Here is a 144,179-nt window from a genome sequence, read left to right on the forward strand (position 1 = left end):
GTGTCCTTGCCTCAAATATTTCCCTTTCTGATATATGCTCTACAGTATAACCAAAGTGATATTCTCAACTCCCCTGCTCAAAAAGTTCTAGTGGCTTTCCATTGGCTATGGGATAAAATATAAATGCTGTTCTTTGGCATTTAAAGTCCTTCACAATTTAGCTCCAGACTATCATACAAGCCTTATTATTCCCATACATTCTAGCCAAACTGCCCAGTTTACTGTTCCCCCCACAGGACATTCTATGTCCAGCCTCTTCACCTCTAACAGAATTCCTAGCTTCCTTCAAATCTTAGCTCAAACACTGCTTCTTCTTCTTCTTCTTCTTCTTTTGTTTGTTTTTTGCAGGGCAATGGGGGTTAAGTGACTTGCCCAGGGTCACACAGCTAGTAAGTGTCAAGTGTCTGAGGCCGGATTTGAACTCAGATACTCCTGAATTCAGGGCCGGTGCTCTATCCACTGCGCCACCTAGCTGCCCCTCAAACACTGCTTCTTATACGAAACCCTGTTCTCTTCAGATGCTAGTGTCTGACTCCCTCCATTATCATATATAGTTGGTACATATTGTATATATTTTGCATTAACTTATATATCTATGTGTTGTTTCTACAGATGGAATGCAAGTATTTTGAGGGCAAGAACTATTTCCTCTTTATATTCCCAGCACTTTTTTATATAGTGCCCAGCTAAGCACATAATAGGTGTTTACTGAATGCTATAGTGGATTGTGTCTAGTGCTGTGATTCCTGGGTCAAAGTCCATGGGTAGCTTAGTAACCTTTCTTGCATAATTCCAAATTGATACCCAGCTGGATAAATTCACATTTCCACTCACAGTGAACGTGTATTTGTGCCTGTTTTACACATCTTCTCCAACATTATTTTTCTTTTTTGGTCATCCGTGCCAATTTTTATGGTGTGGAGTGAAACCTTAGACTTATTTTAATTTGCATTTCATTTACTATTAGGAATGAGTTTTCACATGGATCACTTAGAGTTTACAATTATCCTTTTGATAAATGTTCATATCCTTTGACCTCTAGTTGCAGTGAGACCTCGAGTTTTTCCTTTTTTAAATGCAGGACTAGAATCTAAATCATCTAAGGTATCTTCTGTCTCTAGGTCTATATATAATCCTAAAATCGCTCCATGGTCGCCTAAATAAATTGCTAGGACTTCTGCAAAAACGTCCTATCCACCGGAGAGAAAATAAAGATCATAACAGACAACATATTTCCATTATATAATAGATATTGTAGCTTATAAATTCAGGTTAATTGGAGATAGCCTCGTAACCATGGGGAGGGTGATCACAGATCGGCAACTCCATTGCTACACAAAATAGTAAAAGGTTCTCTAGGTAGGTTTTATAGAAAGGTAGAGACAAGAATGACACAGCATGGGTGGTTTGCGATCTACACGGGGGGAGGGGGGACGAAGGGAGCAGGCAGTGAGTTATGCATCTCCCGAAGTTGCAAAGCAAAACCGGAGAGAAGCGCTGTTGCACTTAAACGTTTATCTCATGGCAGCAACAGGCTATTTTATTAACTGGGCCTCTCAATGGGGTGAGCTGTCCAGGTGCTGCGTTGTCCTGGCAACCATGGTGGGGGGAGAGAAGTGCAAGGGAGACCAGAAACTGACAAGCCCTTCTTTCCATAGCCCTCCCCGGCCCAGGAATTGCGCAAGCTCAGTTCACTCCTCCGTCACACGTTACAGAGCTCATCATTGGTCGCGCCATTGAGGGTCAGAACTCCGCTGAATCGACACTATAACCCCCCAGCACGTGACCACTTCGCAGCGTCCCTGGCTATACTCCTGCCAATAGTGTCTCGGGGGGCTGACTATGGAGGCCCCGCCCCTCTCGCCATCGCTTCCTCTTTTCCCTTCCGCTCGCACCACGTGTTCCGCCGGGCCAGGTTCCCTCCTCCTTTCCTCCTTTTGCTTCCCCTTCTGCCCCTTTCCACTGCCCAGCAGGAGCTGCTGTAAAATGTCGTGAGCAGCCCCCCCCGGCTTTACGGCTCGGCTGTTCCGGAGGCTAGCCCGGGAGCGCCCACCGGTAACCAGCACCGGTGTCTCCCCGAGTCTCCTCTGGCTCCCCGAGCCGAACCCGCTCTTCCTCCTCCTCTCCCCCCCCCCCCCGGGCCCCTCTCTTCTCTCCGCTCTTCCATTTCCCCCGGTCCCTCCCCAGTCTGCGGAGATGTGAGCGCTGCCATGAGGCTGTGGTGCCCCCTGCCCCAGGGCTGAAGCGGCAGGTGTCGCGGGAGGCGGGGAAAGGGGGCCGGAGGGTGGGGGGAGGAGGGCGGGGTGTGTGAGGGAGTGTGTATCGGGGGAGGGGGAGTCCCGCGAGGCACCCCGGGGCCGGAGGCATGGAGGAGAGCATGGAGGAGGAGGAGGGCGGCGGCGGCGGCGGCTACGAGGCGATGATGGACGACCAGAACCACAACAACTGGGAGGCCGCCATGGACGGTTACCGGCAGCAACCGCCGCCCCAACCGCCGCCCCCCTCCTCTTCCTCCTCGCCTCGGGAGCCGCCGGGAGTGCAGCTGCTGGCCGTGGCGGCGGCGGCCACCGAGAGGAAGGGCCCTAAGGAAGGGCTGAGTCCGCCGCCTGAGGCCAACGGGGTGACGATGATGATGATGAAGAGCTGCGACGCGGCCGTAGCCAAGGTGGCCACCGCGCCCACCCCTAGCGCCACCATCAACATCAATACCTCCACCTCCAAGTTCTGTGAGTGCTTCCCAGACCCTCGCCGTGCCCCTCCCGCCCGCCCGAGCCCGGTGAATGACCTGCCCCGGGTGGCCGCCGTCCAGAGTCGAGAGCGCCCGAAGTGGGCACGATCGTTACCGTACCCCCTGGCCGCACCCTCTGGCCGCACCCCTCCCCTCTTCATGCGCTCCCCGTCTCCCCTCCGCCGGGGAAGGGGGAACGTGCGGTGCTGGCCGTTGTCAGGCCCGGAGGGCTGGGGAAGGGGGAGGAAGCGCTGGGGGGGGTGGGGAGGAGGCGGGGGGAGGGGGAAGGTGGGGGGAAGGCGGACACCTTTCACTTCCTCGCCTGTCGAGACGAGACCGAATCCCAGGCTTGGGCTTTTTACCCATTCGAAACCAGCCGGCCTGTGCGTCGTGGTGGAGCCCCAAATCCGAGTGACCCCCTGTCTATACCTCTAACCCAAAGAGACGAGGCGGGGTGGGTTGCTCCCAGAGTGAACACTGTTTCTTTATTCAATGGAAGGAGTGTAAATGATTTTTGAAGGTAGTAGTTATGGACTTCCTTTCAAAGGCGAAGTTTCTGAAAATAACTTTCTCCAACACCTGTTCCAGTTGGAAGTTTGTTGTTGTTGAGTGTAAAACTTTCTGGCAGATAAGTGATCTATCTGGGTCAACTCTTGTGAGCATATTTGGGTTTAGAAACCTGCCTTTTTATCCTGAACTAAGATGGTATGCCACTTATTTTTAAAACGGCTGAAATAGGGGTCCAGTTTGATTTCCTCAGTGTTGGAAAACATATTCATATACCTCCAAGTTGATTTTCTTTCTAAATTAAAGACATCAGTCATAACTGGGTTATTTGTGTTTTGGGGTTTTTTTTGGGTGTGTGCCATTATTTTAAGGGGTTTTCTGTGGCATCTGGTAAAGCAACTTTGCAACTAGGTTTTCAGTTACTGATTAATTTTGTTAAGCTGTACTAGTAATTGCCCAGTTTTCCATGCAGAGTAAATATTTGACTGAATCAGTGTATTTAATTATAGTATTATACAAATTTTTACTAGAGGATAATGTATCATTGCTTTTTTTCACTTGAAGATGATACCTAATTGACTTTCCGTTGTGTGGGTGTGGTGGGAAAGGACTGTGCAAAAGTAGTTTATCTTTGAATTGCTATTAAGTTCCAGGTCGGCACTTCTCAGAACTTGCAAATTGGCAGGATGAGTTGTACTAGAGCTAAGAACAGATTGATTGGATGCTTAATATTTACGGGTAGTAATATAAGAAAACACTCTAGTTGGAAATAAAGTTAAATAATAAATGAAAACCAAGTTCCCAATGAAAGTGTTTTTGATTCCATTACATTTTGTTCTAATTAAAAGATGTTTTAAAATAATTTGATCTGGAATTCAGGGGAAAATATATTTGGGTTTATTTGTTAAGTCTTGAGTAAGATTTCTCCACATCATTTTGTAGGGGAGTTGTTCTGTTTGCAAAGAGGTCAGTTCATGCATTCAGACCTTAAGAGACACATGTCTTTCCTTCTCCCTCTTTGTTTCACAGGTTGCTTAAAACTCTTGGTAGGATTGAATTCCGTTTCGGATTGTTAGATGGCAGGTTTGTGTACTGGCTGATATTATATATAGGTATTTTATAGTTGTATTACACTACTGACATTGTCTCAGTGTTTATTCTTGGTCCTATTCTATCCTTATAGTTGCCCTTTTTCATCACTTCATATAACAGATATTTTGCTCTTAACTATTTTCTGCATGTTTAGTCCAGTGGAACTGTGCTAAAACAATATTTTTTTTGAAAAAAGGTAAGTTGGAAAAGGCTGCATTCCAAGACATTGTTGGTGATCCCATACCAACCGTGTATCACTTTAAGGAAATTATTAACCTGGTGTCCAGGAACTTGGTCTCCCCCTCAACCCCCAACTTGATAACCATATTTGAATATAATAGGTTTCCTTGATAATCCTCTGTATTTTAATTTAGGCATTTAAAAAGATTGTTTTGAGAAATGGTCCATAGGTTTTCACCAGACTTCCATAGGGGTCTGTGACACAAGGTTAAAAAGCCCTCCGCTAAGGTGACACTGATGAAACTTCCTGAAAAAGCTAGATGTACTGTTTGCAGAAGGTCCAATTCCATGTCTCTGTAAGCTACATGGACCCACCTTGACCTGGAGCTTATCAGGTTGGTCTTGACCTGCCAGTACCAAAATATAAACTTTCTTAACCTCTCCTAATCTCTTTTTTCACTCCAACAGTTGGCACATTATTGCAGCCTAAATAGAAGATAGATTTTTAGCTTGACTGCTTTCAGCCTTGTATTACGAAAAGATTTTCATGTATTGCTTATATGGTTCAGGCTAGTATAGTACTTTCTTGATGTTTGTCAGCCTATGACGTAAATTCCATTCACTATTTGTGTGTCTTACTTTAGGGCAACTGTCAGCAAATAGAGTTCCTGAATTTTAGGCATGACTGTATAAAATTGACTAAAAATGGACTGACTTCTTTACTCATTGATCATTTTTAATAGTAATTTATTTTATTTGTTTCCAACTTCATGTAAAGATAGTTTTCAACATTTATTTTCATAAGATTTTGCGTTTCACATTTTTCTCTCTCCTTTCCCTCCCTGCTCCCAAAGCCCGAAAGCAATCTGATGTAGGTTATAAATTACAATCATGTTAAACATATTTCCACATTAGTCATGTTGTGAGAGAATTAGAACAAAAGGAAAAAGCCACAAGATAGAAGAAACAAAAAGAAAAACCAACAACAAAAGTGAAAATATTGTGCTTCAATCTGCGTTCAGATTCTGTAGTTCTTTTTTCTGGATGTGGAGAGCATTTTCCATCATGTTTACTCATTGATTATGTTATTAGATGGAAGGATTGACTTCAGCTACAGAGAAGAATTCATTAAGATCCTAACTTTTCAGAGTCGATTGTATAGATAACATCAAATATTTTTGCAGTGAAATTTTGGTATAAAGATGTTTCATATCTAGCAGATGATATAGTTAATCTTATGGGTCAGAGAATGTGTTCAAGTTAATGTTCCAAATTCACTCTGCAAAGATTTATCACTAATTGTTTCTGTATAGCTCCAAAGCACCTGAAAGTACATAATCTCACCATAGTCTCAAGTAGTCAGTACCATTATTTTTATTTTTCCCATTTTACAGATGAAACGGACTTGAGTTGAAAGAACTTTTCCAAAGATGTACAACTATTAAATGGCAGAACCAGGACTTAACTCCAAATCCAGTTCGTTTTCTACCGTTCTAATTCTTAGACAATGCCTGTGACTTCATTGTAGGAGACTCCCTCTACCAATGCAGATTAGCAGTTTTTTAGGACCTTTGTTGTTCATCCTTTGTAGAGTACTGGCCATCTGCAAACAGTGCAGTGTCTTTAAATGTCTCCATGTGATTACAGCCTTTGTTGTTTGTCCTTCATTCTCCAAGAGGGCTATGATATCAGGGTGATGTCATGATTTGCATTGAAGTTTATTTAAGTGAGGGAGAGCTGTGCAAGGTCACCAATCTCACTCCCTCCAGAGCCAAATGGATCCAGTGGCAAGATATATATCAGGATAACTGGAGATGGCCCTGGATATTTAAGGCAATTGGGGTCAAGTGACTTGCCCAGGATCACACAGCTAGTGAGCGTCTGAAGTGAAATTTGGACTTAGATCCTCCCAACTTCAGGACCAGTATTTAGTCACTATGTCACTAGCTGCCGCCTTCTGGTTTTAGACAGTTGAATTGTGTGAAGCACTGAGGGGTTGTAAACTGGCCTAAATCTATCCAGAAAGTGTCAGAGGCAGGACTTGAACCATGGTCTGCCTGACTCAGGCTTACTATGTACTGCCATTCTATTTCTCCATGCTACCTCTAAATTAGTACCATGAAAGATAAGGCGTTATTAGAACTTCAAGTGTGACATCTCCAGCAATTCAAATGATAAATAAACTTTTGGTTTATTATTTGCCAAATTTAATGTGTACTTAAATTCCACTTTGCCCCTAGTAGAGGTCTTGATGGTCTTTGTGCTTTTCCTGTAACTATGACAGAGGGATTGTGTTCACTGCACATTACTGCGTTGCAGCCTAAAGAACCATGTTGTAATTTTAGAAGTACATAGTTGTGTTATACAGTAGCTGTTCCAGAGGAACTCAGATGATAATCTTGCCTGCTGTAGAAAGTGGCAGGTTACCCTAGGCTGCTTTCTGTCCTTAAAAATACTTAGTGAAGCTTTCTCAAATTCCAGGACTTCTCCTCAGCAGAAAACACCTATATAGACATCTAAGTTAGGCCTGAAACTAAAGGAAAAGACTGGACAAGAGCATGTTTTCAATGTAATTTCAAGTGTGTTGTGTCTTCTGGAGAGTTAGTTGGAATAAGGAAAGCCTATTGAGGCCTTTCAAGTAGCTAGAGTGTTACAGATTGTCTGAAATGTAGATTATGTGATGTAGATGTGGAAAAGACCTTACATATGTTGACTATCCCCTTCACATTACAGATGACACTAAGGCCTCAAGAGATTGTGACTTCCCCAGTCACTAAGTAGTAGAGTTAGAATTTGGACCCAAAGCTCCTCTAAATGTAATACTTTTATTGTCATTGATGGAGGAATAAAGGAATCTGACTGAAGAGGAGATATGTTTATAGCAATATATAATGCCAAATATGTATGTAGCTATATGTCATGCCAAAGTTTTAAATTTTATTTAATCTTGTCAGACACCAGTGCTCTCATAAAACATTTTGTTTGAACCATGTCTTTACAATAAACTCGAGGATTTTGCCTCATCCAGAATTTCTATATTCAGTATTGTTTTAAAAAAGCAAAAACAAAGAAACTTCTTAAAATAGTCTTTCTTAGCCTACTTTTATAACTGTTGTTTCCTTCAGACATATCAACATATCAGCCATGATTTGTTTTACAACTTGACAAAAAAACCAAGAGCAATAAATGGGGCATGTTTTGTTTTAATATGCAGAAAGCAGATATCAATGATTTTGTTTCCCCTTTTACTGGCATACTCTTAGATGCAACTGTGAATCCCATCTCGTACTATAAGGATCAAAGTATTATTTTTTCATTTGTTTGTTAATCATTTCATTTTTTAATAAGTATTTTTTCATTATCAGAAAGAAGCTGAAATAATGTAGACTTTTAAAGACATGTTTAAAACACTAATTTCTACTTTGAAAATTTTGACTGTGATAAATTTGACAAGGGCTAAAGCTTTTAACATTTGTGCTGTGAATATATCAGAGCAGGAGACTATTTGGATTACTTTAGTGAAGAAATGTAATTCAAGTTCCATTCAAAAAATTCTCTATAAACTACAAATATAATTATCATTATTAAAACAGATTAATTCTACTGAGTTTTGTGTTCTCTAAAAAGTTATTAGTGAATGATTTCCTTCTTTATAAATCCATTGGACTTTTCTTACTTTTCATTCTCCTTGACTTCTCTGAGGCAAGACTAATCCACTCCTCCTTGAAATTCTGTAATGTTTGGGGGAAAAAAAAAAAAAGAAAAAGGAGAACCAAGCAAACACGAAACCACAGAAGTCAAGTGAGAAGAGAGTTTCAAGGAGTGGGTTAGTTGGCTGTCGTCAGAGAGGTCAAGAAAACCGAGGACTGAGAAAAGTCCCCTGAGACATGCTGTTGAGAAGCAGTCTGGTATCAGGTAAGAGGTGGGCTTATAGTGCAGATTTGTGCTCTAGTTCTCCTTCTGACACTTACTACTTGTGTGAAGCTCCCTAGTCTTTATCTACGAAGACCTTATCTAATTATACTAAAGTTGATGGAGGGAGTTGTCTAATTACAGATCCAAAGCACATTCTTGTTTCTCTTTTGCTGTTTTTTCCCCCCTTCTGTAAATCTCTCCTAAATTTATATCTCCTATCCTTCTCCTATCCTCCTGCACTCCCATCCAATATTTTCAGCAGTCTGGAAGACAATTTACTTGAAGAGTTTGAGATGATTTGGGGATACCTAGGAACAAAATAGAATTTGTCTTTTCATATTACTTCTCTCCTTAGAAATCAGTTCTTCTTAGGTATCTCAGTGGTCAGTTATTTCTTTAGTCTCCCAGATTAGAAAACTTGGAGGTACAGGATCATGAATTTAGAGCTAGAAGGGACCTTAGGTCATAACATAGTCCAACTCTTTAATGTTACAAGTGAGAGAATTAAGGTAGGGGAATTGCCTAAAGTCAAACAGTAAGTAGCAGAGCTGGAATTCCAACCCATTTCAATTTATTCCAAATCTAATATTCTTTACCTTACATTACCTCCTTATTCTCCTTCATCCCTTGTATCCAGCTTGTCACTCGTACTTGACTGTGTCTTATGGAACGTGTCCAGTTTAACCCTTCTTATTCTCAGTGCTACCACTAAACCACATTCCTAGGCTTCAGAGCAAGAAGGAACCTTAGAAGTCATCTACTCCAACCTTCATTTTACCTATGTTTGTATTATTGCAATAATCTTATGTCTGGCCCGCCCAGCCTCCATTATATGTATATTAAGCATAACTCTCTTGCTAATCCTAAAATATTTTTCTTAATACTCTACCTTGTTCAGGAGACAGTTGTAGTTGTGGAAAAGGTATTGGAGTCAGGAGTTTGCTCACTGTGTAACCATGTTTTCTTCATCTGTTAAATGAGGAGTTTGGATTAGGTTGTTTCTAATAGCCTATGAATTTAAGCTTATGAGCCTATATTACCTTTTTTTGGTCTTAACAACTCTAATTTGGTGCTGAGTTACCTAGCCAATTTTATTTCCTTCTGGTCTTTAATATATACTTTTCTTATTTTACTTAGGCGAATCTTTTTATTTACAATTGTTGGGATTTTATTTACAATTGAGAAAGCTAAGATATAGAAGTTGAGGTTTTTGCCAAACCCGAAACCAAACTCTTTTTCCAGTGCATTATTATAGGATCAGAGATTTAGAGTCGGAAGGGATCTTAGAAGCCATTGAGTCCAACCCTAAGTGCCTTGGCATGTTACGGGTGAATAGAATTGATTTGAATAGTCATCACATTTGTGACAATGACAGTAAGATGAGCTTACTTAAAATTCGGGGCCAATATTAATTTGTCTTGAGTCTGATATAGTTACAATTACCATAGCTTTTTTGTGTACTTAAGCTGACACTTGAAAATTATAAACATGTTATTTTTTTTTTCAGAGGGGTGAGTGGGTGGTATTGTATAGGTCTAAAATGTATAACTAAAGGATGGAATGCTGTCGTCTAGGCCAAAACAGTCAAAATAACTTCTAGTTGCCCCATTCCTTCTCCTTCCTTTGCATTTGCCATTTAGGAAGAAGGCATGCTTTTGCAACTCTTACTCGAAGTTCTATTTCAAATTGTTTAGACTTGTCTGAGCATTGCCTGATGAGACATGTTGATGACAAAGATTTCAAAGATTAAGATTTGGAGTTATGACATTAGTTTTTAATTGAATATTTAACAGTGACCACTGGCTGGCTTTCAGGAGTTGCTGAGATTTCATAGAAGATTGGTATAAATCAATGAATGGCAATGAGTCAATTACTATAGTTAAGAGCAATTCTGAATTATTAAACCTTTCTATGATTTCTGAGTTTAGTATTCATTTGTTCCCTGTGCTAAAGTTGCTTAGCTATTTCCAATCTTTTAAAATTTTAAGCTGATAAATTGTGAAAATCTAGCCAATTCCAAAAGATATTTTGGGCCCTCACTGTTTTTCCAAGTAACTTGGTTTATCAGGCAGGACTGAACTAGTTAGCTACATTAGCCCGAATGGCATCAGGTTATGTGTGTATGCCTCAGACTGTTTGATATATAAACATTTAATTTGGCAATGGTTGCTGAAGTTGTGTGGGAGTTGAGAATGCTTTTATTTATGTTGAAATAAATTTATATTTTAATCGTCACCTAATTACTAGCAAGCTGGCATTTCCCAAACCTTTAAAATACCAAATATATTTTAACCACCTCTACCTACTCCCAAATTTAGTCTTACAAATGCTTACTGTTCTGATCTGAATCACTTAAGTGATAAGTGTAATATCACCTGATATTATATTTGAAACAAACAATACTTTTCACATTATATAAATATGTATTTAATTAACTTATGCTCCTTGAGAGTAGGGGTTATTTCCTTGTTTGTGTCCCTAGTGTCTAGCAGTCTCTTGTAGACACTTAATAAATGTTTGTTGATTGATCTAATAGAAATAATATTTTTAAATTTAATAATTATTTTTGTCAAGGTTCTTATCACATGGTGACATGCAGCAAATAGATATGGCATTAAACTGACTCATTTCGGAAAGTCTTGAGTTCAGATGCAGGCTCAGACACTTAACTAGCTGTGTGACCCTAGGCAAGTCACTTAACCTGGTTTGTCTCCATTTCCTCATCTGTAAAATGAGCTGGAGAAGGAAATGTCAAACCACTCTACTCTCTTTGCTAAGAAAATCTCCAAAAGGAGTAAGGAAGAGTTGGCCACAACTGAAAAATGATTAAACAAAAAAAGCTAGAAATTGATGTTTTTACCTCTTAATAAATTATAAGTTATCGACAAGGTACTTCCAAAATATATCATGTATATTGTATCAGTAATTAGAGATACTAATGCAGGTAGACAAATTTGACCTTATAGGTATTGAGCTTTAAAATGAGGACCCATGATTGTAATGTGATAGTAGCATTAAAGAGACATACACAATTAAGGAAATGTAGGGAAAGCATGGGATAGATCATTTGGGTGAAGAAAAGTGGAGGCAGGAGCAGTCTATTTTATAGACCATATGGAAATCAAAAAGAAATTCTTGAGGAGCTTGGTAAAAGCCTATGGCAATAAGGCTGTGTGGTAGGGATGGGAGACTTGATATATCTAGACATCTATTGTAGCTCTCCCTGCTTGTGGTAGGACAGTTCATAATTTTTTTACTTACCTTAATTATAACTAATATTATTCATAAGTCAAGATATTGACAGGCTAGAACAGAGGTGTCAGATATGTCCACTTCCAGTACTCCCCACTACAGCCCAAACTGGATTAAAATGTAATTGAGAAATATTTAACAAAATAAATAAAAATGCATTAAAACATAGATAACATTGCATTTGAAAGCCATGTTGATGTGTGCCCCATAGGGATTCTTATGTATGCATTATTGGCCTTCCTGGTCTATGTGAGCTTGATATTACAGGGCTAGAATATTAAGCCAAATTTGATAAGAAATTTAATAGGGATTAATGTAAAGTCTTTTTATTGGGTTCAGGAAAATCAATTTCATGAATATAACATAAGGGACTTATGTGTGGACAGAAGTTGAGATTGGGAGGTGGTTTAGTAAATTTGCAAATTTGTTATGAGTCACTGGTGTGATATGGCACTCAAGAAGGCTAATGTGATTTCAGTTTATATTTAGAGAATTATAACAGAGGATTAAGGAGCTGATGGCTCCACTATATTCTGTCTTTGGTCACACCACATTGGGAATATTGTTTGCTTTGGGGGTGCTACCTTTTAGGAGTTAGTATCTAATCCTTGAGTGGATTTCATTCAGCAAACACTTAGGCTGAAGTCAGTGGAAGAGCATTGGCTCTGGAGTCAGGACCTGGGTTGAAATCTCAACTCTGACCCTACCTAAGATTTTGAGGAAGTCCCTAATGTCTCTAGGCCTTAGTATTTACAGCTACAAAATGAAAGAGTAGGAGTAAATGACTCTTGTGGTCTCTTTCATCTCTAGATCCATGAACTTGATCGATCCAGATGAACTATATCCTTAAGTACTGAAAGATCTGGCAGACAGGATTGTTCAACCAATCGAATCTTCAATTATTCATCTTTCAAAGATGATGGAAAATTAGATATTGAGAGATTTGAGGAGTGCAAAATCCTCATTTTCATAAAAGAAGAGAATGACATAAACTATAGACTTTCCTAAGTCAAAAGTCCTACTGAAGAGAGTATTTGATAAAGGAGTATTTATCACAAAGAATTAGCAGTTTTATTAAAAACAGGTCATGCCAGACTAAATGTGTTTATGTATGTATATATTTGGGATCAAGGAAATGCTGGAGGCATAGCTCTTAGATTTTATTAAAGAATTTGAGAGTCTCTTCTTCAGCCGCAGTAGCATAGTGTGAGGGCCAAAATTTGATATACGGAGTGTTATTTGGGTGACTCGCCTTAATATTGGGGTCCTGGAAATAATGAGGGACCTTTTAGGTTCACTCTCCCCTCTGAACTGCCCCTTTTAGATATTTCTCCCAGGCCAGTAAGAAAGGAATCTTACAGGTTTAATTCACAGAAGGATCAGATTTTATTACTTGGGAATTAAACAACAAAGGTGAAACTAATAAAAATCAAAGACAAGGAAATAGGGAAAAAAGAAATACAGATAAATACTCTTAACTCTAAACTTAACCTATGCAACCCCAGACCGTTTCCAATTAAGCTAGTTCAAAGGAATTTAGGGTTTTCTGTAATTAACTCACCAAAACCTGGAAGCCTGAGAGATCGAGAGCTCGCGCCACGGAAGGGGAGAAAACTAAGAACAGCGTTCAGGAAGAGGCCTAGCGCTCTGGAAGAGCCTCCTCTTCCCTTCAGGGAGTGATCAATCTTTCTTCCCCCCAAAGGGGAGGTCCTTGAAAAACTGCCTATGGAGAGTTCTCCTTCTGACCTCAGTAGCATACAGAACTTCAGGGTGGGCCAGGTGTGGCCCCTCCCAAATGAGTCAGCTAAAAACTGCAATAATGATTTTATCACAAATAATTTTTACCACAATAGTTAGGGCTATGGTTAATGTTTCGACTCAGTTGTTAATGGTTGGAAGGAAGTCTCGAGTGTAGTGCCCTATGAAGTTGTGCTTGGAAATGTGGTGCTTAACATTTTTATCAGTGGCTTAAATAATTAATCTAGATTCAGAAGTCAAAAAAATCTTGAAAGACTTGAGAGAATCTTATCAAATCTAGCAAAGGAGATTGAAAAATAAGTCATTTAGGAGAACCAGGAGATTGTAGTGTCTCAAAAAACTAGACAGAAGAGGGTCATCCAACACGTGTGTGTGTGTGTGTGTGTGTGTATATGTTAAAAGTAGTTATCAGCAATTAAGTATCTTATAGCTTTTGTTAGATGTGGAAATAACCATTAAAGTTTTCCACTTTCACTTATGCTTCCTGCTTTTATTTTTAAAAGTAACTTTGGAAATATCTCAGAAACGCAGCAGTTTTGAAATGGTGGCTTACTTGTCAAATCTAGAATGAAAAACTTGTCAGAACTACTACAGTGGGATTTGATTATATTGCTTCTTAGTAAAAGCCTTACATTCTTTTCAGTAAAACTCTTCCATATTTAAGTTGTAGCTTTTGTTATGTTTGAGAAGTAGCAATGTCTTTTAATGTGACCAGATAATGTCTGGTTAACTGTCATGTAGATGGTGAAATGGGATGTTTTTGCATACTTAGCTCTACCTTTTATAGTTTCATTCTAGGTATTAGCCTCTCAGCCATCTGATTTTTGTAGTGGAGCTAATAATGGCTTGCCTTTTAGAATTGTTAGGAATAGTATGAGAGCTTGAAGTGAAACTTAAATGTAGAGGGAAGAATTATCTGTCAATTTAATACTAATGTCAGATAGAGTAATGTTATTTCCTTTTTGACTTTCTTCCTTGTTCTGCTAGTGTTAGCCACTGTAGGGGTTCTGAGGTAGTTACTTGAGTTTCACAGATCTCAGCAGGATTCTTGAAGACTATCTCTACGTTATCAAGACTGTGTCTTTAAATTATCGTAGGCACTTTGCCTTGCAATGCTCAGGTTGTGTTCATTCTGGCATATTTGATCTTGCCTTCATTTGAACTATACCAATGGGAGCACATTTGCCTTCTTAGTAGCAGTAACTAGATTATGAACTAGAGTTTGAGAATGCTTCAGTGGCATCTGAAGCTTTGGGAAAAGGAGCAAGAGAAGCTGGTGATATCAGCTGAATTTGCCAAATACTTTCATTGTCAAAGACAAACTGTTTAATTTCCAAGCTGTTAATTCTTTTCAAGGTATAATTGATGGCTATTTAAAATGACTGACTGGGCAGTTTTTCTCTTCTTTTGAAATGGGGTACCAATTAGGAATGGAACCATGATTAGGTGATAGAGTACATGTGTAAAATTGGGGAATAGCTCAGATATATTTATAAGCTTTATAATGAAATTGCTTCACAATTTTAAATGTAGTAGATGAAAATGATTTTTTTTTGTATTTTTAGTAATGAATGTTATAACTATTGAAGATTATAAGAGCACATACTGGCCAAAATTGGATGGTGCCATAGATCAGCTTTTAACTCAAAGTCCTGGTGACTATATCCCTATATCATATGAACAGATATACAGGTAAGACTGAACTTTTTTTTTCACCATGATACATTTATCCGCCCAATTGTAATTTAAATGTGACTTAATTTTTAATGCGTATATGTAGTTTATTAGGTCAGTTCCACAAACCACAGTTATTCTCAGTACTCCCCTAAAGTCTTTTTCAAAGGTGCTGTCAAAATTCTACTTCAACTGAGGTTTCATCATTCCTTTTGTCCCTAGCCCTACTTACTTAGCAGATATCATAGTTCCTCTCTCTACGTGTGAAACCCTTTAAAATCTTAGTGCCCTTTGCAGTGAATTATATGGTGGCTGACAATAATTTTTCTGTTATGAGGAAGCTGGTTTCTTTCTAGCCCTTAAGGGTACAATAGCCAGACTCTTTATTCCCAGGTTTATAGGGGTAGCTATTGTGGACATTGTTTTATCTAAAATGTATGAAACATGCATCTGATTAGCCTTACAGACTCTTAGTGTAGATAGACAGTAAAAGTATTCTCTATGTGCCAGACACTGTATTAAGGTTGGGTGAAACAAATACAAGCAGCAATAGAGTTGCAGCCCTTAAGGATCTTAAATTGTGATGGGAGAAGACAACACATAAGTGGGTCTGAGAGTAGGGAAAAAAGGGGGTTGTGCTAGTTTAATAGTGCCACAGACAAGAAGTCTTGGAGAGAGTTTGGGCAAGAATGAAGTGAAACAGGGCTAGATTTCTTCCTAAAATGGTGGTACTGATAGGGAGACACTGATGAGGAGTGGGGAAGACTCCCAAAATGAAGTTTCTCAGGGTGACAATGTGGTAGGTGAGGACAGAGAGTTGAAGTCCAGGGAGAGTCTTGGTGAAAGTCAATCAGTCACTAAATATTTATTAAACACCTGCTTTATGCCAGGCACTGTACTAAATTCTGGGGGTACAAAAAGGGGAAAAAGACAGTCCCTACCCTCAAGGAGATTACTATGAAGCCAAGTATTATGACTTAGATCTAGTCACCTGCCAAGAGTCTCAATTCATTCTTGCCAGTCCAACACTAGCTGCTCTCTAAGATAACCTTGCTTACAAACTCTTGGTTGTTCAGCTATAGAATCACCTTTTTACGTAGCTGATAAGGATAGGTGTCAGAAATTGTTCTCTTTCAATCTGTGCTCCTACTAATAATTACTTTGTGATTATATTCATTTTCCAAAGATTTGTTGTCTTTTACAAATATGGCTTAACTTCCCTTCTTCCTTAGTTAGTGAGACCTATGGTAGGTACCTTTTAATGTTTTGATGTTCAGTTCTCATGTGAAATTAGGGAAAACTATGTAATTCTTTGCCAGGAGTACTTAGCATGACTGCTGTCAAGGCACCTTCCTAGCACGTTGTGGAGAATGTAGAGCTTCTAAGATTCTGGATGACTTGAAAAAGAAAGGTGGTTTTATAGCCACAGCTCCTGTTGTATAATGTATCTGGTTTAAAAACAAGTTGGATGAAAAATTTAATAGGTATTTTTCACTTTACAATTGCTTTACAGATATAGAAGTAAAGTAATATCCTGCTTATCTGGAAATCAGCCCCCTCTACCCCAACTTCTGCCCCACCCCATTTCAACCATCTAGAATGTTGTTAAGAACGTAGATATGAGTAAAAAGAACTCACAAAAATTGCTGCCACAATTGAACAAATATTTACTAAGCAACTAATTACTATGTTTAAGGTGATACAAAGATGAAAGAAAGTCCAATATAACCCCTTCCAACAAGGAGCTTATAATGAGGGATATATGCCACGAACACATTAATAAACATTTGAATGGGGGAGAGGCATATACCGAAGGACCTAAGAGATTTAAGTGGAAGGGCTCATTTTTAGTTGAGGGATCAGGGAAGACTTCATGGTGGAGTTTGCATCTGAGAGATCTTTACAGGAATGGAAGGATTTCAACAAGGCATAGAGTGAATCATCCAGATAAATATACAGAGGTTAAGGGTCAATTAAGATTAGGGAATAGTAAGTAATCCAATTTGAAGCTGAGACTGTATAAAGGGTTAGAGTATGAAATAAGATTATAAAAAGGTTGGATTTAAGTTATGGAACGTTTTAAATTTCAGGCTGAGAAGTTGGTATTTTGCTTGATAGCCAGTGGGAACTCCCCAAAGGCTTTTGAGCTGGGGGGTGAGGTGATCAAATTACTTTGTCAGGGGATGGAGGATGGATTAGAGAAGTGAGTGGTGGGGGGAAAAAAGAGGACTAGATAGAAATTTACTCCCATTTTTCTGAGATAATATAAGGGGTTATATTAGATTGGTGGCAGCTAAAGTAAAAGGAATAGTTGGGATAACTATAACTATTGATGGGGTTGAGTTGACAGGATTCCTCAACTGATTTTATGTAGGGGATTAAGAAGAGAAGAGACAGATGACTCGTAAGTTTAACCTTGTTGAGAATAATAGTGTCATTAATGGGAAACTATGGAAATTGGGAGGAGGGACATGAGTGGAAGGGGAAATGATCAGTTAGTTTTGTAGAAATGCAGTACTAGAATTTATGATCATGTATTTTTCTCTCTGTGAAAAGTTTGCTCTAATTCTGTTGTCCCTTCTCAACCATGCTTGTTAGAACTGCATATAGTCTAGTTTCCTGACTCTTTACAGTTTAAAAGCAGTAAAATAGAATGGTGGGATAATGGAGGTGATGGACAGTAGTTATTTCTAGCAACCATGATAGCTGACAGTGCTAGAAAAACAACAAAAAGACAAAACAATTATTAATGCACAAATAGTTACTCATTTTCATGAGTTCAAATCTGGCCTCAGACCCTTACTAGCTATATGACCTTGGGCAAGTCACTTAACCCTGTTTGCCTTAGTTTCCTCCTTTGTAAAATGAGTTGGAGGAGGAAATGGCAAACCACTCTATTATCTTTGCCAAGATAACCCCAGATGAGGCCACAAAGAGTGGGACATAACTGAAAGACTGAACAACTCTACTCAAGTCCAGAGCCAGTGCTTCTTCTGTCCCCAAACACTGCCTTCTCATAAACGGCTGCACATTTAATTTGTAAAGTAGAAAAATATAGTAACTTTTAGGCTGCATATTGGTTGAAATGGGCTTTGGGGGAAATGACAGTTAATTTTGGAACAGAGATTCCTAGCACTTGTAACTACTTGTTTGAATTTAAGTGCATTTTTCTTTGGAAACAAACATTTTAAGATCATGCTATGTTCCAAGAGTTTGTAACTTGAAGATTGCTATTATAATGGTTGACATCCTCTACTAATCACAGATGCTGTTCTAGTACTGTTGAAAGGAGAAAGTATGGTTATGCACAATTGCCAACATTTTTTATGAGTGATAATATAATCTCAGATTTAGAAACATTTTAGTGTAGTTGAAAGTTGTTTGAGGGCAAAAGGCAAAGCCTATTAGGGGCCAAAGTGTATTTTCTTTTGGCTACAGTCCATTTGCATAGTTGTTTTAAATTGAAGTTGCTGTAAGTGTCTCACTGTTAAGTAGTTTTTTTGTTTTCCTGCAGCTGTGTGTATAAATGTGTATGCCAGCAGCACTCCGAACAGATGTATAGTGATCTGATTAAAAAGATAACTAACCACTTAGAGAGAGTCTCAAAGGAGCTGCAGGTAAGGAATTGCTTCATTTTTTCTCCTCAACCTGTTGTGAATGGTATAGCTTGTATAGTATAGCTTTAGGGAAGTATTCATTTAACAGTTCACAGTTTAAGCCTTTCAAAGTTGATTAAATCATATAATTTTTAGTGGGGGGATGGGCATTTCTTTTTAAAAGTTGAGCTAAAAATTGGGATGGTTTTTATATTGTTTCTCCTTTTTCCCATTCTGCCTCCTTCCCCATAGTCCAAAGTGTATAATAGGACCTTAAATGACAACATTTATTGCTATGTCTTTTTTTTTGGTGGGGCATTGAGGGTTAAGTGACTTGGCCAAGGTCACACAGCTAGTAAGGGTCAAGTGTCTGAGGCTGGATTTGAACTCAGGTCCTCCTGAATCCAGGGCTGGTGCTTTATCTACTGTGCCACCTAGCTGCCCCCCTGCTGTGTCTTTTTAAATTTAAAAACAAACAAACAAAAGATCCCCACCAAACCTAGGTAGCTAGGTGGTACAGTTGATAGAGGGTTTGGCATAGTTTAAGTCTAGCTTCAGACACTTACTAGCTGAGTGACCCTGGACATATCACTTCTTGTCTGCTTCAGTTTCCTCATCTTTAAACTAGGGATAATAATAACACTTTCCAAAGTTTTTGTGAGGATCAGATGAAATATTTGCAAAGTACTTTACAAACCTTGAAGTGCATGAAATGATGTTAAGTAAAATAAAGAGAACCAAAACAATTTACACAATTACCACAATAAAAGGGGAAAAAATGCTTTGAAAAAAAGCTTCAGAACTCTTACACGACATTGTGACCAATCATGACTTCAGGAGACTAACAAAGGAGCCTGTTAACTGCCTCCTGACAGAAGGGTAATAAACTACATTTTTGTTGTTGTTTAAGTCTTTCAGTCATGTCTGACTCTTCTTGACCCCATTTGGGGTTTTCTTAGGAAAGATATTGGAGTGGTTTGCTATTTCCTTCTGTAGCTCATTTTACATATGAGGAAACTGAGGTAACTAGGGCTAAGTGACTTGCCCAGGGTCATAAAGCACAGCTAGTAAATGTCTGAAGCCAGATTTTAACTGGAAGATGAGTCTTCCTGACTTGAGGCCTGGTACTCTATCCACTATACTGCCTAGCTGCCCAAGAGGTATAGGATAAGGTGTACATTTTCCAAACTAGGACTCTGTGTTGATTTGTTTTCCTTGACTACTTATTTGTCAAAAGGAAAAGTTTCTATTGGGTGGGGATGAGATAAGACAGTGCAGTGGTTCTCAAAGTGTAGTCTGGGGACCCTTGAGATCCCTGAGACCCCTTTCAGGGGGTCCTCAAGGTCAAAGCTATTCTCATAATAATACTAAAATGCTTTCATTTCTAATATGATAGATATTGTTAGATATAAGCCACATAACTTTGAAATCTATGATCTTTAAATCTTTCTTATTTGTCATTTGTTTTGATGTAATAATCTACTATATTAATCTAAGTCAGGTAGACCTCAGATCAAATTTCCACCTTAGACACTTACTAGCTATGTGTATCCTAGGCAATTCAAGCAACCTCCCTGTTTACCTTAATTTCCTCATCTGAAATATGAGGAAACTACACATCCTCTAAGGTCCTTTCCAACTCTGAAATCTATGATCCTATTTTGTTTCTGTGTACCCATTTGTTTCCACTTCTTTGGTACAATCAAAAATATTGTTATAAAATTTTTTTGTATATATGGTCCTTTATTTCTTTGGGGTACATGCTTAGTAGTGATAGTATGGGGTCAGAAGAGTGATTAATTTTAGTGATTTCTTGGGTATAATTCCAAATTGTTTTCTAGAATTGTCACCAATTTAAAGCTTCACCAACAGTGTACGCACGAGGATGCCTGACCTCCAAAGCTCTTCTGACATTTGGAATTTTCCTCTTTTGTCATCTTTGCCACTTTGATTTGTATGTGGCAGAATCTTAATTGTTTTTAAAATTTCAGTTATCCTAATTAGTCATTTGGTGCATTTTTATGTGGTCCTTGATAATTTACATTTTCTCATTTGAAAACTGTCTATTTTATATCCTTTGTTTATTTATCCATTGGGTAATTAATCTTGTTTTTATATGTTTCTATCAATTCCCTTATATAGAATTATCACACCTTTATCAGATATATATGTTACAAAGATATTCTTCCAGTTTACTTTCCTTCTAATTGAATTCCATTAATTTTGTGCAAAAGTCTTTTAATTTTATGAAAATGGCCAAGTAAAATTGGACATTTTATCTTTTGTGACCTCCTCTAATTCCCTTCCCTAATGTTTTAATAATATGAACTTTTATATTTAGATCATATATCCATTTGGAGTTTATTGTGATTTATGGTAGCTAGGTGGTGCAGTGTGATTAGAGGTAATGTGGTGCTGTGGTAGATATAGCATTGGACTTGGCATCAGGAAGACCTAAGTTCATGTCCGATCTCAGACACTTAATAGCTGTTCAGTGATCCTGGGCAAGTCACTTAGCCGCTTTCTGCCTCAGTTTCTTTATCTGTAAAATGGGAATATTTTTATCACCTTTCTCCCAGAGTTGTAAGGATGAACACAATGCCTGGTAACTAGTTGGTGCTTAATAAATCCATCCTCTCTTCCTTCATCCCTCCCAACTTTTATGGTATTTTGAAAATTTTTAAAAATAAGTTATGACTTGCTTTCTCATTTTTTATTATTTCCTGTGTTTGGAAAACATTGAAAATCTTTACTTAAATAAAATTTAACTGAGCATGATATATACAGTTTCTCAGAGAGTAAGTTGGAGGAGGTACTCTGCTGTGAGGAGTCCACCTAGACACTGACATTTGTTTTTACTGCTACCACCATGAAGTTTTGAGTGATAGAGTCAGGTACTATTTTTTTCCCCAGTGCAGCATAGTAATTTAACTTTCATTTGTCAGCAGTTTACTGCTTCATAGCTATATTCCAAAGTTGAAGGCTGGTGAGGAAGCATTTCAGCATTTGAAGAGGAAGCCAGTGTACTGGAGCAAAAGTGTTAACTAGCATTTTTTTGTCTGTAGTTGGTGTGGTTGCATACCTAGGTAGGGCATAGCCACCAGGAGGAGGTAGCCCACCCCAGCATTCTACAGGGTTTCTACATTGTTGATGGGCTGTCCATATTCTAGGGGCCAGGGAGGAGCTCACCTTTAGGGGAGCTTATGGTTATGTGTATGTGTATCTGTATTTGTATGTATGTGTATTTGGGGGAGGGGATTTGTGGGTAGTGTTGAGTATCCTGTAATAGTATTGTTAACAGCCTCTAAATTTCCTCTCCTGGCAAAACATGACCCACCCATTCTTGTTATGTTTCTGATTCGACCATTTCCATTCTCCTGATTATCTCTAGGGCCTTCATTTTTTAGAAAGGAGGTAGCCTTACAATTCTGTTATTCCTTCTATTTACTTGCCCAAATAGCCACTATGGTCTTAAATTTATGTCAACTATAGAAGGCTGTTGTTTTTTTTTTTCCTACAGCTTATATAACATGTTTTTCTTTTAGTTGTTTTGTACTATTTTTACTTGATTGGTGGAAATTCTGTTTATAATAGCTTTCAACTTAATTTTAATGAGAATGTTGGCTTTTATGACTATTTAATTTTTTTCTTATAGCAGCAATTTCTTATACTTCTATAATATAAACTCAATAAATTTGTTTCCCTGGAGAAATATCTTAATATGATGGTCAAAATTGCTGCATTTCTAGGTGTCAGTGAAATATTTCAAAAACAATATGTGCTTCTTTGTATAAAAAGTTGTAATTGAAAAATCCTAGGCAAAAAGTGGTTTGACATGCTTTCTTTCTTTCTTTTTTTTTAAAGTGAGGCAATTGGGGTTAAGTGACTTGCCCAGGGTCACACAGCTAGTAAGTGTTAAGTGTCTGAGGCCAGATTTGAACTCAGGTCCTCCTGACTCCAGGGTTGGTGCTCTATCCACTGCGCCACCTAGCTGCCCCATGACATGCTTTCTTATGAAGTCTGTTTGCAGAAAAGTAAAATTTCTTGCTTTATAGTTGTTTGTCACACTAGATGCACTTATATATTGTTATTCTGGCTGTTGAATTGAAACTTATTAAATTCATCGTTAGATTACAGTGTCTCTGGGAGTAGATTTACATATGTGTGTGTGTATCTGTGTATTAAAATTTTAAAAATAGAATTTAAAAATTCTTACAGTTAGATGGCACTGTGGTACCATATAGTCAAACTCCTCTGAATGGTACCCTTTTGGAAAGATACACGTTCTAAAGGCTTTCTTTTCTTGAAAAGATTTTAGATTATCAGTATCTCAAAATAACTTATTTGTGCTTTTTCTTTAAATCATTGTGGGGATTTGACGGTTACTTATTCATTAAATGTTTATTATATTATTTGATTGCTTTTAGAATTATCATGTTCATTTTTCCATTTTCCAAATGTTTCACTTTGAAAATTCAATTTTAGATTACTTTTCATAAAATTGAAAATTCCATAGCTTATGTTATTTGGGGCTAGTATAGTAGTATAAGGAGCACATAATTAGAAATAAGGAGACTTTGATTCTAGTCCTGGCTTTTCCACTACCTGGTGTGTGACCCTTATGCAAAATACTCTCTTATGGGTCTTAGTTTTTGCTTCTATAAAATGAAGTAGTTAACTAACCTTTAAATTACAGTCTTGTTCTTAAAAATTCTATGCTTGAGTATTTGGTTAAGAAATGATCTTAATAAATTCACATTTATATAGTGCTTTAAGGTTTACAAAAACTTTGCTCACAATAAATTCATGAGGTAGGTTGACCAAGTTGCAAATGAGAAAAGTGACTCAGAGAAGTTAATTTATTTTTGAAGCATCAAACAGTAAGAATTCAAACCCAGATCTCATGACCTCAGATTGAACACTTTTTTGCTGAAGTGTGCTAAGTTGACCTTTGCGTGATTAGCTTCGTATATATACTAAGTTTTCTGTTCTCTAAAAACTTAGACATTTTATATAAAAGACCTAAAGGCAGTTTCTCTTCTCTGTCTTTATGCTACTGTCTATGTGTCTCTCTTCTTTATCTTCCCTCTTTTTCTGTCTCTTCCCTCTGTCCTTCTCAGTTTATGTTTCTGTGTATTCTCTCCTGTCTCCACTCTCTTCCCTCTCTCCATGTTTACCAGAGCATTTTTGAGGGGGAGAGGAAATGTGAAGAAAACAACCTTATTTTCCTATTGACTTAGTTGCAGCTCTGTTTCTTTGCTTTCAGCACTCTTGTTCCAAAATAAGGAAGAGGGTTAGATAAGAATCGAAATTGGATCTACAGTGTATCACCCCCTATCTGTGTCACGTTGGGCAGCACTTAGTCATTTCGGCATGTAGGCTATATGAACTCACTCATTCTTGCTCCCTAAAAACATTTTGTTGGAGAATACCAAGCATTGAAACATTAAATGAATAGTCTTGAAATATCACTCTAAGATATTACCAGTTTGCCCAAGCAAGGGTTTCATATTTTCCTTGTATAGATTTCTGCTAAACTACCATTTATGTATTCCATAAACATTACATTGAACCTTTCTTTTTGTAAACTGAGAAGCATTGTCTATTTGACGTTTAAAATTTGAGTGAATAAAGAGAGATTTGACTTTAGTATCTTGCCCTGTAGAGGTCATAACATACTAAAGCTTTGTAAAAAATTTTAAAATCTGTAATCTGTTTAACTATTGAAGCTACTGCAAAACTCCAGTAAATAAACCATTAAAGTTATTTTTCAAGGTATATTGGCTTACTACCTCCTTGCTAGAGTTTTTAAGATAGGCATGGTTTTGTTACTTGTTTTGTAACATTTCTTCATAAGTGTCAAGTAAAATAAATGTCATTGTTGAATTTTGAAAATTTTGAAAATCTGCCTTTCGCCAAAACTTCAAAAACCTTAAAAAAATTTTTTTTTTGTGAGGCACTTGGGGTTATGTGACTTGTCCAGAGTCACACAGCTAGTGAGTGTCAAATATCTGAGGTGGGATTTGAACTCAGGTCCTCCTGACTTCAGGGCTGATGTTTTATCTGCTGGGCCACCTAGCTGCCCTCTTTAGTCAAAACTTGAAGTAGCTATCTTAAGAAAATACTAATTTTGCTTAAGAAATCAGTTTTATTAGGAGACATTAGAGCAGATGGGGATTTGTAAGCATTTCATGTTCACATTATTGGGAGTAATGAGTAAAAATGAAAAATATAATGTATTATTTAAAATGTGCCTATTTATATCATCTTTGTTGCTTTGGTATAAAAAATCTATTCCCCACTCATTGTTTCCTTGTAAAAAATACTTAGTTAAAAAAATACTTAGTTATATTTTGTCATTTATTCTAAATCCACACTATACATAGCAGGATAAAGGTGATATGGCTACTTTCTGTCACCTAAACAAAAGTTAGAATAGCTAAGCTATAAAACTACTATTTAGGAAAATTAAATGATGAAGACAGTTTAATCACAATGGGGATTGGGGGCTTCTTTTATTTTTTTGTTAAGATAATATTTATTGGTTTCATTAGAGTATTTTTCAAATTTATTATGATCCATTTTCTAGTCTTGAAAGTGTATGTTAATACTATTTAACAGAGATGATAATTTTTAAAAATAGGTTTTTTAATATTTTTCAAAGTACATTTATTGATATTTGTAAAGATGAATCTGGAGTCATGGAGAAAAGGTTGAATTATGTTAATTATATTATTTAAGGAGATAGTAAAGCATATATATGCTAGATTTCCCTTCAAGTCAGTTTGTTTAATACATTTTCATGATTAAAGATAAAACTTTAGTTATCTGGGAAATTAAATTATGTGGGACACTGTGTTCTCTGTAGAAATATTTTTTTCTTTTTCCTTTGGGTGCATATGTATATGTCATAAAAAATGTGTGGGCAAACAGTTGACCTCATGTCTGAGGTTGATGTGCTTATGTTGTACCAGTCTTTGCTATTTGAGGACATGGGCTTATTTTGTCCTCTAAAACTACTGTGTTAACTTCAGGCTCCACGGGTTTCTTAATGTAGTAAACTTGAGGACATTTTCCTCTTGAGGTAGCATTTTAAAATTGAAGTAAAAATCTACTCCTTTCATGGCACGTGGTTGAAAAGGTTGGCTGCTGATGCTGCTGTTATGGAAGTTTAGAGATTGAGTTAGTTGTTAAATGAAACACCAGAGGCTTGTATTACTTTGGAATAGTTCCCCTGCCCCCCCCCCCCAGAAAGTATATTAAGCAAATTAATAGCTACTTTAGTGACATTTAAAATTAGGTTTTGTAAAGAAAAAACAGTTTTTCATATATCATTCTAGTATTTTGCTATACGGTAATAATTCAGATTTTTGTTTGGCTTAGATTTTATTGCATGGTATTGGTTCTTTTATAGTAGATCATTGTTTTATTTCTTTTAATACCAGTTGTTTCAAGTGTTGTTTACAGAATGTGTCACTTCTTGCAAATAAGTTTTTGTAACCTGCTGTTGCCTGCCTACCATCAAGAAGTGTCATAAAAATTATGGTAGCTATATCTGACTAGAAGAGGAGTGGTTGTCCATAATTTAGTGAGAATGAGATACAACTGGTAGACAGCTAGATAGAGTGCTATATTTGGAACCCTCAAGACATTAAAGGAAGAATAATACTTCATTGAATTGTACAGATTCTCCTTGGAGAAGTTAAAAAAACAGGAAAAATTGTACAGTATGCGAAGGCATAGAGGAGTTGTAAGGCCTGCATCCGTGGGAAAAGATAGAGTAGATGCCATACTGATCTTTTATTTTATGTTATATGATCTATTGAAATCATTTAGTAGAACCACAATATGGAAATTATCAATTTATAATAATGATGATAATAGCTAGCATTTGTGCTAAACAAATATTATCCCATTTAATCCTTACAATAGCCTTATATTTTATAGTTAAAGAAACTGATAGAGACAAAGGATAACTAAGTTGCACAGCTAAACAGCTAGTCATTTTCTGAGGATTTATTTGAACTTGGGTCTTCCTGCTTCTGAGTCTAGTGCTTTATCCATTGTGCCACCTAGCTGCCTTTTATGTTTTATAATTGTCAGTTATAATCAAATTTACATTTGTATGGACAATTATAAAAATACATATTTAGGTGACAAAATGACAATCGTTTAGAAACTGGTGTTCTTTGACTCTTGATTTTGCTTGACTGCCGGTGACCTTAGGTATTGTAGAATGAGGGAGTTAGATTCAGTGACCTAAAGTGACCTAACTCTAAATCCATAATCCTAAACTTGTTTACGTTGAGTTGCAGATAACCATTTCATGAACTACCTTGATTATAATGTCATTTCTTTTGAATGTTTTCTCCTTAATATTTGTATCGTTTTGTTTGCCTTGTGTCACTGAATCTTATTTTAGATATGACTTGTGGTGAGGATCTCCTAATTCTTACATTGAAGATCAAATGTCTTAAAGTGTTGAAGACTTTCTGATAGTTTAATCATTTGCATTTAATTTTCTCCTGTATCTTTTTCAGTCTTGTGCTTAGAACACTGGAGTTAGAAGGCCTGGCTTCTACTTCCATCACTTTTGCTTACTACTATTTCTCCTTTTACACTTGACATTCCAGCCAAATTGTGCTATTTTTTGTCTTCCGACTACATCCCAACTAATATTTAGTTAGAACAGTTAAGTTATACTTCCTTTAATGCATTTGCCAGCTGTTCTGAGGTTTAAATTAGATAATGCCTATTAGATAATTAGATAACATATTAGATAATGCACTTTTATGCTACAAAGTTATATTATTAGTTGAATATATAAACCCCCCCCCCCCCCGCTAATTTTATAAACTCCCTGAGAGCAAGGACTGTGAATTATCCTTGGATTTCTCAAGTGATAAATTGTACATAGTAGACATTTAAATGTATGAGTTTTATGTTAAAGGAGACCTCATAGTTGTAATTAGCTAAGTCATTCTTGTAATGTTAACCTAGTTGAAAATTTTGAGAACAGATTACATAGGTGTGTTTTTAAAAAAATAGTTTAGGTATTCAGGTTCAATTAAAAATAGAGTAACTTGGATTTAAATATACTGATAGAACTGTCTTCTGCAAGAAGTAGGCAATAATAAAAATGTGTTGTTTGTTGGTTTTGTTGTTCATTTTTAGCCTCTCTGTAATTGCTTCATCAAGCCTAGAAGAGACAGGCATTTTTAATTAGTGTTTTGTTGAAATTTGCTACAGTAGTTCTCTGGAAAGTTGTTTTGCAGGTTGTTGCTTGTAATATGACAAGCATTAGTTTTGTTACTTTGTAGCAGGGTCCTGAAACTCCTTTTTGCGTGAAGACAGGTCTGTGTTTGAATGACTTTTCTTGCTTGTTACATAGGATCATAGACCAGTGAGGGACCTGGAGACAAGATCTGGTCCAGCTCCCTTTAAATAAGAATATGGATGGAGTAATTCAGTTGTTAGTTTTCATTGTGGTCTAGGTATGATAGTGACATTATAATTGATTTCAAAATAGGGTATTAGAATGCAAATATATGGACTGGACTTGTGATTTTATTGGTATGGGAAACTCCCTCTATCAGTGTGGATCAGCAGCTTCTCTGAAACCTTTCTTCTAAGAGAGTGACCTAGAGTTCCAAGAGGTTTAATGGCAACCAGAATGTTAAAAGGTAGAACTTTAGCCCAGTCTTATCTCTCTTTCCTTGCCCTCTCCCCTCATTAAGAAAGCAAGAAAACAAAACCTCTTAAAAATATGTGTAGTCAAGCAAAACAAATTTCTCCATTAGCCACTTCAAAAAAAAATATTCCTCAATCTATAGAGTCCTAGAGGTAGATAGCATGTTTCATCATGAGTTTTCTAGAATTATGTTGAATTATGATCAGAGTTCCTAAGTCTTGCAGAGTTAGTTGTCTTTATAATATGTCCATATTGCTTAAAAATTATTTTCCTGATTCTGCTCACATCCCTATATTAGTTTATACAAGTCTTCCCAAGTCATCCCCTTCCTCATTTCTTAAAGCAGAGTAGTATTCATCACATTCATATACCATAATTTATTGAGCCATTCCCCATTTGATGGGTGCCTTTTTGGTTTCTAATTCTTTGCCATCATGAAAAGAGCTGTAATGAAAATTTGTGTACACTTAGAAGCCTTTCCAAAACAATTTAGGGGTGAAGCCAAAATGTCTGTAATGGTTATTACTATTCAATCTAGTGGCAGACATGCTACCTACCTAGCAGTAAGACAAGAAAAAGAAATTGATCTATCTACTAGGGGCACAATTGAGTAGTTTTTGGAGCACAGTTCCAAATTGTTTTCTAGGATGCCTGGACCAGTTCACAAGTGTACCAACAGTGCATTAATATACTTGTTTCTTCTCACCTTTCCAGCATGTCAGTTTAGCCAATCTGATGGGTGTGAGTAACTTAGAACTGTTGTAGTATTTTTCTCATTGGTGATTTAGAGTATGGCGATCAAGAGCTTGGATTTCTTCCTCTGAAAATTGCCTCTTTATATCCTTTGACCCTTTATTAACTGGGAAATGGCACATGTTGTCATAGATATGACTTAGTTCTCTACATATCTTAGAAATTAGACTTTTATTAGAGAAATTTGCTGCAAAGAATTTTTCTCAATTTCCTGTTTCTTATTTTTGCTGCATTGGTTATATTGTACATTGGTATTGGTTATAATGTACATTCTTACTTCATCCCTGATTATTTCAGAAAGGCCTCTAGCTTATCCACATTACAGATTGTTTTAGCTTTTGGTTGTAGATGAGTGCTACTTATTTTAAGGGAAGCTCCTTTTATTCCTATGTTTTCTAGTATTTTTATTTTTCTATTTATTAATTTTTTCTTTCAACAAACATTTTATTTTCCATTTACATGTAAGGGTAGTTTTCAACATTCATTTTCATAAGAGTTCTAAATTTTTCTCCCTCCCTCCCTCCCTCCCTTTCCTCCCCCCTCCACAAGATCACAATCAGGTTATATATGTACAATCCACAAGTGTTCTTTTTATCAGTTCTTTTTATAGGGGTGCATAGTAAGCTTCCTCATTAGTTCCTTGGGATTGTCTTGAATCATTGCACTGCTGAGAGTAGTCAAGTCATTCACAATTACTCATTGAACAATACTGCTGTCACTACGCACAATGTCCTCTCAGCTCTGCTCACTTCACTATACATCAATGTTCATTAGTTTTTCAAGGTTTTTCAGGGATCATCCTGTTTGTCATTTCCTGTAGCACAAGTCCTTTCCACTACAATCATATAACACAGCTTTTTCCATCATTCCTCAATTGATGGACATTCCCTTGATTCTCAATTCTTAGCCTCCACTAAGAGTTGCTATAAATATTTTTTGTACAATTTTTCCCCCTTTGCTCTTTTTCATGATTAGTATTGTTAACTGTTTCCCTTCCATCCTATTCCCTTCCCCATTTTCTTTCATCCTATCACTCTTCAAAAGGGATTTGCTTCTGTCTGTCCCCTCCCCCACTCTGCCCTTCCTTCTTTTGCCCCTCTCTCTTTATCCCCTTCCCCTCCTATTTTCCTGCAGGGTTAGAGAGATTACTCTACCCAATTGAGTGTGTACATTATTTCCTCCTTGAGCCAGTTCTAATGAGATTGAGGTCTTTGAGCCAATTCTGATGAGTGTTAGGCTCATTTACTACCCAGATTAAACAGATCACTCCACCCAGTTGGGTGTGTCTGTTAGTCCCTCCTTGAGGCAGCTCTGAGTTTAAGGTCTTTGAGCCTTTTCTGATTAGTGTAAAATTCATTTACTGCCCTGCTCCTCTCCCATCTCTTCCCCCGCTCCATAAGCCTTTTCCTATTACTTTCATGTAGGATTTCGCTTCTGCCCTTCCCCCTCCCCCAATGAATTCCCTTCACCCCTTAATTTAACCCTAAAGATGTTATCATCTAGCTAAATGACACAGTGGACAAATCATCACCCCTGAACCCAGGGGGATCCCAGCCAAAACCTGGCCTGAGACACAAGACAGTTGCCCACTGTACAACCCCAGGTATGTCCCCCAGCTCCAATTTTTTTTTTTTTTTATGGTTCTCTAGGGTCTTGCATTTGAAAGTCAAACTTGCCATTCAGTTCAGGTCTTTTCATCACAAATATCTGAAAGTCGTCCTTTTCATTAAAGTCCCATTTTTTCCACTGAAAGATTATGCTGAGTTTTGCTGGGTAGGTGATTCTTGGTTGTAATTCCATTTCCTTTGCCCTTTGGAATATCATTCCATGCCCTCCGGTCCTTTAATGTAGAAGCTGCTAGATCTTGTGCTATCCTGACTGGGGCTCCACAGTACTTGAATTCTTTCTTTTTGGCAGCTTGCAATATTTTCTCTTTGACCTGAGAGCTCTGGAATTTGGCTATAATATTCCTAGGAGTTTTCCTTTTGGGATCTCTTTCTGGAGGTGATCGGTGGATTCTTTCAATTTCTACTTTAGCTGCTTCTAGAATTTCAGGGCAATTTTCCCTGATAATATCTTGGAAGATGGTGTCTAAGCTCTTTCCTTGATCATGGTTTTCAGGTAGACCAATAATTTTCAAATGATCTCTCCTGGACCTATTTTCCAGGTCAGCAGTTTTTCCCAGAAGATATTTCACATTGCACTCTATTTTTTTTATTCATTTGGATTTGCTTTATTGTGTCTTGGTTTCTCATAAAGTCACTGGCTTCCATTTGTTCAATCCTTATTCTTAGGCAATTATTTTCATCAGAGAGCTTTTGTACCTCCTTTTCCATTTGACCAATTTGACTTTTCAAGCTGTTGACTTTTTTCTCATGTCTTTCCTGCATCACCCTCATTTCTCTTTCCATTTTTTCCTCTACCTCTCTAATTTTATTTTCAAAGACCTTTTTGATCACCTCTATGGCCTGAGACCAATTCATATTTTTCTTGGAAGCTTTAGATATGGGGGCCCTGATGTTGACATCTTCCTCTGAGGGTGCCCCTTGGTCTTCCTTGTTACTGAAAACTTTGTATGGTCCTCACCTTTCTCTGTCGGCTCATCTTGCCTTTCTTTTACTTGACTTTTAGGTCCTTAAAGTGGGGCACTGTTTCCAGGCTGCAGTATCCCATGCTTAAGAAGTCCCAGGTGGTATGATTTAAGGAGAATCAGGTTCTTCCCTTGCCCGGCCTGTTTCCTGGTCTTAGATGACCCCAGACCAACTTGCCAATCAACCAGCTTTGTGTGTTGTGGTTGTTAGCTCCGAGGACCCTGTGCCCCTCCCCCACCCGGGCCACTTCTAGTCCGGCCTACCACCTGGTTCTCAGCAGGGTTATAAAATCTGAGTTCTGCCTTAGCACCAGCATAGACCCCTGTAGTCTCTCCCCTGCCCAGGGCTCAGCCCACTCACTAGACTGTGAGCTTAGTTCCAGATGACACTGGTGCTTCAGCTGATTCAGAGGTTCTGGGGGTCTTCTTCTCTGGTGAGGCCTTCCTGGGACTTGATCTGTGTCAGGGTGACTGTGGGGTTGGGCTCGACTCCTGTCTCAGCACAGCAGCTCCCTCCTTCTGACCTTCCAAGCCATTCTTGGTTAGAAGGTGATTTCAGCACATTCTTCTGTGCGTTTTGCTGCTCCCAGCATTTTCTTATGACCTTATTTGGATGTTTTTTGGAGCAATTGTGTCATGAGTTTGGGAGCTCACTGCCTTTCCTCTGCCATCTTGGCTCTGCCCCTCCAGCTCCAGTATTTTTAATAGGTATCTATATTGTGCCTTGTCTAGAGCTTTTTTTCTGCATGTTAACATAATCATGTGATTTTTGTTGTTTTTGTTCTATATAGTTTTCTTTCTCTGTTTTGACTCTCCTTGATTTAGGTATCAAGAACATTTGTGTATAATAGAAAGAAAATGAAAAGAACCCTTCCTATTTTTTCAGATAGTTTTTGTAGTATTGTAATTAGTTGTTTTTCAAATGTTTAGTAGAATTCACTTTTAAATCCATCTGGTTCTGTGCTTTTTTTTTTCCCCCTTAGGAGTTCATTATTCTCCCTCTTATTCATCTGTTTTCTCTTTCCCTAACCTTTTTCTCTCTCATTTCCTTATTGGGTAAAATGTATTTTTGTGCATGTGCATATGTGCATGTGTGTATTCTTCCTTCATCTTTCCCTCCAGTTCTGATGAGAGTGAGGTTCAAATGTTGGTCTCCTCCACACTCCCTTCTTGTTGTATCGACTTCTACTTGTGTATCCATTCATGTGTGATAATTTCCCTTAATCTTCCTCTCCCCTATCCCAGTGTAGTTTTTTTTTTTTCTTGGCCTTTCTAGTTTTCTTTTAAGATCATCAAAGAATAACAATCACTCCCAGGCCCTCTGTCTAATTAGATGGAACATAAATAATTTAACTTTGTTTAGCTCTTTATGATTATATGCTCATATTTACCTTTTTATACTTCTCGACTCCCGTGTGTCAGATTTTTTTTTATTCAGCTCTGGTATTTTTATTAGTAATGCTTGGAAGCTCTCTATTTCATTAAAGATCCATTTTTTTTCCCCTTGGTAGGGATTATACTCAGTTTTGTGTAGTAAGTTATTTTTGGCTATAAACCTAGACCTCATTTTCCATCTCTCTGCTCTTTCAGAATGACTGCTGAATCATATGATTTGTGATTATATGATTCTGACAGTAATTCCTTGAACTCCTTGAATTCTTTCTTTTGGGTTGCTTGTAGTATTTTTTTTTCTTTGACCTGTGAGCTTTGGATTTTTGTAAAAAGATAACTATTTACCTCCTCCCTGCAGGGAGGGATTTCTCTCCTAAAAATCTTATTCATTCATTCATTCATTTATCTATTCACTCACTTATTTATTTATTTTTGTGGGGGCAGTGAGGGTTAAGTGACTTGTCCAGGGTCACACAGCTAGTAAGTGTCAAGTGTCTGAGGCTGGGCTTGAACTCAGGTCCTCCTGAATCCAGGGCCAGTGCTTTATCCACTGCTCCACCTAGCTGCCCCTGGGATTTTTTTTAAGAGATGTCTCATGTAGTCTTTAAATTTTGACTTTGTTCTATAATTCTGTGAGATCTAGGCAATTTTCTTACATGATTGCTTGAAAGATGATGTGTAGGTTCTTTTTTATCTTGGATTTCAGGTAGTGAATTTCTTAAATTTTTTCTCCTTCATCTGTTTTCTTGATTACTTGTTTTTGCTGTGAGATAATAAACATTTTCTTTTTTTCATTCTTCTGCATTTAATATTTCTTGATATCCGGGGGCAGCTAGGTGGCGCAGTGGATAGAGCACTGGCCCTGGAGTCAGGAGTACCTGAGTTCAAATCTGGCCTCAGACACTTAACATTTACTAGCTGTGTGACCCTGGGCAAGTCACTTAACCCCAATTGCCTCACTAAAAAAAAAAAATTAAAAAAAATATATATGTATATTTCTTGATGTCTTATGAAGCCAGTTTTTCTTTGGGCAATTCTAATTTTTAGTGGTTTATTTTCTTGGATAAGGTTTTGTATTTCTTGTTACACGTTCTTTTCATTTTTTTCCCCCATGGTTCTCATTTTTTTTCTCTCTTCCACTCTTGTTTGATTAAAAAAAACAAAAACCCCTTTTTTTTAGTTCCCCTTTTGAATGTTTGCTTTAACGCTTCCAGGAATTCTGGTCTTGTGTCCAAAGTATGTTTTTCTTGGAAGCATTACTTGTAGATGTTTTAGAATCATTCTTCTTAGTTTGTGTCTTGAGCTTCCCTATTGTCATAAAGTACTCAGTTGGTGGGATTTGTTTGTTGTTGGCTCACTATTCCAGATTACTTCTTGACTTTGGGACTTTATGTCAGGGTTGAGCTGTGTGCTGGCATTGGGGGGGGGGGGGATGTCTTCCTTGAGCTTCTATTTTCTTGTGTTCTTATGCTGCTTTCACAGCTTAGGCTGGCAGTCTGTAAGCTTTCAGTCCTTCCAGAATGATGTGTTCCAGAGTGAAGTTGGGTCACTGTCCTCCTGATATGAGTTATATGTAAGTTCTTGACCCAGGTTTGAGTTTGTCAACATATTCTTGGTTGGCAATTTTATTAGTCTACTACTAGAATCAACTACTTTTTGCCCACTGGGAGGCTCTTTTCGTTCAGAGTGAGCTTCAAAATTCCCTTTGGTTTGAGTCTTTTGCCCTTATTATTCCACTACAAATTTGAGCCTGGACTGGAGGTTAGAACCAATACCCCCATCCCCAATTCTGATCTACCCCATGATCAGAGCCACACAGCTGCTGTTTGCTTCCAAATTTGTTCCTTGCCTGGTATACAGGTAGGGCCTGCTAGCAACTATTTCTGTCATTGTGAGGTGTAGATCCTTTCCTCTAAATCTGACTTGTAACTGGATAGTGCTACCATATGGAACCTGTTAATGCACCCTGTGCTAATCCAGGGATCCCATGGAATCTCTTCCTGCCTTGGTGATTCCCACCCTGGTGCCCAGTCTCAGCTCTCTTTTAGTCCCTGAACACTGGAATGCACTAAACACAGTGCTGTTCTGCCCAGACCCTGTCCCCGGTGGCCAAAGACCCCTTTATGTGTTTCCCTAAACCTACCTGGACTGGAAGATGACTCATTGTGACTTCCTTTTTTTAAAAATTAAAAAAAAATTTAAAAAATTTTTTTTAAATTTTCAGCAACAAACATTTTATTTTCCAGTTACATGTAAGGGTAGTTTTCATGTGACTTCTTCTTGAATTTTCCCATAAGGATTTAGTCTAGTACATTTTCTGTACCTTTATTGGGGACATTTGGTGAAGGAGCTAGTCTGTTATTCTTCCTGATATCCCACCATCTTGACTCTGCCTCTGAACACAGTACAATTAGGCTGGAATGTAAAGTCCATGAAGGAGAAGAATATTAGAGAAACTTGTATTATAAATTTGGGCCAGAACTTTGGAGGATCTTGCATGCCAAGATCAGCAGGAGTTTATATTTCATTTGGTAGGCAGTTGGATACCAGCAGAAGAAATAGAGGTAGAGTGGTCAAATAGATGAATCTGTTTGAAATCAAGGGAATAGAGGGAGATCAAGGAGTATTGGGTGGTAGCAATGTCAGTTGCTATATAGAAATCATTAAGGATGAAAATAGAAGAAAAATTGCCATTGGATTTAGTGATAATAAACTGATCAGTGATCTTGAAGATGGCTGTCTCTCTTTTTTTAAAGTATTTTATTATTTTCTAGTTACATATAAGGATAGTTTTCAACATTTGTTTTCACAGGATTTTTAGTTCCAATTTTTTTCTCCCACCCTCTCTTCCCTCCCTCCTCCCCAAGATGGAAAGCAGTCTGATATAGGTTGTATATGTACAATCACATTAAACATATTTCTACATTAGTCATCTTGTGAAAGAAGAATCAGAGCACAAAGGAAAAACCTCAAAAAAAGAAGGAAAAATTAAAAAAAAAACAGTCCAAAAGTAGAAACAGTATGGTTCAATCTGCTTTCATAATTCACAGTTCTTCTTTTTCTGGATGTTGAGAACATTTTCTATCATGCGTTCTTTGAAACTGTTTTGGATCGTTGCACTGCTGAGAAGAGCCAAGTCTATCCCCATTGTTCATGTGAAGAGCTAAGTCTATCCCCATCGTTCATCACACAGTGTTGCTGTTATTGTGTACAATGTTCTGGTTCTGTTCCTCTCAGTCAGCATTATTTCTTGTAAGTCCTTCCAGGTTTCTCTGAACTCCTCCTGCTCATTGTTTCTTACAGCACAATAGTATTCTATTATATTCATATACCACAATTTGTTTAGCCATTTCTCTATTGATGGGCATTCCCTCTATTTCCAATTCTTTGCTACCACAGAGAGAGCTGCTATAAATATTTTTGTACATGTGGGTCCTTTTCCCTTTTCTATGGTCTCTTTGGGATACAGACCCAGCAGTGGTAACACTGGGTCAAAGGGTATGAATAGTCCATAGCTCTTTGGGTATAAGTTCCAAATAGCTCTCCAGAATGGTTGGATCAGTTCACAGATGGCTGTCTCTTAATGGAAGCCAATTGCAAGAGGTTCAGCATAAAATCAGCTTCTTTCCCTTTCCCTAAAAGAAAATAGCAGTAGAACTCTATCATATTCAGTTGGTACTTATTATTTCTAGATACTCTCCAAGTTATGATCACTGAACTTTTGAAGCAGTCAGTTCAATGTGCTGCTTTCACCTTTGCTCTTTTTGCCTTTCTCATGATGTCCTGGGTTTGATAGTACAACCTACATGGTTGATTAGTAGTAGTGGTAGTAGGGATTTTATCATGTTTGTGCAGTATTCTCTCCTAAACCTTACCTTTGTTTTTTTCATAGGTATACATCTCTTTTAAATCTTTCTTTTAACCCCTGTACAGTTTTCTTAGCCAAATTCATTCTGTCCCTGCCATAGCAAAGTGGTAAAACAATTCAAACAAAATAAGATGAATAAATTATTTTTGAACTGTTAAATTTGAACACTCTGAAATTAGAACAAAAATCTCACCTTAAAAATATTTATATGTAAAATGTATTTCTTAAGTGGGAGCAGATGGGAACAAAGCAAATTGAAAGATCAGCCACTTAATCTGTTTTCCTTCATTTTACCTCTTGATTGCTTGAGGACAATTTTCTTCAAATCTATTATACTGACAAAAGTGATGAAAGGCCATTTGACCTTGTGTAGGGAAGGTTATTTCAACTACATAATGGGGCATATTGTTTAGGGAGTAGAAAAAATTGCAACTTAAAGAATTGCTGTATCCTGTGATTTACTGTTTTTACAAATGGCATTGTATCCTATTTAAGAATGTGTCAAGCTATGTGTGTGTTTATGTGTGTGTATTTTATAAAAGATTTTGATTAACAGTAAAAAATGATTAATTAGGTAAATTAAAATACTAGGTTAATACAGTATGATTTCTTAAATGTCAGTCTTTTACCATGTTTTTTTTTTTTGTTTGTTTGTTTGTTTTTGGTGAGGCAATTGGGGTTAAGTGACTTGCCCAGGGTCACACAGCTAGTAAGTGTTAAGTGTCTGAGGCCGGATTTGAACTCAGGTACTCCTGAATCCAGGGCCAGTGCTTTATCCACTGCGCCATCTAGCTGCCCCTTACCATGTTTTTTAAGTAGTGAAACATACAAAGCAAAACTATTCTCAGCCATTTAAAAAACAGTAGCTTTATGTTGTATTGGTGATATGTGATACAGTATTTGAACCATAGAATTTGGGTTCAAATCCTGTCTCTGTTACTTAGTACTTGTGTGTGACCTTGGTTCATGTCATTTTACTTCTCCAAGCCTCAGTTCACTCATCTGTAAAAATGAGTTAGGTTTTACTTCTGAGATTCCTTCCAACTTTAAATCTATACTGATATCCTTGTGAATCACATTTCAAACTTCCCAGTATGAATGCAACATACAGCATATTTTATTTGACGACCCTCCATATCATTAAATGAAGCAGCACTCATTATGTCTTTGATCGTAGCATTTTAGACATAGAGATTGACTTCAGATCATTTGATCTACTCTCCTTATTCTGTGGATGAGGAACCGATGTTTTCAGAAAATATGTCTGGCTCAAGGTCAGAAGCAGAGTCAGAATTCTAACCCAGATCTTATTGTTCCAAATCCTGTGCTTTTCTCGTGTGTAGAGTTAGATTGAATAGACAGAAACCTCATGACTCTATATCTTCCCTCAAAACCAGAAAGTATTAGCAGGTAGAGAACATGATCAGTACTAAGTAATATCACAAAAAAATGAAACTGATAACATTTTAAGGCACAGGAGAAGGCTTGTTACAAATGTGTTGTTTGGCTGTTTGCATATAGATGGACCACTGTCTTTTTAGACCAAATACCAGAGTTATTAAAAGAAAGAAAAACTAATTGAAAATATATGGCATGCAATCGAAATAATTTAATCTTAAACTGTATAAAATATTTTATAATGAAAAATGAGTAATGGACAGCAGAAATGATGTTGACAACATATCTAATTTTACACAGATATTTAACCTACCTATGACAGGGAGACTTAAAATAGTCTTAAAAAGTCACCTTAAGGGGCAGCTAGGTGGCTCAGTGGATAGAGCACGGGCCATGGAGTCAGGAGTACCTGAGTTCAAATCTGGCCTCAGACACTTAACACTTACTAGCTGTGTGACCCTGGGCAAGTCACTTAACCCCAATTGCCTCACTAAAAAAAAAAAAGTCACCTTAAAAAAACACTTGACTCATCTGCCAAGTGAAGGGAGGTAATCAGAGATAACATCATTTATAATATAAACAGATTCATAAGATATTACAAATAATGATGTATTTTACAAATACTAAATAAAACAAATGCAAACAAAGATAATGATTATTTTTACAACTAATTATATTGGGTAATTATAAATAATTGCCACATGAAGCAGTGGAAAATAGAAGCAGTTTAAAGAAAGCTTGGCAAGAGATCCAGGAAAGCAGGGTTAACCTGAGGATTTTTCTTTCTTTTTTTTTTTTTTTTTTGCGGGTCTATGGGGGTTAAAGTGACTTGCCCATTGTCACACAGCCAGTAAGTGTCGAGTGTCTGAGGCCGGATTTGAACTCAGGTACTGTTGAATCCAGGGCCGGTGCTTTATCCACTATGCCACCTAGCTGCCCCAACCTGAGGATATTTAAGTGTACTTTTTTTTTTTTTTTTTGGTGGGGCAATGGGGGTTAAGTGACTTGCCCAGGGTCACACAGCTAGTAAGTGTCAAGTGTCTGAGGCCGGATCCGAACTCAGGTACTACTGAATCCAGGGCTGGTGCTTTATCCACTGCGCCACCTAGCTGTCCCCCAACCTGAGGATATTTAAAGATGAAAATGGAAAGTGGACAATAGCCAGGAGAAAAATGGGGAAAAAAAAGGCAAAAATTTTTACAACAGTTTTCACAAGTAAGGACAATAAGGCCACTGTACTTGAACTCTAATATAATACCATATGTGCTTATAGAAGAGGTAGAGATGACACTAGCAAGAACAAAGATGGGAAGATCATCCACTTAGGACCAAGTATACATAGATAACATGAGCATTGAGACAGAAGGTACTGAAGGTTCCATTCACTTGGTATCTAAAGAAAGGAAAATATTGATGGTGTAGTAAAAATTCTTGAAATTTATTAATACCAAGAAGAGACAGCCAAGAGAATACTAACAACTATTGACCTATATTATTGTTTTACCTAATGTGCAAAATCTTTGAGTCTCATGTACCAAAGATATCGTGAATGTTAGGGTATTAGGGAACAGGCAGACTTTCCCCAAGCTATGTTCCACTCTGTATCACATCTTTATCCTTCATCTTCATGGATTTGCTTGAATGGTGTAGAGAATACAAGATCCTACTGTGCTTATTGTGGATAATGAAAAAGCTTTTGATTGAGTAGAAAAAACACCATGCTAAATGCTCTCTTCCAATAATTATATGGCATAATCTTTTCAGATTTCTTGGAAGGCATAGTAACAGAAATAACTGTTGAATGACATTTTGATCATAAACATCAGGCAAAATATAAAACAGGGAGATAGATGTATGACGCTCTGATTGAGGAAATATAATCCAGCATTTGAAAAGGGATTCCCTGTGGATGGTGAGGTCCTCTAGATACTTCTGTTTGTGGATTATATTGTGTTGTGTTTATTAAGTTCAGGAATGTTGTAAAGCCTTCTTGGAAAACACCTATAAATACCCAAGAGTTTGGTCTGGTCAGCCAAATGAGAGAGACCAAGTAGATAAACCATAGCTGTTTAGATTGACTTTCAATTGAGGTGGCAATTGATGGACAGGTTTCATAGCTTGTCCATCAGTACATATATCTAGGATAGATGGTATACATGGATATTAAACAGGAGAGAATGGGCTGGATTGCCTTCATGAGGTTGCAAAGCTTCTTTCATGATAGCAAGATTTTCCTGGAAGCAAAGACTTGTCCTTTTAATACCAGCATTCTACCATCTGTTATTGGTTGAGATGTGGAACAGTCACTGAGAAACTGAAAATGAATAGCAAGCAAAGGGCAGTGGAGAAGTGCATGGAGAGTGTGAGCAGTTTGCAACATGGAAGCATTGGGCTGATGACATGGTGACAGTAAGGTGTAATAGATGTCAGTGTTCCACTGGTATTCTTGAGATGTCAGGAGAAAGGGAGAAAAAGGCCTCTCTTGCATGTGAGGTAGACACATGTCTAGCACATGTGGACAAAAGTTGAACAGAATGAGTAGACATGGATAGGTTATAATTTCTATCACTAGAAGCACTATCTAAATTATTATAAGATATATTTCAGTCTTGATAATTGTTAAAATATTTAAAGACAAGTTTTGTCAGTTTGTTGCTGATGTGCAATTATTACTGGATTCTTAGAAAAGGGTTTATTTCTTAGCTGTGATTCACAACCCTTTCATTTAGTGGTTTTTGAATAATTGTACAGAATGAAGAGTTAAAAGTTAAGGAAGTATTTTGATATTTTGCTCAGGACAAAACATACTTTAAAAAACTCAACTCTTAAGTTTTATAGTTTTTGTTAAATCTCTGTGAAGAATAATAGTAGGAAGTTCAGTAATTTTTACCTATTTTTATTAAATATGCATTTTAACCAACCATCACCTTTTAGACATAGGAAATCACCTATTTTTGTTAAATATGCTTTTTAACCGACCATCACCTTTTAGACATAGGAAATGACCTTTCATTCAATGGAAAATTATTAGAAAAATACTAGGTATATTACCTAATTTCTCAGATTTTTCTTCCTCTCAGTTTTGGACCATTCATTTATTTCTCTGAATATTTAGTATTGTTTGCTTTTTAGAGGACAATATTATTACTAGTATACATAGTCAATTATTGCCATTCACAATAGTTACGTTCTGTAATGTAACTGAACACTAAATTGGTGAATACAGTGCCATTGTTCCTAGGGGAAATACAGAGTTAAGTTTCTGGAGCCTCTGGTCACAACATTGACTTTGTACTTGCTGGAGCAGCCTCATGTACATATTGATGAATCAGCTCTTTCTTTTTTTCTGGATATGCTGTTTTGTTAATTCATTAACATTGAACTCATGACAAATAGCAGTATAACTCATGCCTGTATGAAGCTTATCTAATACATATATTTTCTCTGTAAGGCACATCGTACCCTTTTTTGCATTTAGGAGCACTGGACAGCACTTTAACACTATACTTGGGGGTCATTTTAAATAGCTAGAACACCACCAACAAAAAAAGCACAAAAGTTTTAAAACATGGCACTAAATAGATTGCAGAAAGGACAGTTGTTTACAGTATGAGAGCTGAAACAAGAAGACGGTATTGCCTTGTTTGAGCTCAGCTGGGAATGTCCTCGTCATGTGTTATCAGGCATCCCCCAATTTTTTACTTCACTGTGTGTAACTGAAAGCACCATATTCATTTTGGTGTTACAAATTTTAGTGAGTAGATGAATTAGCAAATAATGAGGAACAACTGTTTTATAATAGTTGATGCATGAATTATTTGTCTTAATCTTGCTATCATTATACTAGGCTTAGTTACTCTTTAATTTCTCAACTGTATTTATGGCATAATATGGCATAATTATTAATGAATAAATCATTAAACTTTTTTGTATTATTTATAGCCGAATAGATCTGTTTCAAGAAAAACTTTTGTTTCTTTATAGAGTTACATGCTTTGATAATATTAGATTTATAAAAATGCTTTATAGTTTTCATGTATGTTTTATTTGATCCTCTTAACAACCATCTTATGTAAGGGTAGTTATTAGTATTTTTTATTTTTTATATGAGATAACATAAGCTCATAGTGTTTAAATACATTTTATCAAGTCACACGGCTAGTATTGAGAGTGAAATTTGACAAAGGTAGATTGAGGCACATATTCTATGAGTAAGGTAACAGCTTATTAGTAAGATGTGAACCTTGTACTAAAAGTGGATGTAGAGACTGCCTCAGTTAGCCAGAACACCATGAGGAGGACAGCTCCCTTTTGTAGTTTTGGGGGAGTACAGAACAAAGAACAATACTTCGTAGGTGGGTAACAAGTTGTGATTGGTTATAAGAGCTTGACATCTTGATTGGTGAAATCAGTATGATTGGTTATAGAGCTGAGACTTAGGGGACAGTATGATGGGAAATTGTGAATGATGAGCTAGCAACAACTCCTCCCTTCCCTCCTGGGTCTAAGAAATGTTAAGCTGATCAGCTTTTTGCAGAGATAGAGCTCCAGCAGATGTTTGAATAATTGAAGTCCCATATTCTAAGTATATTATACCTTTGTGCCAGGAACCTGGTAATCTTACTAGTATATTTCAGTGACAAAATCACTTGTTCCTCCCTCCTTTGACCTTCACTCAGGTAATCTATATTAAGGGTCCCTCTTCTGGCTCCTAGATTTCCTTACTTCAGTATGCAATGCCCTACCCCTGGTTTTATATGTCCTTTTTCTTTTGAATAAAGTCTGCCTGTCCAGAGCCATGGTCAGTTATTAAATATCTATTAAGCATCTGCTATGTGCTAGGCACTGTGCTAAACACTGGAGATTAAAAAAAAAAAAGGCAAAAGATAGTCCCTGCCTTTGAGAAGCCCATGGTCTAATGGTGAGACAAGTGTGCAAACCTCTGTGTACAAACAAGTTATATATAGGATAAATAGGAAATAATCAACAGAGGGAAGGTTCTGGAATTGAGAGGGATCAGGAAAGGTTTCCTGTAGAAGGTAGAATTTTAGTTGGGACTTGAAGGAAACCAGGAGGTAAACATGAGGAGAGAGTGTTTGAGGCACAGGGAATAGCCAGTGATGAGGTTTGCAAGACAACTGGCAAATTCTTTCTTAGCAGCCTTTGTTAGGCCATCTGTGGCCAAAAATCTGTTATCCTTTTTTTTTTTTTTTTTTTTGGCGGGGCAATGAGGGTTAAGTGACTTACCCAGGATCACACAGCTAGTATCAAGTGTCTGAGGTTGGATTTGAACTCAGGTCCTTCTGAATCCAGGGCTGGTGCTTTATCCACTGAGCCACCAAGCTGCCCCCTGAGAAATCTGTCATTCTTAAATTGTAAGCTATGATCTAGAAATCTAAATCCCATTCTCAGATATAACCTTCTTGGTCAGTCATTGACTTCCCATGCATCTTTTACTTTTTATGTAAATAATGTTTTATTTTATTTTTTTCTAATTACATGTAATGATAATTTTCAACATTATTTTTCAAATATTTTGAGTTCCATTTTTTTCTCCCTCCTTCCTCTACTCCCCTCCCCAAGACAGCATGCAATCTGATATAGGTTTGTATCTCTTACTTTCAGTGGATGACATTGAGGAAAGTACAGTCTATGCTCCTATGATCTGTTTCTTGGATGAGATGTCATAATCATTAGTTATACTTTATTGTTTTTGTTTTTTTGGGGGGTTTTTTGGTTTGTTTGTTTTTGCAGGGCAATGAGGGTTAAGTGACTTACCCAGGGTCACACGGCTAGTAAGTATCAAGTGTCTGAGGCTGGATTTGAACTCAGGTCCTCCTGAATCCAGAGGCAGTGCTTTATCAACTGCACCACCTAGCTGCCCCCAGTTATACTTTAATACTATGATGGTAGTGCCATTTGTGCCCATGTTGAATCATCAGAAATGGGTGGTTTATCTGTTTTGATAAGCCCTGGGAGGTTCTGTTATGTCTTGGATACCTGATTCATGAAGATAAACATCTTTTATTGTTATTTACTTAAACAAATATCTGTTTCAGTACCTTTGAGGAGGGAAATTATCAACTACTACTAATCTCTTCTTCCTCTGCCTCTTAGTGGATGATCTCTTACCTGAAAGCTTTTGTGACTCAGTCTTTCTTAGGAGGGACAAGCAGCTTTTATTTCTCTTCAGGAAGAATCTGAAATCTTTTTAAGCTCAGATTTTACAGCCGTCCATTACTTTATTTTTCTCCTCTTTGTAATATTCTTCCATTCTCTGTCATTGTGAGAAGGGTTGGATCTCCCGTCTTCCATTTCAGATACCTTCTACCACATTGCATCCCTCTTCTTTTCTTTAGGAAACTCTCATTCTTCCTAACAACATAGAATGTAGAGACCTTTTTTGAGACCCTTTACCTGCTCCAGGAGCGAGATTAGCCTTCATTTAGAACCGAGCAGAATAGAAATATCAAATACTTTGTGCAAGTCGCTGCACATTTCCCCCCATTATTTATTGCCTTGAGTTTTTTTCAGCCCTTTCCTTTTTTGTAGTTTAGTCCTAAGGAGCTGGTTAAAACTTATTATGGACCTCACTCAAATTCCTTTGTCTAAACTCCACATTAAAATCTTTCAGACTTTCTCCCATCTGTTTATTGTTAACAGTTTGCCTCACCCACTATTCTGCCAACTTATATAGCTCTTTAATTTTTTATTTTACTTGCCTAGGCAGCTAGGTGGTAAATAGTGGATAGAGTGCTACACATAGAATTAGGAAGGTGAATTGAAATAAGGTTTTTAGACACTTGGCTAACTATGTGACCCTGGGCAAGTCACTTGATTTCTTCATCAGCCTCAATTTTCTTATCTATAAAATGGGTATAATAATAGAATCTGTCTCTCAGGTTTGTTGTGAAGATGAAATGAGATAAATCTCTTCAGAAACATAGTGATATACATATACATATTATTGTTGTTGTCAGCTCTTATCTATTTTGATTCTACTTCATCTGATTCTATTCTTTACTCCTCCTTGATCGTCCATAATTCTCCTCAGTCTTTAACTGCCTCCTTAATTGCCATAGATCTTATTTCTCTAGCAAAACACAAACATAATCTGAACCAGTATCTGGTTCTGGGATTTTTCTTTAAATTTTTCTAAATTTCTCTTTGCTAAATTCAGCCTACTAGTCTTTCATTATTCTAAACCCTTCCAACTCACCTACACAGTTTTCTTCTTTTCATTAAGCTGAAGATTTTTTCTTTTCTCTAATCTGTCTTCCACAGATGGATTCTCAGATATTTTGCACATTCTGAAGTTGTTTAGAATCGAACTTTTCTTTCTGTCTCTTGCTACTGGGTTTTGTTGGTAATATACAGAAAGATTGGTGATTTGTATGGATTTATTTTATATCCTGCTTTTCTGAAGTTAGGAATTGCTGCTCTTAATTTTTAGTTGAATCTCTAGTGCTCCAAAGTTAAAACATTATCATCTATAAAAACTGATATTTTCCTCTGCCATTGTTTATTCTCCAAAATTTTTTTTGTTTTATTATCCTAGCTTATATTTCTAGAAATGTGTCAAATTATAGTAGTGGATTGAACTTTATTTTCTTGCTGCTTCCCTTATGGGAAAAGCTTTTACCTAGATATAAGTTACCTTGTTGAAGGTCCATTTATTCCTATAATTAAAATTTTTCTTTTAAACAGAAATGGGTGTTTATCAAAAGCTTTTTCTGCCTTTAATTGTATAATCATATGGTTTTTATTGTCTTTTAGACAGCTAGGTGGCGCAGTGGATAGAGTGCTGGACCTGGAGTCAGGAAGACGTGAGTTCAAATCCAGCCTCAGACACTTACTAGCTGTGTGACCTTGGGCAAGTCACTTAATCTCTGTCTGCCTCAATTTCCTCATCGGTAAAATAGGGATAATAATAGCACCTATCTCCTAGGGTTATTGTGAGGATCAAGTGAGTTAACATTGTAAAAACACTTTGCAGACTTTAAGATGTTATATAAATGCTATCTATTAAAAAAATTAATGCATAGTATATTATAGATATAATATACTGTGGATGTATACACACATATACATATACCTACATCCATATACACATATGGTTTCCCAAATTTTGAACCAACCCTGAATTCTTGGGTATAAATGCAGCTTGGTTATAGCATATAATCTTTGAAATACATTGTCATAGCTTCTTTGCTAATATTTTATTCAATATTTTTGTGTTGATTTTCTTTAGGATTATTCTATACTTTTCTTTTTCTGCTTTGTCTCTTATTAATTTATCAAGATCATATTTGTTTCGTGATCCTCTTTTTTGCTTGTTTTGGCAAACAATTTGTATAATACTAGAATTGTTCTTTGAAAATTTGATATAATTCATTGGTGAATCTATCTGGTCCCTGTTTTTTTTCTCTGAGAATTCATTTATGGCTTGTTCATTTTCTTTTTCTGTCTATTTTCATTTCTGATATCTGGGTATTCTGTATTCTTGTAAATGTTTTTCAACATCATAGGTATCTGTTTTGTTATTCCAATCATTACAGTATATAATTCAGAAAAATAGTTTATAATTTCCTTTTCTCTACATTTGTTGTGAGTTCTCTTTTACTTGTTTACATTAGAAATTGTTTTCTTTTTTATCATCTGATTAGGTAACTTTAAAAAAAATTTCTTTAAAAATAGTTCCACCTCAGCTTTATTTTTCAATGAATTTTTGTTGATAATTGTGTTGATTGTTTTGATTTTTCTGTGTGTTAGTGTGACATTTTAAAAATTGTTGCCTTTTCCATTAAAAAAATTTCTATGCTCAGTTCACTGATCAGTCCTTTCTTTTTTGTTATGAACTTGTTTAAAGATATGTGTGACCCTTAAAGCTCACATCCCCTCAATTCTTTTTTGTTCCTTTGTTCCTTGTCTTGATTAAATTATACATGAATTATGAATAAAGGTGGAGAAAATCATACAATTGTTCTATGTGGGTCCATTATAAATTTTTGGTACATAATCTCAACTGGGCTCTTACTAGGCAGTACTATACCTGCTTTATGAACTTACTATCTCATTCTCCACAGTGGCTCCCTTTCCCCGACCCTCTCAGCTGATAACCTTGCTTACTGTTTTATAGAAAAAAATCAAGACCATTCTCTTCTTTCTCATCTTCTACTACTCTGATACCTTCTGCCATTATCTCCTCCTTGATCCATGTCTCACATGATGAGGTGGTTTTATACCTTACCGAGGCTAATATCTACCTGCTCAAGTGATCGCATTCCATCCCATCTCCTCTGTCATCACCACTCATCACTCATTTTCCATTTCTCTCTTGGCTCATTTTATACTATGTACAAATATGCCCAGGTCTCCCCCATCCTGAAAAATCCCTCACTTGATCCTTCCAGTCCTATCATCCTATATCTCTTCTTTCCTTTATAGCTAAACTATTTGAAAAAGACAGTTTGCAATAGGTGCTCCTACATTCCAGCTTTCAACCATATTGTTCCACCAAAACTTCTGTCTCTAAAGTTACCCGTGACCTCTTAGTTGCCAGATCCAATGTCCTCGTTCTTTTTGACCTTTCTGCAGTCTTTGGTTACATTTATTGATCATTCCCTTCTCTTTGATAGTCTTCTAGCCCCCTTTTATCTTTCTAGTCTTTTCACACCTCACTCCCTGCCATATGAACTTTGATCTAGTGACATAGTCTCTTGGCTGTTCCACAAATAAGACTCTCCATCTCTTGGCTCTGGGCATTTTCTCTGGCTGACCTCTGTTCTTGGAACACTTTTCCTTCTGGCTTCCTTTAAGTCCCAACTGAAATCCTGTCTTTTACAGGAAGCTATTCCCAGCCCCTCTTAATTCTCGTGCCTTCCCTCTTATGTATCTCCTGTTTATCCTGTATGTAGTTTATTTGTATTTATGTGTTTGCACGTTGTCTCCCATATTAGAATATGAGGACAGGCGCTGTCTTTCATCTTTTCTTGTATCCTCAACATTTAGCACAATGCCTGGTACATGGTAGACACTTGATAAATGTTTAATAATTGATTTATATTTTGAATCACCAATCTTTAAGATTATTTAGTCTCCCATTTAATTTTGAATTCTTAAGAGAATTATTTTGTTATCAGTAAAGTATGTGTTTAATATTTCTACTTTTCTTAATTTGTTTGGAGTTTTAGTGCCCTAGCATGTCTTTTTAAATAAATGTGTCATTCATAACTAATGAAATGGATAGTCTTTTTCTATTCCTATTTATTGATTATCCAAGATCTACTGTATCTGTACTTTTAGAATTTTATTCAGATCTTTAACTTATTGTTAGATTTATCCAAGTCTGAAAGGGGATCATTGAGGTCCTCAACTCTTAGAATTTTTCTATTTCTCCTTGTAATTTAATTAAACTTTCTTTCATATACTTAGAAATATATACTTTCATATACTTAGATCCTATACTATTTGGTGTCTAGATGTTAAATGCTGATATTACTTAATTCTCTCTGGTATATTTAAGCATCATGTAGTTTCCTTGTTTATTTTGTAACTATATTCATTTTTTACATGTCTGAGATCCTGATTTTGTTTTCATCTGAAACACAATAAAATGAACTCTAACCTGTCATTTTAATTCAGCTGATGATTCCAACGTATTTATTATAAACAACATATTGTTGGATTCTGCTTCCTAATCCGTTCTGCTATCTTTTACTTTATGAATGAGTTTATCTCATTCATATTCATGGCCATGATTAATTGTGAATTTTCCCTTTTGCCCTCCTGTACCCCTTTTGAAGAAGGTAATAAACAAAGAATAGCGTGGTCTGCACTAATGATCCATGAACTGTTCATTTAGTTCAGAGCCTGCCCACTGTGTTTTTTTTTTTTTTTCTATTTTTTATATGTAAAAACAGATTTATTTTAACATCAATTTAAAAAAAAATTGTTCCAACTTCTCTTCCTCCTCTATTCCCTCCCCCACCCACTAGAACTCAAGCATTTCAAAATAAATTATACATGAGTAGTCATGGAAAACATTCCCACATTAGCTAGGTTGTGAGAAAAAAACAGTCAAAAAACTCCCAAAACTTCAGACTAAGGAATTGTCAAAGAGAAAAAACATTTTTTTAAAAAAATGTGTTTCCAGGGGCAGCTAGGTGGTGTAGCAGACAGAGCACCGGCTCTGGAAACAGGAGCACCGAGCCCAAATCCGGCCCCACACACCCAACACCCACCAGCCACATGATCCCGGGCAAGCCACCCACCCCCAATTGCCTCACCAAAAAAGAAAAAAAAAAAGAAAAGAAAAAAAAATGTGTTTCCATCTATTTCAGATACTATCACTTCTTTCTCTGTAGATGGGTTGCCATTTTCATAGTCCTTCAGGGTTATATTGGACCATTGCCTTGCTGAAAATAACCACATGCTTCCCAGCAGATAATTTTACACTATTGCTGTTATTTTGTATACAGTGCATTTCACTCTGCTTCAGTTCATGTAGGTCTTTCCAGGTTTTTCTAATAGTATCCTGTTCATCATACCCTAAATAATGTACCTTAAACTTGACAAAGAATTTTCTTCGTATTAGCCCAGCAAAGTCATCATAACTATTTCCCTCCATCCTATTCCCTTCCCATGATATTTACTCTATTTTCCATCTTCTTTTAAACTATTCCTCCTCAAAAGTATTTTACTTCTGACTGTCCCCTTCCCTACTCTGCACTCCCTTTTTTTTCACCCTTCCTTCCTTATCCTCTTCTCCTCATACTTTCCTGTAAGGTTAAATAGATTACTCCTCCCAACTGGGTGTGAATGTTATTCCCTCCATGAGTCAACTCTGATGAGTTTAAGGTCTTTGAGCTAATTCTGTGTTCCAAATTTTCTTCCTCCCTCTCTCCTCAACCCTCCCTATGAAATCAAGCAATTCAATATTTCATACTTGTGCCGTTATGCAGAACATCTTCACCTTCCTTGAAAGTATTTTGCTTTTTACTACTCTCTCCCAGAATCTGCCCTTCCCTCCTTCCCCTCCCCCCCCTTATCTCCCTCCCCTCCCTCAGGGCAAAATATATTACTATACCCACTTGAGTATGTATGTTAGTCCTTCTTTGAGTCAATTCTGATGATATTAAGGTTCAATCACTCCCCAATTCCTTCCCCCTCTTCCCCTCCCCTCCATAAGCTTTTTTCTTATTTCCTTCATATGAACAACCTCTCCCCAGACAATCGTTCCCCTTCCCCCTCCCCCAGTCTATTTCTCCTACACCTCAACCCTATTTTAAGGATGTCATTATGGGTTAGTTAGATGGCACAGTGGACAATGCACCAGCCCTGGACCCAGGAGGCCCCAAGCCCAAATCCGGCCCCATACATAAGACACCCCACAAAGAACAAAACATAACTTCCCTTCGTATTCAGTTCAGACCTGTGTCCTCTGTATTATCTTCCCATATAGGAATGTTAACAGTTTGATCTTTTAATATCCCTCATGAAGTCTTTTTCCTGTTTATCTTTTTATGCTTCTCCAGGGTGTTGTATTTGAAAGTCAAATTTTCTATTCAGTTCAGGTCTTTTCATAACAAATGCCTGAAAGTCTTCTTTCTCCTTGAAGTTCCATGTTTGCCTCTGAAAGATGATGCTTAGTTTTGCTGGGTATGTGATTTTTGGCTGTAGTCCCAGTTCCTTTGCCCTCTGGAATATCATATTCCATGCCCTCCGGTCCTTTAATGTAGAAGCTGCTAGATCTTGCTTTATCCTTATTGGAGCTCCACAGTATTTAAATTCCTTTTTTCTAGCTGCTTGCAATATTTTCTCCTTGACCTGGGAGTTCTGGAATTTGGCTATAATATTCCTGGAGGTTTTCCTTTTGGGATCTCTTTCAGGAGGTGATCGGTGGATTCTTTCAATTTCTATTTTAGCTTCTGCTTCTAGAATATCAGGGCAATTTTCCCTCACAATCTCTTGGAGGATGGTGTCTAAACTCTTGTTTTGGTCATGGTTTTCAGGTAGTCCAATGATTTTCAAATTATCTCTCCTAGATTTATTTTCTAGGTCAGCTGTTTTTCCAAGGAGATATTTCACATTGCCTTCTATTTTTTCATTCAATTGGATTTGCTTTACTGTGTCTTGGTTTCTCATAAGCTCACTAGCTTCCATTTGTTCAATCCTAATTCTTAGGCAATTATTTTCAGCAGACAGTTTTTTAATCTCCTTTTCCATTTGGCTTTTCAAACTGTTGACTTTTTTCTCATGACTCTCCTGCATTGCTCTCATTTCTCTTTCCATTCCTTCCTCTCTTTCTCTACATCTTCGTTCTATCTCTCCTACTTTCTCTTCAAAGTCCCTTTTGAGAGCTTCCATGGCCTGAGACCAGTTCGTATTTTTCTTGGAAGCTTTGGATGTTGGAGCTTTGACCCTATTATTATCTTCTTCTTCTGAGGATGTATTGTGGTCTACCTTTCCCCCAAAGAAGTTTTCGATGGTCTTCTGCTTTCTCTGCCTACTCATCCTGGCTTACTGTTTCTTGGCTTTTTACTCCTTAAAGTGTAGCACTGCTTCCCGGACACACTGTTCGTGCTACAGCGTGGCCCAGGGGGTGATTGGGCTTCTTCTCAGCCTGCCTGGCTTGTGAGTAATCACAGCTGCTTTCTCTTTGACCCGGAAACAGAAGTCTGATTGAACTCTGATTCTCTATGGTCGGAAGCTTGGCATGCTTTTACCCCTCCCCCACTGGGCCACCACCACTCGATTCAGCCCACTGGTTCAGACCCAGGGCGCTTTGCCCCAACTCCAGCAGATACTGCCTCCACTTCACCCCGGCCTACCTCCGAACCCCCTCACCAGTCCGTGATCGGAGCCTCAGAAGCTGCTGGTGCTGAAGACTCTGACGTGTTGGAGGCACTGTCCCTGGCTGGGTCCGGACCGCGCTGAGCTGTTCAGCCTGATCAGTAGGTGATCAGAATTGCCCTCTTTTGCGGAGAAACAGTCTCACTCTGTTCTTATGTGCATTAGGCTGTTCTGGGTTTTGATTTTTACCGCATTATTTGGGCGTGAATGGACGGGTTTATCTGGAGCTTGTGGGAGTCACAGCCTCTCCTCCGCCATCTTGGCTCCGCCCCCCACTGTGTTTTTAAGATAAGTTTTCATTGATATTTTCTTATTGTTACATCACCATCATATCCTATGTATATCCTATGTATTCCCCTCAGCCATTCCAAAAGACAAATAGTATTTTTTAGAAAGGGGGGAAAAATCAACACAACTGATGAAAACATCAAAAAAGTCTGAAAACATGTGCTATGTGTAACACCCATTCCTTTCTTGACAATGGGGTAGGTTGGAGTTGTCTATAATTTTGTTACGCATACTTTTGAATTTTGGATGTATCATTTTATTTAGAGTTTTGTGGTTATTATTACAGTATATTGTTTCTTGGCTCTGCTTACTTCACTCTGCATCAGTCAGTTCACATAGCTATTTCCACGCTTCACTTACAGTCTAGTAATACTTTATTATATTCATGTTCCATTTGTGTAGTCATTTCTCAGTTGATGCTGCCTATTGATTCTTATATTTTCTTTCTTTCTTTTTAAAAAATTCACCTTTATGATCCATGCTCCAGAGTTAATTAAAAGTTTGGTTTTTTGGGGCTGTTTGTTCCTTTTAAATGCTCCTTTCTTTCCTTCCTATTGCTTCGTTGTTTATTGTATTTCTACACAAACTTTATATATGTTTAACCCTCCTTTGTCTGGTTCAGATAAGACTAAGGTTTGTGAGATGTTTGTTTCCTCCACCCCATCCTCCATGTTTGTATACTCTGCTTCTCATGTACTTCACTTACATGGACTAGCAGGTTTCTCTGCTGTCTTCCTTGTTTCTTCCCTAGTGTATTTCTTTTTCCTTCCATTTCTTTACTCTTAAAATCATTAAAACAAATGAAAACTGTCCCTAAGTGGTTTGTCTTTATTAACGACCTCTTTGACTCAAGAATATTGAGGAGTTCTAAAGGTATATTTGTTTCTTCTCTCCTTCTGTAAATAGTTTATCAACTTTTATTCCATTCTGATTGTTTAGCTGTTGTTGCCCTTCTTGGTTTGTCTCTATGCTTGTGTTTGTATTTGAGATTATGCCCTCTCTCCTGCAAAGCAAATTATTCATGGTTGTAAGCTAAAAGCTTACATGCTAAAAACTGGGGATATAAAGAGGCAAAAGATGCCCCACTTTCTAGTTTGAGATTTGGGGCCAGGGTCAGACCCCACTCATCTACCCTAACCATCCCACTACCTCCCTAATATACTTTTGGTTGTGGTAGTCAGGCCTTGTTTTTTCCTGTCTCCATAACTAATACTAATGCCTCTCTCTCTTTTAAAAAATTTTTATAAAAGTATTTTATTATTTTCCAGTTACATGTAAAGATAGTTTTCATAGGATTTTTAGTTCCAAATTTTTCTCCCATCTTCTTTCCTCCCCAAGACAGAAAGCAGTCAGATATAGGTTATATATGTACAATCACATTAAACATTTTTCTGCATTAGTCATATTTTGAAAGAAGAATCAGAGCACAAGGGAAAAACCTCAAAAAAGAAGGAAAAAAATACAACTCAAAAGTATGGTTCAGTCTGCATTCAGAATCCATAGTTCTTTTTTCTGGATGTGGAGAACATTTTCTATCATGAGTTCTTTGAAATGATTTTGGATCATTGCACTGATGAGAAGAGCCAAGTCTATCACAGTCAATCATCACACAATGTTGCTGTTTCTGTGTACAATATTCTCTTGCTTCTGCTCCCCTTACTCAGCATCACTTCATTTAAGTCCTTCCAGGTTTCTCTGAAATTCTCCTGCTCATCATTTCTTACAGCACGATAGTATTCCATTACATTCATATACCACAACTTGTTTTAGCCATTCCTCTATTGATGGGCATTCTCTCGATTTCCAATTCTTTGCCACCACAAAGAGAGCTGCTATAAATATTTTTGCACATGTAGGTCCTTTTCCGTATTCTATGATCTCGTTGGGATACAGACCTAGTAGTGGTATTACTTGGTCAAAGGTAATGCTAATGCTTCTTATAGGACCCTTCTCAGACTTTCTCAGTTAGCTTAGGTGGTTTAGTGGATAGAGCTCTGGCTTTGAAGTCAGAAAGGCCTGAGTTCAAATTTAATGTCAGACACTTAATCTATTCTGTGAGCCTGAGGAAGTCACTTAAGATAACAGTGTCTAACTCATAGGGTTTTTCTAAGAATCAAATAAAGAGAATATTTGTAAGGTGCTTAGTATGTTGCTTGGCATGTAGTAGGCACTATATAAATTTACTGGTAATACCAATAATTGTATTAATCATATTTATTAATCATAATTATTATTGTTGCTTTATTTTGGTGCAGACCTACATTGGATGGGAGAGAAATCTTGATCATTAGTTAATATGATGGAATATGTGTGTATACATATGTATGTATCTATATATATGTATATGTATCTATATATCAGGGAACTGGACCTGGTTTTAGGTTTTTTTTTTTTTTTGGCAGGGCAATGAGGGTTAAGTGACTTGCCCAGGGTCACACAGCTAGTTAAATGTCAAGTGTCTAAGGCTGAATTTGAACTCAGGTCCTCCTGAATCCAAGGCCAGTGCTTTATCTACTGCGCCACCTAGCTGCCCCCTTTAGGTATTTTTAAAAATTAGCATGGGAAAAGATTTCAAATGTCATTTCAGTTAATCTTTATATGTTTTATAGATGCTGAAACAAAAACATGTTTGTATTAGCTTTAATCATGATCAGTTCTTAAGCTCCTTCACTTGGTGTTGGAAGACTTATGTTCATACAGCTTTTTGGAGATTCCCAAATGGTCTTCCTAGAAGTTGTTAACATTTTTTTTTTAATAATTTCAGTATATAAACTCAATATATACTATTCTGTTTAAGAGTACTTATTTTTTCAAAGTAGTAATATTTCCTTTTATTATCTTTTGTTTTTATGTCACCTTTATTTTATGTTTTATAAATCTTTCCTGCCACCCAAAATGTTATGTATTATAAGGAATAAAGAAGAGAAAACAAAAAAGCATTTCAGTAGAACTAACAAATAGCTAATTCTGAATATGTGCAGTGTTTCCATATCCATAATCCCCATGACTTGCAAAATAGAGGGTTCAGAGTTACTATCATTACAGTGTTTGATTTCTATTTTAATTGTTGTTTTTTTCTGTTTATAGTAGTATGTTTTCCTGGTATTGTTTATTTCACTTTATTTCAATTCATATAGGTCTTCACATTCATTGTTTCTTGTGACATAGGAATATTCCTTCACATTTACAATTCACCACAATTTGTTTACTTTTAGTTGATGCCATCTGTTTTGTTTTTAGTACTTTACTACTACAAGAAATAATTTTGTGAATGTTTTAGTGTCCATTGGACATGTTTGACTTGTTCCAAGTGTATATGTCTAGAAGTAGTTTTTTTGGGACATTTTAGTCATATTCTTAGTGTAATTCCCAATAGTTGGATAAATTCAAAGCTCCATTAACAGGATATTCATGTTCTTAACTTTCAGCAACCCTTCCAACTTAGACTCTATTTCTTATCATTTTTTTGCTAATTTGCTGGGTGTAAGGTAAAACCGCAGAGCTATTTTGTTTTGTATTTCTCCTATTAGTGTTTTGTAACAATCTTATGTTACAATCTTATATTTTTCTGAGAATGATTTCTTCATATTCTTTGGACATTTATCTACTGGGGAATGGCTTTTATTCTTATACATTCATGTTCTTCCATATACCTTTGTTATCAGATGCTTATGAAATTCTTATGCAAAATTTTTTCCCCCAACATTTACTTTTTTTATTCTGGTTGCACTGATTTTTGTTAATGTAAAATCAATTTTTACTTAAATAAAATTTATCTTATTTGTTTAGTACTTTACACCTCTTAAAGTGTTTTTATATATGCGTGTGTGTGTGTGTGTGTATTCTTACTTGATTCTCATAGCTATCTTCTGAGTCAGATAGTACAAAGGATGTGCCTTGACCCATCATACAGCTAATAAGTGAAGGAGACAGGATTTCAGCCATTTAATTCCTAGAGAGAAAGTGTGGTATTGTAGTATTTGATTTGGAGTTAGAAAGACCTGGATTTGAACACCATTTCAGACAGCTATGTAACTCTGTCCAAGTCACTTACTCTCTTTGAGCCTCATCTCCTCATCTGTAAAAGAGAGATAAAAGCACCTACTTCATAGCATTGTTAGAATTAAATGAGATAATTATGAAACATGCTTTGCACAATCTTAAGATGTCACATAAATATATAACACTAAACAGGTTATATACATCTATATATCTTTATACGGTATATGTGTGTATATATATGTATATATGTATATACACATATACACATACACACGTGTGTGTATATTTGTATGTATGTATGTATGTATGTATGTATGTATCATGAAGATTGCAAGGCTTCTTTCTGTAGGAGATATGATGACAAAAACAAAACTTTTGTTCTTTGATCCAAAGAAAAAACTCCTATATTTTCTACATTATACAACTGATCTTACTTTGAATGTTTTGTGTGAATGGTCTAATCAGGAAAAGACCCTTGGTGAGCCCCCAAGTTAGGTGATATCATCTGGTGCTGCTGTGCTTGGTGATGTTGGAGAAGTTGCTTAACCACTTTCTGTTTGTTTCTTTGTGAAATAATGACTCAAGCCATTTCTTTAAAGTAACCCACTGAGGTAGGGAGGGAAGTAAGAAGTTGATTCCTATTCTTATAGAGATAAGGACATTGAGACTCAGGCAAAGTGCTTTTGTACTAGAGTTGTACAACTGGTGCCAGAGATGGTAAGCCCATGCTTCTTAGGAACTGTCTGAAATTGTATATAAAAATGTTTAGATTATATTTAGGGAAAATCTAAAATGTGAGGTGGTATTGGTGTTTTTCACAGGGTAGGTTTATGACTTTGGATTTCATACTTTTTCATATTTCGACTTTATCCCCTGCATCAGGCAAAATGAGCTGGTGAAGATGTCTTTATAATTCAGTAATAATTTTGAACTTTTAAGCATTATTTCATCTATACATTAATATATGTTTTCATTTGGGAAGAGGTCAAGGTTTTTAATGAGCCTTTTAACATCATATATATGTTTAAAGTCTCCCAACCAAACTATAGAACTTGTCACAGTCTAATTTAGCAGTACAGAGAGTTCTAATCTTTTCTCTAATGTTTGATCTTCAAAGCTAAAGTTTCATGTCATTCACATATTAGTTACAATGCCGTTTTGGATTTACTACTTTTCAAATCACGGTAAGGGGTCATTTTTGAACTATTAACCTTATTGCTTCCCCCCCCCCCCCAGGTTTTGACTCATCATCTGGGCCAGAAAAAAGATCACTTTTTTTATTGCTTTCTACAGGCCAGCCCTCCAGAACTCTATATTGAAAGATTTAACTTAGCACTTGGACAATATATGGGAGCATTGCAGAGCATTGTGCCTCTTTTCATATATATGGTAAGTTTAGGACATTTTAAAAAAAATGACCCTGAGGAAAATGTATACAGTAGAACCATAATAATAATAGAACTATAATCTGATGAGTGAGAGAATTCTCTTTGATATATTTGTGGCATTTTTCTGTCTTTTTCCCCCTCTTTTGAAGTTGCTGTAAAGTAACAACTTTAGAATTTAGAACAAGCTACTTGATAATGAGGTAACAACACGAGTATTTTTAAGAATCTTGGTTTTTCTTCTCAAGGAGTTTATAGTCTAGTTAAAGAAGACAGACTTGAAAAAGTAACTAACAGCACTAGACAGCACATGCTAAGTATAAAGCGAGGGGTATAGACTAGTCTAAGTGCTAGCAAAGTAAGGAGAATTTATATATTATTCCTGTCCTCTTGGCTGATAGGTCATAACTACATCTTTTTCTTGGTCATATTTTGGAGTCTGTTGGGATGTCTGAGCTTGCTCATTTAAGTTAAAATTGTCAACATGATTTGGGCAATGAGATATTCTAATTAATCAACTAGTTCAGCAAATAAAGAGCGTATATCCCACATGTAGAGTGTAAATTGGAAAGACTGCTTCAGAAGATATGTGACCTTTTTTTAGTGCAAGTGCTCATTCCACTCATTTAGATCACACCTGTTGTTGCTTTAGTGGATGTTTTCATGAGGTGTGGTTGTTTACATCATGAATTTGTAATGCATGTTAAATAAAATACACAAACAAATGATTGTACTATAAAGCAAAAATGATGGTTAATAGGGGCTTTTTTAGTAGAATGAGCTACTGCTGTATTTCTTTTGTAAGAAAGTGAGTCAAATATAGCAGAACATAAAGATGCGTTTATTCATTCCTGTTAAGGCAATGGCATTAACTATTTCTGTGTGAATGATTGGATAGCATTTATCCCTTGGTGAAGAGTCAGTTTTGGAGAAAAAGGTATATGACTGTTTTTTTATTGTTTATGGCACTTTGTTTAGGAGAATTTAGTTATTTTGGGATGTGGTAATGTTGGCAGTTAAAGTAATAACCCTATTGATATGGAAATATTTTTATTCCCATAAATTAAGGTCCCTGTCTCTTGACATTTCCACTATAGAGTAGATCAGAAGTAGATTTTAAGGATAGAAGATATTTCTGGGTGAGAGAGTTGGGAATGAATAGAAGTTAAAATGTAATTTCAGTCTATTGTGTACATAAATTGATAATGGTTAGATGTTAAGACTAAAATATAGTCACTTGTAGCTCTGAGATCTGTCTGTGATCCAAGATCATACAATTAATATCTTGCTTTTAAAAAACTCAGTAGTAAAACTTAATACTCAATTAATATTGAAGTATTAGGGTTATTGCTTGATTCTGGTGAAGGAAGACTTAGTGTCTATATGTTTGTCAGGGTATGCGGATGTTATAATCCAGAGGTTTACCATAGCAATCATTACCAGATTAAAATTCTGTTTTAGGGAAGGAATAGTAGTGTTAACAGTGAATAGCTTCTGTCTTATTCTAAGGCTAAATTCAGTTAAGACTTTTTGGTTTGCAAATTAAACTTAATCTGATTTTATCCGTGCATTAAGAAATTAAATTTGCTTTTTCAGTTTTATGAAAAATTTTTGTAAACTATGTTTCAAACCAATTAGAATATTTCTATTTGAAAGGATGATGTTGGTTTATGAAAGAGTATTATTTAAAATTAGATATTTAAATTGAGGACCTCTAGAACCCTAATCATCAGGATGTCCTGTTTAACATTAAAGAAACTAAAAAAGGATTTTCCTTTATATAGCTTTTCAAAGTTTTTTCTCTGATCAACATGTTGATTATTTTAGAAAACAAATATAGCAGGTGTTCAGAGTAGAAAATAATTGGTTTTTAACAATCCAGACATGTAGAAATAGATGCTCCTTTTCTAAGTATCAGTTATTCCTTAATGGTGTCCTAGATTTGTAAGATTTTGGTGTGGTTCCTTAATCACTTATCTCTGGAGTTCCAGAACTTGAAGTTTCTTGAAGCCAGAAATGCTGGCTTGAATAATTGCTAGTTATGTAACATCCCTGGGGTAAGAGCAGTAGAAAAGGTCAGAGAACTATTGAAACAAAAGAGAATTGTTCATAATGAAAACATTGCATAGAATAAGTTTTTTAATGTTTCTGTGTATATTACATACACACATGTATTCCCTAATTAATGTTATGCTGGATGACATGACGAGAAAATCCCAAATGAGGCCACGAAGAGTCGGACACAACTGAACAATAAGCAACAATTAATGTTATATAATATAATACTTTGTTGTACCCATGATTTCTTTGATATGGGTAATCCTTCCAGTGTTGCAAATCTCAACCCATCTATCCTTCTAAAACTGTATGGTTTTTGTTCATATCTCCATGTAAATTCTTAACATGTTGGGGGTATGGGGGGAAGTGTGTCCATTCACAGTATTTATTGACAGCCATCCTCTCTTACATTTTGTGGGTGTTCCAGTGAAGCTTGTGGTCTGACTATTGATTGTCCCTTGCTCTGGATTATGACCAGACCATTCCTTTTTCCAATCATATCGCTGGAATTTTTCATGGTGGTTTGTGCATAGCGAATCTTAATATTTTAGAAGAGCAAATATTATAAACATTTAACTTATTCTATGGAATATAATTGAGGAAACTTTTTTGCTTAGGATAATAGCACATATACTTCACTAGTTTTGTAACTTCTATTCAAATCAGTGTTTTCCAACTAATGAGCAGTAACATCAAAATTCAGTGCTTTGCAACATACAATTTTAATTCTAGAATAATCCAGAAATGAAAATAAATCATATATATTGAAAAAATTTTCTCTTGGTACTTCTATAGACAGAATTATTTCACTTCCTATTGTTATACACATTAGTGTCACAGCTTGTTTATTTGAAAGGATGCAAATATTCATACAAATAATTTTTTCTTTAAATTTCTATTTGGACAACATGTGTTATTGAACATTTTTATTAATTTAATTTAAAAAATCAACCCTAAACTATGCTTCACTAATTTTCTATTTCTGGATATGAAATTTTCATCTGAAAGAAAGCCATTGTAATTTTTTTTAATTAAAAATTTGGGAGGAGTTAATTAGCTAAGATCTGCCTTTCACTCTCCTACACCAACCTTACCCATACCTCCCAGTGGATAACACAAGAAAAGTAAAACTCTTTACAAATATGTAGAGTCAATCAAAAAATTTCACATTGGCCAGATAACAAATATTATTTTTAATCTCATTCTGCATTTGAATCCTTCACCTCTCTTATGAGGAAATGGGTATCATTAAACCTCTGGAGTCATGATTAATTATTATGCTAATAAGAGTTCAGCACTACTATTCTTTCACATGTATATATACTATAACCTGTTCAACCATTCTTCAATTTATTTCAGAAAGAACTGTCAGTATTTTTGTACATACCTTAGAGTTTGTTTTGGTTAAGACTAATTGCTCCCCTCCTTCTAAACTTCCCTTCTACCGTTTCCCTTTTCTTTCCTGTTTGCCTGTGGAATAAAGTGATATTTCTGCACATCTGTATGTGAATGTATGTTTGCATGTGAGTGTGTATTCTTTCGTCTTTTGACCAATTCACATGAGAGCGAGTTTCAAGTGTTAGCTGTTTCCCTCTTCCCTCCTCGTTTGTATAGTTGTCTACTTGCACACCTTGGTTGTGTGAGATGATTTTCCCTAACCTTCCTTTCCTTTTCTCCCCAGTGTATTCCTCCTCACCTTTCTTTCCGTTCTTTTCTTAATATCACCAAGACAAAACAGGCATTGTCTAATTGGACTTCCTGTGATGACAATAGGGTTCAAAGGGGACATGTGTATCATGTGCCAATATTTGAATGTAAATAGTTTGTTCTTGTTTTGTCCTTTATCATTGTTGATTCATATTAACTTTTTAAAGCCACTATAATTTTAAATAGAGAAAGGTGTGTATGCGAGGGTGATTTATTTGACTTATTTTAAAGAATCATATAATTTAGAGCTGGAAAGGACATATTATAGCTTATCTAATTTCAATGCCATCATTTTATGGGTGAGATAGTGGAGGCCTGGAAAAAAGAATTGTCTCACCCAGGTTGGTGGCAGGCTGGGATTTGAATGTATGTCTTCTAACTCGAAAGCCAGAGTTCTTCCTACACCAGTCTACCTAGTACATACTCAGTAATAAGATACTTTTTAGTGGTGTTTGTATAGTTTAAGGTAGCCGAGCCCCTTAACTATGAATAAATATAGAGTAAATGTGGATACTGCACAATGTTTAGGACCATTATTAATTAAACTCATTAGCAGGTTCTGACCTGTTATCTAGTATATGCCACCTAGTTAAGTATAATTCAGTATTCTTTTGAAGTTGGCCACTAAACATCTAAACACTAAAGCACTTACTATGTTCCACACACTGCTAAGCATTGGGAATAAAAGAAAGGCAAAAAGCAGTCCCTGACCTTGAGGAGCTCATAGTCTTAATGAGGAGGACAGAATAGAAACAACTATGTACAAGCTATATACAGGCTCAATTAGAAATAATCAGGAAGAAGAGAGAAGAATTAAGGGGGAATTAGAAAAGGCTTCCTCTAGAAGGTAGGATTTTAGCTTGGATTTGAGGGAAATCAGGAGGCAGAGATGGGGAGGGAAAGAATTCCAGGCCTGGAGGACAACCAGTGAAAATTCCCAGAGTTAGGAGATGGAGTGTTTTGTAACATTGGATCACGGTATATGTGATGGGGTGTAGCTCTAAGAAGACCAGAAAGGTGGGGAATGGGAGGCAGGTTATGAAGGGCTTCGAATGCCAAACAGGATTTTTATATTGGATCCTGGAGGTGATAGGGAACCACAGATATTTAGCAAGTAGAGAGGTAACATGGTCAGACTTCCACTTTGGGAAGGTCACTGAGACTGCTGAGTGGAGGATGAGCTGGAGTGGGGAGAGACTTGTGGCAACAAGGCCACCAATAGGCTATTGCAAGTAGTCTGTGAGTTTTTCAGGGCCTGTGTCAAGGTGATCAAACTGTAAGGGAACATATGTGTGTGAGAGATGTTGTGAAGGTAAAGGATGGCTATGGGCAAGTGAGAGAGTAAGGAGACAAGGATTAACACCTAGGTTATGAGCCTGAGTGACTAGGAGGATATTGGTACCCTCTACCATGATGTGGAAGTTAGCCAGAGGGAAGATTTGAGGGAAATGTAATTAGTTCCGTTTTGGTGATATTGCGTTTAAGGTGACTGTAGGACATCCAGTTTAGGAAGTCCAACAGGCTATTGGAGATGTGTGACTAGAGGCTGGTAGAGAAATTAGGAATGGATTTAGTACATTTGAGTGTCATCAGCATGGAGGTGGTAACTGGATCCATGGGAACTAACGCATCACCAAGTGAAATAGTATATATAGGAGAAGAGACCAGGCCCCAGGACAGAGCCCTATTAGATATCCATGATTAGCAGGCGTTACTTGGATGAAGATTCTAGTGAAGGATACTGAGAAGAAGCAGTCAGATAGGTAGGAGAAAAAGCAGGGAGGATAGTGTCACAAACCCATAGAGGAATGAATATCAAAGAGAAGAGTATATTTGGTAGTTAAAAGGCTGCAGAAAGAGTAAGGATGAAAATTGAGAAAAAGCCATTACGTTTGGTATTTAAGAGATCATTAGTAAGTTTGGAGAAAGTGGTTTTAGTTAAATGATGAGGTCAGAAGCCAGACTGTAAAAAAGAGAGTGAGAGCAGAACAAGTGGAGGAACCTGTTATAAATATTAGCCTTCTTAGTGACTTTGACATAAAAGGGTGATGTCAGGGACAGTAGCTCATTCATAAGGATGGCTCAAGTGAGGGTTTTTTGAGGATGGGGGGAAAAGGTATGTTTGTAGGCAGTAGGAAAGTTGCCAGGTAACAGGGAGGGCTTGAAGATAAATGAGATTGGTAACGATGGTGGCAGTTTAAGAGAGGATGCAATAGCATGGGATCACTTGTATTCACAAGAGAGGGTTTTACCTTGGAGGGAAGAAGAGCAGCCACCTCATGTGAGATGAGGGCCATGGTGCCTTTTGGTTGAGGAGGGGAGAGGAAGAAGCTCTCAGCAAATGGCCTGAGTTTTTTGCTGGGAAATATTAGGTACGTTTCTCAGCTGAGAGTGTAGGGGAGAGGGAGCCATTCAAGGTTTGAGGAAAGAGGGAAAGTTTTAGAAGAGCTGCTGGAGTGAGTGGGATGGTATAAAAGGGCCGCTTGGCTGAAGTGAGGCCTCATTAAGATTACGTAACACATATTTGTAGAGGACCTACACAGCATGGTTTTATAACTTTCTATAATGAATAGGAACAAAGGCTGGATGCTGGGAGTGATCCCAGTCTAAAGGTGGATGACGTCAGATTGATGACACCGTAAGGGAGCAAGGGACTTGAGAAAAGTGTACAGGTTACAGTGGGATTGGTTTTCTAAGATGTCAAAGTGGTAAAGGAAAAAGGTAGCCAGTGCAGAAAGATGTCAAGGATGGAGGGATTGGCGGTCATAGGGTTTGGGGCTGCAAGGCAGAAGGAGAGGTAGAATGACAACAGAAAGTGAATCAGATAAGGGAATTTCAGAGTTTAGAAACATTGCATTTATGGATGATGGCAAGATCAAGAGTGTGACCAGCTCTTTCTTTGTGTAGCTGTGGGTGAGTGGAGGAATAAGTCATGAGAAATGAGCAATTTGAGAAGTGTACAGCTTGTGCCACATGCTTAAATTGTAATAATGGATCAAAAAGCTATCAGAATGGTGCCATCTAAGAACAGTAGAAAGAGAAAATAGAATGAAAGAAGAGAAGGGAAAGACCATTGAATTTAGGGACTATATATATATATATATATATATATATATATATATATATATATATATATATGTGAATCTCAACTTTTCTTCTTAGTGTCTTTTGTGTTACTTCACTTCTCTAGACCTCGATTTCTTCATCTGTAAAATGAGGATATTGGACTAGATGTTTTCTAAGGTTCCTTTGAAGCTGTGATAATGCTTAATGTTCAGTGCCTTTTATTAGTACTTATTAGCAAGCAGTAGCATATACTAACTACAGTATAATTGCCAATATTCTTTAGAGGAAGAATGTGTCATATTTTGTTCTGTGGAAGAAAATTCTGTACACACAAGCCTGCCAGAAACAATTTTTTAAAACTAAAGTAATTATAATCTGAACCTTTTCTGCTGTTCAAGAGGTGACATTTTCCCCATCTTGAAGTTCCAATGTTTAATATTCTCAAATAATAGACAAACTTCATGGTCAAGATTAATCAAGATAAGTCTTAAGAACAATATTAAACTTTAAAATGTTTGTTTTCCTAAAACATTCAGTTCCTCTTTTTGATTACTTCCTCTAAGAGTTTTCCTTTGCATCTCACCAAAGATGATCTAGAGATCCTTGCATGAACTGAAGGATCATGTATTTCTTCTTTAATCTGATCATTACTCTGATTTAGTCAGTGCATGGAGAAAGAGGGTGCTCTTCTTATATGGATCAGTCAAGGGCTTCTTGCTTTCGTGGAGTCACCCTTGAAAAAGATGAGCACAATTTTTCCCAGAAGTTTTTTTTTTTTTTAAAGTGAGACAGTTGGGGTTAAGTGACTTGCCCAGGGTCACACAGCTAGTAAGTGTTAAGTGTCTGAGGCCAAATTTGAACTCAGGTACTCCTGACTCCAGGGCTGTTGCTCTATCCACTGTGCCACCTAGCTGCCCCCCCTTTTTTTCCCCAGAAGTTTTATTGAGTATTTATAAGGTTTTTACATTCATGTTGGGACCAAAGATTTTAGATTAATATATTATTTTGTGATGGATAGCCTAAAGAGGTAGAAGGGGGATGGGGAATAGAGAACAGAATGGGGGAGAAAGAAAAGAGCACACTCTCTATCCTTTAGTTCTTTTTCTAAACTTTGTTGTAACAAAGTTAAATTAGTTGACATAAGCCCAGCTCAGATATTACAGTAACCTCTTCCATCCCTGGCCCCCTTCTCTCTTTCTTGTTGCACAGTTTTCAACTTGGGAATGGTTGCAAAATTAAAACTTCTTTCCCTATTTTCTCTATTGAGAAGTCTTCATCTCTCATTGCTTTGGTTCTATGAAATTGACTGTGGAACAGAACCAGCATTATCTCAGTTAAAATTTTGTGGGTTTTAGCATTATTTCATGATGTTGGATAAAGTTATACCTTTAAAACTAAAGAAGACTTTGCTATTTTTGGTGGAAACTATTTTTAGAGATTTAGCACCCCCTTACTTAAAAGTAAAAATATTATTTACTTAAAGTATTTTAGTGAATCACTTCATTGGAATGATTATTTGCTTCTAAATATTATTTGTTTTATCTTATTTTCCAGAATAAATTTTACATAGAAACCAAGCTTAACAGAGACTTAAAAGATGATCTTATAAAGCTATTTACGGAACATGTTGCAGAAAAGCACATTTACAGCCTAATGCGTAAGTAAACATTAACTTTTGAAATTTGAGGAGACTTTAAAATTATTCTGGCAAAGGTTTCTGGTTAAAACTAAATCTATTAGAAGAATCGTGCTTTCATGATTATTTCATTTGCCTTTTTTTTTTTTTTTTTTGGTGAGGCATTTGGGGTTAAGTGACTTGCCCAAGGTCACACAGCTAGTAAATGTCAAGTGTCTGGGGCCGGATTTGAACTCAGGTCTTCCTGAATCCAGGGCCAGTGCTCTATCCACTGCGCCACCTAGCTGCCCCGTATCATTTGCTTTTGTTTTCTGAAAACTGACAATACTTTGGCATTATAGGCTCAAAAGAATAGTCTAATATCGTATTGTCTTAAAACTATATAAAATTAGGTCATCTAAATTAGCATATAACATAAAAATGCATTTTATTTAAAATATCTGGGCACTTAAAAATACCCAAACCACTCGACTTTAATGATCACTTCATAAGCATCATTCTATTATGTTTTTCATTTTGTATACCTTTTTATTTTCTACAGTTTCATTACTCATTAAGAAATTTCTTTACTATTAAATGGTGACATAAATATACTGTGAATAGAGATGAAAGGGGAACATTTTTCCAAAGCAGTGCTTTAGTTTTTCATAGCATTTGGACAATAGCTGACTTTTATATAATGCTTTAAATCTTTTATCTCATTTACAAAATCCCTGTGAGGTAGTACAGATATTATCTCAATTTTTGCAGAAGAGAAAACTGAAGCACAGAGATTAAGTGACTTGCTAAAAAATCACATTTCTAGTTATCTTTAAAAGAAGTTAGGGGAAGGAATTTTACATCTGTTAAATAACTATCTCACTTGGCTCCTTTTACACAGTATGTATTCAAATGAACAAATCCTTTGTGCAAAGGTAAATGATGAGAGAGTATTTGGAATCACTGACATTTTTGAAGGTTGTATTTGTGAGGGTAAAAGGTGGAAGTTATCTGTATCTTTTGTTTAATTCCTGAGAAATGATGAATCATTTTAGATACCTAGGATTTTAAAAGAATAACATTCAGTTTTTTGAAAGCTTGAACAGATGTTTTAAAACATTTCATGTGATAGTATTGTGGCTATTAATTAATAAGTATTCCCTGGACTGTTGACATTTTCATGTTTCTTTCATTGTGTAATGGTACATAGCACGTTGAAAATCTCCCCTGTCAAAATCCTCCAGAGAAATTATACTACCTGACAAAAAGCTTATTTACTTTGTAATTATCTGTATTTGGTAATAACTAGGAAAATAACTTCATTTTGTTCATTTATCACAACTCTAGGAAATTTCAGGGATTTGCAAGTTGAGGTCAAATGAAGGAAAGGTTTCTTCATGTACATGATGCTAAAGAGATGAGGAAAAAACAAGGCTTTTGGTCTTATTAAAAAACAAAAAAGATAGGCATAAACAAATGTTCCCACTTATTCAATACTTGAGGTTCTCACTAGCAAGTAACTGTGAATATTTTTTAATCCCAGGGATGTATAGTAACTACTGGTCAGCTGTGGGATAGGCCATTTTGTTGTATCAGAGTACTTGATTCTAAAACATCTGACTTCTCATTGAACTTTACTTAGTGAATGTAGGAAGTGCCAGAGCATTTATTTTCCATGACCTGCTTATAAATTTTAAATATTATTTTCTCATTGTTAAGGAAGATGTTACTCTTCAGTTAACCACTTTGTGGAGTTTTGTTATTTGAATACTTGTGAAGGTATAATTGCTATTTTGAGGTGGGGGGTGTTGGTCAGATTTCCTATTAGGATGTTTTCAGTGAATACACGAGTTTATTCATAAATAGGTGGGTTTTCTGAGAAGACTTAGGTCACCTAATGTAGGGCATAAAAGTTTTATTGAAGTGGTCTGTTCTCTAGGAGTAATCATTCCTTTCTTCTGCAGTTACATTACCTTTTTGACTTTGTCAAAGCGCCCAGCAAGGAAAAGGTGACCAGACCCACAAATTCCGTCTTGTAAAGAATCTAAACAATAGTGATACAGTTATATTTGTTAACTTTTCTTCTATAAAATCCCCCACCACCTCATGGTTTATGGACCTAAATTCATTGTTCCTTTTATCAGCTTTCTCCTATCAGCTCATCTATAAACCTGTCTTTAGAAGTGGAAATATAAAATATCCCCCACTTCCTCCATGCTCACCCAGCCGGTAGACACCCTCTTCTCTCCAGTTAAGAGGAGTATCATGTCAACTGAATGGCAACTTGTCTTGTAGTTTGAGATTTGTATAGAAGACCTAGTTGTTGAAGGCATATTGCCACATACAGAAAATACTTGTGACCAGAAGCCAAAGTTGGACCTGTGAATTATTTCATTAATTTCTTGAATGATTCTAAACGCTAACCTTCGATTGCAGGTATAAAAATATTCTGTTAGCTACTCATTGTACCAGTATTGAATACCTGACAGAGTAAGATGAAACACACCTTCTTCTGACCAGTATAAAAACTGTGTTCTCCTTTGAAGGAAAATAGTTATTTTGGTGTCATCTAGGAATATGCTTTTGGAACTAAGGTCATTAGAAAGCCAAAAGAAACTACATTGTGATAATCTTTGGGGAATAAGCAAACTAAGACAGACATGCAGAAGTTTTGATCAGCTAATTTCAGAAAGTGTCTTGGGAGATGAGTGTTTTGATTTGCAAAGAGATTGATGTCAGCTTGCACATCAAAATTAGCAAAACAATTTACTTAAAGAGAAATATGAGACACAAGCAGGGGTAGGGAGGGACAGAGAGAGAATTGGAATCTTTTTAAACAGGTTTCTCCATGAAGAGGAATAATATGTTAGACAAAAATTCACAGTTCATCTTTGGTTATCATTAATGATAATAACAGCTTCTGTTACGTTAAATTCATTTATTCATTCATTCATTCATTCATTCATTCATTCATTCATTCATTCATTCATTCATGGTGGGGCAATGGGGGTTAAGTGACTTGCCCAGGGTCACACAGCTATTAAGTGTCAAGTGTTCATCATCATATCATGAGCTCCTAATAACAAAGTGCTTGCTTCTTTTCCCCCACTTTGCCACCACCATGCAAAGTAGGTAATGTGATTAGTATTTCCATTTTTTAGGTATGAGAACTGAGGCAGAGGTGAGATGACTTAGCTAACAAAGGTTATATACGTAGTTAAGTTTGGAGTTAGCTTTTCAGTCTAGGTTCTTTACATCTTTGACTCCAATACTCTTTCCTACACCACACTGTTGTTTTTTCTTACTGACTATATCACTCGTGTGTGTGTGTGTGTGTGTGTGTGTGTGTGTGTGTGTGTGTATTTAGTTTTAAGAGAGCCTTCAGTTAAATTTATTTGTGTTTCTTAACTTGTGCTTATTCTTAAGCTTTCAAATTTTCTTGGAAGCACAACTGAGGCATTTACCTTTGCCTTTACTAAAACATTTGGTTGAATAGTGAGAATTTAGTGACAGCAGTGCTTATTGAATGCTGATAATGATTATTCTAGAATTAGGGTAGGGTTAACATCTTGAAGTTTGGGGGAGCTTTTAACATATGACTTAAAATCTGACATTTAATTTAAATAAACTAAAAGAGAATGTGCAACAATACAACTCTAATGCATGTAGAATTCATTTTCTTGAAAATTTGAAGATAAATGTAAAAGGTTTATAGCATTATAGTTAAAAAATTTTCCATTCGAAATTATAATTAAATGAGTAATGCATATTGATGATGATTGCTTCATTAGCTAACCTTTAAGTATAACTCACTGAACATTTTTTAAATTACGGAAAGTTTAGTTTGTCAAAAGAAGTTTCTCATGGATCTGCTTATCATTTTAAAAATTATATAAACAGCACCAGCCCTGGATTCAAGAGGACCTGAGTTCAAATCCAGCCTCAGACACTTGATACTTACCAGCTGTGTGACCCTGGGCAAGTCACTTAACCCTCATTGCCCTGCCCACCCCCCCCCCCCAATTATATAAACCGTGATCTCATTGGCTTAATGATTATGAAAAAATTTGGTTTGGTAAAACAAAATACAACCTTATAGGATCTTTTACAGGATATCTCCCTTTGATGCATCAAGATAATTTAGATTTCTTAGAAGATAGAAAAATAGGAATAATTGTGTTCCGTGACATGATAAACATCAGGTTAGGCATAAAACTGGGAGATTTATTCTCACCAAAGGTATTTACCATTGTGATAAAAGAGATCCAGCGTTCACAGTCCTGGTCAGTGAGGGATGACCTTTGGATGGTAAAGCCCTCCAGATAGTTCTGTCTTTGGGTAGCATTGAGCTTGTTGCACCAAATATATGACCTCTTGGAAGAGATCTATAACCATTCAAAGAAGTTTGCTCTGTTCATTCACATAGGAAAGACCAAGAGGATGACAGTCATCTCTTGCTTAGATATCAATATGTATTTGGATAGATGCCCCATTTTGTTTAAAAAAAAAAAAAAGGAGGATGAGAGACTGGATTAATTTAGGGAAATTACCATGGTCTTTTATTGTTCCCAATTTCTCATAAAGTTAAAGGCCCATATTTTCTTTTCTTTTCAAAGTATGTTTTATTGGTGTGCTTGGTGTTTACATCACCATCATTTCAAATTAACAGATTTGTTGGTTTGTTTTTGGGCCGGGCAGTGAGGGTTAAGTGACTTGCCCAGGGTCACACAGCTAGAACGTGTCAAGTGTTTGAGGCCAAATTTGAACTCAGGTCCTCCTGAATCCAGGGCTGGTGCTTTATCCACTGCACCACTTAGCTGCCCCCCATATTTTCAATAGTAACATTTTACTGGTGTTGCTATATGGTATGAAGAAAGAAAAATATCACACAGAAGGTAATATAGGGGCACGTGGTGCCTACAGCTTGTAATTAAGGAGAAACTCTGACAAATTGGAGTAAAAGATGTCTTCAAAGAATTGCACGACTAGAAGTGAAGACTGGTCACATAGCAAGAAAGAGTGGGGTGTCAGATAAGCAGCTATCATGTTCCACTGTTACCTTATGGGAAAAGAAAGTAAGGCTTCCAGCAAATTGGATGAACTCTGTTTGGCCAGCTGTTGTTGAAGCCGTGAACCTCTGTAACATGAAATAGGCAGATATGGATGGATTGTAAAGTCTTGGAATGGATTCCCTCATTAATGAGTATTTATGTATAAATGAAGAATTGCTTTTTTTAACTTTATACCAGACTGTAGTAAAACCCTCCTGCTGACTTATTTGAAAGACTTTAGTTACAAATAATAGTGACCATAAATTAAAAAAAAAAAAGATTAACACTATTGATTCACACTAGTATCTGTCAAAGAATTACTAAGAGCTTACTAAAACCTTAATGGAAAAATAATAGTTATAATTTGTATGTTATTGATTTGTTTTCTAGAATAATTTAAATTTTTGTAATGAATCTCAGTGAATTCTTAGTAACAAAAAGAAACTGTGTAGACCGTCTCATTTTCATGTGGAATTATTAAAGCAGCTCTATTGTCAGCTTTACTGCCTTGTTCAGAATAAACTCAACCACTGAAATCCAGATATTTTATTTTTCTGAACCTTTCCTTGTCAGGATTTATTGACCTCACTTAACAGGAAGCATTTCTCTTATGGAAAGGTAGGGGTTAGTGACCTTATTGAGCTTATTTATTGTCTAAAATTGAAATCTAGAGAACATTCTACTGCCTCAATGCACATCCTTTGATTTAGCAACTTAAAAGAAACACTTACAAATTCATTCATTATAGGAACATGAGTTGGATTACTATTCAAATGTGATATATGCTAGAATGTGTGGGAATTGAGTCATTTCCGTTAGACATTCCCACAGGCCCTCATGTTTACTAGTAATTCAGAATGTATATGTAGATCTTTTGTAGAAGTTTTGATAAACGTTTCTTAGAGCAGCAGGTGAAACAGGAAGGTCATAAACAGCAGCCTTGGCGACCAGTCAGGGTTTTAGCCTTTGTAACCATTTTTTCTTTTTATTTCAGCTTTACTTTTAGAAGCCCAGTCAACACCATTTCAAATAACACCTTCAACTATGGCAAATATTGTGAAAGGCCTGTATACACTTAGACCAGGTAAACATTACCTTTTTCCTTTGAAAAGGATTCAAAAAATTTAGGATCAGCTTTAGCTAAGAATGAAATGGCTTAATTTTTAAAAAACTAAATGTATATTTAAAATCTTCTCTTCTGTGAAGCTTAATAGAATGATGTTTGTCTATTTAGTTTATTGCTTTAAAGACTGTTCTAATGAGAGCTATCAGCCAGCGCTTTATATGGCATTTGTAAGGTTTGCATATGTTTCTTCATGTGATCCTCACAAAAACCTTGGGAGGCAGTTGCTATTATTATCATTCTCATTTTACAGATAGGGATACTGTGGCTAAGAAAAGTTAAGTGCCACATAGCTGCCAAAGTTCTGAAGTAACTGCTTTGAAAAGATTGGAAGCTTTCAGTGCGTCTTTTGGGGGTGAGGTAAATTTTAGCGTGTACCTTTGATTTCATTTGGTTATGGAATATCGGGTGAGGAATCTGCCAACATACAACTGTTCTGCCTTCTGTGGCATTAGAGAATTGCCTGGAGCACTGAGATGTTCAGTGACTTGGCCAGGTTCACCTAGCTAGTATGTACCTGAGGTAGCTCTTGAACCTAGCTCCTGTTAACTCCAAGGCTAGCTCTCTCTCAGATGTACTGTGCTGCCACAAAGCATGGAGAAGTTTTGGTCATTGTGATATGTGAACAGTGATCTAGGCAATATTGTACTCTAAAATAGGATTTGGGAGAAGAAAAAGTTAAATGGTAGCCGCCCCCCCCCCCCACTCCCACCCCCCAAAACAATAATCCTGTGAAGAAACTGAATCTCATGGTTCAGGTTTGAACTTTGGTGTATTGACATGCTACTTTTAAAGAGCCTCTGCTTCTTCCCTTGCATATACAAATAGAGCTTTATCTTGCCAGGCATAAATATAATATTGCTGGCTTTGAACAAATATTTCCAAATGCTGTATGCATTACTGGAACTAAGACCCACACATTCATAGGTATATTTTTGCACAATCTTTTAGTATACAAGGATGAAGGGGACCCTTAGAGACTTTCTTGTCCAAGTAGAATTTAACAGACTTTTCAAAGGAGCGTACCAGTCCCAGAGCACGGCACTAGTTATAAGGGGAAAGCAGAAATGGATAAAACATGGCTCCTGTTGTCATAATACTTACTGGCCAGATAGACTGATAGGTAGAGTGCTCTCATTGTTCAGTAAGTAACCCAGGATGACACTGAAACTCAGTTTCATCTATGTAAAATGAGGGTAGTAAGAGCAAGCCCTTCACAGGGCTGTTGTAAAGATGTGAAGTCTAGAATTGTTGTTCACATCTTACATAAAGAAATTAAGACCTAAGTAGTTTTGACTCTCCTGAGGTCTCACAGAGTAGTGAGTTACTAGAGGAATTTGAAATCAAATCTAGTCCTCTCTCCACTCTACTACAAGATAATCTTTATTATCCCTATAACAAAACACAAATTCAATAATGCGGCATTCGAGCCCTAGATGTTTCCAGTATACTTTCTACATTATTTTGTATTATTCCCTTTCATGCATGCTACATTCCAGGCAAACTGGACTCCTTGCTTTTCCTGAACTTGACGTTACCTCCTGCTTTTGCATTTATATCCATCACAACGCCTAAAATGCTCTCCTTCCTGAGATCAGCCTCTCAGAATCAAGACTTAATTCAGGTGCAACCTTCCTCAGATTAGCTCAGTGGTTAATTTCTTCTCCAGGTTACTTTGTAATATACTTTTCTATGTATGTATTGGATCCTCCCATTAGAATGTAAACTCCTTGAGGTCAGGGACTTTTTAGTTTTTGTCTTTGCATCCCTAGTGCAGAGCCTGGGGTGAAATCAGCCTTAGATGCTTACCAGCTATGTGATCCTGATCAAGTCACTTAACCCGTTTGCCTCAGTTTCCTCATCTGTAAAATGGGGATAGTATTAGCACTTAGGATTATTGTGAGGATTAAATGAGATGATTTCAAAGTGCTTGGCACAGTGCCAGGCACATGGTAAGTGCAACATTAATGTTCATCATCATCATTAATCTTACTCATGGGCACTTATTCAGTGTTTATTGGATTTGAATATATGTTAATGTGGGTATGCCCTCTAAAAAAGACTGTATGCAGTATGTTTCTTGAAACTCAGTCTATTTTGGAGAGTTTATTTAGAGGCCAAGAATATTCACAGAACAGACTTCAAGAACTTAGTATATTGTAATAGCCTAGGTTCTTCCAATTAATGCTTCCTTGAAGTAGGACACTCTTGTGTCTGGTTTTTACTAGGGTTATATACCTGAATATGTTTGACCTTCAACAGTAATCTATCACACATCTTATTGAACTGAATTGGCACTTTTTTTTTTTTAAACAGTAGTGCTGAACAAGAGCTTATGTGATTTCTCAGGGTTAGCCTATGAATAATATTTTCATATTGGAAGGCGACCAGGTACTTTTGTCATTTCAGAGTTCTGTATGCTGAATAGACAGCTTTGTTGGATGTGGCTTTTATCACAAGTAAAGAAGAGAAACTTAGAATAAAGCTAACCTCTTATGGCAAAAAGAAATGTTGGTATATGTTTCTTTAAAAGCTATTTTATCTAGGCTGGAGCTCTTGTAATAGAATTTTTAATGTTCTTGTGAGAAGAACTTGATATTCAACAGTTGACCTATTAAAATTTTTTTTTTCATTTACACAACCTTTGCTGTTCTGGGTATTTTCTGACAGACTTATTTTTTGACACCTTTATGTTACTAGCAATAGCCATTATGGAGAGTGTTCTGAAAATGTTAAAAAAGTTAAAAGTTAAATTGCCCTAAGACTTTTAGGACACCCTGTATTTGTTTTATTGAGGAGTTTATAATGTACTATTTTCATCTCACAAAGATTCAGTTCCTAATAAAATACATGGTTTATGGTTTGAAGAACTCCAAACCCTTCCTTACCCAGCATTTGACTGTTACCATTAATTACCACATTATGCTTCTTTGCTTTTTATTTTTTTGGGGGGAGGGAGGGAAGGGTCTGAACTTGATTTAATTAGTAAGAGGAACTTCTGGTGAGCCAGATTCCTCTACCTATGCTGATCGGCAACTGTTCTTAGATGTATATTGTCTTAGAGGTGCCTGGGGTCTGTGAGAAGTTGAGTCACTCAGTCAGAGGGAAGACTTAAACCCAAGGCTTTCTGACTTTGTCTTGTTTTCTATCCATTGAGGCCCCCTGCTTCTTTCTTTCATCTTAAACTCCCCAAAGTGCCTAAAAGTTCCTTATTCTTTAGTAGAAATGGAGATAAATTTTAACTAACAATGGCTAAAAATACCATTACTGTTTTCTGAGATAAGGGAAATCTTTTACTTTTTATGAAAAAAGTCGTAGGGTTCTAAGTATAGAGCAGTGTGATTTTGTGTGTGTGTGTGTGTGTGTGTGTGTGTGTGTGTGTGTGTGTGTGTGTGTGTGTGTACAAAATAATTTTCATGATGATTGGGGGAGGAAGAGAGGACTTGGGAATTCTGATAAGTAGCTGAACAAAAATTCACTTTCACTCCTATCTAGATTAGTTTTCCTTCAAGCAATCTCCCAGGACATCATGGGCCTATACATGAGCATCTTATTATGTACCCTGCCACTGTGCAAACATATAGGCAGCTGGGGGCACAGTGGATAGAGTGCCAGCCTAGAGTCAGGTATACCTGAGTTCAAATTCAGCCTGAGATAGTTATTATCAGGTTGACCGTGGGCAAGTTGTTTAACTCTATTTTCCTCAGTTTCCTCATCTATGAAATGACCTAGAGAAAGAAATGGTAGACCACTGCAGTATCACTGCCAAGAAAATCCCAGCTGGGGTCATGAAGAGTTGGACATGACTGAACAACGGTTGTGCATACAGCATCCCCCCGACCCTTTTCTGTCTCTTAATCTGTAAGCAGTTAATAAATTGGTCCTACCAACAATAGCTTCCTTTCCTGTGTCTCTTCTCATAATTCCTGGGACTGCCTAGACCAGAATTTCTTCCCTGGCAGCCTGGCACATGGCTTCCATGTAGGGGATAGTCAACTTTTTGAATTGAGCGGTAGAGGAGATAATTTAATGCTAAGTTTTTTTATTGTCAAAATTTGCTTTGGTATAGATTTTTGCCTTTTAAACTACATAAACTCCCCAACCCCCCATTTCATTAATTTTTTTTTCCCCTCCTTTCACAGAGTGGGTTCAGATGGCACCAGCTTTATTTTCTAAGTTCATCCCAAACATCCTCCCACCTGCAGTGGAATCAGAGCTTCAGCAATATGCAGCTCAAGATCAGAAACTCCAGAGAGACCTTCTACAAAATGGATTTGCAAGGTACATTGGATTATGCTTCAGTACCAACTCTCAGAAGCTGAGGATGCAACTACAACTCAGTATGAGGAAGACCTTTTCAGTAATTTGATCAGTATTCATATGGGTTGCCCCAAGGTAGAATATTGATAGTGTTGAAATAGGGCATAGCTGCCATAGCAGAGTTATATGAGAGATTTTATTGTATTATGTGAACTTCTGTAGCAGGGCTTCTTTATCTGGAGACCACGAATTTGCTTTTTAAATAGTGTGATGACTGTTTCAATATAATTGGTTTCCTTTGTAATACATTATATTTCATTTTCTACATTAAAAAATGTTTAAGAAGGGATCCATAGGCTTAACCAGACTTTTAAAGGGGTCCATGTCACAAAAAAGATCAAGTACCCCTGTTTTAGATTTTTCAAAAAAAAGATTTTAAGCATAATTTCTAAAGTTGTTTTCTGTAAAATGTAGATTATGAATTAAGTTCATAGCTATTTGGTAAAAGTAGCATATTAGAAACTTGCTTATTTTTTCAAGCTCTAAAATGATTAAATACTAGTTAAAAATTATTTTGCCAATTCTTTTCTCTTTGTATCTCTGGATAATTCCTAGAGTAGGAATTCCTAGAAGGGAAGATACTTTTTACCTATACAGCCACCAATCCCTAATTGTAAAAATTGGGTGCGGGAGATGATTACCTTTGAACCTTTGCATTTCTAAATAGACAAATTTCAATTAAGTTGAGTTATACAAAATATATTTTTATTAGCCCATAGCTAACAAAGTATGCATAAAGAGTGCTTTTTTAAAAAGGCATATTTTTAACCCTAACCCTTCAGAATTTTCAGAAACTTTTCTACTTAGAGTTTGATACTTATTTTATACTTATAGTTTACCATATTTTATTGTTTCTTAAACACAATCCTTGAGTGATATATACCCCTTTTGCTAAAGTGCCATACTGTACTATATTTAAGTTGAAGTAAATTAAAATTATATGAATTTTGATATCCATTGAGAAAATTGGAGCATGTTACAAAACCAGGCTTGGTAATGAAGATGCTCAAGTACTTTTTAAAAGAATTAATTGCACACCAACTGCTGACAGGGTATTACGTTCTGGAAAAGACCATGGCCTCTTCTGCAGATGAGCTCACTCAGGGCTGCAAATGAACATACTCTTGTGAATGAGAACTTCTTCAATATTCTGGTGCTCAGCTGAGTCGTTGGGAGAACCTTGGCTGAGATGATAATTATTTTACAATTCTGCAGTTATATTGGTTTTACCTTTAGTGATGAATAGTAAATACGATCATGTTCTCTTTATCAATACAGTATTTGATGTGGAGCTCTTCAGACTCGTTTTTCTTTGTAAATGAAGATAATTTTGATAGCTCTATCTCTGTAGGTGCCCAGGCGGGGAGGAGGGGGAAGGAGGGGGATGGAGGGAGGGACTATATCTCCACTTTGTTAGTTCACTGTGTTTCCTGCTGCTTCTTCACATTGTCAGTTATGTAGATTGGCCTGGTAAAGCCCCACTACTTCCCTGCAAGTGAGGAACATGAGTTACAGCAGTGTTGCCCCATCTTTGGTTCCCTCTAGTGGCCAGCATTCAAAGAGGAGTTACTCTTTTACTTTAGATAAACTGGTTCTTATCTCATTAGATAGCAAATTATGGGTTACTGAAGTGGGAGACATTTCTTAATCCTTTGTCTCTACCATCAGACTAACTCATTGAAAGCTAATGTCAAAGTAGGCACCAAATTCTAAAAAATACTGCAAGTTATCTATTTAAATAAGTTGTTGACTCTAAAAAGTGGCAATAAGTGAACACCATTATTCTTTCTTAGAGAAGTTTAACTGATATAAATAAGTTCTTACAATATGGAGTTTGAAGCCCCTAGATCACCATAACTGGTCAACTCTTAGTCTCTTTGTCAGTGGATACAGGAAGCAGCAAAGGATAAACTATTTTTCAATACAAGATTGTTTAATTTAGCAAACGCTTGCTTGCAAAACATAGTGGTGTTTCTCTAGATACTCTTCTTTGTAGATGATATTGTGAAGATTGAGTGAAGTCCCCAAGACTGTCTCAGTGAGGTTCACAGTCCCTGAAAAGATGGTCACCTGGAGGTAACACTCACAAGAAGAATAAAGTGGATGATGGGAGAATGCATACTATCTAGGTCATGAAATATGATGGGATGAACAGCCCAATTCTTAGTCTGTCTCTCTCAGTACATATATCTGGAGTAATATTGCATGTAGACAGGGGACAGCTAGGTGGCGCAGTGGATAAAGCACCGGCCCTGGATTCAGAAGGACCTGAGTTCAAAGCCAGCCTCAGACGCTTGACACTTACTTAGCTGTGTGACGCTGGGCAAGTCACTTAACCCTCATTGCCCCGAAAAAAAAAATAAAAAAAAATTTGAAAAAAAAAAATTGCATGTAGACGGTGAGCTGGATCACTTTGGGGATATTATCAGCACTTGGGTCCTAGCAGTTTCCTGAAACACAAACTAATCTTTTTTATGATAATCTTCTCCTGGTGATGATACACATTTGGTGTGTATTGCTACAAATCAGAACTTATCTCTAAAGAATCTAAATTAAAGGTGATTGAGGGCAATAAAGTTCTGTGTAAATAGCGTGAAATATATTGCCCATAAATTGCCCATAAGAAATTGTGAGAAAGACATACTAAAGGGCTTGAATGAAAAGGAATTGAGCTGGGCATCTTACATGCTTCATTGGCACCTGTGAAAGATCAAGCCCTAAAACAGAGACTGAAGTGCATTGGATATATCCTCTTGTGGAGAATTGATGGGAAGATATGGACAGGCATGATAGGATGAGAAGGCAGGCAGGCATTACCATTTGTCCTGGTAGAGAGTGCCCACATGAAATCACAAATGCATTCATCTGAAAATGGTCTTTTAAGATGGGGGAAGAGTGAGGAAGTGTAGGTTTTAGCATTTATAAAGGTTTTTATTATTTTTTTTAACATAGCATTCATTCCTATATCCCTCCCCTCCCCATCAAAACATTTCTTCAGATGGTGAAAAAAGAAGGGAAATAAAGAAATTCAGCAAAACCCCACATCAACTATGTTGCATGTCCTGCACTATGGCATTCAGGCTTTTTGATGTGTCTTGTTCTCTTGGAATACCTGTGACTCCCGAGTTGTCTCTGTATAGTACTTTGAAGTCTTGCAGGGGTGGGGTTGGAGTGGGGGAGTACCAACCTGGGATTGGACCCAGTCAGAGATGAGAATGCTTTTACTCTGCTACCATCCTTCCTCCTCATGTGCCTATGCAGAATTAGTGTTTGGTTTCTGTTGTGAGTTGTGGGCATGAAAGAGAAGGTATGAGACAGAGCCTCAACAGCCATCGAGATCCCAGTATATGTGGGCCCCGTGCACAAGCCAGGAGCATGATGGCAGGGGACAGAGATATTAATTCAAAAGGATTTTACCTTTGGGGGATTCTCTCTTAGAGCCTTGGATTTTGCTGTAATTGCTTTATCTGAAATCTTTTGTTTTAATTGAAGTCTTTTTTATTTTGGAGGTTTCTTGCACGACCCAGAAGCATTTTTTTTTTTTTTTAGTGATCATCTTAAAATTGTGTGCCTTCTAAGTTAAACATTCTCTGAAGAACTCTCACATGGTTCTAGGTTTTCATCAGGGTGGGTGTTAATTCCACTTTTGCAGAACAGTCTATTGATGTCTACTTAAATCCTCACAGTAGGGAGTCTATCCATTGTGCTTACTGGTCTTCCTTTGGATCTCTTGAAGCAGTCTATCATTTAGCCTTCACTTGTGCTGTGTGACCAACCTTCACTTGTTTTCTGGTCATTTATGTCTGGCTTCTTTTCCTGCACAGCTCCCTCTTGTTAGTTTTTTGCAGTCTGTGTATGCCTGTCATATTTCATGTCATTGACCCGTGGGTGATCCTCAACTTGAATTCTTTGGAGACTATGATATTTTCTATCCCTTAGACATATGGTATCACTGTGGATACTTAAAATACAGTCCTTTGTTTAAGATAGACACCTGGGGTAAAAGTGGGGCAGTTTTGCAATGTGGGAGAGGGAGGGAATAAACATCAATTAAGTGCCTATTACATGCCAGGCACTTTGCTAAGAGCTTTACAAATACATCTCATTTGATCCTCACAACAACCCTGAAAGGTGGGTGCTATTATCCCCATTTTTACAGTTGAGGAAACTGAGGCAAACAGATTAAGTGACTTGCCCAGGATCACATATCTAGTAAGTGTCTGAAGCTGGATTTAAACTCAGATCTTCCTGACTCCGGGCTCAACAGCCTATCTGTTGCATCACCTGTTTGCAAAGCTGCAATACAACTCCTGAGCCTGTATCATTGTCTATCCATAATATCTATTCACCATTTCTCACTTGGTCGTTCATTCACTCACTGATCATAATTTTGTACCATCCTATTCCATGAGACTTTTCGAGTTTGATAAAGACTCGTGCCTTCACCTGCTGTATCACTCTGACAAGAAAATCAGCTATTTACTTGTTGAGATAGTTTCTAGGGCTTTGCACTCTCCTTATTGTAACTATTGATTTAGGGTTTTAATTTCTTGGGAATGGTGATGATCCCAGTTTTCAGTCACATTCCATATCTTATTTTCCTCTTGATTTCATATTGATTTTGATGTTTTCCTCTAACTAGTCAGTGGTCTGACTATAGAGTTAACTTGGAAATGATTTCCACATTAATAACCAGTCACCTTCCTCTCAGTTAAAATTCATTTTATTTTTTGATGTTATTTGGGTGATTGCTATGTCATGTGTCATGTATCGTGTGTGTGTGTGTGTTGGGGAACAGGGAAGTGGAGAAGATAGGGATATTTTACTAGCCAGGGGTGGAGTGTACGCTTTGATATGATATTATATAAGGACCATTAGAGAGGTGTGCCAAACTAAGTCCTATGGGGGAGATCTGGGGGAAAGTTTGTACTGACTAGGAGCATCAAGATGGTCTAGAGGCTGGTATTCATGGGCAGGAACTAGGGCAAATCAGGTTAGGGAACTAATTCTTTTCAGCGTCAATCAAACAATGAACATTTGTCAAAAATATTACCTGCTATAGAGACAACTTTTAGTATGTTCAGTATGCCTTTGGCCCTTTTTATTTTTTAATCTTAAATGCTTTCTAGATTTTTGTTGCCTTCCCTTATATCCAGGCATGAAGTGAAGTAAAAAGTATATATGTTGATTTAATATGGAGAGACTTATCAGCTTTTTCATAGAATTTTTTTTAACCTCCTTAGTCTCTACAACAGGTGATGATATGTAAATAGCATTCTTTTCATGGTGGATCTTTTTTGTACATCTTCATAATGTGAGATTACCTGGTATCTCACGAACTGTTTCTTTGTTGCTTTTGGATACATGAGTAAAACAGTACAATCATTTCATTTCTGTTTGCCTCTTTAAGAAGAAGCCATGTGCCCTAATTCCATTTAGCTGAAATTTCCTTTTTTCTCCTATTATCTTTTATAATGGGAATGTCAGGATTGATATGATTGAATTTATCCGTTTTTATATTTACTCTTTGGTCACTGGATAAGTGGCTTATATTTCATGTACCCATAGTTTAGTATTTATAGATGGCCCAAAACAAGGTGTTTTGTTTTGTTTTTTAAAAACCTGGGCACCATCAATTATTTTTTAACCATTTAACAACCATATATTAATTGGTTTCTTTTGTAATCTTAGGTATTTATATATTTAGAAACACTTCTCTGAGATGGGGATAGGTAGGCTGTGCCAGATTGCCAAAGGAGTTTAATACATACAAAATGGATAAGAACTTAACCACTAGGTTAAAAACTAATTCTTCTGGGGCACTTGCCCTGGATTCAGGAGGACCTGAGTTCAAATCCGGCCTCAGACACTTGACACCTACTAGCTGTGTGACCCTGGGCAAGTCACTTAACCCTCATTGCCCCACCAAAAAAAAGAAAAGAAAAAAAAACACAACAAAATGAATTCTTCTAACCTTAAAGCCCTGTGGCTGCCATTGAAAGGTGGCCTGCATGGGACTGAGAATCCCTTTTACTGTTTTAAACATTTTTTGGCTGTTTTATTTGAGCTGTGAGGAAGGTAGTCTAAGATTTTAGTTATTCCATTCACCAAGTGTCCATTAAATACCTTTGATTTCTGTGCTCTCTGATGGGGAAATGAAAACAAGAATGACACAGTCTCTGTCCTCAAGATGCTTTCATTTTACTGCTTCTCTGAAGAGAGTGTGCTGCATGCCAGAACAATTTATTAGGATGAGTGAATGTGCAGAACCATTTCTGTAGTCCTTAGGACGAGACATTTTAAGGTTTAAGGTTTGGAGTCCTTAGGCATGGTATGAATCACTGCCTCATTGAATCTTGTCATGTATAAATTTTGAGTACATATGGTACCAACTTAAACATATAACTGAATCATACAATTAATACTAAATCCCTTGCATCCATAAAAATGATCAAAATTTTATTTTATACAGAAAAACATCATTTTCTTTGCTTAGCAGAATTTCAGCTAGAGGCTGAAATTGAAGTACCAGGCAATATTCCAGGACCATCATAAGATTAGAATAGATTTTATCATAAACAAGTTAATTGTGCTTTTCATAGAACTAAATTTATGGTTATATGTTTATCGTGAGGATTAAACTCTCCTCTTAAATTGTGCTTTGGGTAAAACACGCAGTATAAGCTCTTGTCATCATATACAACTATTCCAGTCCAACTTTTTATCCTCCCACTACTATTCAGAGAGGATTTGCAGAAACCATACTTAGGCTAATGCAAAAGCCACCCTTTTCCTTCTAAGAGCTTGTTGATGGGTCTTATAAATTATGCTCTGTAAAACTCAGTGCATTCTTTGATCATTATTTGGCCAGAGCAGTTTTTGAAGAAATTGTATCCACTGATGTGAGAAGAATCAAGAATACAGTACAGTTATCTAATAATAATTCTGTTACTGGCTATTCTGATACGAGCAGTCATTTTATGGTTTATGCTCAGCCAACCACAAGATTATACTTCACAGCTTTGCAAACCACTTTTTCATTTAAGATTATATTCCCATCACATTATGTTGGGGTCCAGCAGTATGCCCAAGATTTAATAGAGTGTGCCACAGAAGTCTTTGCAGTGTTTTGTCCTAATATACAGCTCTTGTTGTATTCGTGCTACGGTAATAGTTGCTAGTGAGCACATTCACTTTTGAGTTAGGTTTTTTTTGTGAGCGTAAAGAATTCTAAAGAGTGGCCTTGTTTTAAAACACAGTTAATATTGTGAGCTAGAGTCACCATTTCCTATTCTTTAACCTTTTTAGTCTACATTCTTTACTGGAGTCAACTTTTTCCTGTTCTGTAATTGAATTGACTTCTCAGCTACTGGTTTGTCATCTGAATTTTTTTTTTTTAGATGGAAAGGAAGCTTAACTGAGCTTTTAAAGTGTGTGCTCAGCTTGAAAAGGTATTGAGCCATCCCTAATTTACACTTGCATTAGGGGTCCTTGGAGGTGACTACCAATGACTTTTAATAGTAAATGAAAACTTCCTGATGGTGTAATGAACAATTTATTTATGAAAGAAAATTAAGCCTCTTAAATGGGTTGGTCTGTTTTCCTCTTTGTAGTTGAAACTAAAAACTATTAACTATATCCAAGTGGTACTAGAGATTACAGTTTAAGAGCAGCTCACAGTTTGCCATTAGTGTGGGTTAGGTGCCATATCATTGATTGTATGTTGATTTGATGGGTGAATAGGTTCAAGGGATTATGGTTTATTCTCTGAGTTCTCTTGTGTTTGTAGTCTTTCTACATTGTTTGCATTTCCATGGTATGTTTTATATTTTTAATTGTGTCTATTGAGGTGAGGTAAGGAAAATTTTTCATAAAATTTATATCATGATTGGAGGGTTCTTGAATTTCTTTTATTCAGAATTATTCCTATAAAAATGTCATGATTAACTGAATTTCACTTGTCTTTTTAGTTAAGTATTGCTGATAACAATTTAGAGTTTTACAAGCTAATTTATAAATGTTATTTGCTAATGGAATCTTTTTTCTTGAATTGATAACATCTGGATCCAAATTATCCATTGAGTTGAGTTTCAAAAAGAATGTATTTTTCTTAGGATTATAGGCCTAGAAGAGAGAACTGGATGTGTACTTTGGTTGACTTAGTATTTTCAGATCAGGAAAATATATAAATTTGGATAGAGAATTTAAAAATAGGACACTTATACTTATACTTTAATAATAAGTAATGATTGAGATGAAAATGTTACTTAAGTGATCTTAAGCATAAAAGAGATTTCATATATTAACTAAAATATCTGGATGAAGGCAGAGAGAGAAGAATGTGGATTATAGGTGATGCATGGACTAATCCTAGCTTTTGCCACTAACATGCTCTGGATTTGCCAATTTTAGCTCCCATATTTTCTCATCTATAAAGTGAGGAGTAAAGAAATCTGTGTCCCCATCTCTCCTGCATATGTTTTAAGGTAAATTAGATAATATCTAAATTCTCCTTCCTTTTCTTGGAAGAAAGACATTATGGGGGGGGGGGCAGCTAGGTGGAACAGTGGATAAAGCACCGGCCCTGGATTCAGGAGGACCTGAGTTCAAATTCGACCTCAGACACTTGACACTTACTAGCTGTGTGACCCTGGGCAAGTCACTTAACCCTCATTGCCCTGCAAAAAAACCCCAAAACATTATGGTACATTAGGGTAATGTTTATGAACTTTTCAAAATGCTTTAGCCATTTTGTTTACTTTCATTATAGATCTCTCAGGTAAGACACTTCAAGTGTTCGTTTGACATTTGGGGAGTCTGAGGATTTGCCTAAATTTGTACAAGTCATTAGCAGTGTTGGCAACCCAGTCACTTCTTGTTATCTTGGAGCCATATGACAGGCTTGTTGGAGGGGATGAGCTGGGGCCAGGAGGAGAGGAGGGTTGGCTCATGTCTGCCAGTTTCCTAAATTCATGGTAAACACAAAATGGATGTTTTATGTCTGTCAGAATTGATGTTTAATCAAATTCAGTACATGGAAACACTGCATTACTAGACTAGTACATTTATCCCATGCAGATCTTTCAAATAATGTGGAAAAACGCATTTCAAAACAAAATATAAATCTTCATCGTCGTCCTTTCATTAAGTGTAAATAATTGAGTGTTGGGTTTATTTTAAAATGCATATATATGATTCGGGGGCAAGCTAGGTGGCTCAGTGGATAAAGCACCGGCCCTGGATTCAGGAGGACCTGAGTTCAAATCTGGCATCAGACACTTGACACTTACTAACTGTGTGACCCTGGGCAAGTCACTTAACCCTCATTGCCCTGCCCAGCCCCCCCAGAAAAAGGAAGAAAAAAATGCATATGATTCAAGTATCAGGGTTTGCAACAGTGTTGCAAATGTTGATTTAAATCTGTTGCTTGCATTAGAACTACTTAATCAGCATGCAAAGCCTACTGTGTGCTAAGCAGTGGGAATATAGAGACAAGAGAGAAATGGTCCCTGTCCTTAAGGAGCTTTCCTTATATCAGGAGAAATATCATGTACACATATTCCTTTATGCAAGGTCATCAGAGGTTGGGAGGATCAGCAGTGACCTCATGTTGCTGATGGACACTAGTTGTGTTTTAAAGAAAACTGGATACTCTGATGACTGGCGGTACGTTCTAGGAATGGGGGGCAGCATGTGCAAAGGGACAGTTAAAACTGGATCTGCCGCATATGGATGCACATTACCTATCTGGATCATAATTAAGGATGTGTTTTCCCTTGTGTCTGTGCCAAGAAGTCACTCCTGTTTATCCTTCTTTTGTTTTCATAGAGGTGATCAGTCACGTAAGAGAGCTGGAGAAGAATTAGCTTATAGTAAGTAATAATATTTTTGTCGTTATTTCTAAAAGTCAAAAGTTTTGTGATGCAATACAAATGGTATTGATAGCTATGTGATGAAGTGTTTTAACTTTGGTATGTTTCTTGATGAAACAGGTGTCCACATAAGGACCAACTTTTCATGAAGTTCAGACTGACTCTCCTGCAGGTAGTTTCAGTAGGGAAATGAAGTTGTCAGTGGTTGGCATTGGTGGGGTGGTTGTGAAGAAGGTGGAATTGGTCAGTTTTTCACCAGTTTCACATGCCCGTGATCCTGGCATCTTTCATGACCCTTATATATTCAGTGTCATTTAGTCCTACCCAGAATATTTTTTGTAAAACCCTTCTTTTACAGCCTGGGGATTTGGGGAGGATGTCATGTGGGCTAGGGGAGTAGCAACCACCCCCTAAAGTACTGGTGAATGGTATTTTGTGTACACAGTTGCTCACTCTTCAAATGTTTTTTTCAGATGGCTCATCAGCATGTGCCAGTTCCAGAGGGTACAGACAGTGAATGTGTCCTGGATGTGCTTTCCTTCCTAAAAGGAGACCCTGGAGGAGCTGGGATTGTCCCCAGAGCCCCAGCGTGGGCCCTGCTAAGACTCAGGAGTTCTGTCGCCAAGGTAGACTTGGAAGAGGAGGTTGGACTTCATACTTGGCTTTCTAATTTTTCTTAAAAAGTCAGTTGCTGCTAGACATGGAGATAATTTTGAGAGGTGACAATCTTTCAACAAATTTTATTCACACCTCTTCTGTGAGGAACAGGTATCTTGAGAAGCATTACTCGGTGAAAATCAACAGCCCAAATCAGCAGCTTCCTGCAAAAGACCAGAAGAATCTTTTTTTTTTTTTGCACTTATTTTTTGTTCATCTGTGGACTGTTAATTGCGTTGGTATACATCAGTTTCATGTCAAGATATCTTTTACTTTTTAAAAAAAATCATTACAATACAGTATTTTTTGTCCATAACCAAAACAATTCCCCTTTTAAAGAGTTGGTCCTTTGTTTAGCATTAGAAAGTGTGTTAAAAGAGATTACTAACTCTGCTTCGTCATAAATATTCTGAATTCTCATCGGTTCACTTCTTTCCACTCTGTGCCTTGAGCTTTGTGCACTTTGCAACAACTTATTTCAAATTCAAAATGCTTCCTGATGATACTAGTGGTGTCATATACAAATCCAGGAAGGCACTGACTGCTGCTCAGCTGGCAGAGTGCTAATTGAAGGGGGGAAATTGTTAATTTGTAGCAAATTGGTCAGATACTCCATCTGCTTTAATATGTGTATGTTCATATTAGTGTTCGGGACCAACTCTTGGAGAAATTTCCATTCCCTTTATCACTTAACCATGAATGTCAGCTGCTGCAGTGATGGCAGTAAGTTAATTTTTGAACCTCAGAACTAACGCCACTCCTGTGTTTCTACAGTTGTCAGAACAACTAGCACCTTTTGAAGTTCTGAGTTAGATTTTGAATCCAAATAGAATCAGCGTTGTAGGGTTCCTGATCTATTTCTTTTTAAATAGGCAAGAAATGTACTTGACAAAACAAAGCAGTTTGATGCTAGCTTTTGGTAGCCATATCATCCTCCCAGCGCTCATTGGCATGGCAGAGGTGGGGTTAGAGGCAGGTTAGACCTACTCTGCTGTCATGAGGACTTTTCCCAACAGAAAGAAGCAAGGGAGCATTTTCTCTTCTCTACCCACAATACTTTCTCCTGGCCAAATACTTTTAAGTTTATTCCTGTTTGAAAGGAGGAGAAAATTGCAAGATGTGGCAGGGGAAAATATCTTTTCTTTCCTTAAGTCCAAATAGACTATATTGCTTTGTGTTATAGACTTCAGTTTTATGTGGCTATGTCAGAATAACGTTTGCCTCCTCAAAAACTGCAGAGGTGGCAAAGAGGCCTTTAAAGGGACCCTTTGAGTTGGTCCACTTACTCCGGTTTTGAAGCCTTATCTCATGAAGCCTCTGTAAATTCCAGCTGGCTCTTTTTGGGAGGGAGTTAGGCAGTAAGACATAGGGAGCAATTCATTCTTTCAAAGGAAGCCTCCACTTTGGGAAAACTTGTTTCGTTAGGAAAGCAACAATTGAAGATGTCATTGAGTTTTCCAGTTAATTAGGATCATTGGTTAAGGAGAACCTTCCGATCTTAGGGAGCACTTTGAGTAGGGTCCATTTAACCACCCAAGGATCCAAGGTTGTGGTAATAAATATTGAATTATTGTAAAAAAAAAAAGATATATATATATATATATATATATATATATATATATATATATATGTACATGTACAGGAACAATATATATATATATATATATATATATGTACATGTACAGGAACAAAATGTGACCTGAGAAATTGATTTGCTACATCAGTAACATTCTAATTTAGAGTGTTGAGGAATTATTTCATCATGCAGTTAGAATTTTACTTTGTTTAATAAAAAGTTTGATATTGGGCTTGTAAATAGTACACAGAACTGAAGTCTCACATCTGAGAAGATGGTTATAACAAATGTTCATTAGGAAGTAAACTTCAGTATCCTGAAAGAAGGAAAAAACCGGAACATTCCTCTTAAATGTAGATGAACATATAAGCACCCTAGCAGTAGTGAAAGCCTTTTTTCCACAATGTAGCATTCTTGCTTGTCCAACAGTATGTATGAACTTCCTTTGTAAGAAAAAAAATACTGTATTATGTTGTGAATTGGCATTAAAATTTCTGTATGTTTTTGCATTATTAACTTAATGCAGAGGTATTTTTATACTGTCTTCTATGGTTTTATTCTTGTGTGTATTTTAACATAGTCTGCCTTTAGTTTTCTAAATTTTACACTGTGATTAAAGCCAGCTCCTTTCTGGGAGCTGGTACTGTGTATGAAGCCATGAGGATAAGGTAGGACAGAACTGGTAACTCTTCTAACAGCATAGCTGCCTTTGATTTGTTTATTGTGCCCAGCTCCACTCCACCCCTGAAACGAACTCATCAGTAACAGAAATACAAACTATACTTTTAGAACATATTTCTGTATTAATATTACATGTTTCTATTTAATTTGTTGAGCTGATATTTAAAAATTAAGGTTATATACTGACTTCTTATTTGTAATTTACTACCTTGAGATATGCTAAGTAATGGCAGAATTTGTCATGAAACTTAAGTAAATAATTGGGGGGTAGAGGTGGGGAAGGGTAGGGTTGGGAGGCAAACAGATTTATTATTTCTTTGATGCTATAGAACTCTTGGTGAGAAAATGCTTCTCTGCCAATGCAGGTTGGCTCCTCCTCCTCAGGTTAAAGCCTGGGAGTTGCCTAGAGCAGTGGAATCAAACTCAAATGGAAATGAACCACTAGATCATCTCTTCAGATCCCTGTGGACCTCATATTAACTTAGAAGACCACATATTAACATCATGTTCTATTGTAGTCTTGTTTATTTTGCTAAGTATTTCCTAATTACATTTTAATCTTGTTTGGGCTGCACAGTGATCCTCATGTTTGATACTGAAAAGTTAAAGAATTTGTCCTGTGTCTCATAGCTAGTCTGTTACAGAGCTGTTGCTCCAACCCAGGTCTTCACGACTCCAAGGCTGAACGTTCACTACAGTACGGTGACTTTCTAGACAATATTCACCATGCAAATGTTATCTTGAAATTCCTATGGCTTTTTTTTTTTTAATCAGCACCAGGTTATTATAGATGTGTGATAACCTTCCCTAATTAAACTTTGTGCCCTGAATGAAAAATAGTTGAAGGTTAGAAGGCCTCAAAAAACTTCAAACAGTGGCATAAAAGTTTATCAAAATAATGGATCTTTTCCATAAAGATTACTTGTTTTAAAGATTGGCCTTAAGTTTTAAAGATTTACCTGTAATACTAGCCTCATCTTGCTATCTTTGTGTCTCACCACTTTACCCTTACCCAGAAGGAAATGTTACTCATTTTTCTTGTAGGAGTAAAAACTGAAAACCTTGTCAAGAAACCTGAACTTGGCATAAGTTTTAACCAAAAAAAAAGGTTTAAAAAAATTTTATTTGGTGCATACTTAATTTTCTCTCAGTAAGTTTTACACAGTCTGGGAAAGTATATTAAGATCAGTTGGCAAGGGTGGTTTCTTCTCTGTTCTAAGGAGAATAGTGAGTTTAGCCCTTCAGTCATAGAACCTTGTTGAATCTAAGGAGATTTATTGGAAAAACTTAAGTGATAGAGCCTCTTCTTTCACAATATTGTGTGAACATTTGGCTTTAGTGATACAGATATGTAAATTTCTTTATTTTATCCAATGTAGGAGTCTCTTCTGTTGTAGTTTTGTATGTATTTGTTATTCCTCAAGAATTCTTTGCATTTGAATGAAGTAGCAGGCTCTTGTACTGACAGAACTAGAAACAAGTCTTTCTCTGCTTTTTTATGTAAGTCCATTGGCTTCCTTGTGACTTAAGAAACTCACTAGGCCTCTGCTACTCTAAACTGAATAGTAACTTTGACTAGTTCTCTTGCTCTTCTGTTTCACTTTCTTTCCCCATATCATCGGCTTCACAAAAAAAACAAACAATACTGTGTTACTATTATTAAGGTTGGTGGTATTTTCTCTTCTTGTTTACTCTGCTGCAGAGGAATTAATTATTTTTGTGATTATTGTGGTAGAAGCATTGCCCTAAGGGCTAAAATGAAAATATTTTGTCTAAGAGCAGTTACTATTAATAATTCTAGATGTTGAATTATGAGTACAATCTAATCTAAGCTATTAAAAAAGCCTTACTATTAAAATGAAAAACAAAATCCACATGGAACATTTAGGATTGATTTTTATGATCTTTCTTTTTGAGCCTCTTAGCTTGGTCTTTAACAAAGGATAATGAGACTCGGCCTTTCATAAACAGGCTTGAACATAAGTATGCTATGTATGGCTAGAGCCTATAAGAAAACACAAGACTTTTTCATGTTAAATTAGCACTTTTTAATAAGATTTCATGTAATTGTAGAAAGAATTATAATAGTTCATGGGGAAACAGCCTTCTTAAAATCTTCATTGCTCTGGCCTCAGTTTCTAGCAGCTACACATATAAAAGGATGGCTTCACCTTCCCTTTTCCTTAATATAAATTTTTTTAAAAACACCAGAATCTTTTTTTTATACACTGTGTTGACTGGAAAATGACTCATCAACTGCTGTCTTGTGTTACGAGTTTTCTGAAGATAAGGTATTTATTTCAGTGGTTCTTATTTTAAAAGGCCTAGTACTCAGTGTCTTCCCTTCCTCCCACAAGAAAAGATTTGCTGGATGGTATTGTGGGTCTCCAATGCACAATTAGTCTTCATATCTGTTCTTGTAGAACAGTAAATATATTTAACAAATCTCTTTCTTTTCATTGAATAGCCATAAGAGGAATAGTTAAGAAAATGCTACATCAAGGGCACATATTTTTATGTGTCTCCCTCCCCCTCTCCCTCTCTTCCCCCTCTCTCTCTCTCACTCCCTCTTTCCCTCTCTCTGTATACACACATGTGTATGTTATATATTTATATATTGCACACATGCTGGTTTGAAATGATTTCAATCTTTTTTGTTTAGACTTTTAAAAAAATACAAAACATACAAAGCAATTATAGTGGCTTACAATTCTGAGAAACAGTAAAGATCTGAGGTTAATAGTTTCTTTAAAAAACATATTACTTCTTACTTTATTGTGGTGAATGTGTAGCTAATGCAGTAAGCCTGTAGATATTCTTCCAGATGTGTGTGCTAAGTTTGAAAAAGGTGGTGATTTAGTGGCATTTGCTATTTGACCCATTAATCAATATTACAACCGTGGTATTCTGAGGAAATTATTAGAAGCGTAGTTGCAAAGAACTGCACTTGAGAAGTGGGAGGATCCCTCCCTGCACCAGCCAAATCCAGGCAAGAGGCTTCCATTATCTACCTGCTGAATTATCATCATGGCATTGGAGGATCTTGTAAAAGTTCTTTTTATTTTTTAATCTTAACATGCCGGAGAATTCACTTTGCCTGGCATTCAGAAGAGATCCTGTTATGTATTCCAGTTTGCCCTCAGACTTATGCCAAAACGTTGGCTGTGGCCTTTTACTTCATAGTAGGTCATTAAGTTTCCTTTCTGTATCAGGGAATAGTACCTTTCTCCCATGAATATAATTATTGATGAAATAAAGCTTGGAAAGCTGTTTTGAGTCTTGCTATATTGATATGACAAATATGACATGGTTCCTATATCATGGCTATACTGTAGATCTGATCATATCTTCTGAAATAGAGCTGTTACTTGATAAATACCTAACACACAAACTGGTTAGCCTATAATGTAAGCTGTTGTTAATCTTGTCCCTCAATACCAGAGTTATAAATTCTATTTCTTTTCTACTCCGTTTTCTTTTTTTTCTTTCTTTTCCTCCTCTTTAATCTTACCTGCTTTTCAGTTTGCAAATGTTTTTACTTTGGTTACCTCATTCTTTGTTTTGTTTTTTTGTTTGTTTTGTGAGGCAATGAGGGTTAAGTGACTTGCCCAGGGTCACACAGCCAATAATTGTCAAGTGTCTGAGGTTGGATTTTAACTCAGATCCTCCTGACTTCAGGGCCGGTGCTTTATCCACTAAGGCACCTAGCTGCCCCTACCTCATTCTTTAGATATTGTTCTCTTTGTTTGAAATAAAATTAAAATGATGTCTCCTTTTTTTTTTAAGCCTTGCTATGAATATTTGCTTTATTGTGTGTAATTGTCTTTTTTTGAAATACCATTCTAGAATATGTTCTCAGAATACTAATTCACGGAAGCTCTTCTTTTATCACCTGGGTTACTGCCTCCAGTTTCATTGGATCCAGTTTTCTGGTGCTACATATACAGAAGCCTCCCTGCCCTTCCCTCTTCAAGTCTTATTGCTTTTCTCTTTTGCCTCTTTATGTGGGTTTTTAAGACATTGCCCTCCTCCCCACTTTGCATTTCCATTGAGCACACATCATGTTTCTGTTAAATCCAATTTTGTCTTTCTTTTGGATCAAAAAGTGTTGTTTCCTCTCTGCCTACTTATTTCCTAATATGCCAAGGCCTTTTGAATTTTTTACTAATTTTGTACTAATCTTCATTCCAAAAACCTGAATAGAGTTTCAGCATTTTTTTTTCCCATCTGGCCTATTTCTCAGTTGCACTTGAATTTCGATGTTCACTTTTCAGCAATAAGTCCCCTGTCTGTGCCACGTTTGCAGTTACTAAGCATTGCTCTCTCTAGGCATGATTATCAAGGGGTCCCAAGAAGAACCTGTTTTCTCATATCGTTTATTGGCCTAATAAGCTGAAACCAGGTTAAGGTGATTACCCAGGCAGGGTAGTTGAAACAATTAAAAACTTGTGCCAGTGCCACCCTTTATATTTAAATGAAAAGGTTTTATTTCATTTTAATTGATTTTTACTTTCTCTGGGTGATGGATATAAACCATCTTTGTTTAGAGGGCTCATATATACTCTTTCTTGGCAGAATAGATGCTTAGCCCTTTCTGCAGGATTGTCTACTAGGGTCTTCTATTACTTGGTAAGATGTCCCCTCCCTCCCTCTAGCCTGTTAATTCCGATTAAAATTATATTTCAGAGCTTATGAATACTTTTTTTCTAGGGGAATTAGAAAGGTAGAGGGAACTCGAGTAACCAGCAAAGGACAACTTTATTTCCTTTCTTCCTCCTTACCTTGGCTAGGAATGGATCCTTCCGTCAACAAGCATTACCATCTCCTTTTAGGAAACCTCTTTCAATGCCCTCTGGGAAATAGAACCCATCAATAGCTTTGGAAACCATTCTATATACTGATGGTCTTTCAAAGTCCTCTAATTGCTACATTGGAGGAAATGCTGACCTAATGAATGTGTCCTTTGAGAGAGACCTAGTTGTGCCATATATGGGTCAGTTGTCTCATTCTTTTGTTGCATGTCTGTTGGTCAGTTCAGTGTATCACATGCTTCCCTTGTATCCAGCTTCATAATGAAATCAAGCTAATAGCAGTTAAAAGGCCTTACCTCATTGCTTTAGGTGAGGTATTAAAGGCTTTTTGAAACCAAACAACCATGGTTGTCCATTTGACAGGTATGGGGAAGGGGTTGTGTTACAATTTGGGCTCACAGCACTTTAAAATTAATAAGCTACTTTAGAATTAGAAACTACAAATGTATTCTAGACAAAAACAGGCCTTGATATTTTGATATCAGATTATACATGTCCTTTCAAAGATGTGCATGGTGGTCCTCAGTACTTGAGGATAAACCACTGTGGTTTTGTTTTGAAATTAAGGAGACTGAAGGAAGATCTGAGAGTATTCAAAGAAATGCAGATATTTTGTCACTAGTTTGTCACTGTTCTAAGATCTAGCACTCAACTGTCAAGGGTACTTAGGACCTTTGAATTAAAGGAAGGGAGTTCTGAAGAGTTGAGTGAAACAAGAACATTCTTTTGAAAAACATAATTGATATATTCCCTGACCAGAAGAAAGGCGTCCTTTTGTCTGAAGATGACAATAAAGATTTAAGTTCTTCCTGTGCCAAAGCAAAGAGTGAGGGACATAGTACCAAAATGAAAGTTGAAAGCAATAGTAGAAGCGAATAGAACAGATGACACCAGGGGCTGTAGAAGGAAGTTATGGCTGGATGAAGAAATGCAGTGTGGGTATAAAACCACGAAAGTCTGTTGACATTGCTTTGCCCAAGTAAGCATGCCCCTTTTTTTATGTAATATTTTATTTTTTCCCATTTTCCTGTAAAGACAATTTTTAACATTCAGTTTGTTAAAATATTGAGTTACAAATTTTTTCAACCCCCCTCTCAGACAGTAGTCACTTTGATATAGGATACACACACGCACATATAAAATCATGTAAAATGTATTTCCATATTAGTCATGTTGTCAAAGAAGACACCCAAAGGAAAAAAAATTTGAAAAGTAAAAAATAGTATGCTTCAATCTTCATTAAGATTCCATAGTTCTTTCCCTGGATGTGGGTAGCATTTTTCATCATGAGTCCTTTGGAATTGTCTTGGATCATTGTATTGCTGAGAATAGCTAAGTCATTTGTAGTTGATCATCATATAGTATTGCTGTTACTGTGTACCATGTTCTGGTTCTTCTTCACTTCCCTTTGCCATCAGTTCATGTAAATCCAGGTTTTTTTCTTTAAGATCATTAGGGATGTTAAAAACAAGACATTATGATTTTTATTATTTTATTACGAATAATACTTGTTTTACCTCAAAGTTGTTACAGTGATCTGATGTATCAGTTATTTCAGATTGATAGCATCCCTTATCACAAAAAATAAAATGATATGGTGTTTCCACATGGTTTCTCTTCAGTTAACATGGGCCCTGGGATAGTTTCTTTTACCCCATCCTTCTCTTCATACTTTGGCTGGGATAGATAGAGAAGGGATAGGTGGTAAAGCTATACAGAAGGATCCCTGCAGGCAGCATATTGACTTAATTTTAAAAGGTAATGTTGGGGCAGCTAGATGGCGCAGTGGTTAAAACGCTGGCCCTGGATTCAGGAGTACCTGAGTTCAAATCCGGCCTCAGACACTTGACACTTACTAGCTGTGTGACCCTGGGCAAGTCACTTAACCCCCATTGCCCCGCAAAAAAAAAAAAAAAATGTGAATGGATTAAACAATACAATAAAACAAAAAAGTGACAAATTGGATTTAAAAAAAAAAAAAGGTAATGTTGTCTTATGTTTTCCTCCATTTTTATTTTGTTAATTTTTCCAATTACATTTTAATCTGGTTCAGCAGCACTCCAGAATGTTGATGGCATGCATGAGACTAGATATGTGTTTGACAACTCCAGTTTACTCCAATCTGTCTTGATGCTCTACATTTAGGGGCCTGCAACAGGCTCTAAATGATCGTCTTCAGGATCTTGGTGTGGTGAGAATATTGTCTTTGGGGAGGTAGAGTAGGAAACTTTAGGTGCTACCCCTATTGGTAAGTGATCAGTGTGTCCTCAGTGTCCTCCTGGAACCTTCTGTCTTTAGCTCTAGGCAACAGGGAACAATCAGTTCCTGATATTTTTTTCTTCTGTAGCTTTCCCCCTCCCCACACTAAAAAACCTGGAAGACTAGCAAGAGTCATAACTCTTGAAACAGTTGTGATTTGGGAAAGGGGGCGGGGAGAATGCCTCAAATTAGAAGCAGCAGCCATTGCTAGAATTTGACAAAAGACCGTATGCAAATTTTGGTAATTTGCACTTGATTTTTGAAATAATGGATTGTTATAAAGGAGAAAACCTAGAAGGGTTGCTTGGGAGTATGCTGAGAAAGGAAAAGATAGAATTTGCAATCAATGTATTTCCCTTCCAGGGAGAAGCAGTTATAGAAAAGCGAGGAAACAAGCACCTGTGTTTCCTATTCCCCAGTTACTATGAATAAAAGGCAGACATCATTCTACAAAGCAGCCCCAACTCTTCTTTAGTCTAAACAGCCCCAGTTCTTAAGATGGCTCTTGGTCAAGCAATGATTATGTATCAGGCATTGTGCTAGATACTGGGGACATAATTACACAGAATAAACAGTTCCTGCTTCTCAGGAGTCTATATTTTAATGGGGGAGATGACAATTTAAATTAAAAAAATATATACAGCATAACTATATGGTTAAATGCACAAAAAGTAGTTAAAGACAGTAGGGGGAGGACACTAGCACTTGTGGGAATTGGGAAGGGCCTTGTGCAAAAGGTGGTGTTTGAGGGACTTCAGAGGTAAGGAGGGAGTCCATTACAGGCCTATTGTAATGATTGGAATGCTGACACCTGCTGGAGACTTACTGTAGAAAAGCTCTGCCATGAAAGGAAGGTCTTTGAGGGCAAGGCCATGTGGCTTTTCTTTGGCGTCAGGAAGTGACGTTTGCTTGTGGGAGGAAGAAGGGGGCAGCCTGGCGCTCTGACTGGGGCTTTTTCCTGAGGATGCTGGTGGAGAAGGGAGCTAGAAACGTGCTCTCCCTTTAATAGATGAATGTAGGCCTTTCTCTCTCTCTTTACCAAATTCTTATTCTCCTTAATAAATGCTTAAAAGTCTAACTCTTGCTAAAGCTTATAATTTATTGGCGACCACTCATTAGATATTTTAGACAGACTAGCTAGAATTTTAGCCCTTAGCACTATGGAGGTGGGAGATGAATGTTGTGTGAATAACAGAAGGCCAGTTTGGCTGGATTGTGAAGTTCAGAAAAGAGAATAATGTCTAGTGGTACTAGAAAGATTAGGACCAGATTATGCAAAACTTCAAAAACTAATGATTATCTTTATTTGACCTGAGAGGCAGTAAGAAGACACAGATTACTTGAGTAGAGGAGTGTTTACCAAAGTAAACACCACTGTGAAGGATGGGCTGGATTGGAGAGAAACAAAGCAGGACAACGTATTAGGAGACTATTACAGTAATCTAGGTCAAGTGATGGCTTGGATTATGGAGGTAGCTGTGTTAAGAGAGGGGTCGGAAGCAAGAACTCTTGTGAAGTTAGGGGAGATTTAGCTAGTGATTGGATGGATGAATGAGGTGAGGGGAGTGAGAAGTCTAAGATAATGCCACGGTTACATCCAAAAGACTGCAAAGATAATACCTCTGACAAAAATAGGAAGTTTGAAGAAGGGAGTAGGGGGTAAAGATTCAGTTGTAGATCTGTTTGGATCTCTCTGGGATATGCAGTATGAGATACCCAGTAGACATTTGATGATGTGAGAGTGCAGCTCAGAAGATACACTTCGTGCGAATATATGGATTGGGGAGTCATCCCCATGGAGTCAAGAGTTAAACATGGTAGTTGATGAAGGTAAGACAGAATCTCAGGAAACACCTGCAGTTGGGGAGCATGATGTGGGTGATGAACCAACAAAGGAGACTTTGAAGGATTGGTCAGACATGTAGAAGGCCAACTGGGAGACGTTATCCAGCAGGAATAATAGATGGTCAACAATGTCAACTGCAGCAGAGATCCAGAAGGATTAGGACTAGGAAAAGCATTGAATTTGGCAAATAATGGACAATTATTGGTAACTGGAGACATCAGTTTTCAGTTATGAAGTGGATGCCAAATGGCAAAGCATTAAGAGAATAGAAAGTAAAAGGAATGTAGACTCCTTTTAAAAATGAGTTTGGCTGAAAACGGGAGGAGAGATGTAGGATGTGGGTTTGAGGGGATGGTGGGTTTTTTTTAAGGAAAGCATATTTGAAGGTAGGGAAGGAACCAGCAGATTGGGAGAGATAATTCAAGGGAGTGGAGGGATAATCGAGGGTGCAATCTACTGGAGAAGATAGAAGATGGGAACAAGGACACATGTAGAGGAATTGGCCTTGACAAGAAGAAAGGCTCCTTTTTGTCAAGAGAGTGGGGTAAAGGAAGAAATAGTGGGAGATGATGTCAAAGACTTTTTAGAGGAAGAGAATGGGAGAAGAGTGGGCCCACTTCAGATGGCCTTTTCCCCCAGTAAAATAAAAGGCAAGTTCGGTTAAGAGCATATGGAGAGGGAGGGGATTGTAGATGGAAGGGTTGGAATAGATCAAACAAGGTGATAGGGAATGAATTCTGGAGGGAAAGTGAAGTCAGAGCAGTCGTGTGGCCTGGTACTGAGGGGTGGAGGTACTGGAATGGGAGCAAAATCAGGTTGGGGAGGATGGAGCACAGGGAGAGATGAAATGATACAAGATTATGCTCAGAGGAATGTCATTTTCTAATTTGGGATTGGCTGCCCTCTCACATTGAGCTTGCAGTCTACTAACAGCTCTGGGTCGCAACAAGAATTTTGGCCATTATCTCTCATCTTCTGCATAAGGACTTTTAGAGCATACATACTTTTAGAAGACCGTAGCATAGGACTACATTTATGCCTATTAGGTCAAATGTAAAAATAAAAACTACCAATTTTTTTCTGCTGATTTTTTTTTTTAGATCACAGTTTATAAAATCACAGGAAAAAAAAGTTGCAAAGTATCTTAGGGATTGCCCGGTTCAACCTCCCCCCACCCCCCAGAAGTCTTTTTAATGGATGTTATGATTTTGTTATTTAATATATTAGCTATTCCTCCTAGCTTGGGGTCTTCCATAATTTTCATGAATGTGGAATCTATACCTTTATCCAAGGCTGAAAGAAATTTGATTGGAAAGCAGAAGAACAAAAAATGAAAAGACCATTATTGAAATTTGGAATTGTGCAATCATACTAGCAAATGATTTAGTAACTTTCTCGAACAATTCCAAGTGGTTTATACTGTTTAAACCAGAGAATGCAGTCAATAAACATTTATTAATCACCTACTATGTGCCTGGCACTGTTCTAAGTGCTGGGGATACAAAAAATGCAAAAGATAGTCCTTGCCCTCAAGGAACTCACAATCTAATGGAAATGACAACATGCAAACAAATACAAAGCAAGTTATATATAGGATAAATAATTAATAGAGGGAAGGCATGTTTGGATTAAGAGGGAGAGAAAGGGTTCCTGTAGAAAGTGGAATTTTAGTTGGGATTTAAAGGAAGCCCAGGAGGTCAGTAGTTGGAGTAGATAAAGGAGAGCCTACAAAGCATTGGGAATGGCCAGAGAGGTGAGAGATGGACCAGTCAGGAAGCCAGTGTCACAGGACAGAAGAGTATATGGAGGAGAGAAGTGTAAAAAGACTGGAAAGGTAGGAAGGGACTAGGTCATGAAGAGCTTTGAATGCCAAACAACATTTTATATTTGCTCCTGGAGGCTTCCTATTGGAAGCCATTGGGGTTTATTGAGTGGGGTGGCCAGGTGTTGACATTATTGGACCTCTGGTTTAGTAAAGTTACTTTAGCAGCTGAATAAAAGGTTGTAGTGGAGAAGAGTCTTGAGCCAGGCAGGACACTCCCCCCCCCCCCAAAAAAAAAAGCAGGCTCTTGAAATAATTCAGGTATGAAGGCAGCTAGGTGGTGTAGTGGATAGAGCACAGGCCCTGGATTCAGGAAGACCTGAGTTCAAATCCAGCCTCAAGACACTTGACACTAGCTTTGTGATCCTGGGCAAGTCACTTAACCTTCATTGCCCCACAAAAAAAGAAAAAAATAATTCAGGTATGAAGTGATGAGGACTTGACCTGCATTTGAGTGATGGCAGTGTCAGAGGAGAGAAGGGTTGTTTTTGAAAGATGTTGCAGAAGTGAAATTGATAGGTGTTAGCAACAGATTGAATATGGCAGTGGTGGGAGTGGGGTTGATAGTGAGTCCAGGATGACTGAGGGACTAGAAAGATTATGTTGCTTTCTACAGAAATGGGGGAGAGAAGGGAATAAGGAGAAAGAAAATTAGTTCTGGTCGGGACATGTCAAGTTTAAGATATTTGCCAGACATCTACTTCAGTTGATGGGAGATTGGAGGTCAGCAGAGAGATTGGGGCAGGAGAGATAGATTTGAGAAACATCAGTATAGTGTTAGTAATTAAATCCATGGGAACTGATGAGATCACCATAAATAAGTAAAAAGATGAGAAGAGGACCCAGGACAGAATCCTGAGGGAATGATGCAGCAAGGGAGACAGAAATACTGGGCAGATGAAAGATTGTGTGTGTGTGTGTGTGTGTGTGTACACATACATACATACATACATACATACATACATACATACATATACACAATCTCCTCAAATACATATGCAGTCTCCCCAAATAATCCATAGCAACACTTTTTTATGCTGGCGGGAAAAAAAAACAACAAAAAAACCTATTTGCCATTGTGGAAACTGCCCATCAGTTGGGGAATGGCTGAACAAATTGTGATAATGAAATGTGATGAAATGCTGTGCCACAAAACTAAATGGAGAATTCTGAGACACATGGGAAGTTTATGAACCAATACAGACTGAAGCAGAGCCAGCATAACGGTATACACAATCACTACAATAATATGAAATGCTAAAGCCAAATGCTGTGTAATCATAATGATAATCTTGGCCTTAGAGAAGAGGATTTTTTTTTTGGTGGGGGGAAAGCAGCTCCCTGCTTTTGTTAGAGAAGTAGGGGTGACATTTCTCATTTTCTTTGCTTCCACCCACTCGCTCGTGGCTCTTTTGTAACTGACTTCAGGAAGGGGGAAAGGATGGGATTGTCTTTACTTTCATCCCTAAGGATACAGGAGCCAGGTATGGATACAATCCGCCATGCTTGAGTAACCGAAGATCTAAGCAATATGCTACCTGATGAGGGATAGCTGCAGAGATCTGAATTATAAATATTGAATAAGTCCCGAACAGAAGAGATTCACTGTTTTCCTGGATACAAGGAATGGTGTAAGTCCATTAGTTAGGGAGGGGGAGGGACATGACTACGGATTCATGTTTAGAGAAAACAACATTAAGGAGGAGGGCACTTCTCCTGGCTAGTCGAAGCTTTACCTCTCTACCCCCTACCTCCATGGAGGGAGCAGTTGCTGGAACCTTCTTGAAAGCTGGAAAGGGGAAGGCATAGACGTGGCATATGACCCATCTTGGGAGAAAAGCTCAGTGGAGGGAATAGGTTGATGGTGCACATGCAGTTTCAGCCTACACCATTTTCTGTAGTTTGAGCAATTGATAATAGAATTATCTTTGGGACTCTTTAAGCACCTAAATTGCATTACTAATTAGCACCTTTGCAAATGTGCCAGCAACACTCATTAACAGGCAGAGTACCAGCATCTGTGGCGATCAATGCTCTTTGGGAACCAAGTTCTTGCCGGTGGGAAGGAGGCAGATAATAAGGGACAGGTAAATGACTCCTAGGCCTTACAGGGTATCTGGGGCCCCTGAGAGCAATAGCTCCCTTGGCTCAAAAGAAGACTTAGAAGGTGAAAGATGGCTAACCCTGCATGAAATAGGAAGGGATGACTGATCTCCCCTACACAGGCTTCCAGGAAAGATGTACAAGCTTGAAATTTTGAACACCCTCCAGGAGTGCATCAGTTCAGCTGCCATCCGTGCCCTCACCCTTTCTCTGCACCTGACCCTTCACAGTGGCCTCATTGTTGGTAGCCTTGCTGCTTTGTATTTCTCCTGAGCTGCTTGCCAGGAATGATCCAGGCTCTGCACTAACTATACTGAGGTAAATGAGGTCTGTGCGTGTTTAATCTTAACTTGGTTTTGCAAAAAGAGGGGAAAAGGGGTCTGCGGAGGAGGGACCCCACTATTTGGGGTTCTGGCTGCTCCCCTTGTTGACTGGCTCCATGGCCTGTCATCTCACCCACAAGTACACTCCCTGGTGGGAAGTAAGTAGAACTTTCCATTTTAAGGTTTTTCCACGAGGAGTCCACATCATTGTGGTGGAAGGAGTATAAGATTGCCAAGGTCAAACTGAATGCATCTTGTTTACCCAAGTGCAAGTAGGTGTGCAGAGATCTGGGGCCTAGTACCTCTTCTTCCCTTAGCTGGGTGGATGACCTCAGCTGGGTCATTTTACTTTCTTTGCCCCGGGACCTCCATCACAAATCACAATTGCTGTCACTTACATATCATGCTTTTGATTACAACCCATCTCATTTGCTCCTTACAACTGCCTGGTGACTAGAGACTGATGCCAGTCTTATCCCCACTTAAAAGATGAAACTGAAGTTCAGAGAAGCTGACTTAGCTGGGATAAGACCCAGGAGCTGGCAAGTGCTGGTAGCAACCCACACCCAACTCTTGTGCCCAGTGCTCATTACAGTACAGTAACAGGCAGCGTTTCAGTAGTGCTTTTAAGGTTTGCAAAACACTTTACAGACCACGTCTTATTTGATTCTAACAACAACCCTGAGCTAGGTGCCTTTATTGTTCCCATTTTATAGTAGAGGAGATGGTCTCAGAGAAGCTAAGTGATTTGCTCAGTGTCTTAGCTGGGAATGGGTCGAGGCAGAATTTGAACTCGGGTCTTTCTGGCTTCAGGTCTAACACTGCTCCACCTAGCTGCCTCTGTAAATTGAGCCTCTGTGACCTCTCTTCTAGCTTTAATACTTTGTTCTATGATTCTCCCAAGTAGTGGTTCTACAGTAGTGAACAAGAAGTAAAGGGTCAGGGGGGTGAGTGTGGCACAAACCCTGAGGTATCATTGTAGATAGAGGCAAGAACCGAGTTTAAATCTCACCTCTGACCCATGACCTGTGTGCTCATGGGTAAATGGATTTGCAAACTTATTTAAAAAAAAAAAAAGTTACTTACTGGAGCCATAATCATTCTTGCTGATGGACACACATTTCAAATGGATTATAGTTTCGTGAGTCTGGATCTTCCTTGAAAGGGTTGGCAAAAACCTTGTGATTGGAATTGTCACAGTGGGACAGCTAGGTAGTGCAGTGGATGGAGTAGTGAACCTAGAGTCACGAAGACCTGTGTTCAAATTCAGCCTTAAACACTTAACAGCTGTGAGACTGTGGGCAAGTCACTTAACTTCTGTGTCTCTATTTCCTCATCTGTAAAATGGGGATAATAATAGTTCCTGCCTCCTAGGGTGATTGTGAGGTATTTGTGAAGCACTTAGCCAGGCATATAGAAGATGCTTAATAAATATTTTTGGATTGATTGAAATGAGATCATTGTTAAGTGCTTAACACTGCCTGGCACATAGTAAGCACCATATAATTGTTAAATATCACACTGAGACTGCCTACCTTTCTGACCTTGCAGAGTACATGTGGTGAGTTCCCAGAAAGATCCTCATACAAATACAAGTTCTTTTTTCTGCCAGTTGCTCTTCAGATATAGTAACTAACATCCACTGTTGGAAAAATTATCTGTTCTTGGAAAGACCAAAAAAAAAAAAAAAAGGAAGAAAAGTCTTAGAATATTGTATAAACAGTACCAATAGGAAGAGCAGCAGTCATGGGGGGAGGGGGAGGCAGTCTGGTTTTAGAAATTTCATTAACCAGATGGATTCAGAAGCACTAGGCTGGAACCTTAGTATTGGGATCTAGTGCCTCTGGGTAAGTCTTCTCATCTGTAAAATGTGGGGACTGGACTAGCCCATCTCCAAGATGTCTGTATTTTATGATCATTCAGGCTTCAACTGGACTGCTGGGCTACACAGCTTCAGCTCTAGGGGGGAAATGAAGGTTAAAAAAAAGTCAACTTATTCTTAATTCCCATTTGGAGATTCCCTGGACATGACTAGGTTGAATTATGCCTTGAGGAGCTTCTGGGAAGCAGAGGGGAAAGACCTTTGAAAATAAAGTTGAGGGGTTTTCATTGCCTGAGAAGAGATTTTATTTCGACTAGTCAACTTCTGTTTCCTAGCTCCTGCCTTAGGAAAGGGAAGTGACTCATCATTTCCTGGGCATGGGGAAAGAGCAAAGGTCTGGGGATCATGAGGCTCATGGTCCAATCTGAGCTCTGTCACTAACTAGATGTGTGGCACTGGACAAGTCACGTCCCCTCTCGAGACCCATTTCTGTTACTTGTACAATGAAGCTGAGGTTAGAATAGATTGTAACCTTGAGGGAAGGGACTCATTTCTTTTTGTACCTAGTGCAGCAAGGTGGCACTGTGGATAGGTGGGCTTGGAATCAGGAAGGCCTGAGTTCAAATCTGGTTTGAGACTCATCATAGCTATGTGACCCTGGGCAAGTCACTTGATCTCTCTGCCTCAGTTTCCTCATATGTAAGATAGGGATAATGATAACACCTCACAGGGTTGTTGTGAGAATCAAATGATCAAATATGTATAAAGCATGTAGCACAGTTCCTGTCACATAATAGGTACTTACTAAGTGCTTGTTCCCTCCCCCCTCCTCCCAAGCTTTGTGACTAGCACAGGGCACTTAAATGTTTATTGCACAAATACTTTTAAATGTTTAGGGCCCCTTTTATATCATATGTTCTTTGAGCTATAGTGATATGCCATCCTTCATTAACACTTAAAACGCTTGGTTAGATCTGGGGAGGACTTTTTCCAGCTCTTCTTGGTCTTAAAAGGAAAAAGAAAAAGTGATCTGCCTTACATATTTATAGAGTTCATTGCTCTCTGATATCCATTAGCTCACCTGTGCAGTAGGGAGAGCAGATTATTTTAATTTATGTTTTATATAGCTGAGTAAACTGAGACCCCTCCCCCCCAAAGTCACGAGCATTGCCCGATGTTACATTCCAAGTTAGTGGCAGAACCTGGAATATACACACACACACACACACACACACACACACACACACGTCAGGGTTCTTAAGACCTAGACCCCTGCTTTAACCGATAAGTCAGTAACAAGAGTCTTTTCTCTCTATTTGTATCTCTGGTGGTGAGCAAGGGGACGAGCTGTTGTGGGTTATCTCCAGGTGGGAGAGGGACCTTGGGCCCTCTCTCACTTGAAGCTGCCATGAAACAGAGTGCAAGGCCCTACTGTTGCTGAGAGAGGTGGAAGTGTAGCAGCAATAGCAGCCTACTGCTATTTCCAGCTGCCTCTCTGTGCCATCCAAACAAGCATTTATTAAGTGCCTGTTGTATGCCAGACACCGGGCTAGTTGCTTTACAGATATCTCCTAACAGCCCCAGCAGGAGGTAGGTGCTCCTATTTTCACTTTATAGTTGAGGAAACTGAGACAGAGAAAGGTTAAGTGACTTGCCCAGGGTCACATAGGAAGTTTCTAAGGCTGGATTTGAACTCAAGTCTTGCCAATTCCATGTCCTAATATGGGCCTCCTTCCTTTGCCTCTGTGTCTATTCTTTCTTGCTCATAGGTTGAGTATGAACCTTGTGAGCTTTGAAAGGTGTGAGAGTGGGCTGTCAGGTCTGGAATATAGAGCCTGTGGCATGGTTTCTATCAGCGTAGCTCCAAGAAGTGACCTGGGTGACTCCAGGGAATTAGTGAATAGAAGAAAGCCAAGAAAGAGTGACAGGGAATCATCCATTGGCTATACCACATCAGAAGTGAACTGGGTGGGGTGAATGCTATGTAGAAATGGCTCTAAATTTGATTTTGCTCTTCCCCGAGGACTAAGATGGTATAAGGGAGAGTGTATCAGGTATTTTGGAGGGAGGGGATGTTTGTACTTCTTGTTATATTTTTTTCAATAAATATTGATTTGCAAAATCTTGGAAAAAAGCCCATTAATCCTGTTCCTTAATCTCTCCAAGTGCAGACAATTCTTCTAGTAGTTACTGGCTTTAAAGGGGAAAAAAAATATATATATATATATATTGGTCTATAAATCTGAAAAAGTATTTGGCAGAAGAGGTTAAGTATCTTGCTCATTGTCACACAGATTCTTATGCAGCAGAATTTGAACCCACGTCTTCCTGACTCCAAAGCCAGCCCTCGATCCTACTAGGCCATGCTCTGTCTCATTTTTTTTTTTAAAGGTAAAGGATCCCAAAGTCCATCATTTCCCACCTCTCCGCTTCCCTCCCACTTCTGAGTCATTCACAGCACCTGAGCATCCTCCACAGCTCTCAAAGTAGGGACCCTGATCATGCTAACCAAGGAGGAGCTTGGAAAGATTCCTACAGACAGCTTTCTACAGGGCTACCCTCCCTGAAGCACCCACATGGCCTCCATATTTCGGCCATCTCTCTGGGAGGATTCGGGCTCTCTTCCCCCTTTCCCTCATAAAATGTATGGAGCCTCCAGGGCAGACTGGATAACCTACCAGGGATGAGATCAGAGGGTCACCAAGCTGCCTTTCATAGCAAGATCCTCACAGTTTTGAAAATAGAACCAGCCTAACCTTGAGTCTGAAAATGCATTTTCTTCCTGCCAGACTTTGGTGAGAAAGCAATTTACGAATGTCTGGAGCCCAGTGGAGGCTCTAATGGGGTGTCAGTCCTTGCGAAAGAACTAGGGTGAATTTTCTGAAGGTGCACCAGAAAAGACTTCAGTAGGGGGTCAAAAGAACCAGCAAAAGACCCATCCAAATGTATTCAAAAGCCTCCGCTCTTTCCCTGTGGATAGATTGATTTTTCAGACCAGTCTGGCCACAATTCACAGGTGTTTCCTTCTCCCTGAGGGTGACCTGAGGATATGTTCTCTTTGGTGACCCTCCTATTAAGAGATAAGTGTTTAGAGTTTTACTTCCCTTCGGGTTCATGTCTTCAAAGGTTGATCCTTGAAGATGGAGTTTGTTTTGACTGTTCTATTCTTAGGATCTAACATAATACCTTCTTTTTCTTCTTTTAACAATATCTTCTTGTAGTGCTTCTAAATATTGGTGGAATTAAAGAGAAGACCAATTACTGTGCTTATTATGTCAGATAGGATCTGTTTTTGTTTTTGTTTTTATTTTTTAGTGAGGCAATTGGGGTTAAGTGACTTGCCCAGGGTCACACAGCTAGTAAGTGTCAAGGGTCTGAGGCTGGATTTGAACTCAGGTACTCCTGACTCCAGGGCCGGTGCTCTATCCACTGCACCACCTAGCTGCCCCATGTCAGATAGGATCTGAAGGGAGCTTGGAGCTAGTCTAGCCCAATACCTTCATTTTATAGTGCAGCCCAAGGGGATCCAGGACCTCTGCCCAAACTCCCACAGTGAATTAACGCCAGAGTTGCTGAACAGCTCGTGCTCCAGCGTCTAAGGCTTTTTGAATTGTGTCTATTGTCTGTTCTAGAAAAGACGACAGCCAGCATGCGCCTTTCCTTCTCCCCCTCCCCCATCAACATCACCCTGTTCAAGTCATTTCCTGATAATTTTACTGATACTGTGTCATTGTTTTGCCATTTATAACATAATTTCCTGTGAAACTAACCTGGCCCTTGTAACACTGTTTCACCCAATGTTTTCTTCAAACCAAGTAGAAGGTGCTAGGATTTCAGAACTGGAAGGAGATCATCTATTTCGACTGATTCCCTTATCTTACAGGATGAAGACACCGAAGCAGAAGCTGGAGAAATGACTTTCCCCAAAATAATAAAGCTTGCCATTTGCAGAGCCAGGATTCAAACTCAGTTGCTTCTTCTGTTGTGAGACATCACGAGGCCTCTCTTTAGCAAATGCATGGACTAAGTTTCTGTTATAGAGGGGGAGTGTTCCTTTGGCCTATCCTTCCTAACTCACAGGCTGGATTCCTTGAAAGATGACTGCCCTGGGTTGAAGGTAGTCTGGGGGGACTGGAGTTCATGAACTTCCAAACATTTATTAAGTGCCTACTATAGGCCAGGCACTTTCCTAAACCCTGGGAATACAGAGAAATGCAATCAGCTCACAAAAAGATGGGGGAAACGACATGCAAACTACTAGGAACAAATAAAACATTTACAGGATAAATCGGAGATAATACCCACAGGAAAGCACTAAGATGAAGGAAAGGCCTTCCTGCAGAAAGTAGGATTTTAGCCTAGACTCTGAAGGAAGCCAGGAGGTGGAAATGAGGAGGAAAAGAGTCCCCGAGATTGCAGTTAGTTCAAAGCAAAGGCATTCTCCTGCAATGGCATGGTAAGAACCTGTGCTACAATCACATCCCTTCCCAAACTGGATGTGCTCTTCTCCCACTAGTACACCCAACATCAGCAAGGAGAGTGGGCACGTATGACCAAAGCACAGCTGCTGTAAGGCCTGTCTTCCCTTGATGTCTCACTTGAGCTGGCTGAGACACCTCATCTGAGCTCTGTTCTGCTGGGCTTTCAGACCTGTTTTATGCTGAGCATATTACTCTGAAGTTTCTACCAACACCAACTTTCCTTGGCTGGTAGGTAGGCTGTGTTCTCCATGGCCTCTAGCTTCTGCCTCAGTTGAAATGTTTGATTAGGCCACTGCCAGACTCAGGAAGAACCAGAACCTTTCTTCTAGGACCAGGAGAAAAGCTCCCCAGTTTTGCTCTCTTGTTCTTCAGTTCTGACGCTTGCCATCTCCCTGCTGTAGGATCTCAGTTCCAGGTGCCAAGGCCTCGCTTCTTTGACAGGCTATTTCTCATGAGTCAGTTTTCTCCCAACTGTGTTTTGAAACTTTCCTGTTTTTGTAACTGACTGGAAGCAGAAAAGGCTGGCAGATATTACTGAGGGGGCAAAGCCCTTGTTTCTAACAAGTCAGCTCCATTCCTGAACTTTTCCTATGCAAATGTGACCACTAAGAAAGAGTCTTTCAGGAGACCATGTTTACACAGGCTAAAAATTCATTCGCTTAAGTGAGACTGCATCTTCCTGGGAACTACTGCTTTGAAAACCAAACTTCATTTTATCTTGCAATTCACACACACTTATGAAGCATTTTTCCTCAGAGGCCAGAAAGAAGTGGTAGAATAAGGGACCCTCAGTTGAAATAAGTGATTCTAGACAAGTCTCTGATTAGTGACCCTGATCCCTAAGAGCTTTTCTGTTTTCTGAGCTATAGCCCAAGTCCTGGACTCCATTAGGAGACATACTCATTTCTTTTCCTTGAAGCAAATGTCTCTTATTAGTGTTCACAATCCACAACAGTTCAAAGAAAATTGCTGTGGTTTCCTGTGTAACTTGTAGAAAATCTTTCCTAGAATCACCCTATAAACTGTTAAACCAAGGAGCCCCATCTGTGCTTTTCCTGATTTCCCCCACCTGTAACACTTGCTGGCTCCTCCATCCAGGACCCCATCTCATTAACACCCCCCCCTCGTCCCAACAGGATCTGGGGACTCATAGTTGCTTTTCTCTGCAGGGCAGTAGTTTTCCCAACTGGTCTGACCAGCTTACCCCATGAGCCTTATGTAGCCAACCCTCCCTGCCTCCCCCCCCCCACACTGATTTTCCTTAGACAATTTTCCTTTCTCTTCCTTAGAAATGGATTTTCCATCAATCTTGTACTGAACATCTGAATTTCATTTTGAATTTCTCCATTTTGCATTCCAGGGGTGCTATAGTTGGGTTCCCTAGCCCCTAATCAGATAGCTGGGGGGTGGGTGGGGGGGGAGAGAAAACAACACTTTCATCTTTGAATTTCTTTCTTTGATGTCCTTTCCTACATCAGCCTGTGTTTGGTGCCTTTAATCTTCTCCCTTTTGCTGCAGTCATACTTTTTGAGTAATTTTCAGCCTCCCTGCAAAGTTGAATTAGTTTGATTCCTTGTGATTATGTCAGACTAGTCAGAAATTACCAGGTCTGTTGGGGGACCTGGGAGATGCAGTCCACAATTATTCTGGTCATCAGAGGACAGGAAAGCAGCAGAGAATAGGATATCTAAAGAGTTCAGGAGAGAGAGACACAAACAGACAGACCTTCCTAGGGACCAGCCCTGGCTAACTAAGGGGCAAAGTAGCCATTGTAGTGGTCCAGGAGGTACTATTGCTGTCATTCATCCATTCAGCATTTATTAAGGATCTACTAGGTTTCAGGCAGGCATATAAAGGCATGTAAAGACAAAAGTCAAATAGTCTCTGACTTCGAGGACTATTTCACCCAATTTCACAGAAAATAAAAACATATAATTTAGAGACAGAGGGCACAAGCAACTGTTGGGATTAGAAAACACCTCCTAGAGAAGGTAGCTCTTGAGCTGAACCTTAAAGTGAGGAATTTTAAGCAGCAGAGGTGAGAAGGGGGTATGTTGTAGTCAAGGGGGACAGCCTTAGCAGAGACATAGAGATGGAAGCAAGGAAAACTCCCTAGTATCATGAGAATTTTTGATTTTTTAAAGTTTTCTTTTATTATTAAAGTCTCAGGGCCATTCTTCTTGCATATTTTGGTTAACTAAAAGTCTGTCTTCTCTTAATATTAACCTTAACTGACCAAAATCTGACTCATGAAATAAGGGAAGACTGACATTCCCCAGGTAGAAGCCAAAGGGAAACCAAAGTGATTTAGTTATTTGTTGTCTCCCCTGGCTAAGTGTTGAAGGAAGGACTTCCCTGATGTCCAGTGTTCTTGGTTATCTTAATGCACTGTGAATCTTCCCCCTCAGTCAGCATATTTGTGAATTCTTTAAATGGAATCTGACTTTGTTTACCTACAGAGTTTGTTGGATAAGGTTTGTTTCCTTATAGGATGCATGAGATTATGACTAAATTTGTTCAACTTTTATGTCATTGAAGGGAGTATGCAATTATGGAACTATCTTCTCTTTAACTTTTATGACTTGTACATTAGGAGGAATGAACACGATTACAATATGTAAAAGAATTATGTCTCTGTCACTCTGATGTAATTTTGCCTGTAAGAAGTTTGGTAAGAATCCTTCTGGGGGCTCAGGTTTTCTCTGGGGCCTGAACCTATGCTTGAGCATAATTCAAACCCAGGTTTTTGCCTTTGTCATTTCTGTGTTGTGATAACCATTAAGCCAGCAGTTATCTACCACATGAACTCAGAGAGAAGACATTTCTCCTGTAACACTAGAGAAGTCTGTCAAAGAGGAAACACAGAAATGACCAAGAAGCCTGGTAGGGTAGGGTAGGCTAGAGCCAGATTGTGAAGGTATTTAAATACCCAACCAGAGGAATTTCTATCTGATCCTAGAGGCAAAAGTTGTAGATTTCTTAGAGCTTTGTGAACAGGAGAGTGATGTGCTCAGAGCCTGGCTTTAGAAATATTGATTTAGCAGCTATGTGAGCTGGAGTGGAGCGAAATTAGAGGTGATGTGACATTTAAAAAGGTTCAAGAGACATAGTTTCTGGGTAATTTAATCATTTTATTAATAAGGCCATCAGGTTATTAATAAAAGGATCGCTATTTGGCTGTTTCTCTTAGACAAAAGAGAATCTTGGTGGTGAGCTCACAGTTTATATACACTTCTAAGCAATGAGGGTCTGCTAGTGACATCATGTCACCCTTGGATAGAGAAGTGATCTCTACGCAGATCACCCTCAGCCTTCAGCTATCTAGACAAAAAATCTGTCTCCACTCAAGCCTGAGTAGAACACAATGGGCTTCCCCACATTAGATTAAATTCTTTGTAAGGTTGGGTGGGGTCTGACCAAGATGAGGAGTTAATGCAATCTCATTATCAGTAACTGTTCTTCACAAGACAACTTAAATCAAGACTTTGGAATAAGGGGAGAGCTCTGAATCTCCCTAAGATATTGATTATTCATCATTCCTAACAGTGGGGAGACCATTTCTGAGACTGTGTGACAAGTGATGAGGGGCTAAATTGGGATAGCCAGGTAGCACTGGGCCTGGAGTCAGAAAGACCTGAGTTCAATTTAGCCTTAGACACAAACTAGTTTTGTGAGGCTGGGAAAGTCACTAAAACTCTGCCTTAGTTTCCTCAACTGCAAAAGGGGATAATAAAAGCAACCCTGTCTCAGGGCTATTATGAAACTCAAGTGAGATAATATTTGTAAAGAGCTTAGCATGCTGCCTGGCATGTAGTAGGCACTATATGATATTAGCTGTTATTATTGTTGAGTTGGGGTAGTGGACATCCTAGCTAGGCAGCTAGGTGGCACAGTGGAAAGAGAGCTGCCTTAGAGTCAGGAAGTTGTTGTTCAGTCATTTCAGGCATGTCTGCCCTTGTAACTCCATTTGGATAGTTTTCTTGAAAAAGATACTAGAGAGATTGGCCATTTCCTTATCTGGCTCATTTTACAGATGAGAAAACTGAGGCAAACAGGCTATTTCTCATGAGTGCCTACTATAGGCCAGGCACTTTCCTAAGCCCTGGGAATACAGAGAAATGCAATCAGCTCACAAAAAGATGGGGAAACGACATGCAAACGAATAGAAGTGTGAGTCACTGCCCAGTGACTCACACAGTTAGAAAGTATCTCAGGCCTGATTTGAATTTGAGGTAGTTGCCCTTGGAATCAGGAAAACTTAAGTTCTGGAAGACCTGAGTTCAAATCCAATCTCAGAAACTTTCTCGCTATGTGACTTTGGGCAAGACACTTAGACTCTGTTTGCCAAAGGATAAGGAAATGGCAAACCATTCCAGTATCTTTACCAAGAAAACGTCATGGACAGAGGCCTGGGATAAAAAAGAATAAGACATGACTGAAACTGAACAATGGGTGTTCTAGTGGAAAGTGGAGGATGGATGCAAGACATTAACTGTGGCCTCATCCTGATAATTATTCAAGGAGTGCAGAAACTTTACATGAGCAGAATGTGTCTGGAAAAGCAAAGGATTATGAAGCCTTTTTTAAAAAAAAAAATTTTTTAGCTATTTTGTGGAAAAGAGTATCAAAGAATATCTTTGAAAGAAAAGGAAAAGGACTACTATTCACGATGACTTGGACAAAAATGATAACTGATACCAGAGCTATTTAATTCTTGTTCGCTTTCTGTTTTCTTTGCTGAGGAAAATGTTCTTTGGACTAGAAAAAATAAAACCAAAATGGCTAATCAGAAAGTGATATCCAGGGGGCAGCTAGGTGGCACAGTGGATAGAGCACCGGCCCTGGAGTCAGGAGGACCTGAGTTCAAATCCAGCCTCAGACACTTAACACTTACTAGCTGTGTGACCCTGGGCAAGTCACTTAACCCCAATTGCCTCACTAAAAAAAAAAAAAGAAGAAAGTGATATCCAAGATAAGTAAGGCCACATAATAAGGGATCACCCACCTTCCCAAGAGGTCAAGTCACATGTCCCAAGATAAACAACATTCTTAAATCCTGAAGGAACTACCACATATGATTTCTGAGATACTATGCAGGCTTTGGAAAACAAGAGAGGTGCCATCACAAAGGCAAATGCACCGGTTTTTTTAAGAGAGGGAAGAGAATGGAATCTGCAAACTATAGGCCAGCAAGCTTGCCTTAGATTCCTAGCAAAATTCTAGAATGGATTAATAAAGAGATTCTTAGTTAACATCTAGAAAATTAAATGGTGATCACAGAGAGATTTCTTTACCTCATTAAAAGTGGGTCATCATTAATTGGGGAATGGCTAAATAGATTCTGGTACATGAATGTAATAGAATATTACTGTGCTGTAAGAAACAACACATAATGATAAATCTAGAGAAGCATAGGAAAGCAGAGCTAAAAGAACACCTGCAATTTCTACAACAATTTAAATGGAAAGAACAATTACCACAAAATAATTGAAAATGAAGCTTGCAAAATTATAAAGAACAAACTTAGCTCCAAAGAAGGGAAATGAGAAGACAACTCCCCATCCTTCCTTTGTGAAGGTGTGAAGTCAATGGTGTGAAACATTGCAGGTAATGTCAGATTTTAAAAATGTATTTATTGATTTGGCTGAATTGTTCTTTTTTGTTTGTTTTTGTCCTCTTGTCCTTTTTTCTTAAACAAGAATGTCTTGTTATAAGGGATTATTGGGAGATGGAAGAGGAAGGATGTAGAGAAAATACAGACATTATAAAAATAAAAGGGGGGCAGCTAGGTGGCGTAGTGGATAAAGCACCGGCCCTGGATTCAGGAGTACCTGAGTTCAAATCCGGCCTCAGACACTTGACACTTACTAGCTGTGTGACCCTGGGCAAGTCACTTAACCCCCATTGCCCCACAAAAAAAAATAAAATAAAAGGGGCAGTAGGGTGGCACAGTGGGTAGAGTGCTGGGCCTGGGGTCAGGAGGACTCATCTTCCTAAATTCAAATCTGTCCTCAGACACTTATTATTAACTCTGTTTGCCTCAGTTTCCTCATCTACAAAAAGGAGCTGGAGGATGAAATGGCAAGATACTCAAGCATCTTTACCAAGACAATCCCAATGGGATCATGAAGAGTTGGACACAACTGAATGACTGAACAACTGAGAAAAAAATATGGTATATAAATACAAACCTATTTTTAAAAAGAATAGATCGGGGCAGCTAGGTGGTGCAGTGGATAAAGCACTGGCCATGGATTCAGGAGGACACGAGTTCAAGCCCTGCTTCAGACACTTAACACTTACTAGCTGTGTGACCCTGGGCAAGTCACTTAACCCCAATTGCCTCACAAAAAAAAAAAAAAGAATAGATCATGTCAGACTGACCTTTCTTTGTTTCTTTATATGCTTCTTTCTTTTTCTTTCTTTTCTTTTATTCTTTTTTGACAGTTAATATACTGATAGATCAGAAGAATATTATAGGCAGTTTACTCAAATTTTAGCAAAATTCACCCTATTAGAAAAAGATGGAGAAATGTAGCTGGATGATAGGTAACAAAGATGAATATTAGGCCCAAGTAGTAATTATTCATTGATGATTCTCTGTTCATTTGGAAGGAGGGCTTCAGTGGAATACTCCAATCCTCTGGGTTTAACCCTGTGCTTTTACAGCTTTATCAATAACTTTGGACTGGAAAGAATAAAACAAAAATGGCTAAGCAGAAATTGGTATCCAAGATAAGTAAGGCCACATAGTCAGGGATCATCTACCTGCCCAAGAGGTCGTCATAGATCAACTTTATGGAATTTACAGATGATACACAAAGCTACATGAGATAGTTAATGCTTCAGATGATAGAACACAAAAGTATCCCTGGGGACCTGTGACATTTAAAAAGTTCGAGAGAAGTAATTTCTGTGTCATTAGTCATTTTATTAATAATGCTAGCGTTTTAATAAAAGAGGTTAATGGTACTCTTGAAGCCAAAGACCTTCCTGGGCAAGGTCATGGAAAGGTCAAGGCTATTTATATGGACTTCAAAAAGTGGGTGTTCCAGAGGGTGGTATTCAACTCTGATTGGCTAACAAGTAATGAGAGAGAATGAGGGGTGGACCTATCAACTCTGATTATGTAATTTAATTCTTAATTACCCCCAACCTAGGGGAAATCTAAATAAAGAATCTAAACTTCTTCTCGCAGCTGCCCCCCCCCCCCCCCAGCCTGAGCAGAAGACAATGGATGGGTTAGGAGTTTCACCTTAAATTCCTTGTAAAGTTGGGTGAGGTCTGACTAAAATGGAGGAGAGTTAATTCAGTCTCATTAAATCTCATTATTGGTAATGTCCTTCAAAAGACTGAATTTTGAAATAAGCTGATGAAGGTGGTCAGAAGGGTTAACGGAAACTAAGATCTAAATTTTTATTAACAGTAACCAGAGGGTTCAAGTTCTTATCAACAAACACTATCAACAGAAGTTTAAGGAAACAGTGGCCAAGGATTAATAATCCTGGATGAAAGGAAACAGAAACTGTATCTAGAAACCAGATCTTAAAGTAAAGAGATCTTCTAAACTAAGAGATCCTTGGGGTCTGACAAGTCTAAATGTGTTTTAGGAACATGCACAGAAGGACCAAATGTGGGGGCAGCTAGGTGGCACACTGGATAAAGTACTGGCCCTGGATTCAGGAGGACCTGAGTTCAAATCCAACCTCAGGCACTTGATATTTACCAGCTATGTGACCCTGGGCAAGTCACTTAACCCTCATTGCCCCAACCCCAAACAAAACAAAACAAAGAAAACAAGAAGGACCGAATGTGTCCTTAAGTTCACCTTATGATGTTTAAGCCCCCAAAACACACTCCTAGTGAGAAGGGTACCCACCTTGGAGGATGTCTTAGTACCCCAAGAATTCTAAAATAGGACATGAACTTCTCACAAGGATATTAAGATAATGAGGAAATAACCTACATTTTTCACTATAAATATAACAATTTTCTTCTCCCTATTCAAGACACCTTTCTCCTTTGTTCTCCCTGTGGCCATGCCATCTTTTAATAACACTTAGGAACTGAGTCACTGAGTTTTGTAATTCTTTGGGAGGCCTCACAATCAATTAAATCTGTCCCTACATCAAAAGAAAGAATTCTGGATCTCCCAAATCATTGATTAATAATCATTTCTCTCAGGCCAAATCAAATAAGATGAAATTAAGGAGAGTTAAATGTTAAATCTTACCCTTGGGTTTGTATGGGATAGGTGAACTTGAGTCAGTTCAGATTCTGAGGATGGAGTCTGGAAAGTACTCAGCCCCCAGTCCCTGTTATTGTTAGATTGTTCTGTTCATGTCTTATTCCATAGATTATAATAGAAATCATGTATTTTGCCTTACTGAACTTGATGTACCCTGGTACCACCCCTTCCCTCCCCATCCCCTGCCTACATTCCAAACCCCCAGTCCTTGTTATGGGTTAGTTATGCTGTTGCTATGATCAGGCAGGAGATGTCTCTTGCTAGCGTAGACCCCACCCAGATACTACCTTTGCATTCCTAAGCCCTAACTCGCCCCCCCCCCCCCAAGCTCCTGGTACCATATCTCCCTTCTTCTCCCTTGCCCCTACTTACCCAGGTGGAGTGGTTTGGAGTGATTTCACCCCTCCCGTGGTTTCACCTTTCCCCTTCCCCTTTTCCTCCAGCTCTCGAACATAGCTGAGCATGCATCCATACCCTGATCACGAGCTGAACATGCACCCTGGGTGAGACAGGTTTGGATGTTAGATTGTGAGCTCACCTTGTGCATGAGGGGACCCCCCCTCAAAATTTCCATAAAAACCCAACTCATGAGCCCATTACTGTGCTCCTCATATCTTCCATGAGGTCGCCTGTTCTCATGAAAATGTAATAAATCTGCCTCTGCTTGACTTGGTGGACTCCTTCAGTTATTTGGGTAAACTGAGGTAATTTTGTCCCAAACAGGTTTAAAAAATCAGTTTTACAGGCACAAAATGTAGGGAGCATGGCTAGGTAAGTTTTTCTTTAAAAAATAGGAAGTTTTTTTGGATGGAAAGCTCCACATGAGTCAACAGTATGAGAAAGCACCCTCCAAAACTAGAGTAACTGGGACTGCAGAAGAAGAGGCAAAGCTTCCAAGAATAATGAGGCAAAAACCACATCTACACCACAGTTTAGAAAATCATTGATGAGTTGGAAAGTAGCCAGAGGAAGACAACCAGGGAGATGGAAACTGTGAATTCCTGCTAGCTTAGAATCAATTGAAAGAATGGGGGATCTTCAGTTTGAAGAAGGGAAGGCTTAGGAGAAACATGCTAGCTGCCTACAATTATCTGAAGGGCTGTCAAGTGAAAAAGATTAGATTTATCTTTGGGGGCTCTAGAGGGTAGAGATAAGAACAATGGGTAAAAGTTGCAAAGAAAGAAATTTAGATAATTCTTAATTTTTCCATCAGTACCTCTGTTTGGTATTGATTCTTTGGAATACCATGTCCCCGTGCCAGGTACTCCCTTGCATTCCTCTCCAGCCCCTTCAGTTTCTTTTTGTATGTTGTCTTGAATTTGGGCTTCAAAGATGGCAAGATGGGATTGTTAGCAGGAGGCTACCAGGAGGGCCAGTGGTTTACTGCATTGCTATATGACCTTAGGTAAGTCACTTAATTTCTTGGCAGGTCTCAGTTTTCTCATCTATAAAAGAAGGGATGGGACTGGATGATCCATAAATGGTTAAGCAGGCATTTCAGAAGAGGAGAAAAAGGCACGGTAAGCGGGCTAGAGACTCAGAAATGAGCATGAATATGGTGTGTTTATAGAAACAAGTAGCCCTGGGACAGCTAGGTGGCGCAGTGGATAGAGCACCAGCCCTGGATTCAGGAGGACCTGAGTTCAAATCCAGCCTCAGACACTTGACACTAGCTGTATGACTGTGGGCAAGTCACTTAACCCCAACTGCCTCACCAAAAAAAAAGAAGAAACAAGTAGCCCAGGACATCCAGGTAATTACCTCACTTGACAGATGTGAAATCTGAGGCCTAGGAATAGACTTGTCCAAGATCACCTAGAGGCAGTAAGTATCAGGATGAAGATTTAAATACAGGTCATCTAACTCCAGAGGAAGTGCTCCATGAAAGGGGGCACCGAAATGTCTAGAAAGGTGAGTTGGGGTCAAAGATGGGCTGGTAAATTTCATACATTTATATATAAATTCTATATATTTATAGAATTAAAATGAAATTATATAATTATATATAAATTAATTGTATAAAATATAATATACAATTAATATGTAATTAAATTACACATGACATAAATTATATATATGTATATGTGTAGATATAAGTAAAATGTGTGTATACATGCATACATATATACATGCATACACACATACGTATATATATTTGGAGACAAATGGTCACACAGCTAGTAAGTACCTGAGGTTGTATTTGAACTCAGGTCCCCCTGACTCCTGGTGGGCTGGTAAAATTTTAACAACTACCTGAAAAAACAAAGTATGACATATTTTTAAGTTTAATCTGCATCATTAACATTTTCTCCATTACTTTCTTAAGCCTAGACACTCAAACCATAAATCATGCCCTGGTTCTGAGATTTCCAAGGTGTAAATGTTCATGCTGAAAATTCAGCCATTGGTTCTCAGGATCCACTCTGACCTGTCTCTAGCACAGCCCTGACTATGGCCAGAAAAAATGTAAATAATACATGAAGGAGAGACCAAGTTTTGATTCAGCTTGAGTAACAATTGGGAGCCATTGATGGGTTTGAAACAGAAAGTCTAATCTTTTCTTTTCTTTAAATGCCTCTATTAGTTTGATGATGCGAGTAAATCAAAGCCTATAGACCCCTTGATTATCCCCTGTTCCACATCAGTGACTTTTTAGATTCATGAAAACTTATCTCCCTTAGCACCAATACTTTAAAACATTATTATTATTTTACCCTTTTGAAAGAAACCTTTCTAAAATGTGTTATATATTTCCCCGTCTTCTTAAGTAGCATATGCCCAGTGTAATTTAACCTTTTCTTGATGACTCAGAACGTCTGCTGCCTGATTTCTGGAGATGACCTCAGGGCCTACTGAGACCCTCCAAGACCCCAGACACCATAATTGTTGATTCTTTCCCTTCAGCACTCTTTCATTTCTCACTGTTTGCTTCTCATTTCCAACTGGCTTCCAGTCTCTTACACTGTTTCTAATCTGCCCGCTGATATAATGGAGGAACTGATGGCTGCCCTGGGGGAAACCAAATCAGTAAAAGATTTCTCCCACAGCTCAATCAGTTGGCTTTCCTAGTGAGTGAAGATGGCACTCCCCTCTGCGGCTGTAAAGCTCCTTCCCACTTCACTCTGTCATGATCCCAAGCTGTGTATGCTAAAACACTTTGATCTTTCCATTGCTCCTAGGAGCCCCCCCCCCCCCAACCTTGCACTTTTCTGTGTTCATAGAATCAGAAATTACAGCTGGAATGGATATAGTCTCCCAACATTTTTTGTTCTTTGAATCTTTTTCAACAACAACAAAGTTATCAAACCCTAGGATAATTTATAATAATACTCAAAATATTATACATTAACTTACTGTTTAAGGCACCATGCAATAATTTTTAACTAGAGCCCCTTGAATCATCTATGAACCATTAAATAGGAGTCACTACCATAGTAGAATATGTGTCTTGAGAGAAGGGATTCTTTCATTTCTGTCTTTGAATCTCTAGTGCTTAACATTATCCCTTATATGTTTTTTTTTTTTTGGCTGTGATTTCATCAGTAGAAGGAACTGGAAAACTTGCTTGATGAATGCAGATCAACTTTTTTGTAACTTAGAGCCTTAGAGAAATGCCTTGGGACCCTAAGGGATTAAGTGATTTGTCCATGGTTATATAGTGTCCTAGTGAATGTTTAACAACTGGATCTCTGGGAAAAAAAAATCCACTATACATTTTCAATTGTATCCTGCATTATTAAGATTTTCTCCATCAGTTTCTTAAGTCTGGATAATCAACAAAACAATAAATCTAGGCCTAATTTGTAGTTTGCTGATTTTCAAAGTGTAAATGCTGACCCAGGAAATTTAACAATCAGCTCTGCTGGAGCTGGCTTTAGCGTAACCTTGGTATGCAGGAGTGGCAGAAGATAGATTTAGAGCTGTAAGGATCATCTCATCTAATTCCATTATTTTCATAGGTGAAAACTGAGGCCCAAAGAAGTTAAGTAACTTGCCCAAGGTCCCACAGGTAGTAAGTAGCGGACCTGGGATTCAACCCCTGACCCTCTCACTCCAAATCCAGTGTTCTATTCCACTACTCCATGCTGCTTCAATCCCCCTGGAACCCAAGTCTTCCAGACTCCAAGATCAGTCCTCTGTCCCTTGCACCATGCAGCTGCCTCTTTCCTTGCCCATCACAGGCTTTTGAATGGACTTTATGAACAGTTCTTTTCTGGACTGCTCAGAAGCCTTTTCCCACCTATTTCCAGGTTTCTTTGGTTAAAATTTCTGGGAATCTGTTTAGAGACCCTGCTCATTGGGCCACTTGTTTTTGTTTTGTTTTGTTTTGTGTTTTTTTGGGTGGGGCAATGAGGGTTAAGTGACTTGCCCAGGATCACACAGCTAGTAAGTGTCAAGCATCTCAGGCTGGATTTGAACTCAGGTCCTCCTGAATCCAGGGCCGGTGCTTTGTCCACTGTACCACCTAGCTGCCCCTGGGCCAATTGTTTTGACACAGTCTTTAGGCACAAAGGAGTCCCTTCTGGCAGGACAGAGGATTTCTGGCATTGTCCTTTCCTTTCTACCAATCAGCTTGCAGTGTCATCCTTCCATAGTGTAGGTGTTGCTGTCCATAGGTTAAGTCCTTGACCCAGGACCCAGTTTATGTCTAAGGAAAGGCCTTTGACATCAGCCAAAAAGACATCACAGAAAAGAATCCCTCAATAGATTTAGGTACCAAGAATAATATGTACAAAAATGGGAATCAGTTCAATGCAAAGCTGTATTGCAAGCACTAGGGAGGAGAAGAATAGGGAAAAATGGAAGGGGGAAGCTGACTTCCAACTCGGACATACATACTAACAGAATGTAACTCATACAAGGCAGTCCTTCATTAGGGAGCACAGAGACTCTGGTCCATTCAGCAGGGAGGAGTGCTCATCTGAGAGTGGAGCTCTTATGCTATGATTTGGGATGGCCTCCCTGGCCAAATTGCACATCAGGAGTCAGGGTCAAATGTTATTTTGTTACTGGGGAGAAAAAGAGGCTAATGGTAAACAAGTTATTCTTTAGGGGGGTTGCACATCGGGGGAAAAACAATCGTGGCAGACAAAACATTATGTGGGGGACACAATGTTCTTGCCAGTATTTTTACATAAGTATGTTCTATAAACATACAACTCCCTTTAAGGGGAAACTGTCATCATGGCCTTGAAAACATCAGGCCTAATCTTCTAACAATGGTTTCCTTGCATAGATTCTTTTTTTTTTTTTTTTTTTTAGTGAGGCAATTGGGGTTAAGTGACTTGCTCAGGGTCACACAGCTAGTAAGTGTTAAGTGTCTGAGGCCAGATTTGAACTCAGGTACTCCTGACTCCAGGGCAGGTGCTCTATCCACTGCACCACGTAGCTGCCCCCTTGCATAGATTCTTTAAACTACAAGCCTCCCTTTGAGGGGAAACTGTTATGGTGGTCTCAAGACTACCAGGCCTAATCTTATAATAGTCTGACCATCAGTGGATGTTTCATTTCTACTAGTATTTTTCAGTGACCAAATAGGTTCATTCATTCGTCAAGCACTTATTAAGTGCCTACTACATGTCAGGTATAATACAAGCCATTGGGGATGCAGAGATAAAACTGAAATGGCCTCTGCCCCTGTGGGAAACTGTGTATATGAATAATGGATCCAGATCATCAATATAAAGTGTGTGCAAAGTAAATGCAGAGTAATTTGAGGTGGGGAACATCAGGCTTAGTTTCTGAAACCTCCTTTAAGTCTGGAGGCTGCAATATGTTGCCTGAGACATCTTGGAAGGGTTCCAGCCTTCACTGGTGGAGGGATTATCCATTTAAGGAAGTCTTGGCTCCAGCAAGATAATAATACAGGTGTCCCCAAGCTATTAAGGCTTTAAAAAGTCTTAGTGCAGTTTAAAGCATGAATAACTTAGGGTTTTGTTTTTTTTTTGGTGAGGCAATTGGGGTTAAGTGACTTGCCCAGGGTCACACAGCTAGTAAGTGTTAAGTGTCTGAGGCCGCATTTGAACTCAGGTACTACTGAATCCAGGGCCAGTGCTTTATCCACTGTGCCATCTAGCTGCCCCAATAACTTAGTTTTAAATTGCACTAAGACTTTGGGGACATCCTGTATATTGATGACAGCTTACATTTCTCTACTACTATTATTATTTTTTTGGTTTCCCAAAACTCACATACTGTATCTCATTTGATCTTCACAGAAGGCCCTTGAAGAGAAAAGATGGTTATCATGATCCTTGTTTCGGGCACATCCACTGATAAGAACGCTCCAAACAAATATACAAATGCATAAAGGAAGTACTCTGTGAGGTCCAAGGGGAGCGGGAAGGGGAGAGGTAACTAGTAGAATGTAAACTTCTTGAGGGAAGGGACTGGCTCACTCTAATATTTGTACCCTCGGTGCTTAGCATAGTGCCAGGTACACAGAAGCTATTAAATAAATGTTTGCTGGCTTTTGATTGATTGTGGATTAGAAAAAAGGAAGGAAAGAAGGAAGAAGGAAGGCAGTAAGCATTTATTAAGTGCCTACTATGTGCTAGGCATTGTCCTGATCCTGAAATCCACTTGTACGGCATGTGCAATTATTATCCATAACTTATAGTTAGAGAAACTGAGGTCATTTGTACCTTCAGAATAAATATAAGGAAAAAATACAAAATAGTTCAATACAAAAGACACAAGGGCAACTCTCCCTGAATCTTCCAGTATATGAGGTGGGCTCTGACGATGAAACACAATTCTACATGAGTATATGTGAAATGTCACTATCCAAGTCAGAATGTGGTAAGCTCATGAGAAGTGAAGTGCTATGAGATCAGATGAGAGGAAGAACACTTCCAGCTGGTGGGGACAGGAAATGCTTCCTGGGGAAGGGGGCTCCGAAGGAAAGGTAAGATGTCCACAGGTGGAGAATGCCTTTATGATCTCAGCATCAGTATTGAGGACAAGCTCTTTCTCTGCTCTGGTAGGTGGGTTGGCGGTACCCCATCCTGGCTGATGGTTCACTTCACGGCCAGGTGTATTCCTTTTGCAGGCCTAATGGAGGGTAGCAATGCTGATTCCCAGTTCTGAGATGCATCAAATGGTACACTGGCTTCCCAGCTATTCCCTCCTTCCATCTCCTCCAAATTTCCCCCCTCCCCCCGTCAGTTCATAAAAACTCACTTGGGAACTGGAGGTAGAGACAGACAGGCTGTCAGGGTGCCCCTGTGACTGATAAAGTCGGGAGCCCAGCTTCAGCCTGGCTGGCAGCCAGAAATGCAATTCTAGATTCCTACATGCCATATACCTCCCAGAATCAACAAGCAGCACACACTTCATGTCTGGCATAGCTTCCCCACAAAGGCTTCTAAATCAGGCTTCTCCCATCCTTGACCAGGACAGGTCCCTTACAGCAGGGGGTGGGGGATGGGTGAGGTGGGCTTTTAAAATGTTTGACAAAATGCGATTGAATTCATTCCCCACCGTGTTGCGTGAACACATGCGGTAGAATCATAGAAGGCCAGAGCTGGAAGGCGGCAGAAGCCATTATTGAATCTATCCCCCTCACTTTATACATGGGGAAACTGAGTCCCAGGGGATTATAATTGCACAGAATCTTGGAGTTGTAAAGAACCTCAAAGGTGAACTGGTTTAGACTGTCTAAAACTTGAATCCCCTCTGTAGCAGCCCCAACAAAGTATTTATCCAGGCTTATCATGAAGGCCGGCAGTGATGGGAAACTTCCTATCTCATTAGGCAGCCTTCTTCATAGTGGAGGGGTTTTTAAACTGGGGCCTGTGAACTTCTTATCTTAATATTTTGATAGTTGTATGCCAATAGAATTGGCATACAATTCCTATGAATGTTCTGCATTTAGAAACGTTATTCTGAGCAGGAGGTCCAAAGGCTTCACTCTTCTGCTGAAGGAATCTAGGACACAAAAGGTGAAGAACCCAGCCATAACTGGGAAACTCTTTTAGAAAGTTCAGTTCAAGGGGGCAGCTAGGTGGCGCAGTGGATAAAGCACCGGCCCTGGATTCAGGAGGACCTGAGTTCAAATCCAGACTCAGACACTTGACACTTACTAGCTGTGTGACCCTGGGTAAGTCACTTAACCCTCATTGCCCCACAAAACAAAACAAAAAACAAACCAAACAAAAATAGAAAGTTCAGTTCAAGTTAAATCAATCCGAAATCTATGAAGTGCCTACTATGTGTTAGATAATCTTGATACAAAGACAAAAGTGAAACAGTTTCTGCCCTCTGGGGGGTCTTATGTTCTATAGGGGGAGGGGGCTACACAACATGTTCACCATTAAGTAAATACAAAGTATATAGGAAAGAATCTAATGTAATTGCAAGAGGGAAAGAGTGGCAATAACTGGAGGAAGCCAGGAATTCTGAGAGGCAGAGAAGAGGAGAAAGTGGGTGGGGTCAGGGGAGAGGAAAGAGGAGCCATTCATACAGAGATACAGAAGCAGGAGATAGATTAGTTTCAGCCTGTTTGCAAGAAAAGGAGGTATGAGGGGTAACAATATGAATTAAGACCGGAAAAGTAGATGAGTAGATGGGAGGAGGCGTTATTCTAGGCTGAGGCTTTTGTCATTTATTCTCAAGGCAATAGAGAGCCATTGACGATTCAATGAAGAGCTAGTAAAATGGTTAAATCTATGTTTAGGATGTTTACTTTGGTAACTGCATGAAGGATGGATTAGAGAGTAAGGAGCCCAGAGGCACAGACACCAAATTGGAAGCTATTGCAAAAATACAGGTGAGAGGTGATGAAGACCTAGAATAGAAGGATGCAAGAGGCATTTTTTATTTCTTTTGACTGGATCCATGAACTTCATTGGAATAGGGAACTCCAGTAAGGAAACTCCTTCAACTAGTGTAGAGCAGCACCTGCTCTAATCAATTTAGGAGTTTTGGAGAGTATCCTAGATCACTGAAAAATTAAGTGACTTGTTCAGTGTCAGATTATGAGCATTGGAACTTGAACTCAGGTCTTCCAGGTTCAAAAGCAGGCTTTTTTTCCCCTTCTAAATCCTCTATATCATGCTGCCTCTGTTGATCTTTATAGTAAGTTGAAATCTGGCTCAATACAACTTACACACATTTTGGGGAAGGGAACAATGGGTTCAAACACTTATTAAATGTTTACTATGTACCAGGCACTGTGTTAAGTGTTTTTTTTTTTTAAATTTGTCATAATTAATTGATAGTAGGTAACTATTTTATAGACATTTAGTCAAGGAATCTGTAATCAACTATACCAGTTAATCTTTGTTTTACTAGAAATATGATTTTAATCTTTTACACTCCTATAACATTTTATCATTATAAATCCATTACCTTTTTTGATCCTCCCAACAATTGTGTGTGTGTGTGTGTGTGTCTGTTTGGGTGGCCCCTTGTGACAAATACAGAATCCAGTTTAATCAGTCTAAGTGGTTTTTTTAAAAACAATTATTGTCTTATTTGATCCTCACAAAAATCCTGGGAGGTAGGTTCTATTATTATCCCCTTTTTACAATTGAGGACACTGAGGCAGACAGAAGTTAAGTTACTTGCCCTGAGTCACATTGCTAGTATCTGAGGCAGGATTTGAACATGAGTCTAATGCTAGTGCCCTATATATTATACCACCTAGAATTAGGACATCCAGAGGTAGTTCTCCCATCTGGAGCCAAGCAGAATAAATCTAGATGGGAAGTGACTTAACCATGGGCCATTTATTTGAAACTAGCACCACCAGACTGTGCTCTTCTCACACTATTCTGGGAGCCCCTTGAGTTCAATTATTTCGGTTGTGAAGTACAATGTAATGAGATATAGCTTACCTGAGATGGCGGAGAAATTTCCAAACTGTACATTGGTTCATTGTCTTTAAAAAAAATTTTTTTTAATTAAAAATTTTGGGGGGGGTTCATTGCCTTTTGAACTAGAAAGTCCAAACCCCTTCAGTTTACATAGGAAAAAAGTGAGGCCCAGTGAGATGAGGTGGGCTTGTCCCAGGTGATGAGCTCTGGCTCTTGGTTAATCTTTTTTTTGTGTGTGTCATGGACCCCTTTGGCAGTCTGATGAAATCTATTGACCCTTTCACAGAATAATGCTTTTAAATGCATAAGATAAAATACATACGATCACAAAGGAAAACAATTGTACTGAAATAGAGTCATCAAAATATTTTTAAAACAAGTTCACAGATCTTAGTTCAAATCCTGCCTCAGACACTTACTAACTGTGGGACTCTGGACATGTCACTTAAATCCTCTGAATCTCAGTTTCCTCATTTGTAAAATGGGTAGATGGAGGGACCGGACTTGATGAATTCTAAGGTTTCTTACAGCTCCAAGTCTATGGTCCTATGACTTATGGAAGAGAGAAGCCAGAAAAGAAGTTTATCAGCCATCTTGGTTGTTCCACAGGGAAGGAAGGAGGAAGTGCATTGGGCAGGGTCACATGTCACATTTGATCTCCGAATGCTACTCTCCTGCCCCTTGGCTCTGAGACTTTGATGAGCTGTTCTTGCTGAATGGTGACAATCTGATCATTGGAGCTGATGGGATAATAATTGCCCTACTTCCCGCTGAAGAGACAGAGAGACAGGGCTCATTTCTGTCATTTTTGTTGTTTACCTCCTGATTATTTCTCCCTTTGTGTCATCTTGTATGTCCTATGTCTCATTATAAAGAAAAACAGGTAGCTGCCAAATCCCTGATCTGGCATGATTAACGATGGCAATAAGAGATTTGGAAAGAGGACTTGACCCTCTTAAAGAGCTGCTAGACATTCTCCTTGATTCAGTGAGCTGAGGCCTGGGATGAAGAGCAGATGCTGATCCTGTTTGGATTTTTCACAATCCAAATGCAAATTCCTCATAAACTGGATTGCCTCTCGGCCAATGGATCTTAACTGGGTGTCTGTGAACTTGTTTTAAAAATATTTTGATAACTATATTTCAGTTACTGGTTTCCCTTGTGATCTTATGTATTTTATCTTATGCATTTACAAGGATTATTCTGAGATAGGGGTCAGCCGGTTTCATTAGGTTGCCCATGGGGTCCATGGCACAAAAAAGGATTAAGAACCCCTGCTCTACCAGTAGATGGCACTTTGAGGCAAAGTTTGGGAGGAGGCAGCTGTTCTGGCTCCCCCACTCCCATAGGCAAATGGAAGGGGCAAATATTTCCAGATCATAGTTTGTACTCCCAGCATGAATGACCTTCTTTTGCTCCTACACACCTATCTAATCTGGAAAATTACCTTAGAGCATCAATGATTTGCCTCTGTTTTATATACTGTTTCATTTTTTCCTTCTTCATATAGGGAGTGCACTCTCTCCTCTCTCCCCTCCCTCACTTGCTTCTTCCTCTCCCTGTCTCTCTTAATCTCAGTCTCCCTGTTCTTCCAATCTCTCTTCCTCTCCTTCTTCCCTTCTATTTAGGAATTAGAATTACTAATAAACATCACCCTAAAATTCTCTTAGTTCGAGCTCAATGCCAAGTTAGATAAAATACTATTTTAGATTGAGATACAGACCTCTGTCCTATTTAAATCCTGTGAATTTTAAGCTAATCACTGGCATCCTTCATTTTGACTTCTGCATCCCCTTCCCCCACCAGCACAAGTAATATACAGGTATGCATCACAAAGCAGTTATGATAGAGTGTAATTAGGAAATGGGGAAATAAAATCAAAATCGGGGAATGAAAAGATCCTAATAAAATAGGGAAATATACAAAAAACTTGTTAGCAAACAGGCAACAGGGAGGGGGAGTTGAGCAAGTTAACCTTTTGCTCAGTCACTCAAAATGGATGGTCACAAACAGCAATCTCGTCTCAGAATCTGCATCACAAACGTCTTCAGAGGCTTCTCTCTTTCTATATGATTGCTGTCAACATTGCCACTGTAGCAGCCAATGCCAGCCTCTCACTTCTTGGAAGCTCTTTGTTCTCCTCTTCTCACAGTCTCATTAAAGATATCCCGAGTTGGTAGGAAAGTACATCCTCGATATAGATTGAGATAGATTCACCTTCTCCCAAAGTGGGAAGAGATCATTGTCTCCCTGGGACTAGAACTCCCAGAATTTATAGTTAAGTTTTGTATCTTATTCTCCACTCTAGGTAAATCAGCTTTGAATACATCTGAACCCTTTGTAACATATATGCAGGGGTCTGCTGGACCCAGCTTGAATTGCCTTTTGAGAACCAATTGTCAAAATTTTGGTCTTTACTAGCATACTCCTGAATGTATGTAAACTGAAATGCAGCACATCAGATGAGCCCAGGCAAGCCTGAGATCTAGCAGGACTGATTGGAGAATTAGGAGAGGACCTCACCTGTTCCTCTAGCCTTATTCCATGTGACCCCCTTTCATACTTTCTCCACTCAACTCAAGCTGGTATGATAACTATTCTCTAAATAGGGCATCCCATATCCATAGGATTCATGGCTTCATGGTTTCCCATGTATTCCTCCATGCCTGAGATGAACTAGCTCCTCACTGATGTCTTGTTTTTAAAAAAATGTGAACTTAACCTATGCCACTTAAAATCCCCATCTTCCTCCAAAGTACAGTTTAGGCGCTACCTTGTACATGGGCCCTTCCCCATCACTACCGATTGCTAGTTCTCTCCCCCTCTGGAGATCATATAGGTGTTCTATACACACACATGTGTATATATACACACATAATAAGTAACATATAATATATACATTTATGTTATATGTAATATATGCCATATAAAATTTATATTATCTATGAAATTTCTAAGAGGTAAGTGAACACAAATTATGTACCAAATGTATGTATGTATTTATCTATTTGATATATTATATATATGTATATATAATTTGTCTATGATTTGTGTTCACTTATCTGCATACTTTTCTTACCTTCCCATTAGAATGTAAGCTCCCTGAAAGCATTTGTCTTTGCATACCCAGTACATTGTATGTAGTAAGTACTTAAACATTTGTTGAATTGAAGTTTATAGGTGGAGCCAGGACTAGAACCCAGGTGTGTTGCCTCTTAGTCCTATACTCTTTCCATTCCTCTATACCAGTGGTGTTAAACTCAAAGCAAAATGGGGCCACTAAACCATACATTTTATTAAATATTTGTTAAGTATTTCCCAGTTAGGTTTTACTCTGGTACTAGCTACAGTCCAGAGTGTTGGGGGCTGGATGTCAACAGTGGGAAGTATGTTTGACTCTTTTGCTCCATATTTTATTTTATTTTAATTTTTAATAATAAACATTTTTATTTATAGTTTGGGGTTCCAATTTTTATCCCTCTTTCCCCCCTCCTCCCTGAGGTGGCAATCAGATATGGGTAATACATATATGATTATGTAAAACATTACCATATTTGTCATTTTGTACAAGAAAACTTGATTAAAAGAAAAAAATGAAAGTGAAAAATAGCATGCTTTGGTTTGTTTACTCTATATTTTAGACATATATAAAGGAAATGTTAACAAACAGTGAAAAGCAGAATATGGGCAGTCAACATGACAGATTTGCATGCTTCTGTTTAGGTCTGACTTTGAATTGGTGGAGAGAACAATTACTCACCACAGACCTGCGTGAGGGGAAGAGTTGGCTCCAGTGTTTTGGAGAAGAAGGAAATTCTCTTTAAAAGAGGTGCATGTGGTTCAAGACTTTTCAGGGCTAACTGCAGGGAGAAAAGAGAAAACGATTCTCACAGATATGCAGAGGAAAGTTGAGTCTTTGACATTTCCCTGATTTCTAGTTTATTTCCCTAGAAACTTTGGGGAACTTCCGCTTGGGTGAAATTACGACTTTTTTCTTCCTTGACTTAGATTTCAGCTCACTTCCATACATTTTATATGTTCTGGTATATTCTCATCTGTATAACTTTGTTTTCTATTTGATATTTACTTAGATAATGGATTCACTTGCTATCCACTATTTGTGTTTGGAATTTGCTCTTTAAAGGACAGAGAACAAGAAAATGGTTTGAACCTTAAAAAAAAAATCACACCCCTAGGAATAGTACTTACAACTATATTCAAACTATATTTCAACTATATTTCAAACTACATTATAAATTAGCAGTCATCAAAAGCATTTGGTATTGGTTAACAATTAGGGTAGTGGATCAGTGGAACATTTTAGAAAATGGAGAATCAGAAAAAATGGAACTCAATAGCCTAGTGTTTGATAAACTGGAAAACAAAGAAATCCCTAATAGTAAAAACCACTCAGAAATTTGGAAAGTAGTTTGCCAGAAATCTGACTTTGACAAACACTATATGCCATATTCCATAATAAGTTCTAGACCTTAATATTAATGACCATGCCATTAAAAATTAGATGAGAATCATTTTATATATTTTTCATAACTGTAGAGAGGATGTATTTTTAAATAATGAAGGGAAAGAGGCAATTGCAAAAGATAAAAATCTTTGATTATATGACACTGAAAAGCTTCTACATTAAAAAAAATGAATATACCTAGGCTAAGAAAAGAAGTGGACAAAGGGTGGACAACTTTTTGTATCAAATTTCTCACATAATAGTTTCATATAGAGATACATAAACAATGTATATATGTATATATGTATGTATTCAAGTTACATGTTGCATATTATATGACCAAAGCTCATTTTCCAGAAGATACCAGATAAGTGATCAACAGATATGAATAGTTCTCACAAGAAGAATTGAAAACTACTACCAATCTTGATTGTTATTATATGACAGAATGCTTCACATAACTAAATATTGAAATGCAAATCAAAACAACCCTGAAATTTCAACCAACATCCTAAATTTCAACAAAGGTGATAAAAGATGAGCATGGTTAGTGCTGGAGGGGGTGTGGGAAGATAGGCACATTCTGTTGTTGTTTGTCATTCATTCTCATTCTCTCTCTCTTTCTCTCTCTTTTCAGGGCAATGAGGGTTAAGTGACTTGTCTAGGGTCACACAGCTAGTAAGTGTCAAGTGTCTGAGGCTTGACTTGAACTCAGGTCCTTCTGAATCCAGGGCTGGTGCTTTATTCACTACACCACCTAGCTGCCCACTGTCCTTCGTTTGTGAAGAAGACCATGACATGACTTGCAGTAAATTGGCTTTAAACGAGGTAGAGATGTGCAGGGTCACCAGCCTCACTCTCTCCTCCAGAGCCATCTGGGTCCAGTGGCAAGATATAGATCAGGACAACTGGAGATGGCCCCTGGTATACTAGCTCATCGTTGGTGGAGCTATGAATCAATACATCCATCTTAGAAAGCAACTAAATATAAAAATAAATAGTTTTTATTTTGGTCAAATAAAATGACTAAAATATCCATACTCTTTGACCCACAGATTATACCTCTAGGCTTACCCCCCAAGATGGCCATTAATAAAAAGAAGCCTATATAAAAATATTTATAGCAGCACTTTTTGTGATAGCAAAGAATTGGAAATGAAGTTGATGTCCATTGAACAAATGCAATACATGAATGCAATAGAATGTTACTGTGCTATGAGAAACGAGGACTGTGATGAATCTGGAGAAGGGGAGACATATGAACTCAAACAAAGTAAAGTAAGTAAAACTAGGAAGACAATATGCATAATGACTCCAACAATATAAATGCCACGAACGACCACAAAACGATCAAAAGTGCATATCACAAAATTACAAAGAATAAACCTGGCTCCAAAGAATTGAATGGTTGCTGTCTGTAAATTCTAGCTAGTCTGTCTAAAAAATCTAATGAGTGGTCGCCAATAAGTTAGAAGCTTTAGCAAGAGTTTAGACTTTTAAGTATTTATTAAAGAAATTAGGATCTAATGATCAGAGAGAAAGGTAAAAATCTAACTATTTCTAAGAGACCCCATCATCCGACCTGCCATAGTGAGGTCAGGAACAAAAAAGGACCCAACGCTTCCTTCTTCCTCCCAGAAGCCTCTTGTCTGAACTGGAAACATCAAATGTCACTTCCTGATACCAAGGAACTGACCTTCCAAGCCACATGGCTTGCCCTCAGATGCCTTCTCCTCATGGCAGAGCTTTCCTACAGTATCTCTCTAGCTGGATGCATCACTCCAATTGTCACAGAATAGATGTGAGAAGTCGCCCCCACCCCACACCTTTGCAGAGGTGAAAGTTCCATAGGTGTAGTGTATCACATATATTTTCATACTTTTTCTATGTTTAAATCAATTTATTCCTTTAGATTTCTTTAGATTTGGGTTATAATCCAAGCTCTGTCACTAAGTAGCTACATGACCTTGGAGAAATCATTTCACTTCTCTTTGCCTCAGTTTTCTCATCTGTCAATACTTTAAGAATCTATGATTTGGGGCAACTAGGTAGCACAGTGGATAAAGCACTGGCTCTGGATTCAGGAGGACCCGCATTCAAATCCAGTCTCAGACACTTGACACTAGCTTTGTGACCCTGGGCAAGTCACTTAACCCCATTTGCCTTGCAAAAAAAAAATCTATGGTTTTTTTTTTATGTGGCTATGCTTTCCATTGATAGAGAAATACTTAGTGCCTCAGTAGATTGTCTTCATGAGTTCCTGTGGTTGAAAAATTATCTGGTGTTGACCTTGCTATTGAGGAGCCTTTTGGAATGTGGAAAGGCCCCTTTCAAGCTTTTCAATGCCTTTCAAGCATGATGGTATGCTCTAGAAGTCATGTTCCACTCTCATAGCCTTCAAGAATCCAGTCATCTTCACACCACAATGAGACATCTGAATAGCCAAATTCTCCCCATAGGACAGAATCAGGAACAATCAGTGAAAATGACAAGGAGAGAAATTTAAGTTTGCTATCAGGAGGGAAAAGGTTAACCAAAAGTTGAATGAACTGCCTCAGGAAGTACTGCATCCCTTCTCACTGGCAGTTTTCTCTTTCTTTCTTTTTTTTTTTAAATTAATAAAGTATTTTATTTTTTTTCCGTTACATGTAAAGATAGTTCTCAACCTTTGTTTATACAAGCTTTACAATTTCAGATTTTTCTCCCTCCCTCCCCTCCCTCCCCCCTCCCCTAGACAGCAGGTAATCTGATATAGGTTATTTATATATATACACATAATAACATTAATCCTATTTCTGCATTAGTCATGTTATAAGAGAAAAAAATCAGAGCAATGATGGAAAACCTCAAAATAGAAAAAAACCAACAGCATCAAAAACAAAAGAAATAGTATGGTTCATTTAGCATCTATACTCCGCAGTTCTTTTGTTTGTTTGTTTTTCCTGGATTTGGAGATCCTCTTCCATCACGAGTTCCCTGGAACTCTTTTGTGCCATTGCATTGGTGAGAAGAATATAGTCCATCACAGTAGATCAACACTCAATGTTGATGTTACTGTGTACAATGTTCTTCTAGTTCTGCTCATCTCACTCATCATCAGCCCACGCAAGACCCTCCAGGTTTCTCTGAACTCCTCCTGCTCATCATTTCTTATAGCACAATAGTATTCCATTGTATTCATATACCACAACTTGTCCAGCCATTCCCCAATTGATGGGCACCTCCTCAACTTCCAATTCTTTGCCACCACCTAAAGAGCCGCTATAAATATTTTTGTACATGTGGATCCCTTTCCCCCTTCCATGATCTCTTTGGGAAAAAGACCCAAAAATGGTATTGCTGGGTCAAAGGGTATGCACAGCTTTATCGCCCTTTGGGCATAATTCCAAATTGCTCTCCAGAATGATTGGATCAGTTCACAGCTCCACCAACAATGGATTAGTGTTCCAGTTTTCCCACAGCTTCTCCAACATTTATTATTTTCCTTTTTTGTCATTTTAGCCAATCTGATAGGTGTCAGGTGGTACCTCAGAGTTGTTTTTATTTGCATCTCTCTAATCATTAGAGATTTAGAGCATTCTTTCTTTTTAAATAATATTTTATTTTTCCCCAATTACACGTAAAAACCAATTTTTAACATTTCAAATTGTAAATTCAATTCCTCCTTCCTTGCTTTCTTCCCTCCCTCAGACAGTAAGCAATTTGATATAGATTATACATGTGCAATCATGTAAAAGGTTTCTATGTTAGTCATTTTGTGGAAGAAAACTAGAACAAAAAAGGAAAGACAGAAAAGAGAAAGATGGTATCCTTCAGTCTGTTTTCAGGAGCCATTAATTATTTCTCTGAAGGTAGATAGCATTTTTCATCATGAATCCTTTGGAATTGTCTTGGATCATTGTATTGCTGAGAATAGCTAACTCATACAATATTGTTATTGTGTTCAGCATTCTTCTGGTACTGTTCACTTCACTCTGTATCAGGATAGATAAGTCTTTCCAGGTTTTTCTGAGGTCATTCTGCTCATCATTTCTTAGAGCATAATAATATTCCATTACAATCATATACTACAACTTGTTCTATCATTCCCCAATTGATAGCCATTCCTTCAACTTCTAATTCTTAGTCACCACAAAAAGAGCTGCTATAAACATTTTTATACAGATAGGTTCTTCCCTTAACCACCCCCCCTTTTAAAATCTGGGATGTAGACCTAGTGGTGGTATTACTGGATCAAAGGGTATGCACAGTTTTATAGCCCTTTGGGCATAGTTCAAAATTGCTCTCCAAAATGGTTGGACCAGTTTACAACTCCACCAACAGTGTATTAGCATCTCACTGGCAGTTTTCAAATGAAGAGCAGTCACTTATTGAGAATGTTGTAGAAGGGTTCTTTCTCAGATTTGAGTTATACTAAATCACTGCTGAGCTCCTTTCCAAGGTTCAAATTCTGTTATTCTTTAAAATGGGGACCACAATTCCTATCCTTTCTATCCCAAAGAGCTATTGTAAAGATCAGAGGGGCTAAATGACATGATGTCCCTTTGACAAGTACAAAGGGCTGGATAAGTCTAAGCGAAGGTATTCTGAGAATGTCAGGCAAGGAGAAAAAGAATGTTATTCTGGTCTCTCAGCTGAAAACCTTTCCCCCCCAAATAAATAACTTTCCAACAGCACGATTTTACTTCACACCAATTGATAGGTGCTGCAGAAGAAGTTGGGCTGAGAATGACACACAGAGCAACTGTTAATACTTGGTTCGCACAAATAATTGAAACCTGTGTTTGATTGTCAAAAAATGGGGCAACAGTCATAGAGAGATATGGAAAAAAACATAGCATCCCTGAATCTGAGAGAGAAGAGGGACCTTATCCTGACTAATCCACTCTACATAGCAATGAATGCTTATCTAACATTTGCTTGAAGATGTCTAGTGAGGGAGAACCCATAACATTTTTGGATAACTCTAATTTTTTGGAGTTTTCTTTTTTCCCATTTGAATAATATTTTCCCACTTACATGTAAAGCAATATCTAAATTCATTTTTAAAACATTGAGTTCTAAATTCTCTTCTTCCTCTCCTCCCCCATTCCTGAAACAGCAAGAAATTTGTTATGTGTTATACATGTGCAATCATGCAAAATATTTCCATATTACTCATGTTGTGAAAGAAAATACAAAAAACAGAAAAGAGAAAAAATGAAGAAAATGAAAACTAGTATGATTTGACTTTGGGATAGGCAAGATAAGTGGTAAAAGCCTGAACATGGGCACAGTGGTCATGTGAGTGGAAGGAAAAGGATGCATATAAGTTATATTGTGGAGTTCCTCACAAAACTGCTTCTTAAGATGAAATAATATTCCATGATAAATTACAAATAACCTAAGAAACATGAGAAGACTGTATGAACTGAGAAAGAATGAAGTAAACAGGACCAGGAAAAATAATATACTTGATTCAATTCAATAAACATTTATTAAGTACCTATTATGTTCCAGACATTGGACTAAGTGCTAGAACAAAAGACTAAACCAAAGACAAATGCTGAATAACTGTAATGACTAGACCTGATCCTGGAGAAGAATACACTCTGCTCTCCTATCTTTTTGTAGAGAGATGGGGGACTACAGGTGCAAGATGTTGTATACACCACCACATTTGGTTACTGTGTTGTTTGGTTTAGATTGTTTTTCTTTGTTATAGAGAAGAGTGGGTCCAGAAATAACTGTGATATAAAATAAAAAATCATCAATAATACTTATTTTAAAATAAAATACAAAAGAGTGAAATTAAAAAAAAATGTTGTGGTGTTTGAATCAGCAGGAATTGGTAACTGATTAATTAAGGGGAGGGGCAAATGAGATGGAAGAGTCATGATGACTTCGAGGGTATAACCCTGAGTGACTCAGAAGATGGTGGCACCATCAACAGAGTAAGGGAAGTTAGGACGAAGGGAAACTTTGGGTGAGGAGACAGCAAGTTCAGTGTAGGACATGTTGAATGTGAGATGCCAAGGGAACTTCTGTTTGGAACCCCTCTTTAGCAGGTAGGTAGCAATGTTGGCCTGGAGTTATCAAAAGAAACTCTGACTGAATATATTGGTTTTGGAATCAACTGCACACACATGGCAATTAAATCCATTGCCACTGAGATCATTAAGGGGCATAGTATAGAAGAAGCCCAAAGAAGCTTTCCAGAAGGCCTCCAGTAATGGACAGCTCTCAAGGCAGATCATTCCAGATGATTATCAGGAAGTTTCTCTTTCCATCAAGCCTAAATCTATCCCTCTGCTACTTCCAGTAGCTCAGATTTTAGAAGTTAGAAGGGACCTTAGTAGCCACTGAGGCCAACTCATATACAACTCATATACAATATCATACCTGATGTGATTATCCAGTCTCTGCTTCAAGACCTCCAGGGAAGGGGCAATTCACTACCACTTGAGGTGATCCATTCCACTCTGTAGCATCTCTACTCATTAAGGAAGTTTTTCAGATTTGATGAGCGTGTCATCTATGCCCTTATCCAGTCATTGATTAAAATGTTCAGTAGTACAGGGCCAGACAGAGATCCTGGGAACACTCCACTGGATACCTCCTGCCATGGTGATGGAGAACCATTTACAAATATTCCTTGAATCCAACTATCCAACCAGGTATGAATGCATCTAACTGTCTTCTTATCCAATCCGTATCTCACCATGTTTTCCACCATAATAGTATGAAATAATTTATCAGAAGCTTTGCTGAAATATAGATAAGCGATGTCTTTACCATCCCCCTCATCTACTAGTTTAGTAATCTAGTCAAAGTGAGGATGTGGGGTCTTCAGGAGGACTAGCACTTCCAATGTAAGGACTTGCTGAGCCCTTTTTAGAGCTGCTTATCCACCTTTGGTGTCCGCATGATTTACCCAACTCTCACCTGAGGCTCCAAGAAGTTGTAGCATGAACAGTGATGGTACCCTGGTAAACCATATCAGAAGACAGACTAAACCAGATTGAGGGTGACTGACAGGCCTCAGACCTGTTAATGAGTTAGGGGGATGTCAACCCCAAGAATGTGAAGACTGTCCCTGGTGAAATGGGTAGATGAGAACAATTTGTTCCAATGGCCATGAAGGTGGCTGAAGCAACTGCTTTGGAATATTTAGAGTTTTCTCAGGCATTGAAGACCCCCCCAGGTCATTCACCACATCTTCAGCCATCACCAGTTATCTTGACTTTTTTCTTGTCAGTGGATTTTTGATGACTTTAGAACGGAGCGTGAAGCTGAAGATTTTGCATAACTCTTCCTCACTTAAATCCAACTCACAAGTCAAGATTTTACCCATGATATCATTGATCCTCTTATAAAATAAAGGACAAACAACAATCTAGTCAAAAAGATCTACCAGATGCTAAAATAAATGTTCTACACACACCGAGATAGTATCAATGCTAAGAACACAATTCAGGAAACCTGACTCCCAATTGAGTGTTCTTTCTACTTCAATTCATAATATCCCTGATAGGTGGCCCCAATACCAGTGTCCAGAAATCAAGCTCTAGTGCTTGAAAACTGATCATTTAGATGTGGAGAAATTAGACTTATTTGGACTTATCCATAGTTACATAATAGCCTCTTCAGGTTTCTGAAGCTGTTTGTCTCCATAACTGATTAGCCAGGTGACTTTAAGCAAGAGGCAACATGGCAAGATGGAAAGAGCCTTGGATTTGGAATCTGAAGACCTGGGTTTGAGTCCTACGTCAGTTACCTGTTACCAGTGTGACTCTGGGCAAGCTCTTTGGCCTTCAATTTCTTAATCTGTAAAATGAGAAGATTGGATTAAATGAGCTCTCAGATTTCTTACAGTTCTAATTCCTGTGAGTCTCTAATCTTAAAATCACTTAAGATCCCTGGGCCACCAGTTCTTTATCTATAAAATGAGCTGGAGAAGGAAATGACAAAACACTCCAGTATCTTTGCCAAGAAAACCCCAAATGGGGTCATAAAGAGTTGGATACAAGCCAACAACCACCACCAGTACCAGTACCACCAGCACCGCCAGCATCAAACAACCACCAAACAACCAACAACATCATAAGGGACTTAATTAGATGATCTCTAAGGTCCCTTCTAGCTCTGAAATTCAGTGATTAGATCCAATTTTCTTCCACAAGGGAGATTTATGAAAAAAAGCAATTTCACAAGCCTCTAATGGCATGATGTTCAACTTTTCTTTTTTGTAAACAATATTTTTTTCTCAATTACATATAAAGATAGTTTTCAACATTCATTTTTAATAAGATTTTGAGTTTCAATTTTTTTCTCCCTGTTTTTCCATTTACTGTCCCCAAGACAGCAAGAAATCTGATATAGGTTATACATGTACAATCATGGAAACATATTTCTACATTAGTTATATTGCAGAAGAAGAAACAGGACAAAAGGGAAAAGCCACAATAAACAAAACCCAAAGAAAAAGTGAAAATAGTATGCTTCAATCTGCATTCAGACTCCATAGTTCTTTCTATGGATGTGGATAACATTTTCCATCATGAATCTTTTGGAATTGTCTTAGGTCATTGTGTTGCTGAGAAGAGTTAAGTCAATCATATTTGATCTTCGTGCATTGTTACTGTTACTATGTACAAGGGTCTCCTGGTTATTCTCACTTTGATCAGCATCAGTTCATGTAAGTTTTTCCAGGTTTTTCTGAAATCTACAAGCTCATAATTTCTTATAATAATGGTATTCCATTACATTGATATACTACAAATTATTTATCCATTCCCCAATTGATGGGCATCTGCTCAATTTCTAATTCTTTGCCACCACAAAAGAGCTGCTATAAATATTTTTGTACATGTGGGTCCTTTTCCCTTTTTATGATCTCTTTGGGATGCAGACTTAGTCATGGTATTACTAGGTCAAAGGCTATGCAATGTTTAATTGTCCTTTGGGCATAATTCCAAATTGTTCTACAGAATGGTTAGATCAGTTCACAACTCCACCAACAATGCATTTGTGTCCCAATTTTCTCACGTCTTCTCCAACATTTGTCATTTTCCTTTTCTGTGATAGGTATGAGGTAGTACCTCAGAGTTGTTTTAATTTGCATTTTTATAATCAATAGTGATTTAGAGCATTTTTTCTATTATTGTAAACAACTTTAATTTCTTCATCTGAAAATTGCATGTTCATATCCTTTGACCATTCATCATCAATTAGGGAATGACTTGTATTCTTATAAATTTCACTCGGTTTTCTATATATTTGAGAAATGAGGCCTTTATGATGGTCAATTTTTAACAATTGAGTGAACAAAACATTTAACAGGTGCATATTTGGTGCAGAACACCATGGTAAGCCCTAGAGTTATACAAACATTTCTTAAAGTACCTGCCCTCAGGGATCTTATAATCTAGTGGATGATATAATACATACATAAATAACTGCACTACAAGGCAAGTCTACTTGCTAGGCAATGGGGCCTTAAGAGTCTTGAGTAGAGGAATAATGACTAAATATTTGCCTCCAAACAGCCTCGTGGCCTTGTATATTTTGGAGGGGAGAGACCACAGAGTTGTTGGAATTCATTTCACTGACTTCTACCCTTATGTATTGGTGAATTTTAGCAATGAACTATCAAATAAACAAGCAACCCCCCAAACCCTAAACCCAGGTACATTTCTAAGTTTAATTCATTTTCTCCATCACTTTCTTAGGTCTAGACAATCAACAAAACAATAAATCAAGCCCTGATTTGCAGTTTGCCCATTTCCGAGATGTAAAAGCTCACACTGAAAATGAAAGCACTGGCTCTGGAAGCAGCTCAGCTGGCTTTAGAATTCCTGTCCTATTCAACCAGGGAGTTATTAAGCCTCAGAGCTTAGCTTTTTGATAAGAGCTCCTTCCTTTTCTGTTATAATCTTTCTGTTGAGGTGGAAAGATCCTGACTCCCAATTCAGACTTTTAATTCCATAAGGCTGTCTTTTGAATGACACTTTTATTAGTGACTCAATTTTAACTAGCAGGACAGGGGCAGCTAGGTGGCACAGTGGATAGAGCAGCGGCCCTGGAGTCAGGAGGACCTGAGTTCAAATCCAGCCTCAGACACTTAACACTTACTAGCTGTGTGACCCTGGGCAAGTCACTTAACCCCAACTGCCTCACACAAACACACACACACACACACACACACACATAAAGCCTAGACACTAGCAGGACACTGACCTTCAGATCTTTTGAGGCCACACTCATGGTCTGTAGTTCATCCCCACCCTGTCCGTTGGTGTGTTTTGTGATTCCACTGCTCTGTGTGCATGTCTACGGAGCTATAACTTACATGCCTACAGGCAAATTAAGGCCAGATGTCCAGCAGGTCTATGGACTCTGCTTTCAAGATCCGGGCAGAGAAGGAATTTTGACAGTGCATCTTGATGACAACTGCATTGTAAACAGGCAAATTTAGGGATCCTTTTGAGAAAGGGACCCATCAGACTCTGTGTGTGGCTGGCCTTTTATTAATATAGATTAATGGGTATAAGCAGGGCTCTTGATTACCCCAGAAGAAATGGATTTCTAATGGTTACTCTGGCAACCATCCATGGCACTGTTCATTATTATAGAGAAAGTGATTAAGCCTAGCAGGATCTCACCTAATTGGTCATATTTTTAGCAGCATTTGGGTTTGTGATGGTGAAAATCTGGGGGAAGGTGTTGTAGGGGGTACTTAACAAGGTCTGATTCTTTGAAAATGAAATAAAATAAAAAGATAAAATAGGGCAAGAATTCTCAAAACAAGATTGTCTCAATGTAGGAATCTTTTCTTATCCTGGCTTCCAATATCTGCCTGAAAGACCTCAGGGCATGGGAAAGAAAGGACTATAATTGTAGTCAGGTGATGCGGGTTCAAATCCAGGTTCCAACATTTACTATATGATATGATCACAAACAAGTTGTTTAATCTTTCCAAGTCTCAGTTTACATAAGCTACAAAATGGGAATATGATCTACCTTCCAGGGCTGTTGGGACCAAAGTAAGCCTTCAAATGCAATAGAGATCTGAGCTATTTGGCATGATGAGAAAATCACTGGATTTGGGGTCAAAGGACATTGGTATGAATGCCACCTTTGTCTCTTATATATAAAGACCTTGGGTCTTTCTCTGGTTCTGTGTTTCCTCATTTATGAAATGAAGGGAGTAAACTAGATGAACTCTAAGGGATCTTTCCGCTCTAATCCTGAGATGCCATGCATAGATCAAAACCCAATATCTATAAAGCCATTTTGAGGACAACTGGCATTTCCTTAAAGTACAAGGCTTTTAGGAACACATTTAACAAACATTGACTGGATACCGATCATGAACACTTCAGTTATTTCTTTCTGCCAAATGGAGGGGGAAAAATCCATGTCCTATATCCTAGTCTACTAAGAAATATAGCGCCCACATGTGGTTGAGCTAACCCTTTGAGGCCAGGAGCTGTCCAAATTGTTCTCTTTCTGGCAAGAGAGGTGTGGGCATAATTGTCTAAAGTTGAGTTTCCCACATGCAGAAAACTGTTCATGCTTTTCTGAGGCTCCTCTGTCAGGCCAGTTGCCTGGTGGGTCAGTCACTGGAAGATTTCCCAGATTCTACATTTTTTTGTTCTCTTGTCCAGAGAGAAGATGAGTGTTCTCCTCTGGAATTGGAGGCTTTCTTAGTTGGAAATTGGATGCATTGAGCTATCTTTCTGCGAGTGCTCCTTGTTCCTTTGGAAGAATTATAGCATATTAGAGTTATAAGGAACCTTAGAAATCATCTAACTTAATTTTGTAGATCAATAGAGTAAGACCCAAAGAGGGCAGTCGACTAATTCGAGTTCATCTAGCTAAGGGTGGAGGGAGGTTTTAAACCCCAATCTTCTTTCTTCTAGTTACAATGGCCTGGTCAGAAATCATTATATCCTCTCTTTTTCTGGTAGATAGGACATTGGAGGGCCTGATTCAATCTAGGAAAGAGTTATTTCCTAGATGAACTTCTCAGGCAAGGCAAATCAAGACTCAGCATACCTTCTGAGGTCTGATTATGTCCTCAAAGTTTATTCATTCATTCATTCATCCATTCATCCAATATTTATTTAGTACCTATTATGTTTCAGCCACTGTGCTTACCACTATGCATATAGAGACAAAAATGAAACAGACCCTGACCTCGATGATCTTACATTCTCTTGAGGGATACAGCATTCAAATGTGAATACAAACTACATACAAGGCATATGCAAAGAAATAGAGTATGAGCTCACTAACAAATAGGGAAAACAGGAAAGGTCATATATGTGAGGTGGCACTTAGGATGAGTTTTGAAGGAAGGTGGGTATTATGACGGAAGAGCATTCCTCAAATTCTCTGTTGTACTTTGGCTGATTGTATCCACATGTGAAAGGACCAGGAGTACTACTAAACAGGTAAAAAATACAAGAATCTTGCCCCACTGGGTTTAGCTTTATCTCTATGCTTTTCTCTATTTAATTTATCTATTGAAGAGGCTTAAGGTTGGAAT

The 144,179-nt window shown here is 38.0% G+C and overlaps 1 protein-coding gene across 2 annotated transcripts; it reads left to right on the forward strand.

Moving 5' to 3' along the window:
- Window positions 1–2,294: 2,294 nt before the first annotated feature.
- Window positions 2,295–88,985, forward strand: CACUL1 (CDK2 associated cullin domain 1). Of its 2 annotated transcripts, XM_043984559.1 has the most exons (10): window positions 2,295–2,726; window positions 14,998–15,124; window positions 18,621–18,723; window positions 57,832–57,927; window positions 66,309–66,411; window positions 72,415–72,504; window positions 76,686–76,824; window positions 86,692–86,735; window positions 86,856–86,907; window positions 87,209–88,985. In XM_043984559.1, exons 1-9 carry the CDS (start codon window positions 2,366–2,368, stop codon window positions 86,882–86,884), a joined length of 1,092 nt encoding a protein of 363 aa, XP_043840494.1. In that variant the 5' UTR covers window positions 2,295–2,365; the 3' UTR covers window positions 86,885–86,907; window positions 87,209–88,985. The 2 variants fall into 2 exon arrangements, with proteins under 2 accessions (XP_043840494.1, XP_043840495.1); XM_043984560.1 differs by lacking the exon at window positions 57,832–57,927.
- The last annotated feature ends 55,194 nt before the right edge of the window (window positions 88,986–144,179 follow it).

The sequence above is a fragment of the Dromiciops gliroides genome, chromosome 2 (assembly GCF_019393635.1).
Source record: "Dromiciops gliroides isolate mDroGli1 chromosome 2, mDroGli1.pri, whole genome shotgun sequence".
In the NCBI taxonomy this organism is placed as follows: Eukaryota; Metazoa; Chordata; class Mammalia; order Microbiotheria; family Microbiotheriidae; genus Dromiciops; species Dromiciops gliroides.

Bases quoted from the DNA above. Each gene is read 5' to 3' on its own strand.
- CACUL1 (XM_043984559.1), top strand. From the start codon at position 2,366: ATGGAGGAGAGCATGGAGGAGGAGGAGGGCGGCGGCGGCGGCGGCTAC. The intron at 66,412-72,414 runs GTAAGTAAACAT...TTTTTATTTCAG, and splicing joins GCACATTTACAGCCTAATGC to CTTTACTTTTAGAAGCCCAG. The intron at 86,736-86,855 runs GTAAGTAATAAT...TTGATGAAACAG, and splicing joins TGGAGAAGAATTAGCTTATA to GTGTCCACATAAGGACCAAC.